The sequence below is a fragment of the Pteronotus mesoamericanus genome, unplaced genomic scaffold (genome assembly GCF_021234165.1).
Source record: "Pteronotus mesoamericanus isolate MK-2021 breed Mesoamerican mustached bat unplaced genomic scaffold, CSHL_Meso_final contig_27, whole genome shotgun sequence".
NCBI classification, from domain to species: domain Eukaryota; kingdom Metazoa; phylum Chordata; class Mammalia; order Chiroptera; family Mormoopidae; genus Pteronotus; species Pteronotus mesoamericanus.
Genome location: NW_026555115.1, coordinates 17639314 through 17783492, shown reverse-complemented (window position 1 = coordinate 17783492; position 144179 = coordinate 17639314). Strand labels below are relative to the sequence as shown.

The 144179-nt window shown below is 38.7% G+C and overlaps 1 protein-coding gene and 1 non-coding gene across 10 annotated transcripts; one reads left to right on the top strand and one right to left on the bottom strand.

Moving 5' to 3' along the window:
* The first annotated feature begins 23806 nt into the window (after nt 1-23806).
* SAP130 (Sin3A associated protein 130) lies at nt 23807-126811 on the top strand. Of its 9 annotated transcripts, none has more exons than XM_054575068.1 (21): nt 23807-23964; nt 25522-25639; nt 40862-41097; nt 41886-41969; nt 43952-44063; nt 45233-45357; nt 47006-47130; nt 66220-66367; nt 66538-66628; nt 66843-66947; nt 70737-70878; nt 72692-72813; nt 76971-77273; nt 77955-78132; nt 80188-80292; nt 102673-103031; nt 107218-107466; nt 107643-107768; nt 124348-124451; nt 125523-125636; nt 125891-126811. In XM_054575068.1, the coding sequence occupies exons 2-21, from the start codon at nt 25528-25530 to the stop codon at nt 126047-126049; spliced, it is 3099 nt and encodes a 1032-aa protein (XP_054431043.1). In that variant the 5' UTR covers nt 23807-23964; nt 25522-25527; the 3' UTR covers nt 126050-126811. The 9 variants fall into 9 exon arrangements, with proteins under 9 accessions (XP_054431043.1, XP_054431042.1, XP_054431041.1 ...); XM_054575067.1 differs by having other exon boundaries at nt 41811-41969; nt 78024-78132; XM_054575066.1 differs by having other exon boundaries at nt 41811-41969; nt 77958-78132.
* Nucleotides 55193-55298, bottom strand: LOC129071870 (U6 spliceosomal RNA). Its single transcript, XR_008529296.1, has one exon. It is a non-coding gene; the product is annotated as a U6 spliceosomal RNA (small nuclear RNA).
* Nucleotides 126812-144179: the final 17368 nt, after the last annotated feature.

Here is a 144179-nt window from a genome sequence, read left to right as displayed (position 1 = left end):
AACTTAACTGTGAACTACACCAGCATGAAAAAAGTTATAGAAACTATTGATAAGAGACAGAGAAAATGAATTATACAATATCTGAAATGAAGAACACAGTAGAAAGGAATCAAAAGCAGGTTAGATGAAGCAGAGAATCGAATCACTGAACTGGAGGACAAGGTAGACAAAAATTCCCAGACATGGCAAAAAAAAAAAAAAAAAAAGACAAAAAATACAAAGAAGGATTAAGGAAAATGAAGGACAACCTGAAATGTAATAATATCCTTATAAAAGGTATACCAGAAGGAGAGGAAGATGAGAAAGAGAAAGAAACCCTACCTGAAAAATTAATGATGCACAACTTCCCTGATTCGAGGAGAGAAAAAGTCATACAAGTCCAGGAAGCACAGAAGGTCCCAATCAAGTGAAATCCAAAGAGGCCCACTCCAAGACAGATCATCACTAAAATGGCAAATATCAAAGACAAATAGAGAACCTTGAAAGTAGCAAGGGGGAAACAGGGACTAACATAAAAATGGGCCTAAATAAGGTTAGCTGCTGATTTCTCAACAGAAACACTACAAGCCAGAAGGGACTGGCAAGAAATGTTCCAAGTCATGGAAAGCAAAGGCCTGCAACCAAGACTGCTCTACCCAGCATGAAAAAAGATATAGAAACTATTGATAAGAGACAGAGAAAATGAATTATACAATATCTGAAATGAAGGATTAAAATGGAAGGTGAAAGAAGGAGTTTCCCAGACAAAAGAAGGCTAAAAGAGTATACCTTCACCAAACCACCATAGCAAGATGTGCTAAAGGAACTGCTTTAAAAAGATGAAGAAAGAGTGAGAGAAAGAGAGGAACACAGATACAAAAGGAAAAAATACCAATAAGTACCTATCAATAATAACCTTAAATGTAAACGGATTAAATACCCCGATCAAAAGACATAGGGTAGCTGAATGGATAAGAAAACATTACCTGCACATATGGTGCCTACAAGAGACTCACCTCAGAACAAAGGACCTACACAGACTGAAAGTAAAGGGATAGAAAAAATATTCCAAGCAAATGGACAGGGGAAAAAACAAAACAAAACATGGTTGCAATACTTATATCAGACAAATACATGTAAAAGAAAGGCCATAAAAAGAGACACAGAAGGGGTACTTCATAATACTCAAAAGAAGAATCCATCAAGACACAAACATTGTAAACCTACATGCACCAAACATAGGAGAACCCAAATATAGAAAGGTAATCTTGAAGGACTTCAAGAAAGATATAGACAGCAACACACTTATACTAGGGGATTTTTATCACTCCATGGTCAACAATGGACAAATCTTCCAAACAAAATATCAACAAGGATATTGTTAAACTAAATGGCACATGAATGGGGAAAATGGACTTAACTGATATGTATAGAAACTTTTATTCCAAAGAATCAAAATACACATTCCTTTCAAATGCACATTGAATTTGCATTTCATGAGATATAGTACTCAGTTATGGTAAAAACACTCAGCAAAATGGGAGTAGAGAGGGCATACCTCAACATAATAAATGCCATATATGAAAAACCTACAGCCAATATCATACTCAATGGGCAAAAATTAATAGCTTCCCTACTAAGATCAGGAGCAAGACACAGATGTCCCCTTTAACCATTTCTATTCAACATAGTATTAGAAGTCCTAGCTACAGTGATCAGACAAGAGAAAGAAATAAAAGACATCCAAATTGGAAAAGAGGAAGTAATACTGTCATTTTTTGCAGACGATAATAGTGTACTTAGAAAACCTCATAGACTCCACAAAAAAACTACTAGACCTAATAAATGAATTTAGCAAAACAGCAGGACACAAAGTCAATATTCAGAAATCGAAGGTATTTTTGTGCACCAACAATAAAATATCAGAAGCAAAAATCTGGAGAAAAAATCCCATTTGCTTTAGCAACAATAAAAATAAAGTACCTAGGAATAAACCTAACCAAGGAGGTAAAAGACCTATACTCAGAAAACTACACAACAGTGAAGAAAGAAATTAAGGAAGACTCAAATAAATGGAAGCATAGACTGTGTTCATGGATTTGAAGAATTAACATCATCACAATGTCCATATCACCCAAATAAATTTATATATTCATTGCAATCCCTAATAAAATACCAATGACATATTTCACAGATACAGAACAAACATTTCAAAAATTTATAAGGAACCATACATGACCCCAAACAGCTACAGTAATTTTGAGAAAAAACAAAGTAGGAGGGGTCTCAACACCTGATATCAAATCATATTAAAAGGCCATTCTAACCAGAACAGTCTGGTACTTGCATAAGAACAGACCAATAGATCAATGGAAAAGAATAGAGAGCCCAGAAATAAACCCATGTCTCTATGGTCAATTAATATTTGACAAAGGTGACAGGAGCATAAAGTGAAGTAAAAATATCCTCAACAATCTGGGAGATCTGGACAGCTACATGTAAAAAAAAAAAAAAAAAAAACTTGACCACCAACTTGCACCATACACAAAAAGAAGCTCAAGTGGATAAAAGACTTAAATATAAGTAATGACACCATAAAAGTCCTGGAGAAGAACATGGGCAGGAAAATTTCAGATATCACACACAACAGTGTTTTCACTGATACATCCCCTAAGGCAAGGGACATAAAGGAAAAATTAAACTGGGACTACATAAATTTAGAAAACTTCTGCACAACTGAAGAAAACATCAGCAAAATGAAAAGAGAACCACTTGTATGGGAAAACATTCACAAATTATACCTCAGACAAGGATTTGATTTCCAAAATATATAAAGAACTCACACAACTCCACTCCAGAAAGATGAACAATCCAATTTAAAAATGCACAAAGACCCTTAACAGACACTTCTCCAAGGTGGACATACAGGGGCCCCATAGACATATAAAAGGATGTTCAGCATCACTAACCATCAGAGAGATACAAATTACAGCCACAGTGAGATACCACTGCACACCAGTCAGAATGGCCATCATAAACAAATCAACAAACAACAAGTGCTGTCCAGGATGAGGAGAATAGGGATCTAGTGCTCTGTTAGTGGGAACGCAGACTGGTGTAGCCACTGTGGAAGACAGTATGAAATTTCCTCAAAAACCTTAAAAGGGAGCTGCCTGTTGACCCAGCAATTCCACTGCTGGGATCATACCTTAATAATCCCCAAACACCAGTTCAAAAGAATCTATGCACCCCAATGTTCATAGCAGCACAATTTACAATAACCAAGTGCTGGAAACAGCCTAAATGCCCATCAATAGATGAGAGGATAAAAAAACTGTGGTACATTTACTCAATGGAATACTATGCAGCAGAAAGAAAGAACTACTTTTCATGACAGCATGGATGGAACTGGAAAGCATTATCCTAAGTGCAGTAAGCCAGGCAGTAAAAGAGAAATACATATGATCTCACCTATAAGTAGAACCTAATCAACAAAACAAACAAGCAAGCAAAATAGAACCAGAGACATTGAAATAAAGAACAAACTGACATTGACCAGAGGGGTGGTGGGAGGAGGATAATAGCAGGGGAAAGGGGGAATGATCAATTCAAGGAACATATATAAAGGACTCATGGACGAAGACAACAGGTAGGACAGGGATGGGGAGTGTTGAAAGTGGTTGGGGGTGGGTAGGGCAAGGGAGGGTAATGGGAGAAAATGGTGACAACTGTAACTGAGTAACAATAAAAAAACTTATAATAAACAAACATGAAAAAGAATAATACAAGGTTAAACTTTGTAAACCTACTTTTACTCTGTACACTACCCACCCATTAGTCATTTACTACCTGTCTGGTATGTCAGATTGACTGTTGTAGTATCACAGTGCCTGTGTTTGTATAACCTCTTTTTTTACTGAATAATGCCTCAAAGAACAAGGATAGTGATGCTTACAATTTGAAAATACCCAAGAAAAGCCATAAAGTGCTTAATGGAAAAGATAAGTACAGTACAAGATATTTTGAGAGACCACATTTATGTTACTTTTATTACAACATATCATTATAATTATTTTATTTTATTATTGTTAATCTTTTACTATGCCTAATTTATAAATTCAACTTTATCATAGATACATATGTATTGGAAAAATAATAGTTTCCACATCTGTCTCGCCAATTTTGAACATATTCTGAAGCCTCCCCTTGCCCAGAGGATTCCTCTCCTGGGTCACTACTCAGTTTTATGTGTGGGGGCAAGGCAGGGGCATGATAGATGGGAGGGGGCTGGGAAATGGTCAGAGCTGAGGAATAGAGAGGAACTAGGAGAGCATCAGGAATTATTAAGGGAACAGTGAAGGGACTGGAGGCTGAGTCAAGAAAGGTAAACAGCAGCTAACTGATGATAGAATTAATGATATTATATCCACAAAAATGTTGGAAAATAAAATATCTGGGTAAAATTTAAAAGCTGAGTAGATAAAAATATCATGGTAAAAGAGCAAATAGAGAGATATACTCAAATACTGAAAAGGAGCACTGCCAGCTCTAGAGCCATCTAAGACTCTTCACAAAATGCTGAACCCCATGGAGTCAGGCCTTTAAGGTGATCTTTACAGTGAGTAGCTTCTCTTCCCAAAGCAGGTGGTTTTTTTCCTCAAGGCAAGCTTCCTTGAAAATGATGCCCAGGAAGAGGTCATGGAGCTGGACTACTCAATCTATTGTGAGAGGGAGGACTGCAAGATACCTAAATCAGGGCAGGGGAAGTGGCCTGGACAGGTCTGGCAGGCCAACTGCCTTTTTTCCTATTGAAATAGGAAAAAAAGAGTTTGCAGTGGCACCTAAGTTTATTTGTGGATCATCTTCTTCCTGAAGGGGCTGCACTACAACTCAAGAGTCTTCTGACCAATGGTATGGTCAGTAGAAGTAGCTAGGCAGTGGGGAACTCTAGAACATTTGCCAGACAAAGCCTTGAATAAGGGAAGCAGGCATGGAGCAAGTCTCTGAACCTAGAGAGAGCACCCACTGGACTTTCATAGGGCATGGGGCCTCCGTGTGAAGGGAGGAAGGGAGGTGAGCTTGTGTCTAGAAATGGAATCACATTCCAACTGTGCAGAGGGCCTGAGGGCACAAGGCCAAGAGTCAAAGGGAGCCAGGGCAAGACTGTGAATGTAAGATCTTGCCCTTCTGGTCTACCTGTGCCCTGATGCTCACAGACCCCCTTGTCCATTCCAGTGTGCTGGCACTCAGCATGGTCAGCTCTGGTAGCCCAGCCTCTTCCTCCCATCATGGAGACTCCCCAGTGCCAGTTCTCTCGCTTTGCTTCTCCATTAGGTTCCATGGCTCTCCTCCTCAAGAGCAGCTTTGCTTTCCCTCCAACTCAGTCTATTCTAATACCTCCAGGAAACTAACCTGTTCCATGCACCCTAAGGTAGCCTGAGTTGGGCCAACATGGACGTGACCAGGACATGACCTCCTGGTGTGATACGCTAAATCAAATATAGGGAGTGTCTTACCCAGAGTTAGCTGACTAGTAGTGGAGTTGGGATAGAAATCAGATCCCTGGCCCTCAGGCATTAATCAGATTGGTAATATGTAGAATAATGTCCTAGCACAGATGTCCTCAACCTAATCCCTGGAACGTTACATAGAAAAGGCAAATTTGTAGATATAATTAAGGGTATGGGCCCTGAGATGGGAAGAATATCCTGGATTATCCAGGGTCTAATTTAATTATATGAGTCCTTAAAAGCACTTTTCCTGGATTGGTCAGAGACATGAGGAAAGGAGGAAAAAAGTTTTGAAACATGAGAGGGACTTAACTTGCATTGGTGGTTTTAAAGGTGGAATAAAGGGGCTACGACCGAGAAATGTGAGTGGCCTCTAGAAGCCAGAAACAACGCTCAGCCGGGAACAGTAGGAAAACAAAGCTCTCTGTCCCCACAACCGCAAGGAACTGAATTCTGTCAATAGATTAAATGAGAAAGGATTCTCCCCTAGATTCTCCAGAAAAGAAAGCAGCTGAGTGGTAAGATTCACATCAGATGGATGACCTTCAGAACAGTAAGATAGTAAGTGTGGGTTTTTTTCAGTTGGAGGTAATTTGTTATTACAGCAACAGAAAACTAATTCAGATGTATAGCGTCTGGTACAAATAACACCCCTTTTTTAACAAAATCATAAGTATATAATTCTGTAACATAACAATACCACACTCACATACACCATATGACATTTTAGGTGAAACATTCAAATTAAAACTATAAATTATTACACCTATATTATTACCCTACAACCACACTCAAGCAGGCATTACTTCTGCTGGACTCTTTATAGTAGAGAGCACACAGAACCAAAGGCAGAGCTGACAGGGTAGATTTCAGAAGGGCAGGAGCCCACTTATTACCAGTGTTCTGTGCACCAGAACTTTGAGGGACTGTCATAGATGAATGGACTCCACGCATGGTCAGTCTCTGTATGTCTCCATACAAATTTCCAGTTCATGAGAGAGGATTCATTCTTCCAGTGGGGGCCCACACCCATCTTTTTTGTCAGAGGATTGGTCCATGTGATCGCCATCATTTTACCTGGGGTTCTGAAGAAAAGGAGTCCCTAACAAGAAGAACTATGGATTAGCCAAGACACCAGGTTGCTCCCTACAATGTTCAATCATGGTTTTTCTATTACAAACATTTGAACAATTGTCCTTAACTGAGATTTCCACAGCAACACAGGCCTGAGAATAAAAATGTTGTCATAATAATGATTACAAATTATTAGTTCTCTGACTCTGCCCTCTCTCCTCTGCAGGGAAGTTTTATTGTGTTTATGTAACATTCTCTGAGGGTGGTAATGGGTCTGTTTCATTGGGTTCTGCATACTTAGTTTCTGTGGAGTGCCTTTCACTTAGTCTGTTGATGGAACAGCCCATTCTTCCTGCCTGCTCCATGGATGTGTGCAGTTGTCTTCTCTGACTGTCTTATCAAACTAAAGGATCTTATTCACCTGCACTCATCAAAGCCCAGTCAAATGAGAACAGGAGTTTGCAACAAAGAAAGTAAAAGTTTCTTTTTAAGGAAATGGCACCAAACCTGGGCTCACAGATGAGTTGTTGCTCTAAGACCCGGCTCCTCATAGTTTCAAGGGTATGGAATATATAGGGGAAAAATCATTAATCATGGACAACTAAGGGTGATAGGGACATGGTTAGGGTCATGGTCTCTGCTGATTAGTTGGTGCTAGTGTAGGGGGTAGTTGATCATTGCATCTGGTTCTGATGTCAGCCATGGCACAGCTGGGATTTCACAACGGTGTGGTCAGTGGACCATTCTGCTTTTCTAGGTCTGGAGCTGAAAACAACTAGGGCCTAGATGTTACATTTAGTTTTACTAAAACTTTATCTCTGTGGTAAACAGATCTGAGACTCTTTTCAGAAGGTTATTTGACACTGATTAGGACTTCATTGTCTTAAGGGCTTAATGATTAAGGGAATGTTCATGCAAAGAAGAGAGGTGGGCGAGTTAGGGTGCTCCCAGAATGGACATGGCCAGTTTGAATCAAAAGGAAAGAAGGAGAAAGTTCAAATTAAAATGAAGTTTCTGCACAGTTACAGCTGCAGGGTCACCTCTTTCCTGTCCCTGCTGATACCACAGACAGGAAACTCTTTATATGGGTACACTCAGCTCTGCCGCTGGCAGCAACAGCCAGATCTCAGGGCTAGGGACCAAGACACTGGCCTTTGTTACCTTTGTTCTGATATCAGAAACTGCCCACAGCTATGTTAGTGATTCCTTGACATTTCAACTTTCCACAGAGGTTGAAGTGAAAGAACTTTCTACATTTTGTGTTTCTCTTTATTCCCTGGATAAGTCCTATGTAAATACCATTTACTCCCTACTGAATAGCCAATCTTTCCTTCTTTTTAAAAAATTGTATCCCCAATTTTTAACTAGACACATTACTGTCAAGATAAAAACATACATTTCCAACCTCCCTTGCAGCTTAGTATTTATGTTCTGGTCATTGAGATATAAATGAAATAGTCCGTGCAACTTCCAGTAAATGTCTTTAAAGAGATGGAATAGGAGCTTCTTTGCCCCTAACTCCTGGCTAGAATGAAGATGTAAATGTTCAGCTGTAAATGTAAATGATTTGTCTAGTCTTTGGGTTAGACGAATGTAAGTTATTTTCAAATGTAAATAATTTGTCTAGTCTTTGTGCTGGGTTTCTGGCATTAAGCCTTTAAAACCCCTAGGATTCCCTGGGTGACAGGAGCATCTTTGTTATGCTAATGAGGTGACTCCTTGAGGGTCTCTAAATAGCTTTATTTTTTTTGTATTATTGTTTATGCTGTTACAGTTGGCCCAGTTTTCCCCTTTTGCCCCCTTCTGCCGAGCCTAACCCCCACTTCCATAATCAATTACTGCACTGTTGTCCATGTCCATGGGTCCTTCATATATGCTCTTTAACTAATCCCATCACCTTCTTTCAATCAGTCCCCACTTCCCTCCTCCCCTCTTACCACTGCCAGTCCATTCCATGATTCTATGGCTCTGGTTCTATTTTGTTCATTATTTTGCTCTTTAGGTTCCTCTTATAGGTGAGATCATATGATATTTGTCTTTGTGACTGGCTTATTTCACTTAGCATAACAGATTCCAGTTTCAACCATGCTGTCACAAAAGGTAGGAATTCCATCTGTTCTGCTGTGTAGTACTCCATTGTGCAAATGTATGATAGTCGTTTAATCCACTGATATACTGATGGGTACTTAGAATGTTTCCAAATCTTGGTTATTGTAAATAGTGCTGCTATGAACATAAGAGTGCATAAGTTCTTTTGAATTGGTGTTTCAGGATTCTTAGGGTATAATCCCAGAAGTGGAATTGCTGGCTTAAAGGCAGTTTCATTTTTAATTTTTGAGAACATTCCATTCTGTTTTCCACAGTGGCCACACCAGCCTTTATTCTGACCAACAGTGTTTAAGAGTTCCCTTTCCTCCACAACCTTGCTAGCTTTTGTTGTTTGTTGATTTATTAATGATAGCCTTTTTGGCAGGTGTGAAGTGATATCCCATTGTGATTTTAATTTGCATCTCTCTGATGGCTAATAATATTGAGCATTTTTTTCATGTCTATGGGCCATCTGTATGTCCTCCTTGGAGGAATGTCTGTTCAGGTCCTTAGCCCATTTTCTAATTGGATTGTTTTCTTCCTTGGGTTGAGTCGTATGAGTTCTTTATATATTTTGGAGATTAAACCATGTCTGATATATCATTGGCAAATATGTTCTCCCATACTATCAGTTCCCTTTTCATTTTGATGGTGGTTTCTTTAGCCATGTAGAAGATTTTTAATTTGATATAGTCCCATTTGTTTATTTTTTCTTTATTTCCCTTCCCTTAGGAAGCCTATCAGCAAAAATATTGCAATATGAGAGATCTGAAATTTTACTGCCCATGTTTTCTGCTAGGATTTTTATGGTATCATGACATATTTAAGTCTTTTCTCTATTTTGAGTTTATTCTGGTGTATGGTGTGAGTTGGTGGTCTATTTTCATTTATTTTTTTGCATGTAGCAGTCCAGTTCTTCGAACACCATTTATTGAAGAGATTATCTTTACTCCATTGTATGCTTGTGCTCCCTTTGTCAAAAATTTTTTGAAGATTATATTTATTTATTTTCAGACAGAGGGTAAAGGAGGGAGAAAGAAAGGGACAGAAACATCAATGTGTGGTTGCCTCTAATGCACCCCCCCCACCAGGAACCTGACCTGCAACCCAGGCATGTCACCTGACTGGGAGTCATACTGGCTACCCCTTGGTTCACAGGCTGACACTCAATCTACTGAGCCACATCAGCCAGGGCCCCTTTGTCAAATATTAATTGATCATAGAGACATGGGTTTATGTCTGGGCTCTCTATTCTGTTCCATCAATCTGTACGTGATCTATATGTCTGTTCTTATGCTAGCACCAAACTGTTTTGACTTCAGTAGCCTAGGAGTACAGTTTGATATCAGTTATTGTGATCCCTCCAACTCTGTTCTTCTTTATCAGGGTTGCTGAAACTATTCAGGGTTGCTTTAGGTTCCATATACATTTTTGGAGTATTTGTTCTACATCTGTGAAATATGCCATTGGTATTTCAATAGGAATTGCATTGAATCTATACATTGCTTTGGATAATATGGACATTTCAATGACATTAATTCTTCCTGTACAACCTGGGTGAAATGGATAAATTTCTAGAAACATACAATCTTCCAAAAATGAATCAGGAAGAAGCAGGAAACCTGAATAGACTGATAACAACTAGCATAATTGAAGCAGTGACTAAAAAACTTCTGGTACACAATAGCCCGGGACTAGATGGCTTCACAGGCGAATTTAACAAACATTCAAAGAAGAACTAACACCTACCCTTGTCAACCTATTCCAAAAAAAAAAAAAAATTAAGAACAGTGAAGACTCCCAAACTATTTTTACAAGGCCAAAATTATCCTAATTACAAAATTAGAGCAGGGAGAATCAAGATGGCAGAGAAGTGAGTGGAAGTCACACTGATCTCCTCCCAGGATCAATCTGGAATTACAACTAAATTGTGTAGAAAACACATGGAACAAACAACTGAACAATAGAGAGAGAAGAGCCTTATAAGCAAAGACAGACAGAAGAATCAGCGTTAGTGCAACCTAATTGCAGCAATCTTGCTCAGGCAGACCACTCCTCTGAGCAGCAACAATGTGGGAGGACACAAAAGCCTTGCCCCTAGGAGGGACTCTGCCTTGGTCCAGTAGTGCTAAAGCCTGACTATTGCGTACAGAGTGGCAGACACAGACAGTAGATCCCTGGCTAAAGGGATTCAGAGTGGTCTAGAGATGCTTTAGGAGAGACTGGAGACAGGACTTTAGGGAGAAAATGGAGAGAGTAGCTGGCGGGATCCCAGTGCCGACTTATCCCCCATGCAGGAGCAGCCACCTGGTTCAGGCAGACTACTCCTGTGAGTGGCACCAGCCTGAGAGGATCCAATAAACCCACCCCCAGGAGGGACTCTGCCCCACCCTCTGGTGTCTAAGCTGAGTGCAGAGTGACTAGACTAACAGCTGAAGGAGACGGCCACAGACAGTAGATTCCTGGAAGTCTTGAACAGACTGCCTAAGGTCAGACAAGGTCAACATCTGACATCATTAGAGGCAGATACAGAAAGAAAACACAGTGGTCTCCTGCCATAGATGTTCACACCACAAAGTCAGGAAGTAAGACAGATCAATTTAAGAAGCAGAATCTAAAAAGAAGAGTCTCACAAATAATGGGAAGACAAAGAAACACCCTGCAGTCAAAGGGAAAGGAGGAATCCTCACAAAGAGAACTAAATGACATAGAGGCAAGGAAACAATCAGATATTGCGTTCAAAACAATGGTTCTAAGGAAGCTCAATGAGCTCAGTGAGCTCAAAGAGAATTACCAAAAACTACAGGGGAACTTACTGCAAACTATACCAGCATGAGAAAGGACATAGAAACTATCAACAAGCAGCAAGAGGAAATGAAGAATACAATCTCTGAATTGAAGAACAGAGTAGAAGGAATCAAAAGCAGACTACATGAAGCAGAAGAACAAATCAGTGGGCTGGAGGACAAGGGAGAAAAAAGCTCCCAGAAAGGGCAAGAAAATGAAAAAAGACTCAAAAAGAATGAAGAGGCATTTAGGGAAGGGAAATGCAGGACAACCTGAAATGTAATATCTGTATAATAGGGATGCCAGAAGGAGAAGAGGAGGAGCAAGGGATAGAGAACCTGTATGAAAAAATAATGATGGAAAACTTCCCTGATTTGAGAAGAGAAAAAGTCACACAAGTGCAGGAAACACAGAGGGCCCCATTCAAGAGGAACCTAATGAGGCCCACTCCAAGACACAACATCACTAAAATGGCAAATCTCAAAGACAAACAGAGAATCCTAAAGAAAGCAAGGGAGAGAGAGGTAGTAACATACAAGGAGCCCTGGTATGGCTAGCAGTTGACTTCTCAACAGAAACACTACAAGCCAGAAGGGAATGCCAAGAAATATTCCAAGTCATAAAAAGCAAAGGCCTGCAACCAAGACTGCTCTACTCAGCAAGGCTCTCAATTAAAACAGAAAATGAAAGAAAGAGTTCCCCACTCAAACAAAGGGTAAAAGAATACACCTCCAGCAAACCAGCATTGCAAGATATGCCAAAGGGACTCCTTTAAGATGATGAAGAAAAATAGTCTGTGAATATCCAGTTCCTTTTACAGTCACCAGTACTTGATATTACCAATATTTTTAATACTTATTAATCTGATTGTGACAATAATGTGTTATTTTAACTGTTCTTTTATTATTTGTTGAAACCAAACCTGTTTTTGTATATTTCCTGCCCATTTCTATTATTTTTAAAAAGCTTTAAATGACTTTGGTATTCTTCATCCATTTTTTGATTAAATGTTTGTAGAATTCTTTCCTTAAAAAAAACAAAACTATTAACTCTTTTTTAGATGTGTAGCAACTATTTTCCTATTCTATTACTTGTCCTTTAAATTTTTTTTACATGTATACTACTGTATGGTTTAAATGTTTAGTATAGTCATATTGTCAACATTTTACTTTATAGCTTCTGGGTTTGAAGATTTTACTTCAGGGTAAGAAATATATTATTTTGTATTTTCTCCTAAAACTCCTTAGATTTTACATATTGATTTTTAACTCATCTGAATATTTTTTGTACAATGTTTGAAATAGGTTCTACATTTCTTTTATTTCAAGTAATAATGGTCCATGCACCTTATTTGTTGAATAAGCCTTATTTTCCCCATTGATTTGAAATATCAACTTAGTTATATGTTACATTGTTAGACATATACATTTGTTTCTAGAATGCTCATTTTATTTCATTGATCTACTTGATTATTTCTGTGCTGGTGTCATGTTGCTTTAATTGCTAAGATTTTATAATGCATTTAAGTTTTTTAATAAATTACAATGGATTTTTACATAAAAAAATTAAATAAATAAAACCAATCTGCATTTAAAAAGAAAAGAAAGAAGGAACTTCTACCTTTTGTGACACCATGGATGGAACTGTAGAATATTATGCTAAGGGAAATAAGCCAATTGATGAAAGACAATTACCATATGATCTCACCTATAAGTGGAATCTATTCAACAAAATAAACTAATGAACAAAATAAACCACAGGCATCGAACCATGGAGCAGACTGAAAGTGACAGAAGGGGATGGGGAAGGAGGAAATGGTGGAAAGAAGGAGAAGGGACTAAATAAAGAACATGTATGAATGACCTATGGGCATGGGCGAAAGAGTGGGCATTGACTGTGGGAGAGGAAGACAGGGTGGGATGGGTGGAGGAGGGCAAAGGGGGAAAAATTGAGACAACTGTAATAGAATAAACATTATTTAAAAGTAAAAATTAATAAAAAACCAGGTAAAGATACAACAACAAAAGAAATTATAGGCTAATATCTCTGATGAACATAGATGCTAAAATTCTCAATAAAATATTGGCAAACTGGATTCATCAATACTTTGAAAGGATCATATACCATGATCAAATGGGATTTATTCCAGGGATGCAAGGACGGCACAATATGCACAAGTCAATAAACCTAATACATCACATAAACAAAATGAAGGACAAAAGTCACATGATCTTATCAATAGATGCTGTAAAAGCATTTGATCAACTCATGCTAACACCCCTTTATGGTTAAAAAGGACACTCAGCAAAGTTGGAATAGAGGGAATATATTGGAACATAATAAATGCCAAATACTAAAAACTACTGCCAATGTCATACTCAATTGACAACACTAAAAGCATTCCCTTAAGATCAGGAACAAGACAAGGGTGCCTATTTTTGCCCCTCTTATTCAACATAGTACTAAAAGTTCTACCCATATCAATCAGACAAGAAGAAGAAAGAAAAAGCATCCAAGTCGGAAAGGAGGAAGTAAAACTGTCATTATTTGCAGATGACACAATAGTATACACAGAAAATCCTATAGGCTCCATCTAAAAAAAGTACTCGACCTAATAAGTGGATTTGGCAGAGTAGCAGGATACAAATTCAATATTCAGAAATTGATGGCATTTTTATATACCAACAAGGAACTATCAGAAACAGAAACTATGAAAAAATCCCTTTTGCTATAGCAACAAGAAAAATAAAGTACCTAGTAATAAATTTAACAGAGGAGGTAAAAGACCTATACTCTGAAAACTATAAAGCACTAAATAGCTTTATTTTAGTTTGAAGGTGGAGGGTAGGAACATTTAGCTGTGGGGATGGATGGAAGGGGGTCTGACAGTGGGGCTGGAGATTGAATTCAATCATGTGGCCAATGATTTAAGTTTTCATGCCTGCATAGTAAAATCCTTATAAAAACTCTGGACATTGAAGTTCAGAGGAGCTGGCTGGTTGGTGAACCCACCGACACACTGTGAGGGTGACCTGACCCAATTCTATGAGGAAAGGGCATGGAAGCTCTGTGGTCCCTCTTAGACCTCACCCTGAGTGTATCCTTTACAATGAAACTGTAATCGTAAGTATAGTTCTTGAGTTCTCTGAATCAGTCATTCTATTGAATTATTAAACAAATTCATGAGAACCCCCAAATTTGTAGCAGTCAGTCAGAAGTGCTGTAGGTGTGGGAATCACCTGAGACTTAAGGCTTTCATTTGAAGGATAGCTTTGTGGAAATTTCTACCCTCATCCTGTGGACCCTGTGCTAGATGGGTGGTTAGTGAATTGTACTCCACTTAACGTTAGACCAGTTGGGTGCAAATAGAGCTGGTGCTGTCAACTTGGATCATGAGGCAGCCAATGAAATTTGGCAATACAGAAGATAGTAATCTGGACTTTTCTAGATTGTGTAGCCATTTTATAAACTCTGCATTCCCTATCTTCAGATGTCACACTTTAACTTCACAGCTTTTGGCCACCGCAATCAGACTTACTTAGACTAACGTTAATTTACCAAAGATTTATCCATGGCTTTAAACATGGGTATTTGGCCCTGGCTGGTGTGGCTCAGTGGATTGAGTGCCAGCCTGAGAATAAAAGGGTCACCAGTTCAGTTCCCAGTCAGGGCACATGCCTGGGTTGCGGGCCAGGTCCCCAGTAGTGGGGTGCTCCCTAGTAGGGGGAGAGGCAACTACACATTGATGTTTCTCTCCCTCTCTTTCTGCGTATCTTACCCTCTCTAAAAATAAATAAAATCTTTTAAAAAATGGATATTTGTTCTGTCTCATGAAGAGTGCGATGTAGATGAAGATCCATGAGTTTCCTGATTACTTCAGAAACTGAGTAGGTGGTCACTCTGAACTTTTTAAATGATATTTTACTAATTATGCTATTACAGTAGTCCCAATTTTCCCCTCTTAGCTCTCCTCCACCTAGACCCTCCCCTCACTCTCTCAGGCAATCCACACCCATTGTCCATGTCCACAGGTCATGTTCCTTGGCTACTTTATTTTCTGTACTGCACTTTACATCCCCAAGAATATTTTGTAACTACCAATTTGTACTTCTTGATCCTTTCACATTTTTGGCTTAACTCCCCAACTCCCTCCCATCTGGGAACCATCAAAATGTTTTCTGTATTTATGATTCTCTTTTTGTTCTGCTTGTTTATTTTGTTTTTTAATATACAATTGTTGATATATAATGTATTTGTTGCCATTTTATTGTTCATATTTTTGATGTTCTTCTTCTCCTCCTTAAAGAAGACCATTTAACATTTCATATGATACTGGTTTGGTGGTGATGTACTTTTAGTTTCTTCTTCTATGGCAAGATCTATCTGACTTTCAATTCTAAATGGCAGCTTTGCTGGGCAGAATAATCTTGGTTGTAGGTACTTGCTTTTCATCACTTTGAATATTTCTTCCCACTCCCTCTAGCCTGCAAAGTTTCTTTTAGAAATCAGCTGGCAGTTGATGAGGACTTCCTTGTAGGTAAGTAACTCCTTTTCTCTTGCTATTTTTAAGATTTTCTCTTTGTCTTTAACCTTTGGAATTTTAATTACGTGTCTTGGGGTGGGCCTCTTTGAGTTCATCTTGTTTGGGACTATCTTCACTTTCTGGACTTGTCTATTTCCTTCAACAAGTTAGGGAAGTTTTCTTTCATTATTGCTTCAACTAGGTTTCCAATTTCTTGCTTTCTCCTCCTTCCAGAACCTCCCTGATGCAAATATTGGTATGCTTGAAGTTGTCCCAGAGGCCCCTTACACTATCCTCATTTTTAAATTCTTTTTTCTTCTTGCTTTTCTGATTGGTTGTTTCTTGCTATCTTGTATTCCAAATTGCTGATTTGATTCTTAGCTTTATCCACTCCACTGTTGATTCCTCATAAATTGTTCTTTATTTTAGTCACTGTATCCTTCATTTCTAACTGGTTGTTTTTTATGGTTTCCATGTTCTTTTTTATGCCGTTGAAGTTCTGAGTTCATCTGCTCTTCCCCTAAGTTCACTGAGTATCATTATAACCAATGTTTTGAACACTGCATCAAGTAGCTTGTTTGTCTCCATTTTGTTTTTTTTTTTTTTTCTGGAGTGTTGTCTAATGCCTTCATTTGGACCATGTTTCTTTGTCTCCTAATCTTGGCAGCCTTCCTGTGTTTGTTTCTAGGTATTAGGTAGAGCTGCTATGTCCTCCAACCTTGGTAGAGTGGCCTAATGTAGTAAGTGTCCTATAGGGCCCAGTGGCACAGCCTCCCCTATTATTCAAGTTGAGCCTTAATTGCTCTTGGCACATCTTAACTGCATTCTTTCAAATGTGTACAGAACATTCCTTTCAGATAGCCTATAGAATAGCTGCCCTAGTATCAGATGCCATCTTACACTTGGTATATTATTTAGCTATTGCTACACAGCAAATCACTACAAACAGCTCAGAACAACACAAATTTACCTCACATTTTCTGTAGATCTGGAATTCAGGCATATCTTAGCTCAGTCCTCTGTTCAGGTATCACAGGCTGAAGTTATGGTGACAGCTGGACTAAGTTCTCTTCTGGAAGCTTAACTAAGGAAGAATCATCTTCCAAGCTTACTCAAACTGTTGGCAGAATGCATTTCCTTAATGTGTATAACTGAGGGTCCAGCTTCTTGTAGGTGTTTAGCTGGAGGCCACCCTCAACTAATGGAAGATTCTCATACTTCATCAGCAGTTCCTTGCCCTGTGAGCCACATAGCTGTTTCGTCAGGCCTGCTAGAGATGTCTGTAGAGTGAGTCTGGCAGCAAGACAGAGTATTATATAATGTTACATATCAAGGAAGAAGTGACATCCCATCATTTTTGACACATTCTATTGGTTAGAAGTATTATCAGACGGGACCTGGCCCTGAGTGAGTCTGCCCAGGGCCAGTCTGTAGTGTGTGGGTTCTTGACTTCATGTAGCAAAAATTTCACAAGTCTAGGTAACTATGAGGGTATGTTTATTGAAGCTGGGGACAGTGAAACAAGGAAGGGCTTAGGGTAGAAGAAGGAACAAGGGAGAGCCTAAACTGGGCTGCCTTAGTTCACTGGGAAGTCAAAGAAAGGGTTTTGGGGACAAGTTCACAGGATTAGCCTGGGACCAGCTGCCCATTGTTCCCTTGGTTGCAAGCCTTGTGGGGACCCTTTGAATGTAGGAGATGTGTGCCTGTGGGGGAAAAAGGGGAAGGTAAGGGGTCAGGGAATGGTGCTTGCTGCTCCCCAGAGGAAGCTCATGTACTGGGTCCTTTGTCTTGAGGCTTTCATGTCTCTCTTGCAGGTGGGAATCTTAGGGGAGGTCTCAGTGGAGGGTTTCAGCAGAATATTCATCAGTTTTCCAGGTGTGCTCTTTCAGGGTCATGGTCTCTACTGATTGCTCAGTACCAGATCATTAGTTATTGTAGCTGGTCCTGGCGTTGCCCAGTTTTTGTTGCTTTTCTGGGCCAGGAGCTGAAATACAATTGAGACCTGGATGTTATCTCTAGGGAGGTTACTTTCTATATCTTTGTAAATTTCTTGGTCAGTTTGTTCAGCCATCTGTGTCAGATTCCCTTTCACTTGTTGTGGCTTACTGGCCTACCTCAGAAGGAAATCACAGGTCCTGCCCACATTCAAGGAAAAGGAATTGTACAAGAGCATGAACACCAGGAGACAGGTCATGAGCTGTCATCCTACAGTCTGTCTGCCACACCTAACATAGTTACATATGGAGTAGGGACAGTGGTATGGAATGTGGTGCCTGGAGGAGAACAATGCTGAGTTTGGCCTGGATAATAAACAGATGAAGGTTATGGAAACAGCAGATATAAGCAGGTTCAAAGCTTCATATCCTTTATGTGTAGCTCATTTACTCTATGCAATAAGATTGAGATAAGTAATGCTATTCTCATTTTATGAATGAGTGAACCAGAAGAGACTAAGATTTCCCTGGGGAGTTGGCCAAAGGGAGTATCTCAGCCTAAAGAAACAACAAAAAATTATTTGTCTTTCTCTAGATAACCAGCTGGCAGATGTGGTACTTTTTGGTGTCTTTGCTCAATGTTGTGTGCACATCATTTTCAAGAATCCAAAATACTCAAAAGCCTCTGAAACTGGCTGGGAGCTTGAATATTTGAGAAGTATGGAAGGTTCATCCTGGCCAAAGCACAAGGAGGCTATCTTCAGAACACCAAGCTCAGTGGATGGGAATTCTAAGACCTAGCAACACAACCATGGGTGAAACATCTATTTTCCTTCAAGTGTGAGGAAATGGTAGCAGAGACTATCTGTCCCTAGTAACCAAGGCAAACTCAAATTTTGTCTATGTACTATGATGTTCGTCATTATACTCAGTATTTATTGAATCCTTCCTGTTGATGGGAGATACAAAGATGAGTTGTTTTTCCACCTATTACAAACTAGACAAAGTAATGTTATAACAGAGGTACTGAAGAATTTCCATGGAAGTATTCTACAGGGTGTGGAAAGAAGATGACAAGGAAATTTTCTTTAAAAGTATAAATAATTTTCTTTTGTGGACCCTGAAAAAGAAGATACCTAGTAGGAAGGGCTCCTCCTGGTTAACTAGACTTAATATCAAAAAGAAAACAAAGTCAAAAACAAAAACAAAGCCTAGCAGCCATTTCTAAACTGGGCCTCTCACACATTTCAGGCAGAGGCCTACACTGAACTATCTGCTTCTGCACTATGCTGCCTGCCTGCATTCTGAGTCAGGTTTCATAAAGGAGTTCCTGGATTCCTAAATATTTCAAACAACAGGAATGAGGCTTTACCTCTCCGATTGGAGCTGCACAGCTACCCCCCATCAATATCTTTACCAACCAATCAGAGCAGCTCATTTCTGACTAACCAGGACGCAGCTTTGTAGACCAATCAAACTGTAAGAATTTGGAGTCCTAATTTGCGTGAGAATGGACCAATGAGGGACCAGGGGCCAGGACTTTTGTCTCTATAATCCAGCTCCCCTCTGTCTTTCAGAGCACACTTTCCCTTCCCTCTGAAGACTATGATTCTCTGGCTGAGCTGAAATACCTAAGATGTCTTTTTTGAGACCAGCCCCAACCAGAGCAAACTGACACAGAATGGAGCAGAGAGGAGCATACCAGCATGGAGGATCAGAGCTGTCTAGGTGGAGAGGGCCTGGACCTAGGACTGCCTGGTCCCAGAGCTGTTCTACAGCCATGCTGTATTCACAGCCTTGCTTTATCACAACTGAGCTGTTTTACACTGAATAAAGTTTTCTTCTCACCACACCCCATATTGGGGATTGCTGTTGGCACTGAATTGTCACTGACAACCATCAATTGCCAATTTCAAGGTGGATGTTATAGAATTGGTAGCATTCTCCCAGGGGATTGCTGAAGGTTGAAGCCTATAGAAGGCACTTCAGGCTTGGCAAAACTCAAGCAAAACCATGTGGAGAATTGGTGGCACTATTGTTGAAAGAGGATCCAATGTTTGGAGAAGTCAGAGGGACTAAATTATTAAGGCCTTCGCATGCTGCTGTTAGAGATTTGGAATATATTCTAAAATTATTAGAACATCATGCATGTGAAGAAATCAGATTAATGTTTTACAGAAAACTGTAGAGGATACTTTGGGGGTAGGGAGTGGGGACAGCTCTGTTATAATTTATACAAGAAATAATGAAAGCCTTATTAAGGCTATCGAAGGGACTGGAAAGGGCGTAGAGAGGTACACATGGTGACTTTGGAAGATGGAAAAGTGGAAACAAAAATAAAACTGAAGGCAGAGAAAAGTGGACTTCCAGTCAAGATAGAGATGTAGGTAAACACACTTCATCTCTACCTACAACTACAGCAAACATTGCAACTAGACTACAATACCAATATCACCTGGATTTATCAGAAAATCAAGGTGTAGGGAAGTCCAACAACCAGGGATTTAAAGTAGTCACATTCAGTCCAGACAGGTCAGAGGGGCGGAGATGTGGAGTGATGCAGAGACATGGCACAATGGGTGGTCCCACATTCATGTGTGGTGGATAAAAATCATGAGGGATACTTCAGGAGCAAGCTGTCCCAGACCCAGACTAGACCATCTAGCCCAGGGTTCCAGCACCAGAAAGCTAAGTCCCCATAACTTCTGGCTGTAAAAACCAGTAGAGGTTGGGGCAGTGGAAGAAACTGTAGGTTTCTCAGGAGAGTCCTTTTAACAGGCCTGCAAAGGTCTCAGGACTTATGCAGTCCCACTCCCTCTGGTATTCAGCATCAGGACAACAGCTGGAAGGGCACAAGTGGCATACAGGATGAAGGGGAGAAAGTGAAATGACTGGCAACAGGGTAAGTGCCAGGAGACAGCTTCCTCCCAGGCAATCTTGAGAGACCAGGCAGAGGCACTGTCCCCTCTCTGAGTCCTTACACACACAGAGCCACAAAGTGGTGAAGCGGCTTGCCCCACCCTGGAGATTACCTAAAGTTCTGCACCACACAATTTACAGGTGTCTTTTCTACAATACACCACTCTACTAAGTTAGGGAGTAAAAGCAGCTCTACTACACAGAAACAAACACAGGGAGGCTGCCAAACTGCGGAAGCAAAGAAATATGGCCCACGTGAAAGAACAGAAGTCCAGGAAAAACTAAATGGAGACAAGCAACCTATCAGATGTAGACTTCAAAAGACTGGTTATCAGGATGCTCAAAGAAATCATTGGGTACTGCAACAGCATTAAAAAAAAAAAAAAAAAAGACCCAGTCAGAAATGAGGGTGGCATTAAATGAAATAAAGAAAAATCTACAGGGAACCAATAGTGGAGAGGATGAAGCTGAGAATCAAATCAATGATATGGAACATAAGGAAGCAAAAAGCATTCAATCAGAACAGCAAGAAGAAAAAAAGAGTTTAGAAAAAATGAGGATAGACTTAGGAATCTCTAGGACATTTTTAAACAGACCAACATCTTAATTATAGGGGTGCCAGAAGGAGAAGAGAAAGAGTAAGAAACTGAAGACTCATTTGAAAAAATAATGAAAGAAAATTTACCTAATTTGGTGAAGGAAATAGACATACAAGTCCAGGAAGCACAGGGTCCCAAACAAGTTGAACCCAAAGAGGACTATACCATGACACATCATAATTAAAATGCCAAAGGTTAAAGATAAACAGAGAATCTTAAAATCAGCAAGAGAAAAGCAGAGAGTTACCCCCAAAAGAGTTCCCCTTAGACTGTCAACTGATTTCTCAAAAGAAACTTTGCAGGCTAGAATGTCCTGGCAAGAAGTACTCAAAGTGATGAAAAACCATGACCTACAACCTAGATTACTCTATCCAGCAAAGCTATCTTTTAAAATTGAAGGGCAGTGAAAAGTGCTGCCCAGACAAGGTAAAACTAAAGGAGTTCATCATTACCATGCCATTATTATATGAAATGTTAAAGGAAACTATATAAGAAAAAGAAGATCCAAACTATGAACATAAAAATGGCAACTATCAACAACTGAATCTAAAAAACAAACTAAGCAAACAAGTAGAACAGGAACAGAATCATAGATATGAAGATCATTTGGAGGTTTAACAGCTGGTAGGTGGAAGGGGGAGAATGGGGGAAAAGGTACAGGGATTAATAAATACAAACTGGTAGGTACAAGATAGGAAGATATTAAGAACAGTATAGGAAATGGAGTAACCATAGAACTTACATGCATGACCCATGGACATGAACTAAGGGAGGGGCCTGCTGGAGGGAATGGGTGTACCGGACTAAGCAGGGCAAAGGGGGAAAACTGGGACAACTGTAATAGCATAATCAATAAAATACATTTTAAAAAAAGAAACAAAATTAAAGGCAGAGAGGATGGTTTAGCCATTAACCAAACCCAGAAATCAGTTGGAACACAGATGAGGTAAATCAATAAAGATGTTAAAAATGTTAAATGTCAGGGGCTTGTAAGGCATGTATGTTGATTGGTATGATAGTAGGTGAATCTGTAGGTGTACCACTCCAAGAGAACTACCATGCAGACAAAATTGAGTCTTTCAAGAATTATAAGTAAAACTGAGAGTACATTTAACCAGTTAGGAAGGTAGTATAGCATTAAAATAGGGTTGGAGCCTCGGCAAATGCTATACAGTATTTGTGAAGCAAAAGGTATAGTGCAGATTGATAGGGATAAGAGTAGAACCAGGACAGAGGCTGGATATACAGGCCAAGGGAAGAACATTTTAAGGAGGAATTATCATCAGTAAACTAGACAACATGAGAACAAATGAATGACCACTGGAGGAAGTTAAGTAGGTCACCAGCAAATTTCGGTGGCAGGAGCAGAATCCACCAAGTGTGGAGACTGCCTAGAGAGAGAAGGCTAAAGTATATTATAGCAGTACTTTCGGATTGATAAGGGAAGAAGCTGAGAAAGGAAAAGGCTTGAAAAAAAGAGGAGGGGTATTTGAGACCCATCCTAGCAAGCAGTTATCTTACACAGCTTTGAGTGACTGGAAGAAGTGATTTGAGCCCCGTTTATTTCTTAGCTACTCACTAATCTCCAAGCCTCAATTACCACCTGGGAAGTGGGCGGGGAGGGGGAGGTGGAGGAAGGTATATAGTGTTCATTATCGGACCCAAATTTTGCTTCAGCAGCTTTAGGCAAGGCTTCTACAAGTGTATAAACTCTAACTTTCCACCCCTTACCTACCGCCCCAACAAAACCACGCCATTCCAGTTCGCTTCTTTGCAATCTGGAAAAACTAAGCAGATCTACAGTGCCCAAGCCCAGTGCCAGGAACCGTTCTCGGAGCTGGCCTGCTTTAACCTGGGGTGCTCGGCTCTGGGGCGAGCAAACCCGACAGTTTCCCGAGGTCGGCGCCCCGGTCCTCCCACGACGCTCAGGCTTTGCCTTCTGTGGCCTTCGGTGGCGACATCAACTCCCACATGCAGCGCAGGGAAACAAGCCTACTCAGGAAAAAGCTCGCCCTTGTTTTGGCCCCTATGCCGGCTGCAGCAAGCCTCCATTACCCTACTCCTGCGCCGTACTTCCCTCGGGAAAATGAAAGCTAGTGCCTTTAGCTGAAGCAAAGGGGCGTGACCCACTCTTTTTACTACGCAAAGGGAAAAAGCAGAGCCTACTCTGGACAGTGAAGAGGAGGAGTTGCTTCCCCTAGTTGCCAGGAGGCCCCGCCCAAACCCGCCTCCTAGCGCCAGGGACTACATTTCCTAAGGGCCTCCGCGGCCCCGAGGGACCGACCCGTCCACTCTCCCGCTCACACTGGCGGTGACTGGCTTCCCGGAGGAGGGCGGGGCCTGCCCCAGCCAATAGATGAGGGGCTCGTTACGGCGGCGGAAGCAGCCGCGCTGGGCTCAGTGGTGGAGAGCAGAGTGGTCGCAGCCCCGCGGTGGCGGCAGCGGCAGCGGCAGCGGCAGCAGGTCCAAATCTAAGAACGTCGGCCCCGCAGGCTGAGAACGCACGGGAAAAAGCTCGAGGCTGCGCGGTGGCCACTCGGCGCAGTGCCTAGGTAATGGCGGGACGGGCTCCGGGGAGTGGAGGGGAGGAGACGAGGGGGCGGGGCGGCAGAGCCGGGCTGCATCGTCCCTCCCGCTGAGTGTCCCCGGAGAGAGACAGCGGTGCCACATCTCCCGCGCCTCAGATACAGGCTCAGTGGCGAGCGGGCACGGCAGTTGGGCGGGCGGCAGAGGCCGGGTGTCCTGCAGCAAGAAAGGAAGAGACGCTAGGTTGGTTCAGGCGGTGTAGGCCTTGGTGTGGAAGCGGAGCGGCCGGGGAGGGAGGCCAGCAGGCAGCCGGGGAGTTTTGGCTCCCTGAGCAGTTTAAAGTGACTCTCCACATCCGGGCCCTGCGCCCGCAGCTTTTAGACCCCTACGGAGGCGGGCCCTTCCTGCTCTCCGCCCTACCTTACCGGGAACACTAGTCTTCCACTGCCATTGGCTTCGTCTCGAGGGGGTTGGAATTGCCACGGTGAGGCTCGCGCCTGATTGGCTGGCAGTCCACAGGAGGGTGGGGCGAGGTCTGAGCGCGCAGGTCGCGGCGGATTGGGGCCAGCCCGCGAGTGACGCGCCGGTCAGGGGGCCAATGGGCGGGCAGGGGAGTTAGGGGTCTGTACGGACCTAGCGGCGTCCGGGTGTACTGGTGAGCGGGCGAGGGGCTGGACAGCGGCCCGTCGGAGGCGCGCTTCGAGCTCTGTCCGAGACTCCAGAGCCCCCCCGCAGCCACCAAGATGGGCCCTCCGTGGCACCCCCAGCCCGGCGAGATGGAAGCGGGAGCGGCGGGCGGTGGCTGCAGGTAAAGAGACCCACAGTTTGTCCTGGGGCTCCCAGGAACGCCTATTCCCCGCCCCCAGGCGTAGTTTTTGAGACCCAAAATGTCTGGAAACCTCTGCTCCGATTTCAGCGGGGGACTTTGGGGTGGGGTGGGGTTGCGGTGAATGGGGTTGTCCTTAGAGGGGAAAGTGGGGGTTGTTTTAAGACAAGGCGGTGAAGGTTTTGGGCCCCTTAGTCTCAGTGGGGGTCTGAAAGGAGGGGAAGGAAATTTGTAAAGTGAGGCCTGTGCAGAAAAGAGCATTCGAGAAGTCCTTTTGGATTAGGCCTTATAGTAAGGTTTCTGCTTCTTTCTTAGGACAGGGCACCTCCCCTCAAATTCCTCCTAAGACGTACTGATGACAGTGCTGTTTACCTTGGAGTGCGGGTTAAGCCTTACAGAGGGGTTTGACATTTTCCATAAAACTTTAGACAGATACATATTTATTGTGTTCATGTTTGTAGCTGTTGTAAAGGATTCTCTGTTGACTTCTGGTGTGGCATCCCACGAGTATTTATGCAGGGTCAGTATAAACGTCTCCAACACCATATAAATGATTTTACTATTAGTTGAACTTAATATATCCAGAAATTACAGAGTTGAAAACATTTGTGCACTGTATATTGGTCACTAGTAATTCAGACAAACGATGCTGCATTTGCTTCTGAGGGAATATATGAGTACTAAAGATGGTTTAATTTTTCGTTATAGATTCTAATCTCAGAATCCAGTAATAACTATGTGACTGTATGCACTGCAGGTGGAAATGAGTTCTCAACAGTTTCCTCGCTTAGGAACCCCTTCCACTGGGCTAAGCCAGGCTCCTTCACAGATTGCAAACAGTGGTTCTGCAGGATTGGTAAACCCAGCAGCTGCAGGTGAGACTTGTGATATTCTATGTTGTTCCTGATTTACGAATATTGCCAGTTTTCTAATTAGCAAATTCCATTTGGGATTTTAATAAGTACTGGGTTATCAAATTTAAAGAAATGATATATTACAATTCTTATTTAAATTTAAACATGACTTTTTTCTTCCTGTTTTAATCTCTTCTGTCACATGTACTAGAGTATATATGAAAGTTATAGTAAAGCATACCTATAAGAATTATTTTTTAAATGTGCTAATGTCTTCTCATTTAGTTAAAGCCCAGAGATACGGCAGTAAGAACTCAAAAGTATATAAGGAATAGAGCTTGCTTTAGAGACCAGGGAAACTGCTAAACATCCTACCTACAATATGCAGGGCAATCCCCCACAACGAATATTTCAGTTGAATTAACAGTGCTGAAGTTGAAGAACTCTAAATAGTCTTGTTCTCTCTAGATTTAAAAAAAAAAAAAAAAAAGAGCACTGCAAAGTTGAAAAAAGTGCTTCCTTTTCTATTTCTTTTTCTTCACTCTCTGACTGCTATGTTTGTTATCATGGTATATGGTAACACTCTATACTCATTGTTCAAACCAGGAACTCAGGCACCATGTTTAATTACGGTATCTCTGTTTCTTGCCTATGAACTATGGCCCTTTTTCTAATGTTCCAGCCTCATTTTCCTTTGCTTTGCTTCCCTTCTGCCAACTCAGTTTTTGTTACAAATACATATTAGTTACATTTAGTCTTGAAGTAACTTGAAGCTACTCTATGTTTCCTGTATAATAGTAGCTACTCAGATTTTCTGAACCCATGATAAAAAGCTCTCACCTTTCTTGACCTTGAGAATTTACACATGCGTTCTGTTCCTTTTGCCACAATCTTCCTTTTCCTTTCCACACTCATGTATCTGGGTAATTCCATGTTCTTGAGGTTTTGAGTCAGATGTCACTGTCTCTAGGAAGCCTTTGCTGACTCCCATCATCCACAATTGAGGGTAGGACCCCCTAGAATGAAAACCAGGATCATATTTGTCTCATACACTTTTGTATGTTTTATACTTGGCTGCAGCATAGGGCACAAAGTAGTGGTCAATAAGATCTTGTAGAGCCACTTAAAAATTCCTTACTCCTTAAATAATTTTGACACTATTCTTGGCCTAAGTTCACAACAGAATAATTTAAAAGAGCATAGCTAAGGAGAATATTTTTGAACATTTCTTCTTTACAAGGAATTACGTTGCTTATTTTAAAAGTTGTTAGCAATATAATTGCTCTCAAATTTTGATGAGAAGAAAATCATTGACTTAGACCAAAATTATCTATAATTTCATTTCTGATAGAGTGTTTTGTCAGTTGCTCAAGTAAACAAACAAAAGAAGGTTTCTTTAAGCAATACTTCCTATTGCTCTCATCAGAAGTAGTTTGGGAGCCTGAGCATATCAGGACTTCAAATATACTTCTGAACTTCCAAGTTCAGAATTAAAGATTACAACAATTCTCTACTCCTTCAAGATTCTTTTATAGTAAAAATAAGCTGAAATTGAGAACTACAAATGTCTGGAAGGAAATGATAAACGGTTCCAAAAATAGCTTAATGGGAGATAGTACATTATGTGATTTTTTTTTTTTTAATCCTTGTGGAGGATATATGTAATTGATTTTATTTATTATTTTGGAGAAGGGTTATTTTTTAAAAGTAATTTTTTATTGTATTTCTTCCCATTACCATTTACCTCCTTATACCCTCTGCCCCACTCATTCACCACACTGTTGTTCATGTCCATGAGTCCCTTTGCTTTTTTGCTTAATCCTTCTACCTCCTCTCTCCCCACTGCCCTGCCCAGAGATACCTGCCTGCTCTCTCTCAGTCTGTTTCTACTTGTTCAGTGTATTCATAGACTCCACATATGAGTGAAATTATATGGTATTTGTTTTTTATCTGACTGGCTTATTTCTTGTCACATAATATTCTCCAGGTCCATCCATACTGTTGCAAAGGGTAAAATTTTCTTTTTTATGGCTGAGGAGTATTGCACTGTGTAAATGTCCCATAATTCTTTTATCCACTCATCTACTGATGGATCCTTGGGCTGCTTCCACATCTTGGCCATTGTAAATAATACTGCAGTGAATATAGGGGTGCACATAATACTTCCAAATTAGTGTTTTGGGTTTCTTTGGGTAACTTCCCAGAAGTGGAGTTGTTGAGTCATAAGGCAGTTCCATTTTTCATTTTTTGAAGTACCTCCTTACTGTGTTCCACAATGGCTTTGCCAATCTGCATTCTTACCAAGTGCAGAAGGGTTCCTCTTTCACTAAACATCCTTGACAGCTGTTGTTTGTTGATTTATTGATGATAGCCATTCATACTAGTGTGAGGTGGTATATCATTGTGATTTTAATTTTCATTTCTCTGATTATTAGAGACATTGAGCATCTTTTCATATATATATATAGGCCCATCAGTATGTCCTCTTTGGAGAAGTGTCTGTTCAGATCCTTTGCTCATTTTTTAAAAGGATTGTTTGTTTTCTTGGTGTTGAGTTTTATAGCAGATTTTGCAATTTTGCACTTCTGTGATGGCTAGTGATTATGAGCATCCTTTCATAGGTCTCTGGGCCCCGTGTATGTCCTCCTTGGAGAAGTGTCCGTTAGGTCCTTTGCCCATTTTTTAACTGGATTGTTTGTCTTCTTGGAGTGGAGTCGTGTCAGTTCTTTATATATTTTGGAGATCAAACCCTTGTCCAAGGTATCAGTGGCAGATATATTTTCCCATATGGTTGGTTCCCTTTTCATTTTGCTGATATTTTCTTCGGCTATGCAGAAGCTTCTTTTGATGAAGTTCGATTTGTTTATTCTTTCCTTTATGTCCCTTGCCCAAGGGACATATCAGTGAAAATATTGCTGCGTGGAATATCTGAGAGTTTCCTGCCTATGTTCTCCTCTAGGACTTTTATGGTGTCACAACTTATATTTAAGCCTTTTATCCACCTCGAGTTTATTTTTGTGTATGGTGTAAGTTGGTGGTCAGATTTCAATTTTTGCATGTAGCTGTCAAGCTCTGCCCAACACCATTTGTTGAAGAGGGAATTTTTGCTCCATTTTAAGCTTCTGCACCCTTTGTCAAATATTAATTGACCATAGAGACATGGGTTTATTTCTGGGCTCTCTATTCTTTTCCATTGATATTTGGTGTCCGTTCTTATGCAAGTACCAGACTGTTTGGTTAGAATGGCCTTTTAATATGATTTGATATCAGGTATTGTGATCCCTCCTATTTTGTTCTTTTTGAAAATTGCTGTGGCTATTTAGGGTCATTTATGGTCCTATTTAAATTTTTTAAATGTTCTATATCTGTGAAATATGTCATTGGTATTTAATAGGGATTAAGTTGAATTTATAAATTCCTTTGGGTAGTATGGACATTGTGATGATGTTGATTCTTCTAATCCATGAACACAGTACATGCTTGTGTTTATTTGTGTCTTCCTTAATTTCTTTCTTCAGTCTTGTGTAATTTTCTGCATACAGGTCTTTTACCTCCCTGGTTAAGTTTATTCCTAAGTACTTAATTTTCTTGTTGCTATAGCAAAGGAGATATTTTCCCAGATTTCTGATTCTGATGTTTCATTGTTGGTACACAAAAATACCTTCGATTTCTGAATATTGACGTTGTATCACTGTTTTCGCAAATTTACTTATTAGGTCAAATAGTTTTTTGGTGGAATCTATGGGGTTTTCTATGTACAGTATCATGTCATCTGCAAACAATGACAGTTTTACTTCCTCCTTTCCAATTTGCATCCCTTTTATTTCTTTTTCCTGTCTGATTACTATAGCTAGGACTTCCAATACTATGTGTGAGTAGAAGTGGTGAAAGCGGACAACCTTGTCTTGTTCCTGATCTTAGTGGGAAAGGTTTTAGTTTTTGCCTGTTGAGTATGATGTTGCCTGTTTGGCTGTAGGTTTTTCACATATGGCCTTTATTATGTTGAGTTATGCTCCCTTTATTCCCATTTTGTTGAGTGTTTTTATCATAAACAGATGCTGTACCTTATCAAATGCTTTTCCCATATCTATTAATATGATCATGTTATTTTTGTCTTTCCTTTTATGTGATGTTTTACATTTACTGATTTGTGAATATTGAACCATCCTTGCATCCCTGGGATGAAATTTTCCTTCTTCTTAAAGCAAGTCCTTTAACATCTGTTGCAATACTGGTTTGGTGGTAATGAATTCCTTTAGGCCCCCCCCCCTTTTTTTTTTTGGTCTGAGAAGCTCTATTTCTCCTTCAATTTTAAATGATAGCCTTGCTGGGTAAAGTAGCCTTAGTTGTAGGTGTTTGCTTTTTATCACCTTGATATATAATCTCTTCTGGCCTGAAATGTTTCTGTCGATAAATCAGATGATAGTTTAATGAGAGCTACTTGAAGGTAACTAACTGTTTCTCTCTTGTGGCTTTTAAGGTTCGCTCCTTGTCTTTAATCTTTGCCATTTTAATTATGATGTGTCCTGGTGTGGGCCTCTTTGGGTCCTTCTGGTTTGAGACTCTCTTCACTTCCTGGACTTGTTTGTCTTTTTCCTTCACCAAGTTAGGGAATGTTTTGGTCATTATTTCTTCATATAGGTTCTCAATCCCTTGCTCACTCTTCTCCTGGTATTGTCATGATGCGGATGTTGTTATACTTCATGTCCCAAATGTTTTTAAACTCTTCTCATTTTTTTAAAATTCTTTTTTTCTTTTTGCTGCTCTGCATGGGTCTTTTTTTACCTTGTCTTCCAGATTGTTGATTCGATCCTCCTCATTATCTAGCCTACTCTTAATTACTTCCAGTGTATTATTTATTTCAGATATTGTAGTCTTTATTTCTGTCTGGTCCTTTTTTTTCTGGTTTCTATGTCTTTTTTCATGCTGTTAAGTAGCCTCATAATCATTACACTAAACTGTTTATCTGATAAATTACTTGCCTCCATTTCATTTAGTAGTTCTTCTGGAGAATTCTCTTATTCTTTCATTTGGGGCATGTTCCTTTGTTTTCCCATTTTGGCTACCTCTTTGTATTTGTTTATATGTATTAGGTAGATTGACAAATACTAATGCAGACCTATGTAGTCAGATGCTACCTACAACTGTCCCGGGGCAACCTATTTGGAATTATTAGTGATCCATAGCTTATGGCTCCCTCTGCTGGGCCTGCGTGTGTGCAGAGGAACCTGCTTATTGATTTTAGAGAGAAGGAGGCAGGGGATGGGGTGGGGGAGGAGAACAAGAGAGCACATACATATCATTCTGAGAAAGAAACATTGATTGGGTGCTTCCTACATGCACCCCAAACAGGGATTGAACCCTCAACCTAGGTATGTTTCCTGACTAGGAATTTAACCTGCAGCCGTTTTGGTGTATGGGATGACATTTCAAACACCTGAGCACCCAGCCAAGACTGAATGAAATTGTCTGAAATCAAAATCTCCTGAAGAAATAGATTTGGGGGGAAGTTATGAAATCTTCATTTCCCTTAAAATTTTAATTAGGGGAAAATTGTTTGGACAATGGGGAAGGTTAAAAGTGAATTGACAATGGAAAAAGAAATGTAAAAACTTTTTATTCATAAACAACATGTTCATATGTGCAGAACATTCTACAGAGTGTTTGTAAAAAGTTGTTAGAACTAATAAGTGAAATTAGTAATGTTTACAAGATAAAAGTTTAATATGCAAACATGAATTCTGTTTACTACCAATGAAAAATTAAATTTTAAAAATATCAGTTATAGTGGCATCAAAAAAAAAAGGCCCATGTAAAACTTAGGGACATGTTAACAAAATATGTGTAAGACCTAGGATTAGAAGACTATGTAAAACATTGCTGAGAGAAATTAAGGATCTAGATGAAAGAAAAAGATCTGTCAAGTTCATGGATTGGAAAACTCAGTATTTTTAAGGTAACAGTTCTAGCAAAGGGATCTATAGATTGAAAGAAATTCTAATCAAAATCCCATTAGGCTCTTTTGTAAAAATTGACAGCTTGAATCTAAAATTAACATGGAAACCGAAGGGCCTGGAATGGCCAAATCAATTTTGACCAAAAAAAAAGAAATTTGGAGAACTGTGCTACGTTACTTCAAGCCTTGCTATAAAGCAACAGTAATCAAGACAGTGTGATTTTGTCATAAAGATAGAACTATAGATCATTGGAAAAAATAGAGGAACCAGAAGTAGACCCACACATAATGCTCAGTTGGTTTTTGACAAAAGGACATAGGTAATTCAATAGATAAGTGACAGTTTTTTCAACAAAATAGTGCTAGAACATGAGAATATCCGTATAGAAAAAAAGAACCTTGACCATTACCTTCATCATACACAAAAGTTAACTCAGAATGTATTATCATTGACCTAAAATGAAAATTAAAATTTCAGAGTAAAATTGGAGAAACAGTTTGCTACCTTAGAGTAAGCAAAAGTTGCCTAAGTCATAAAAAATAGTAATTATGAAGAAGCATTGAAACATTAAAAATAACTGCTTATTAAGACACCATTAACAAAATAAAAAGGCAGGCCACAGACTGAGAGAAGTCATTTGCAGTAAATGTATCTGCAAAAGACTTATAACCTGAATATATAAAGAATTCATGTAACTCAATAGTAAAAAGACAGCCTGATTTTATTTTGGGGTTTGTTTGTTTGTTTTTTTTTTTTTTGTAATTGGCAAAATATTTGAAGAGACATGTCACCAAAGACCCTATTTAAATGCCAAATAAGCACATAAAAGATACTCAGCAGAATTAACCTTCAGAGCAGTATAAATTAAGACCAAAAGGAGAAACTACTACACATCCACTGGAATGACTCAAATTAAAAGACCAACAATACCAAGGTTTGATGTGTCTATGGAACAAGTAGAACTCATATACTATTGGTAGAAATGCAAAATAATCTAGCCACTTTGGGGAACAGTTTGCAGTATTTTATACATGTAAACATGACTTTAGTATACAAACCAGTAATCTCATTCATAGATATTTACCCAAAACAGATGAAAATAAGTCTTATATACAACTTACCCGTCAATGTTCATAGAACCATTATTCATAATAGCCAAAAACCAGAAACAAGATAAGCAGTTTGGTTTATCCATACAATGGAATACTAAGCAATAAAAAGGAACACACTTACCAGTATGGATGAACCTCAGAAACACCCTAAGAGAAAAAAGTTACACAAGGGACCATGTATTGTATGATTCTATTTATATGAAATTTTAAAAAAGACAAAGCTGTGATGATAGAAAGCAGATTGGTGGTTTGTAAGGAGCAGGTGTTGGGAGGAAGGGAATTCACTACAAAAGGGCATGAGTGAGCTTGTTAGAGTAAAGGAAAATGTTCTATATCATGATTGTGGTGTGGTTACAGTACTGTGTACTCTTATGAAAATTTAATTTTATACAAGGAATTAGTAGCTTTTATGTGTAAATTGAACCTCAGTAAAGCTGATTAAAAATGGATGAAAGATATGAACATACATTTCACAAAGAAAGATATATATGAATAGCCTATGATCACATAAAAAAGTTCAGCATTACATCATCATGGAAATGCTCATTAAAACCACAATGAGATACCCAAGTGCATGCTACGTAGAATGTGTGTGTATCAAGAACTGGTGAAGATGAGGAGCAACTGGGATTCTGTAATACACTGCTAGTGTGAACAAAATATCACAACTACTTTGAAAAGTACTTTGACAGTTTTATAGAAAATTAAACATCTACCCAACCATTCTGCCCCTAGGTTGTTGGTGGGAGTGTTTGTAATAAAAATCATTGTTTTCTCTACTCTTAGAGTAGCCATTTTATATTATGTAAATTATAACTCAATAAAGTAGTTTTAAAAATCAAAATTTAAAAATAACGAATAACCTGGGAAAGAAGTCAAGATATAGCAGAATGTTAAATATACATTAACCTCTTAACTTAGCACTTGTACTTTGGGGAATTTTTTCTTGAGATCATTGAACAAGGACTCAAAGTATATATGGATATTCATCCCAGAGATTTTGTTAAGCAAAAATTTGGAAATAACCCAAAAGCTCATCAGTGACATAAAAAGCAAATAGCACATCTATGCAGTGGAATTCCATTTAGCATTTTAAATGATGCAGTATTATATTCCATATCTCTCAGCAATTTTATTCCTAAGTATACATTCAACATAGATGGGTCATATGTTCACCAAAAGACATGTGCAAGAATATTGCTAGCACTGCCATTCACAATAGCAAAAACTGAAAACTAGCTAAATGTGTATTAACAGTAAAATGAAGAATTTTGTTTTATTTCTGCAATGGCATACTATACTGTGTTTGAAAGATCTGTATGTTACCTGCGGTAACATGGATGAATCTCATACCTATAAGTGAAAAGAGCAAGACACAACAGGGGGGTAACATTTGTTATGAGTTTATTTCTATAAAGTTCAAAAATAGACAATAGTAAACTATAGAATTAGCAGTAGGTGAATATACTTAGGAGGGCTAGGGACTGGAATCAGGCTGAATAGAGGGTTTCTGGGGAACTAGGAATACTTTGCTTCTTCATCTGGGCGCTAGTTACTCAGTTGTATTCAGTTTGTGAAAGTGTCATTGAGCTGTACAGTTAACACTTGTGTGTTCTTCTTTATGAAGGTTTTAGTTCATTTGGGTGGGCTTTTATTTATTTAAATTAAAAAGGTGAGAAGCATCTGAAGTTTTACCAAAATATTAACCGCTTGTGCCTTTGGGAGCACTTTTACTTTCTAGTTTTGTAAATAATTAAAAATTTATTTCATAAATATCTTTATGCTCAGAAAAAGGATGCTAGTATTAGGTTTGGTAAATGATTGACAAGAATTAATTAATATTTTTACAAACTATCTTCTTTCATTACATTAGTTCCTTGCTTTTATAATTTTTATAATTTTTAAATAAATTATAAAAGAGTATATAGTGAAAAGTCTCTCTGCCATCCCTGTCCCCCAGTCCTCCACTTTCTTTCCCTTTAGGCAAGCAAGATACTTTTGGAGATATGTTATCCATATATGTTAGGGTGTATTTTACATACTTCTTCACTGTTCTCTACCTTTTTTAAATCTGTATTTTTCATAATATATGTTACAGATTTTTCCATAAGAGTACTTAAAAGACTTCCTTGTTATATTTTCATAGTTGCATGGTAGTTTATTGTGGGAATATACCATAATGTATATAGCCCTTCTCCTCTTGATGAACATGTAGGTTTTTTTCAGTTTCTTTACTAGTATAAAAATGCTGAAATGAATAACCTTGTACATAAGTCATTTTAAACACACATGCTATTTATCTATGGTATACATCCTTACTGGTGGAGTTGTTGGACCTAAAAGGGAGGGAGTTTTGTAATAATGACAGAGATTGCCTTGTTCACTCTGTAGGAATTTGGACTGAGAAATTTGTTTTGAGAAATATGTCCCTGGACTTAAGAACTATGCTTAAATTATCTTATTAATGTTAGGTTTTTATAAATTTTTGAATACACATTTCAAGTGAAGTTGTTTTGCATTGCACTTTCAACAGTTTGAGCTGATTTTAGATAGTTGTCAGGTCCTTTGTTCATAGGAGTGGGAAAGCCACAGTATCTAAAACAAGTCCTGCGTTTCACAGGTGTGACTGTTGGATATGATACCCATTAGGGGAATCTTTTTTTTTATTACCTTTTTATTCTTTTTTTTATTTATTTTAATTTATTTTTTCAAATACTTTAGTCTCTGCCTACCACCCACCACTTGCCCTTGCCCCCTCCCTCCTTCCCTCCCTCAGCTAATCCCCTTTGGTTTTGTCCATGAGTCCTTGCTATATGTTCCTTGATTTTCCCCTTCCCTTTCTTTTCCCCGCCACACCCCCTCCTTCCCTCTCGTCTCTGTTGATTTCTTTTCCTTTCAGTGTTGCTGGTCTTATTTTCCTTGCATCTTTGTATTGTTGGTTAGGTTCCGCTTATAAGTGAGATCATATGGTATTTGTCTTTCGCCCCCTGGCTTATTTCGCTTAGCGTAATGCTCTCCAGTTCCATCCATGCTGTCGCGAAGTTTAGTAGTTCTTTTTTTCTTTCTGCTGCGTAGTATTCCATTGTGTATATGTACCATAATTTTTTGATCCAATCATCTACTGGTGGACATTTAGGTTGCTTCCAACACTTGACTATTGTCAGTTGTGCTGCTATGAACATTGGGGTGCATAGGTTCTTTTGTATTGGCGTTTTGGTATTCTTAGGGTATAGTCCCAGCAGGGGAATCACTGGATCAAAAGGCAGTTCCATTTTCGGCTTTTTGAGGAAATCCCACACTGCTTTCCACAGTGGCCGCACCAGCCTGCATTCCCACCAGCAGCGTCCTAGGGTTCCCTTTTCTCCACAGCCTCGCCAGCACCTGTTGTTTGTGGATCTGTTTATGATGGCCATTCTGACCGGTGTGAGGTGGTACCTCATGGTGGTTTTGATCTTCATTTCTCTGATGGCTAGTGATGCTGAGCATCCTTTCAAATGCCTCTGGGCCCTCTGTATCTCCTCCTTGGAAAAGCGTCTGCCCAGGTCCTTTGCCCATTTTTTGATTGGATCGTTTGTCTTCTTGGAGTGGAGTCGAGTGAGTTCTTTATATATCTTGGAGATCGAACCTCTATCTGATGTATCATTAGCGAATATATTTTCCCATACCGTTGGCTCCCTTTTCATTTTTGTTATGATGTTTTCTTTAGCCGTGCAGAAGCTTCTTATTTTGATGAGGTCCCAATTTGTTTATTCTTTTCCTTTATGTCCCTTGCTTTAGGAGACATATCAGTGAAAAAAATTGCTGCGTGGGATATCTGAGAGTTTCCTGCCAGTGTTCTCCTCTAGGACTTTTATGGTGTTGCGACTTACATTTAAGTCTTTTATCCATCTTGAGTTTGCTTTTGTGTTCGATGTCAGCTGATGACCCAATTTCAATTTTTTGCGTGTAGCCGTCCAGCAAACCATTTGTTGGAGAGGCTCTTCTCCAACACCATTTGTTGAAGAGGCTATTATTGCTCCATTTTATGCTTCTGCCCCCTTTGTCAACTATTAGTTGCCCATATAGACCTGGGCTTATTTCTGGGCTTTCTATGCTGTTCCACTGGTGTATGGGTCTGTTCTTGTGCCAGTACCAGATTGTTTTGAGTATTGTGGCTTTGTAGTAGAGTTTGATGTCCGGTATTGTGATCCCTCGTACTTTGTTGTTCTTTCTCAAAATTGCTGAGGCGATTCGGGGACGTTTACGGGTCCATGTAAATTTTTGAAATGTCTGTTCTATTTCTGTGAAATATGTCATTGGTATCTTAATAGGGATTGGGTTGAATCTATAAATTGCTTTGGGTAGTATGGACATTTTGATGATACTAATTCTTCCAATCCATGAGCACGATATATGCTTCCATTTATTAGTGTCTTCCTTAATTTCTTTCTTCAATGTTGTATAGTTTTCTGCGTTCAGGTCTTTTACCTCCTTGGTTAAATTTATTCCTAGGTACTTTATTTTTCTTCTTGCTATATCGAATGGTATTTTTTTTCTGATTTCTTCTTCTTCTATGTCATTGCTGGTGTACAAAAATGCCTTTGATTTCTGAATATTGACTTTGTATCCTGCTGTTTTGTCAAATTCACTTATTAGGTTGAGGGGTTTTTTGGTAGAGGCTACAGGGTTCTCTATGTACACTATCATGTCATCTGCAAACAATGATAGCTTTACTTCCTCCTTTCCTATTTGGATGCCTTTTATCTCTTTCTCTTGTCTTACCGCTGTGGCTAGGACTTCCAGTACGATGTTGAAAAGAAGCGGTAAAAGCGGACGTCCTTGTCATGTTCCCGATCTTAGTGGGAAAGCTTTCAGTCTTTGCCCGCTGAGTATGATGTTGGCTGTAGGTTTTTCATATATGGCCTTTATTACGTTGAGGAATGCCCCATTTATTCCCATTTTGCTGAGTGTTTTGATCATAAATGGGTGCTGTACCTTATCGAATGTTTTTCTGCATCTATCGAGATGATCATGTGGTTTTTGTCTCGTCTTTTATTTATGTGATGTATCACGTTTATTGACTTGCGTATATTGAACCATCCCTGCATGCCTGGGATGAATCCCACTTGTCGTGGTGGATAATCTTTTTAATGTATTGCTGGATGCAATTTGCCAATATTTTGTTGAGGATTTTAGCATCTATGTTCATCAGCGAAATTGGCCTGTAGTTTTCTTTCTTTGTAGGGTCTTTATCTGGTTTGGGGATCAGGGTGATGCTGGCCTCATAAAAGGAGTCTGGGTGTCTTCCCTCCTCTTGGATTTTTTGGAATAGTCTGAGAAGGACAGGGGTTAGCTCTTCCTTAAATGTTTTGTATGCTGGGAGTTTCTTGATGACTGCTTCAATTTCCCCAGCTGTTATCAGTCCGTTCAAGCTTTCTGTTTCTTCCTCCTTCAGTGTTGGAAGATTATACTTTTTCTAGAAATTTGTCCACTTCATCAAGGTTTTCAAATTTCTTGGCATATAATTGTTCATAGTAGTTTCTGACGATCCTTTGTATTTCTGTGGTATCAGTTGTTATTTCTCCTCTTTCGTTTCCGATATTATTAATTTGGGTCCTCTCCCCTTTTTTCTTGATGAGTCTGCTTAAAGGCTTGTCGATTTTATTTATCTTTTCAAAGCACCAGCTTCTGGATTGGTTGATCCTCTGAATTGTTTTTTTCGTCTCTATGTCATTCAGTTCTGCTCTCATCTTGACTATTTCCTTCCTTCTACTTGCTCTGGGATTTATTCGTTGTTGTTTCTCCAGCTCTTGAAGTTGTAGTGTTAGGTCTTTTATTTGAAATGTTTCTATCTTTTTTAGGTAAGCCTGTATTGCTATGAACTTCCGTGAGGACCGCCTGTGCTGTGTCCCATCGGTTTTGGACTGTTGTGTGTTCATTTTCATTTGTTTCCAGAAATTTTTTGATTTCTTCTCTTATCTCATTATTGACCCATTCATTGTTTAACAGTCTACTGTTCAGTCTCCATGAGTTTGCGAGTTTTTGAAGTTTCTCTTTGAGGTTGATTTCCAGTTTCAAGCCCTTGTGGTCCGAGAAAAAGCTTGGTATTATTCCAATTTTCCTGAATTTGCTGAGGTTTGCTTTGTGTCCTATCATGTGGTCTATCTTTGAAAAACTTCCATGAGCATTTGAAAAGAATGTGTATTTTGCTTCTTTGGGATGTAAGGTTCTATCTATGTCAGTTAAGTCTCTTTGATTCAGTGCGTCATTCAGCTCCACAATATCCTTGTTGATGTTTTGTTTGGAAGATCTGTCCATTTTTGACAGTGGCGTGTTGAAATCGCCTACTATCAGTGTGTTGCTGTCCATATCTTTTTTGAAGTCATCCAACAATTTCCTTAAAAACTTGGGGGCTCCTCTATTGGGAGCATATAAGTTTACAACGTTGATGTCTTCTTGATAGATTCTTCCTTTAAGTATTATAAAGTGCCCCTCTGGGTCTCTTTTTATGGCCTTTGTTTTGAAATCTACTTTGTCTGATACAAGTATGGCAACCCCGGCCTTTTTCTCTTGCCCATTTGCTTGGAATATTTTTTTCTATCCCTTTACTTTCCATCTGTGTAGGTGTCTTGCTCTGAGGTGGGTCTGTTGTAGGCAGCATATGTGTGGGTCATGTTTTCTTATCCATTCAGCTACCCTGTGTCTTTTGATTGGGGCATTTAGTCCATTCACATTGAGAGATATTACTGATAGAATCTTACTCATCTTTTCTCTTTGTACCTGTGCTCCTCTCTCTCTCATTCTTTTCCTTCATCTGCTTAAACCAGTCCCCTTAGCATATCTTGGAGTGCTGGTTTGGTAGAGATGTATTCTTTTAGCCTTCTCTTGTCTGGGAAACTCCGTATTTCCCCTTCTATTTTAATGGAGAGCCTTGCTGGGTAGAGCAGCCTTGGCTGTAGGCCCTTGCTTTTCATGACTTGGCATATTTGTTGCCATTCCCTTCTGGCTTGTAGTGTTTCTGTTGAGAAGTCAGCTCCTAGGCGTATGGGGGCCCCCTTGTATGTTACTTTCTCCTTCTCCCTTGCTGCCTTGAGGATTCTCTCTTTGTCTTTGATAGTTGCCATTTTAGTGACGATGTGTCTTGGAGTGGACCTCCTTGAGTCCCTCTTGAGTGGGGTCCTCTGTGCCTCCTGGATCCATGAGAGCCTTTCTCTCCGCAAATTAGGGAAATTTTCCATCATTACTTTTTCGAGGAGGTTCTCTATCCCTTGCTCCTCTTCTTCTCCTTCTGGTATCCCTATTATACAGATATTATTGCGTTTCAGGTTGTGCTGCATTTCCCTAAATGCCTCTTCATTCTTTTTGAGTCTTTTTTCCATTTCTTGTTCTTTCTGCGAGCTTTTTTCTACCTTATCCTCCATCTCACTGATTCGGTCCTCGGCTTCATCCAGCCTGCTTTGGATTCCTTCTCCTGTGTTCTTCAATTCAGAAATGGTATTCTTCCTATCCTCTTGTGTCTTCTTGATAGTTTCTATGTCCTTTTCCAGGTTGATATAGTTTGTGGTAAGATCCTGATAGTTTCTCTGCAGTTTCTCATAGTTAATTTTGAGCTGGCTGAGCTCATTGAGCTTCCTTAGAGCCATTGTTTTGAATTCAATATCTGATAGTTCCCTTACCTCTATTTCATTTAGCTCTCTCTGTGGGAGTCCCCTTTTCCACTCATTTCGGGGGGGACTTCTTTTCTTCCCATTTTTGTGAGAGTCTGTTAAGTAATTTACTTACTTATTTATTTATTTTTGCTTCTGCTTCAATTGGGCTGTCTAGATTTCCTGACTTTGTGGATTAAACTTCTATGGTAGTAGGTGGGTCTTTTTATTTATTTATTTATTTATTTATTTATTTATTTATTTATTTATTTATTTATTTTCCCCTTTACTTTTCTTTCTGAGCCTGCCTCTGATGATGTCAGTTGTTGACCCTATATGACCTTGGGTTGTTTGTTTGAGCCTTCCAGGAGTCTACTGTCCCATCAGGGGAATCTTAATGTGTAGATTCTACGTTAAGAAAATCTTGCAAGGAAATAGTCAGTTTATTAACCCTGAAACCTAACTTCAAATGCTATTCTTATATGTGCTGGTACGTTAATTAATACTGGAATATATGACATGCTCTTTTATCCTTAATGTCTTCATTAGTCAATGATGAACCTAGTCGAGATGCTGAAGTCACTGCCAGGGAGCACATGGGTACCAACAGCTCCCTCCAGTCTCGTGAAGAGAAGCAAGAGCCTGTTGTGGTAAGGCCTTATCCACAGGTGCAGATGTTGTCTACACACCATGCTGTTGCATCGGGCACCCCTGTCACCGTGACAGCCCCACCAGCACATCTGACACCTGCAGTGCCACTCTCATTTTCGGAGGGACTTATGAAGGTAATGGTGAGGCTTAAAATTCACATAGAATCACAGCTAAAGAGTGGCTGTAATATTTCTGACAATTTTCACCAAGTCTTAGGCTATATCCCAGGACCATAATTTGTTTTGTTTGTTTTAATCTATCAGTTCAGCTCTTCTCTGTAATTCAGAGGTCTGCCGTTCTGCGGTGCCTAGTCTTATGCTGCTGGGCTTTTGGCATCACTTGGTCTTTTCTAATACCCATTTGACATTGATCTTATTAGAGTAATAAGCCTGCTAGCTCAGTTTTTATCTTGGGGTGGTACTCTTCTCTAGGGTTTCAATAGTTTGCTAATTTGGGGTATCTTAGACTTTTGCCTTGTGTATTATTTGTGGTTATATTTCAGTTATTGGGAGTTTTTCTTTCTTCTGCCCAAACTTCGGAGAGGCAGCATTGTATAGAAGAATGTTGGCTGTGAGCCATACAGATCTGAGCTTTATTCCCAGTTATAGTTGCTGTTTGTGTGCCTTTGAGTAAGTGACTTGGACTTGTTTTGCATGTTTCCTCATCTGTACAATGGAAATGTTACTACTTCAGTGGAAAAGACATGATGATGAGAGATAAAACAAATAAGGCTTCTGACATCTCTCCTGGCAGTCTCCAGGGTTGGTTTGTGTACTTTTAACTTTAGAATAAAATGCATCATTAGTAAAAAGCTATTGCTATGTTTCATGTGGTTTTCTATTTGCAGCCACCTCCGAAGCCCACCATGCCTAGCCGTCCCATTGCTCCTGCTCCACCTTCTACCTTGTCACTTTCCCCCAAGGTTCCAGGGCAGGTTACCGTTACCATGGAGAGTAGCATCCCTCAAGCTTCAGCCATTCCTGTGGCAACAATCAGTGGACAACAGGTTTTTTTCCTCTTAATTTACTGATTTTCAAACTGTGATGCCAGAGTGTTTGTTGTTATTTATTGAATGCCAGCAGTACATTAGGCACAGTTGTTGTTACCCAGCCTATCCAGTGGGGAGATCCTACCACTTACCACCTACCAGACAAATCTCCAAAGACGGAGTTTGGTGGAAATGAAAGCAATCTTTTATTTAACAATCAAATAATTTTAAGTAATGGCAAGTTTTTGCCTAAAATATCTGGGTAGTGAAAGTAAGGGAAAAGAAGAAGTCAGAGCATGACATCCAAAGTAGCTATTTAAATGTTTGTCATCACAACTACTTACATAGGTTCAGGAGCTGGAAATAACACAAAAACAAAAATCTTTTCACAGTACTAACTCTTATCAACAAGGTCTCTGCCAGCTCACTTCCAGGTTGCACCAGGAGCCTCTTTTCCCACCCAAAAGTATCATAAACATAGGTGGCTTGGCTGGTCTCCAGGTACTGTAGCTCCAGACAGCTTTTGGAGCCTGTGCCTCCAGGTCTCCGCTCACAGGCCCACACTGGCCACCTTTGGCAGGCCCACTGGCTACCATTGACAAGTCCCCCATTGGCGGAGGGAAAAGAACCAACTAACTTTTTCCTTCCTGGCGTGCTCCATTTAAAAGTCATCTCTCAGCCCTGGCTGGTGTGGCTCAGTAAATTGAGTGCTGGACTGTAAAGTAAGGGGTTGCTGGTTTGATTCCCATTCAGGGCCCGTGCCTGGGTTGCAGGCCAGGTCCCCAGTAGTGGGTGTATGAGAGGCAACCACACATTGATGTTTCTCTCCCTCCCTTCCCTTTGCTCTAAAAATAAATAAATAAAAATCTCTAAAAGTTCTCTCTCAGAAGCCCATGAGTGCAAAAAGCCAGCGGGAGTATCCAACTTTCCAACCAATGAGAGCCAGTGTTGGCTTTGTTTACCTTTGTCTCTCTTCTGGCTTCCATGTTAGGCAAGGGGGCAAGTCTCCTGTTAACACATGTTCTGCATAAACTCCCTTCTCTGGCAGCCCCTCCCTTCATAGGGGGGGCAGGATGCTTCTAACCTTCACTTCAGGGTTTTCTCCCTGCTCCCTGCCTTCTTTTGGCAATTTGACCTGACCCATTATATGCTAAATAAACAGTCATTCATATCATTCATACATGCAAAAGAAAGATAGTAGATTTCAGAGAGAAGGATAGAAACTGGGAGTAAAACCAATATACACAGTGGTCTTTGTCATTTAGCCAGTAGGTATTGCGCATCTGCTGTGTGTGAGGAACTACCTTGTGTTTGAAATACAAATCTAGATAAGAAAGTCCATATCCTTGAGTTCAGAGTCCAGTTATGCTTGGTTATAGGTTCAAAATTCTGGTGGGGCCCTAGAAATTCTGGTGGGCCCTAAATTCTGTTTGGAACATCATCCTGTAAACCAAAAGGTTGTGGGTTTGATTCGCAGTCTGCGTTCATTCCTAGGTTATGGGTTAGGTTCCTGCTTGGGGCTGATACAGGAGGCAACCAATCAATGTTTCCTTCTCACATCAATGTGTGTCTCTCTCTCCCCTTAAGAAACAAAAATATATCCCTGGGCGAGGGTCTGGGGGAAGGAATAGATGACTGCAGTGGCGTCAAAGGAAATAGTGTGGATAGGAGAAAATAAGATTTTGGCCAAGATACAAAACAAGTAAAAGACTAATACTGAAGATGACAGTGCCTGAAAGTACAGTCAATTGTGTCATCTGTTATAGGGATCTAGCAACTAGCTAGTTGATACGTCCTCACAATCACTTAACCATATGCTTGCTGGCACAGATCATCATGCAATATGCTGTGTAAGAAAGCTAAATGTCCTTTCCCTTGGGTTACTCAACTACCTGAAAGGGACAACCTGACCCACATTTGGAGGCAGCTGACTTCTAGAAGCAGTGTCTAAGCACCAGTAGCTAAGCACATAAGACAACATTGCATCCTGTTTGTTGCAGGGCCATCCCAGTAACCTGCATCATATCATGACCACAAATGTACAGATGTCTATTATCCGCAGCAGTGCTCCTGGGCCTCCTCTTCACATTGGAGCTTCTCATTTACCTCGAGGTAAAGACTACCCATTTTGTTCAAACTCTTGAGATGTAACATACATTTGGTAGAAGATAATGGTTACACACAGTATATCCAGAATCAGCTTATTAAAGTTTGAGGACAGCAGAAATAAGCAGTATACATTTTTAGCCATGTACACGGGTGTGTATGTGTGTGAACAGCAATTCAAATTTCTAATGTGGTTTAAAAATTCTCCTTTTTAATGAGGAACTCCTCAAGGCTATGATAGCTGAAACATGGTCTTCATCTAAAAGAAATTTTTTTTATTGTACTTTTTCCCATTACCATTTATTTCCCCTATACCCTCTTTACCTCCACATATTCCCTCACTCCACTCCTGCAATTATCACACTGTTGTCCGTATCCATCAGTTCTTTTTGTTTTTCTCTTCACCCCTCTACCGCCTAATACTCCCCCGAGCTGTCTTCATTTTTAATAAAATAAGTTGCAAATATTAATACTGAATATGTTTAAAGTGATAACAGCTACTCAGAATTTTTTCACAAACATAGCAATAAGATGAACTTATTCTTAGTTCTAATAGGTTGTGAGGTATTAAATTTAATGAGTTTTCTCAACTACTTGGTCAAAATTTGTTAGCTTCTAGTGGAGAGTATAAAAATCATTGCTTACAAAATTAGATTAACATATACAAAACCAGGCTTACTTGGTCTCACAGTGAGATTGGCAGACAGGAAGGGTCTGTGTAAAATGAAAACCATTTTCTTGAATATACTGAGACATTTGCCTTTTTCACAGTGTTGACATTTGCACTGATGGTACAGAGGCAGTGGTGGTTTAGATGAGCTCTCACTGTCTGGAGGTTAAACTGCTGGAGCCTTGGCCTGAACCAGGGCAGTGGCACCACACTGGGCTGTTCATTGTGTGCTTCACTGCTACATACTTACAGTTGCAAAAACAAGAAACGTCCAGTTTTATTGAAGAATGTTTTTGAAGAAGCAGTACAGACTAATAAACTTACTAAATTTCAACACTGCAGTGTACATGTTCTTAATTTTCTGTGTGATGAAGTTAGTAGATACACATAAAGCAATTCCGCTGGATACTGACATTGAGTTTTAGAAATTCTGATCATTTTTCCAGGGAATGTAATGAGAACTATGTAAATTTTTAGTGTACTTACGAAAAAATTATTTTTCCAGGTGCAGCTGCTGCTGCTGTGATGTCTAGTTCTAAAGTAACCACAGTCTTGAGGCCTACTTCCCAGTTGCCAAATACTGCTACAGCTCAGCCAGCAGTCCAGCACATCATTCACCAGCCAATCCAGGTACATCTAGCATCTGAGCAGTCAGCCAGTAAGGACAAAGTACATACTCTGAGTCATTCATTCTGATAGACACTGTGAGAGTCTTCTGACTTCAGTGAATTTCAGTCTAGTTGCTAGGATGTTGGGAAGGTTGAATTGTATACAGTGTCATGTGATCCACTCTAGGAATTTAGAACAGGTGGTAAGAAGGCTCTTTGTTAGGATGAGTGTGGTAAGGGGGATTCAGAGAAGTAAAGAGGTAGTGAAGGGGGCAATACTATGAACAGTGGCAAGGAAGATGGTGATGATTATATACAATGTTTAGTAAAGGCTAGTTTGAACTGAGGGGTTCTGATTTGGATAGGGGTTTATAAACCTCCTAAATATTTTATGCACATATGTATACCTTTTGAGGAAGACATTCCATGCCTTTCAACATTTTTCTCAGGTAAATTTGTGGCCTCAGCACTACTGAGGTATAATGTTATTACTCAGTGATATTGTGGTGTCTCTAAATTCGAAACTCTAAGATACTGAGTGTAAACTTGATTTTGTACACTGCAGAGAGCTAATAATTTTTTTGAATGCAGTAGTGTATGATCAGAGAAATAACGGTGAAAGATTAACCTACCTCAATTACACGTAGGAGGTGGAAATTCAAATACCTTTGGGAGTGCATCATTGGTGGTATAGTGATGAGCATAGCTGCCATCCAGCTGCCTTTGAGGACAAGATGTACGTATGAAACAGCTGACTTTAAGGGAAAGTACCGATTAGCACATTAGGTGGTACATGTCCAAGCTAGAGCTTTCAGATTAAAACAGAAGAGCTTGCCTGCTAACACAACACATTTGGAAACTGATTAGGCCTCCCCCAAGACATGGAGCCTCACTAGTGAATAAGATAGTGCAGCAGTCCAATTTTGAGACAAGTTGTAACAGTACATACAATAGGTAAGAGGTTGAAAGGTGAAAGAAAGAGATCAAGAATGGGCAGAGTTTGCAGATTTAACACATGTAATAAGGTCAGAAAAGAGGAACTACTAAGAACTCAGATGAATAGAAGAATTGACAGTGTACAAGCAGGTGAAGCCCAGTGTGGAACTCATTTATCAGGTGAAGATTTTACACACAGATGTAGTGGTAAGGGAAGTATTTCCATGTGAAAACATCTAAAAATATCTGGGCACCCTGAGTCATCTGTCAGCAAAGAATACTACTAGCATGTGTTTCCCTGTACTGTGCTGACTTAGATGGCCTGAGAGTTAACAGGTGTGCCAGTGGCTGAGTATAGGCCCTCTGTGTAAAGCACTGATTGTGTGGTGATGTAAAACATCTACACCACGACCAGCAACCTACCTGTGGGAATTCTAGATCTCAAGGGGTAGATCCCAGTTTGAACTAAAAGAATACAATTTTGCGTCCAGTTATATTTGGAAAGAAGGGACTTGTGTATTATTACCCCAAACTCGATTTTTTTAAAAAACAGTTACTACTCTTGTTTTCATAACAACCTATCCGAAGAGAAAATTCCTTAATAAGAATGGCAAGAATTTACTATCATTTGGATAGTAACATACTTAAGACCCAAGTTTCAAATTTTCCTTTCAGTGTTCGTTTTACTATATTTTGCTTTTTGTTTTAAAATGAAATATTTTTTCTCATGGTAGTCTCGTCCACCTGTGACCACCTCTAACACCATCCCTCCTGCTGTGGTAGCAACTGTCTCAGCCACCAGAGCTCAGTCTCCAGTCATCACTACAACAGCAGCACATGCCACTGACTCAACACTTAGGTATGTTTGGGGGCTTGATGATAGAGTCATCCTGCCATCCTCCCTTCTGTCCCTTTTTTCTTTCTTTCTTTTATTCCTTCATTTAATGGAACAAATACTTACTGAGCTTTTTAAAATTTTTTTTAAATGCACTATGTGGTGTTCTCGATAGGGAGGATAAAACAAATAATCCTGCCTCAGAGTTTCTATTTTTAGGGTCTGGAGACCTACAATAGATATGTATATATACTTTTTTACTTGTTGTTTTTTTATTTTTTTGTATTCAAGTAATTCTTTTTTTTTTAAATTTATAAATCATGTTTACTCCATTACAGTTGTCTCAATTTTTACCCCTTTACCCCCCTCCACTCACCTCACCCTCATTCCCCACTCCCACAGTCAATTCCCACTCTGTTATCCATGTCCATGGGTCAGTCATACATGTTCTTTGTCTAGTCCCTTCCCCTTCTTTCCACCATTGTCCTCTTTCCCCATCCCCTCTGGTCACTTTGAGCCTGCTCCGTGTTTCTGTGCCTGTGGTTTATTTTGTCCATTAGTTTATTTTGTTGAATAGAGTCCACTTATAGGTGAGATCATATGGTATTTGTCTTTCATCAACTGGCTTATTTCACTTAGCTTAATATTCTCCAGTTCCGTCCATGGTGTCACAAAAGGTAGAAGTTCCATCTCTCTCTCTCTCTCTCTCTCTCCCTCTCTCTCTCTCTTTCTTAAATGCAGATTTTATTTATTTTTTTAAATGTCAAATTGTAAAATATTTTAAAAAATTTAAAACCATTATAAAGTCTCAGCAATTAAAGCAACATGACACCAGCACAGAAATAATCAAGTAGATCAATGAAATATAATGAACATTCTAGAGACAAATGTATATATCTGTCTAACAATATGATTAAGTTGATATTTCAAATCAATGGGTAAAATAAGGCTTATTCAACAAATAAGATGCATGACCACTATTACTTGAAATAAAACCAATATAGAGCCCTATTTCACACATTATACAAGAAATATTCAGGTGAGTTAAAAATCAATATGTAGACTCTAAGGAGTTTTAAAAGAAAATAGAACTAATATTTTTCATAACCCGAAGGAAAATATTCAAACCCAGACACTATAGTAATATACATATAAAAGGTGAAAGGACAAGGGATAGAATAGAAAAGTATTTGCAACACATCTAAAACATGGTTAATAGGTTTTTTTTGTAGTTGTTAAATATAATTTTATTGATTATGCTATTGCAGTTCTCCCACTTTCTTTCTCCCCATTATTCCCTTCCACACTGCATAGCCCCTCCCCCCAGCCTATCCCCCACCCCGCCCTGACCCTTAGTTCATGTCCATGGGTCTTATATATAAGTTCTTTGGCTTCTTCATTTCCTATGTTATTCTCTCTTTTTTTTTTTTCTTCCAAATACATTTGTCTCTGCCTACCCCCTACCACTTGCCCTTGCCCCCTCCCTCCTTCCCTCCCTCAGCTAATCCCCTTTGGTTTTGTCCATGAGTCCTTGCTATATGTTCCTAGATTTTCCCCTTCCCTTTCTTTTCCCCGCCACACCCCCTCCTTCCCTCTCGTCTCTGTTGATTTCTTTTCCTTTCAGTGTTGCTGGTCTTATTTTCCTTGCATCTTTGTATTGTTGGTTAGGTTCCGCTTATAAGTGAGATCATATGGTATTTGTCTTTCGCCCCCTGGCTTATTTCGCTTAGCGTAATGCTCTCCAGTTCCATCCATGCTGTCGCGAAGTTTAGTAGTTCTTTTTTTCTTTCTGCTGCGTAGTATTCCATTGTGTATATGTACCATAATTTTTTGATCCAATCATCTACTGGTGGACATTTAGGTTGCTTCCAACACTTGACTATTGTCAGTTGTGCTGCTATGAACATTGGGGTGCATAGGTTCTTTTGTATTGGCGTTTTGGTATTCTTAGGGTATAGTCCCAGCAGGGGAATCACTGGATCAAAAGGCAGTTCCATTTTCGGCTTTTTGAGGAAATCCCACACTGCTTTCCACAGTGGCCGCACCAGCCTGCATTCCCACCAGCAGCGTCCTAGGGTTCCCTTTTCTCCACAGCCTCGCCAGCACCTGTTGTTTGTGGATCTGTTTATGATGGCCATTCTGACCGGTGTGAGGTGGTACCTCATGGTGGTTTTGATCTTCATTTCTCTGATGGCTAGTGATGCTGAGCATCCTTTCAAATGCCTCTGGGCCCTCTGTATCTCCTCCTTGGAAAAGCGTCTGCCCAGGTCCTTTGCCCATTTTTTGATTGGATCGTTTGTCTTCTTGGAGTGGAGTCGAGTGAGTTCTTTATATATCTTGGAGATCGAACCTCTATCTGATGTATCATTAGCGAATATATTTTCCCATACCGTTGGCTCCCTTTTCATTTTTGTTATGATGTTTTCTTTAGCCGTGCAGAAGCTTCTTATTTTGATGAGGTCCCAATTTGTTTATTCTTTTCCTTTATGTCCCTTGCTTTAGGAGACATATCAGTGAAAAAAATTGCTGCGTGGGATATCTGAGAGTTTCCTGCCAGTGTTCTCCTCTAGGACTTTTATGGTGTTGCGACTTACATTTAAGTCTTTTATCCATCTTGAGTTTGCTTTTGTGTTCGATGTCAGCTGATGACCCAATTTCAATTTTTTGCGTGTAGCCGTCCAGCAAACCATTTGTTGGAGAGGCTCTTCTCCAACACCATTTGTTGAAGAGGCTATTATTGCTCCATTTTATGCTTCTGCCCCCTTTGTCAACTATTAGTTGCCCATATAGACCTGGGCTTATTTCTGGGCTTTCTATGCTGTTCCACTGGTGTATGGGTCTGTTCTTGTGCCAGTACCAGATTGTTTTGAGTATTGTGGCTTTGTAGTAGAGTTTGATGTCCGGTATTGTGATCCCTCGTACTTTGTTGTTCTTTCTCAAAATTGCTGAGGCGATTCGGGGGACGTTTACGGGTCCATGTAAATTTTTGAAATGTCTGTTCTATTTCTGTGAAATATGTCATTGGTATCTTAATAGGGATTGGGTTGAATCTATAAATTGCTTTGGGTAGTATGGACATTTTGATGATACTAATTCTTCCAATCCATGAGCACGATATATGCTTCCATTTATTAGTGTCTTCCTTAATTTCTTTCTTCAATGTTGTATAGTTTTCTGCGTTCAGGTCTTTTACCTCCTTGGTTAAATTTATTCCTAGGTACTTTATTTTTCTTCTTGCTATATCGAATGGTATTTTTTTTCTGATTTCTTCTTCTTCTATGTCATTGCTGGTGTACAAAAATGCCTTTGATTTCTGAATATTGACTTTGTATCCTGCTGTTTTGTCAAATTCACTTATTAGGTTGAGGGGTTTTTTGGTAGAGGCTACAGGGTTCTCTATGTACACTATCATGTCATCTGCAAACAATGATAGCTTTACTTCCTCCTTTCCTATTTGGATGCCTTTTATCTCTTTCTCTTGTCTTACCGCTGTGGCTAGGACTTCCAGTACGATGTTGAAAAGAAGCGGTAAAAGCGGACGTCCTTGTCATGTTCCCGATCTTAGTGGGAAAGCTTTCAGTCTTTGCCCGCTGAGTATGATGTTGGCTGTAGGTTTTTCATATATGGCCTTTATTACGTTGAGGAATGCCCCATTTATTCCCATTTTGCTGAGTGTTTTGATCATAAATGGGTGCTGTACCTTATCGAATGTTTTTCTGCATCTATCGAGATGATCATGTGGTTTTTGTCTCGTCTTTTATTTATGTGATGTATCACGTTTATTGACTTGCGTATATTGAACCATCCCTGCATGCCTGGGATGAATCCCACTTGTCGTGGTGGATAATCTTTTTAATGTATTGCTGGATGCAATTTGCCAATATTTTGTTGAGGATTTTAGCATCTATGTTCATCAGCGAAATTGGCCTGTAGTTTTCTTTCTTTGTAGGGTCTTTATCTGGTTTGGGGATCAGGGTGATGCTGGCCTCATAAAAGGAGTCTGGGTGTCTTCCCTCCTCTTGGATTTTTTGGAATAGTCTGAGAAGGACAGGGGTTAGCTCTTCCTTAAATGTTTTGTATGCTGGGAGTTTCTTGATGACTGCTTCAATTTCCCCAGCTGTTATCAGTCCGTTCAAGCTTTCTGTTTCTTCCTCCTTCAGTGTTGGAAGATTATACTTTTTCTAGAAATTTGTCCACTTCATCAAGGTTTTCAAATTTCTTGGCATATAATTGTTCATAGTAGTTTCTGACGATCCTTTGTATTTCTGTGGTATCAGTTGTTATTTCTCCTCTTTCGTTTCCGATATTATTAATTTGGGTCCTCTCCCCTTTTTTCTTGATGAGTCTGCTTAAAGGCTTGTCGATTTTATTTATCTTTTCAAAGCACCAGCTTCTGGATTGGTTGATCCTCTGAATTGTTTTTTTCGTCTCTATGTCATTCAGTTCTGCTCTCATCTTGACTATTTCCTTCCTTCTACTTGCTCTGGGATTTATTCGTTGTTGTTTCTCCAGCTCTTGAAGTTGTAGTGTTAGGTCTTTTATTTGAAATGTTTCTATCTTTTTTAGGTAAGCCTGTATTGCTATGAACTTCCGTGAGGACCGCCTGTGCTGTGTCCCATCGGTTTTGGACTGTTGTGTGTTCATTTTCATTTGTTTCCAGAAATTTTTTGATTTCTTCTCTTATCTCATTATTGACCCATTCATTGTTTAACAGTCTACTGTTCAGTCTCCATGAGTTTGCGAGTTTTTGAAGTTTCTCTTTGAGGTTGATTTCCAGTTTCAAGCCCTTGTGGTCCGAGAAAAAGCTTGGTATTATTCCAATTTTCCTGAATTTGCTGAGGTTTGCTTTGTGTCCTATCATGTGGTCTATCTTTGAAAAACTTCCATGAGCATTTGAAAAGAATGTGTATTTTGCTTCTTTGGGATGTAAGGTTCTATCTATGTCAGTTAAGTCTCTTTGATTCAGTGCGTCATTCAGCTCCACAATATCCTTGTTGATGTTTTGTTTGGAAGATCTGTCCATTTTTGACAGTGGCGTGTTGAAATCGCCTACTATCAGTGTGTTGCTGTCCATATCTTTTTTGAAGTCATCCAACAATTTCCTTAAAAACTTGGGGGCTCCTCTATTGGGAGCATATAAGTTTACAACGTTGATGTCTTCTTGATAGATTCTTCCTTTAAGTATTATAAAGTGCCCCTCTGGGTCTCTTTTTATGGCCTTTGTTTTGAAATCTACTTTGTCTGATACAAGTATGGCAACCCCGGCCTTTTTCTCTTGCCCATTTGCTTGGAATATTTTTTTCTATCCCTTTACTTTCCATCTGTGTAGGTGTCTTGCTCTGAGGTGGGTCTGTTGTAGGCAGCATATGTGTGGGTCATGTTTTCTTATCCATTCAGCTACCCTGTGTCTTTTGATTGGGGCATTTAGTCCATTCACATTGAGAGATATTACTGATAGAATCTTACTCATCTTTTCTCTTTGTACCTGTGCTCCTCTCTCTCTCATTCTTTTCCTTCATCTGCTTAAACCAGTCCCCTTAGCATATCTTGGAGTGCTGGTTTGGTAGAGATGTATTCTTTTAGCCTTCTCTTGTCTGGGAAACTCCGTATTTCCCCTTCTATTTTAATGGAGAGCCTTGCTGGGTAGAGCAGCCTTGGCTGTAGGCCCTTGCTTTTCATGACTTGGCATATTTGTTGCCATTCCCTTCTGGCTTGTAGTGTTTCTGTTGAGAAGTCAGCTCCTAGGCGTATGGGGGCCCCCCTTGTATGTTACTTTCTCCTTCTCCCTTGCTGCCTTGAGGATTCTCTCTTTGTCTTTGATAGTTGCCATTTTAGTGACGATGTGTCTTGGAGTGGACCTCCTTGAGTCCCTCTTGAGTGGGGTCCTCTGTGCCTCCTGGATCCATGAGAGCCTTTCTCTCCGCAAATTAGGGAAATTTTCCATCATTACTTTTTCGAGGAGGTTCTCTATCCCTTGCTCCTCTTCTTCTCCTTCTGGTATCCCTATTATACAGATATTATTGCGTTTCAGGTTGTGCTGCATTTCCCTAAATGCCTCTTCATTCTTTTTGAGTCTTTTTTCCATTTCTTGTTCTTTCTGGGAGCTTTTTTCTACCTTATCCTCCATCTCACTGATTCTGTCCTCTGCTTCATCCAGCCTGCTTTGGATTCCTTCTCCTGTGTTCTTCAATTCAGAAATGGTATTCTTCCTATCCTCTTGTGTCTTCTTGATAGTTTCTATGTCCTTTTCCAGGTTGATATAGTTTGTGGTAAGATCCTGATAGTTTCTCTGCAGTTTCTCATAGTTAATTTTGAGCTGGCTGAGCTTATTGAGCTTCCTTAGAACCATTGTCAGTTCTCTTCACAAACTTTTCTTCACCAATCTTTTCCCTGGCACCTGCCCACCCTGTTGCTGCCTCTACCCAGAGGTCAAGGAGGGTAGCTGCCACTGCAATTTTTGCGTTGACCCTTTAAATGTCTCTTTTCATCCCCAGCCACCTGTCTCTGGCAGAGAGCGCCCCTAAGCTTTTAGGGGTTGCGTTTTGTCTGTATTTTCTTGGTTTTGCTGTAGTTTAGGGGTCCCTGTTTATGATTCAGACCCCGTTCTTCTCAGGAGGGAGCTACCTGGCCGTTTCAATGTCCCTCTGGTGCTAGTGCCCGTGGGCACCCAGCCCACCCTCTCGAGCCTGCACCGCACTTCTCACCGGTTGGGATGTGTGAGAGTCGAATCCACTGTCTTTCCGCGGCTCCAAGGCCTCTCTCCCACTATAGTTCCATTGTTTTCCAGGTGATTGCTCTACTATTTAGTAGCAATTCCAGTTTGGTCTTGGGAGGAGGAGGTCAGCGTTACTACCATTCACTCCACTCTATCTTAATTTCCAGTTTTGTTTTTTTTTTAGGGAAAAGAGTTTTATAAACCTTTCATCAATAAATGGATAAGACTACCAGAAAGTCATTTAAAGTTGTTTTCTTTTTAGATAATAGAAATAGGCAAGAAATATAAAAAAACAGGATTAGTTTCAACAAATAGTAAAGGAACAATTGAAATAACATCATCACAATCATATTAATATTAAAAATATTGGTAATATCAAGTATTGGCAGCAACTCTGACAGGAACTGGGTATTCATAGAAACTTTTCTTTATAAAGCATTCCCTTTAGCATATTTTGCAGTGCTGGTTTGTTGAAGGTGTATTCTTTCAGCCTTCTTTTGTCTGGGAAACTCCTTACTTTGCCTTCCATTCTAATTGAGAGCCTTGCTGGGTAGAGCAGTCTTGGTTGCAGGCCTTTGCTTTTCATGACTTGGAATATTTCTTGCCATTCCCTTCTGGCTTGTAGTGTTTCTGTTGAGAAGTCAACTGGTAGTCATACTAGGCCTCCCTTGTATGTTACTGTCTCTTTCTCCAATGCTACCTTTAAGGTTCTCTGTTTTTCTTTGATATTTGCCAATTTAATGATGATGTGTCTTGGAGTGGGTCTCATTGGGTTCCTCTTGAATGGGACCGTCCGTGCTTCCTGGACTTGGGTGACTTTTTCTGTCCTCCATTTAGGGAAGTTTTCCGTCATTACTTTTTCAAAGAGGTTCTCTATCCCTTCCTCATCCTCTTCTCCTGGTATCCCTATTATACGGATATTTTTACATTTCAGGTTGTCCTGCATTTCCCTAAATGCCTCTTCCTTCTTTTTGAGTCTTGTTTTCATTTTCTTGCTCTTTCTGGTAGCTTTTTTCTACCTTGTCCCTCAGCTTGCTGATTCAGTCCTCAGCTTCATCTAGCCTGCTTTTGATTCCTTCTCCTGTGTTCTTCCATTTAGAAATTGTATTCTTCCTTTCCTCTTGTCTCTCATTGATAGTTTCTCTGTCCTTTTTCATGTTCATATAATTTGCAGTAAGTTCCTTATAGTTTCCCTGTAGTTTTTTGTAATTCTCTCTGAGCTCACTGAGCTCATTGAGTTTCCTAAGAACCGTTGTTTGGGACTCAAAATCTGATAGTTTCCTTGCCTCTATTTCGTTTAGTTCTCTTCGTGGGGATTCTTCCTTTCCCTTTGAGTTGGGCATATTTCTTTGTCTTCCCATTATTTGTGAGAAAAAGAAGGAATGTTTCACAAATTTGCGTGTCATCCTTGCTCAGGGGCCATGCTAATCTTCTCTGTACCATTTCAATTTTGTATATGTGGTGCCAAAGCAAGCACTATATATATGCTTTTTTAAATGATGAAAAACATTTTGGGAGAACAATCAGGTAGAGTGAATGGGATTTGGAGTTACAGGGTAGGCAGTACAGGGGCTTGCATTTTTTATATTAGGTGATCAGGGAGGGCTATGTTGATAAGAATACCTTTGAGCCAAAAATTGGAAGATGTGATTAAGTGAACCATATGGTTATCTGGGATAAGAGCATTCCACGGTGAGAATAGTAAATGCAAACACCCTGAGACAGGATAATGTTTCCCACGAAAAAGGAGCAGCAGAAGATTTTTTTAGGTGATTACAGGGTCCCCAGATCACGTTAGGCTTTATGGACCACACTTAGGAATTTGTCTTTGCTGGGGTGCAGTGGGAGCCTTGGCAGAGTTTGAGCACTGCAGTGCCATGATCTGAAGTTTTAGTTGAATCACCCTGGTTGCTGGGTAGAATAGGCTGTGGAGGGGCAGTGTTGGAAACAGAAATTGTTTAGAAGGGCATGGCAAAAATCCAGGAAGGATGATTGTTGGAGGTGGAAAGTCATGGTTACTTTCTGAATAGAATTTTGAAGATAGTCAAGAGATTTTTGGAAGAATTGCATGGGGGGAGGGGACTTTGGGAGGAAGAAGAGAGTCAGGAATATACCAGTACCAGTTGGAATATGCAGCTAGGAACGTAGAGTGTCATTAACTTGAGATGGAGAACAGTGGGAGCAAGTCCAGACTTTGATTCTGGATATTTTAAGGGTTTGTTGACTTCCAAGCACCCAAGTAGAGATATTGAGATAGCTAATACACTAGTCTCCAGTCCAGGGAGTTGTTCTGGAGGAGCTAATTTAGGAAAACAATATAGGTGGAGAAGAGGTTTATGAAGGAGAAAATGGCTCCCACAAGGAGAAGCAGTGTTCTTAGGAGAACCAAGGTTCATTAGGGCATGAATGTAAGGATATAGTCAGAAAAGTAGGTTGAGGATACAGAAGATTGATGAATTGTAAATCCAGCAGGTACAGTGGAAGGGTTGGGGTTTGAAATGGGAACAAAGCTGTATAGAGATAAAGCCTCGTTGATGAGGGGTGGTCTCTGATGATGATTATCATGGACACTATTATGGATGAAGACATGGTGGTATTTGTCTCCATGATCCCGAAGCCATATAGTGGTTGTGAGGCTGTGAAAATGTGGATGGTGAATGCACTGGGATAATGAGTCTTGCCAGGAGAACACAAAGTGCTGGTGGTCTTTCTTGATTCTGCCAGTGGTTATGTGGATGCCAGGGAAAACATTTGGCATTAGAAACAAGAAGAGATTCACTAAACAAAAGAAGGGGTAGCAGGTATGGGGAAGAGAGCTGTCAGAAACCAGAGACCCTCCATAAGACATGATTACCAGTTGGAGGCAGGGTAGAGTAGAAGAGGGAGGAGTTTGAGATGCCACCTTGATTTCTTTACTGGACCAAGTACATTGAAAGGACACAAGAGAAAACAAGCAGGTTTTAGACAGGTGTTTTCGGATACTGAGTTTCTCTGTAACTATCAAATGGCTGTGGTTAACAGGTGGTTGAAGAGATGATGGGTTTGGAAGTCATTGGCATATGGCCTACCATTAAATCTGTGAGGTATCTGAGTCCAGGGAAGGTAAATAGCATGGAAAAAGGGACTAAAACCAAACTCAAGAAAATAACATTTAATTGCAAATAGTGCCTAGGACTTAACCTTTAACCATTAGGCCTATCATTTACTAGCTGTGTGACATTAGGCAAGTTTCTCAATTTCCCTGATTCTTAGTTTCCTCTCTAATAAAATAAGGACACTTTACTTTTTGGAAATTGAATATATTGTCTGATGTATAAGGAGACATAGCTGCCAAACATAAAATAGACAGTGTGTTGTCATTTCAACTTTAAATGGTCATTAAAAAGTTAATACATTCAGATGGTATGATGAAATGCAAAAGGTATAAGTGAGTATACAATAAAAACTAGGGTTAGATTGGTTTTTTAACCATGTTTTTGGAGTGTCTTTTCCAGTATATTGAGCTTTTAATTAAAATGCACATTGAATTTTGTCAGATACAGTTTCAGCATTCACTCACACAGCAAATACATATTGTGTACCTATGTGCCAGTCAATGCTCTAGACACTAGAAATACACTAGTGAATTAAACAAAAGCCCTAATGATCAAACGATCTTTCTACTTATGTACCTGTGATAAATTCCTACTATCCCTTTGAATTCTGGCGTTAGAACATTTAAACAGACTGTTTTTTGTATAAAAAATGGTCAATAGAAAAAAATTCCAAAGTACTGTCTCTCAGAAAACCACCACACCCAGAATATTTTATTGAATTCTACTAAACTCCCGAAGACCAGATGAACCAATGATAATTAAATTGATTCAAGACAGAAAAAGAAGAAAAGTTCCAAAAACATTTTTTAAGATATTTAAGTAGAAGTCTCTGTTAAATAGATTCAGTTATATCTGCCAGTTCTTTGATTTTTTTTTTCCCCTCATTACTTGGTGGAATGAAATTCTCTATTACTTTCTTCCGGAGGGGCTTATAGGACTAATATTTTCCATTTTCACCTGCTTAAAACTGTTTCCCAGATATCCTATACTTAAACAGTAGTTTGGCTGAAAAAAAATTTGGTTTCTGTATTCTTTCCTTGAATACTTTGCAGGTATTCTTTTCTCTGACTCCTAGAGCTAGATAATGCTGTATAGAAGTCTGAGGTCACCCTTATTTTTTTTTTTTTTTAAACCACTTAGAAGGAACTTATTATTTTTGCCTGGTGGCTTAAGATTCTTTATCATTGAATTTCAGCAGCTTTACTAGAATGTGTATTGTAGTGACCAATATCTAACATTTTGTAACATGGTGTGCCTTTTTAATGTGCAGCATATATTTATACTATATTTATAAAACTATATTTATAAAAAGTTTGCTTGAATTGTATTTTTATAAGTTTATTTTGTTTGGGGGACATCCTATTATGTATTTGTTGGCTCTTTTTCCATGACTTGCTTATCTAATCCCTTTGAAACTGTTTTTTCCCCTTCCTGCGTACTTTTCCTCACAATTTTCTCTTGCCCCTACCTACTGTTTAGCATTGTTTCTCAAGTTCTGCTTTTTTTGTTTATTTTTTTGATAAATTATTTTTTTTTATTGTTCAAATACAGTTGTCTCCATTTTCCTGCTACCACTTTCCCGTGCCCCACCCACCTCCACCTCCCACCCCCCACCCTCAGTCCTTCCCAACTTTGGCTTTGTCCATGGGTCCTTTATACATGTTCCTTGACTTGACCCATGCTCTTCTTTTCCCTGATTCACCCCTCCTGACTCCCAACTAGTTACTGTCAGTTTGTTTTTTCCTTCAATGTTGCTGGTTATATTTTTCTTGCTTGTTTGCTTTGTTGATTAGGTTCTACTTATAGGTGAGATCATATGGTATTTGTCTTTCACCCCCTGGCTTACTTTGCTTAACATAATGCTCTCCAGTTCCATCCATGCTGTTGTGAAAGGTAGTGGCTCGCTCTTTCTTTCCAAGATCGAAGGTGTGCCTTTTATGTGAGCTGAGTATACCCTCCTCTTGTAGTTGAGCCTTGATTGCTCTTGGCAGATCAATGGGAGATATTTACCCCAGCCAGTCAGCTCTAGGTTGGGCTATGTCCGCTTAGCATCAACCTCTGTCCTCTGGGGGCATAATCTGTGCGGGGGGCGGGGGGGGGCAGGGTGGTGGTGCTCCTGTGTGGTCTGTAGCTATTCACTGGGTGGCACTGGCCAAGGTCAGCCCCCACCTGTGTTTTGCCTGGGGCCACCCTCCCTGAGCTGTAAATGGCTGTTTACTTCTTTTGGGCTTGGACATTCCTAGGTGAAGCGAAGCAATGAATCTAGGCTGGCTGCTGCTAGTGCAGGTCCTGGGGCTCACTGAAGCCAGCTGTTGCTTGTTTGATAGTACTTACGAAGTTGCAAAGCATGAGCCAACACCAGCTGTTCATATGGAAAAGCAGCTTGGGTGGACCCTTAAGTTGGGTGGGGAAGAGTCTCTGGGGATCTCCAAGGTGGGTCAAATGGTATTACCCGGGTTAATGGAGTTTGAGATATGGCACCAGCTTGCTGTCTCTCTACTGTACTTCTAAACCCTTCCTATACTGTACTTTGTATCCCCAATGGCTATTCTGTAACCACCTATTTGTACTTCTTAATCTACTCACTTCTTCACTCATTCCCCCACACACCCCTCCCATCTGACAACCATCAGGGTTTAGAAAAGGGATAATGGCCTCTGCTCACCTTGATGGCAGGCACCTCAGTTCCACCCTGTATGTCACTTATGCCTTTCAAGGCACAACTCTGGTTCTGGAGCTCAGAGGGAGTGAGTCTGAGTAGGTGAGCCTGTGTGTGGGTTCTTTAAGAGGAACTACTTGGGGTTCCAGCAGTTTCTTCTACTGATTAAATCCCCACTGGTTTTTGTAGCCAGAAGTTGTATCTGCTTATCTTCCTGGCATTGGAAACCTGGGCTGGGGGGCCTGGTATGGAGCTGGGAGGCCTGGTATGGGGCTGGGATGCCCCATTCCTGAGATTTCCCTCCAGAATGTTTATCCACCACACATGGGTGGGAGACCAGCCCCTTCCATGTCTGCACCCCTCCTACCTGTCTGGTTGGATGTGGTTTCTTTAATTCTGTGGTTGTCAGACTTCATTCAGCCTGATTTCTTTCTGACTTTCCTGAGTGATGATATGTCCTGCACGTATTTAAGGTCAGGCAGGTTCACACAGGATTTGGGCAGACAGGAGAAAATTCACAGAGCTGGAATGTCTGATATGACTTTACTCTGGCGTGGCATGATCCATGCACGCCACAAGTCATGCCGCGGAAAGTCCCAACTCCCTCATACTAAGTGCACCCATAGCCAGCAGGGTGCCAACACTGACCTTCTGTTTATATAACAGAGCTTCATTCTGCACATCTGGGCCCTTTATTCAAGGTTATATGAACACTACTGCATTATGTTTCCCTGGACAGCCAGGTGAGGGAGCCTGACTCCATTATCCTTACATTCCACCCCTTCAGGGTTCCTTACCGTGCAATCTATGCAAGGGTTCCTTGGTGAGGAGGGCAGAGCCCTGCACCCAAATGCCACAACAGCAGTATAAACTGCAACAGCGCACAACCAAAACACAAGTGCTGCCGCCCAAGACAGCAAGGACGCACCACCATTCAGTAGTTAAGGATGCCCACCATTCCTGCAGGGGGTCACCTATTAGGCGTTCGATAGCACAGGTCTCAGAAGCTAATGCCCAGAGAGCTTGGCTAACATTGTGATGGACATCTGGAATGTACACATAGCATTTGGCCCCAACTAGGGCACATACCCCTCCTTGTAATGCAGTGAGCATGTCTAAGGCCATGCAGTTTTGTATGGCAACTTTTCTCAATTGATACATTTCCTCATAAGAGGCTTCAGGAATCGTGTGTGGCATTCAATGCAGGAGCAGCATGCAAAGCTAAGCAGTCATCTCAGCCTCAGTGGCTGTGGAAGCAGCTTGAGGAGAAAAAATGGCTAATGGGTAATACCACCAGGGGGGTATGCTTTACATACCTAGTGTCATGCCTTAAACACTTCCCAGTTGACTGGCCAGTTCATAAGAGTTTTCTGAACTCGGGCAAGCAGATAGGGCCATTCCCAGGTATAATGACCAGTCCAGTTTCCTGGCAAGTAAGGCCAGCCATGTGAGCCACACACCTAGAGGGCCCCAGTGGGAACTACAGCCCATGAGTTATCCCACGCCTCCCAGTAATGCTTAAAAGGATGCTTCTGACACAGACCTGTTGGAGTCCAGCCCACTCGGGCTTGTTCTTCAGGGTTCTCAATACAAAGGGGAGCTGGTCCACCCAGCTCCACGGTCTCACCCATAAGCTACCCCCAAGTCATCCCATATGGAGTAGCTGACTACCAGCTGGGGCCGATCATACTTCTCTCTGCCCCAGTGCAGATGTTGGTCCCAGTTGCATTCCACATGGGTGTTCACTGTTCCACTGGTGCTGTAACCAAGTCCAATTTGAGACAGAAGCTGGAGAGGTGCAGAGATGTGCCATGGGAGGCTGGCAGCTGTGCTAAGGGGGATTTCAGTGCAGATGCAGCATGCTGTTTGGTTAACCACTGAGGCATAAGTGTCTACCCAGTCCACTAAGGTGTTACTTTGCACCCTAGGGATGAAAAGACAAAGCAGTAATTGGAACTAACAAAGGCAAATCATGACCCTTAGGCAAGATATAAGCAAGTGTCTGGTCAGCCAGTAAAATAATGTCTGGCAGAGGGGGGCCTTCCTAGGCACAAAAACCATACCTTTCACGCCTCAACTGGGGATTCATCATCTACTTGCAACAAGAGTGGAGAACTGATAATGGGCCATAAGGATATCGCAAAGGTGCCTCAGAGGAGCATTTCATGGTCAGCTGGCCCTGGGTATGTTACCTGCAAAATTGGGGGCCATATCCCAATCATCCAGGGCACTATTTGTAAGTTTTTCTCCACTCTTTGTCCCCAAGGGGCAGCAAGCGTTGCCCAGCATGTGTGGGAGGCTTTTACTTCCCAAGGGCACGTCCAGGTGGCTGTTTGCCCTCGCTCCAAGCCCTCTGGTGCAGGCAAGAGAATATTTCCTTGTTTTCCCATGCCTGGTTTCAGCAGAGCTTCCTTAGTCTGTATTTGTAGCTGAATTGGAGCTGCAGTCTGGTGAAGTAACGCTTCCACCAGAGCTGGACCCCACCTCCTACTTACTTCGTTTAGAGTCTGGAAGACAGTCCACAAGCGTTTAGCCCAGACCCCACCGTAGGGGTGGCAGCTGTGGCTTACAGGCCCTTCTTTATGAGACCATTGTACCATTCAGTCATCCCAGGAGCTTGGGGGTGATAGACCACATGGAATGTCAGTCCATCTGCATGTCTCAGGCCAATTATTGCACCAGTGCTTCTATAAAACACATTTCCTGATCACTTTGATCAAGAGTCTCCCATAGGCAGCACATAAGCATTCCAGCGCAACAGTCACCACTTTCTGATCTGGATGGCGTGCAGGGTATGCAGCCAGCAGTCCTGTGGCCATGTCCACACACATGATTGCATGCCTATATCCCTCTGAACTAGGTAGGGGTCTGATTATGTCAACTTGACACTGGGTCAGCCATACTCATTCCTGCACCACCGCCCAGTAGTTCCCACAGGCTTCCAGGGATCATCTTGTAAGCAGACAACACAGGTCTCACAAACTTCCTGTACCTCCGCTAAAGTGACAGGTAACATGGTCTTGTGCCCAGCATGTAACAGGTGACAGTATAGCCACTAGGCGACTTCTATTCCTGATGGGCATGCAGTCACCATTTCCAGCCATTGCTCCTTGACTGCTGCATAAGCGTCATTATTCCTGGGGTGTGGGAGTCGGGGTGGGGGGGCGTGGAAGAGGTGCATGCCCAGTCACATGCTATACAGTGATTTGTTTTTGGTGGCCTAATTTCCATATGTGTTGCTATAAGGCATTTCCCCATAATGGCCTGTGCATAGCCATCCATTTATTTGCATGCCATGTATAAATCCATAATGTTAGCCCCCGGTTCACTGCCCAACTATCTGCAGATAGGGGCGGTGCTTCATTTACAACCATGAGCCACACAGGGGAGTTGAAGAAACTGTGAGCGGCCCTACTTATCCCCACCTTTTCCAATTCACCTATAGTTGCTGTAATCTGATGTGCCCCAGGCAACCCGTACCACTTTACCTGTCATGGGGGATGGGAACTGAATGGGGGGATGGGAACTGAATGAGGGGATGCTCAGGATGCCCCCACAAGAAGTTGATCCAGGCCTGCACCGGATGCCAGTGTGTGGACACCAGGAGCTCATACTTGCGCAGCACTGGTGCCTGGAGACCCATGCATGCCACAGGCTCTGGCTTCTCCCGCAGCTACACTGCCTCTTCTGCCAGTGCTTTCAGGCCCTGGCAGCCTGTGAACAGAAGCCAGGCCCGCTGTACATTTTAGGGGACCAGTGGATAGCCAGTTCCTCATATGGTCTCTGGTCCCTCCTAGTCCCCCATAGATGGGTCCCTCAGCCTTCTTTGTTCAGATTGTTAATGGATGTCTCCTCCTTCTTGGGAGGCTGGCACAGCCATATGATCTTCCAGACGTACTTGACGGGCCTCCCAGAGCACACCCCCAGGTTTCATCCTCACCGCCTTCTGGGGCCACAGGAAACGGTGATCAATTCGTGAAGTGTCCAGCACATCTGCATCTGCCCAACTTGTATCCCCCGGGCAGGTGCCAACCACTGGCACCACTGCTGCATCTTCTCAGGCTGCCCTGCTGCCTCTGTGGCTCAATTTGCCGCCTCCGCCCATCAGCGTGCCTGGAGCAGAGCTTTCCAGGCGAAGGCACCACTGCAGCCAGAGCACCCAAACTGGGCTGCAGCCCTCCGGCCCAGTCACTCTCGGAAGCATTGTTCAGGTCTCTGCAGGGCAAGAGAGGGGAAGGAGGAACCGAAGTGGTGATTTCCCTTCTGTTTCTCTAAATTGTCCACTATGATTAGGGAGAGGAACCTCCCCAACTCCGCTGTTCTGCCTTCCTCCAGGGCACGGGCCCAGGCTTCCCTCTTGGAGCTCTTGTAACTTCCCTGTATCAAAGTGCAGTCTTCGTCACAGCTTGCAAAGCTGTAAGAAACACCGAGCCCACGGCCGCTCAGGCACTCGGTTTCTCCAGGGTCTCCTCTACCACCCAAATGGCCTTCTCTACCATGTTGGGTGCACCACTAACATTGGACCAGTCTTGTGGGGGGAGCCTAGGCTGCTAGGAGCCCTGCCACCAAATACCACATACTGGTAGGAGACCACCCCTCTAATCCCCCCTCCAAGGGTCCCGATGGCTCCATATCGTACCGCAGTGAATCCTGCTGACTGTGCCAATTGTCTTGGAAGCATTGGAGGCCAAGCAGGTTCATATGGGATTCAGGCAATGGAAGAAATCATGGAGCTGTCAGAATGTCTGACATGCCTTTATTCTGGGGTGGGGAGATCCATGCGTGACACAAGCCCCAAGTCACATCGCAGGAAGTCCCAACCTCCTTATATATAAGTGTACACAAAGCTGGCAGGGTGCCAACATTGACCCTCAGATTATATAACAGAGGTTCATTCTAAGCATGTGGCCCCTAGACAAGGCCACATGAACACTGCCAAGCCACAGTTGTCTGGACATCCAGGTGAGGGAGCCTGACTGACTCCATTTTCCCTATATGGTTGTTCCATACTTCAGTTGTAATTTTGATGTGGCTGTGTGAAGAGGGGAGCCATATCTGTCTACACTGCCATCTTGGCTGAAAGTCCAAATGGTAATAGTTTTTTTAGGTATCCTTCCAGTGTATCTTAAATACAGTCAAATTCAAATGCAGTTCTTAGTTTTATCTTTTTACACAAAAGATTGTTTAATTTCTATATTCCTGTTTAATTATTCTTTCATTTAACAGCATATACCTAAAGCTTTTCATTTTAGTACATAATTTTATTTTTCTTTTAGTTGCAATAATAGTGGTCTATTGTATAAAACAATTTGCAATTCTTTCCAGTACTTTACTATCATGAATAATATTGCAGTGAATATTCTTACACATGTATGTAGGTCATTATGCATGTGTGCAAGAATATCTATAGCATGAATTCTCAAAAGTGATCAGACAGTATCTACTGGTAATTGCCTTCACTGAGGTTTGTACCAATTTATGCTTCCTCCGTAATGTTTAAAAGTGCCTGTTTCCATATAGCACAAGTAGCAGAGAATGATGTCAGTTGCAGGGGTGGTTGATTTTTGCCAGGGTTATAGGTGAATGGTATCTCAAGAGTATTTTAGATTGATTTTCTCTTCATGTGAGTGAGAATGAGTAGCTTTTCTTTCTTAAAGGACCATTTGTGATTTCTTTTTAGCAAACTATTTGTATTTTTTGCCTATTTTTTATTGGACTGTTATTGATATCTAGGAGTTCTTAGTATATTCAGAATATTATACTTTGTATGATTTGCTATGTAGGAGGTTTGCTTATTTGTTTACAAAATCAGATTTATTAATCTTTTATAGCTCGTGGATTTTTAAATCTTTTAATCATTAGAAAGCTCTTGCCTACTCGAAGATTATAAAAGAATTCTCTTTTTCCGTGTACTTTAACATTTTCTGTTAAATCTTTGACCATTTTTTTTATATTTATCCTGGTATATTTTGTGAGATATGGATCCAGTTTTTTTTTTTTTCTGGATAGCTACATAATCTTCCCATCATTATCTATTAGTCATTTCTCATCCCTGACTTGAGATGCCAATTTTGTTGTACTGTCAAGAGTTCTTAATCTTTTTGAGTTTCCGTAGCTTGCTGCCAGTTAATTTAACACGCTGTCTGCACAGATATCCTTTTCAGTCATTAGACAATCATAATTAACTTTTTATCATTTGGTAAGAAATGGTATAAAACTTTGGGGGAGGGGGGACACTACTTTAAGGGCCATGGGTTAACCTCCTGTCAATCAAGGATGTCTGTAATCTTTCCTCCTAACAGTGAGAACCTTGGTGTGTATTTTCAGGTCTGATCAGAGAGTGAAGTGTGTTCATTACAATAATGCTTACTTGAGATTATTGTAGAGCATTGATTGATATGGAGGATGCTTAGAATGACCTAGGCTTAATTTATTCAGTTCATGGTACATATTGATGGCTTTTAAAATGAGGCTTACGGCAGTTTCAGAAGAGAAGCTCAGTGGGCCATTTACTTCACTGGTTCCATAGCGGACCTCGTGGAGAAAAATACAACTCTATGATCTAATACAAGGTAGTAAGTGGCCTTGGTGCCTGCGTTGTGTCTGGAGACAGGTTATACATCATGTCTTTTCTATCTTTTCAGTCGACCAACTTTGTCTATCCAGCATCCACCATCTGCAGCAATTAGTATTCAGCGTCCTGCTCAGTCACGGGATGTAACAACAAGAATCACACTGCCTTCTCACCCTGCATTAGGGACGCCAAAACAGCAGCTTCATACCATGGCTCAGGTAGAACCAGAGGTGAAGAACCATCTGTATGGTTCTTCTGTGGGTTAAAACCAGAATTGTTTAGGAGTTACTCAGAACCTCACAAGTGTTGATGGCAGTGATTGCTTTTAAAGAGGATTGAGTGGGAAATATTCTTGTTTATAACTCTGTTCTGGGTTTTTCTGCCATAGAAAACTATCTTCAGTACTGGCACACCAGTGGCTGCAGCAACAGTAGCACCTATTTTGGCAACAAATACCATTTCTTCAGCAACCACAGCCGGTAAGTTAGCAATGCTGCTCATTCTTTCTACCATGGAAAAATGAAACATAAGTGGTAGGTTAATTTTTTATTTCTCAGCTTCAGTCAGAGAAAAAGAATAAGCTATAAAAATACTCTTTAATTTTTCCCAAGAGCTTTTCTCAGGTTTTTGAGAACCTATATTGTGTGCAGAGAGGCCATTGTTGAAGAATTTTCTTTTTCTCTCCCATTTTAGGATCTGTGTCACACACACAAGCTCCCACGAGTACAATTGTTACTATGACGATGCCCTCGCATTCATCCCATGCTACTGCTGTGACCACCTCAAACATCCCAGTTGGTAAGTATTGTGCACCCTTCAGATAGAAACTTAAAAGGAATTTTTCAACCCTCTGACCAGCTCCTATGGATGAATAGTATTGATTTTTTTTATTGTTGTTGATTTTCAAAGTAACGGGGAATTTAATTTTTAATATTATTTGTCATAAAGAGGATAATAATCTTTTAAGAGCTCAAAATAAAGTTTATTTTAACTCCACTTTTTAACTTCCTCATTCTTCAAGCTTTACGTCTTCTGTGTGTACCTTTTTAAAGAAGTAAATTAACTTTACTGACATTGGTACACAGGAACAACAGGAAAAGAAAGAAGCAAAGATAATGGAATGAAGAGAACTTGTACATGGATAGATTACTTAGGAAAAATCTTTCGGTGATGCAAAAATAGGAAGACTGCTAAACCTCAAGTTGATTACCTGGGTTTTCATCTCAGTGCTGCCTCAAAATACTGCAAAACTTCTTTTAAAATTTGTTTATTCCCCTTTTTAAATATGTGTATACTTTGAATATTTAAAACATCTTCGGCCCTGGTCAGGTAGCTCAGTTGGTTAGAGCATCATTCCAATACTACCAAGGTTGTGGGCTTGATTCCCGGTCAGGACACATATAAGAAGCAACCAATGAATGCATAAATAAGTGGAACAATAAATCAGTGTCTGTCTATCTGTCTGCTTGTCTCTCTCCCCCTCCAGCCTTCAAAAAATCAATCGAAAAAGAAATAATTTTTGAAAGGTTTCTGGTAGCCAAATTTGAGTCATCAGGAGCAAACTTTCCACAGGACCAGATAGTAAATGTTTTAGGTTTTGTAGGCCTCACAGGTCTGTGACACAATTACTCACTAGTGGACAATATGTAAACAAAAGGGCATGCCCATGTTTCAGTAAGATTTTAAAAACACCAAAATTTGAATTTCATACAATTTTTATGTGTCACAATGCTTAGCTCACTGAAGCAGGCATCAGGCAGGATTTGTCTCAGAGGCCACAGGTTGCCAAGGTCTGCTATAGTGGCTGATGTTTCACAGTTTCCAAGCCACAGACCACTGCCTATTGAGACTGCTCTGTTTAATCCATCAACCGTGGGTTTTAGTTTTTACCTTTGCTTTGGTCCTGTAATGATGAACATGTCATCTTACTGTTACTATCCCAAAGATCTGGGATAGCTGCCATATTTTTTAATACATTGTGCTTTTTAGAAGTAAGAATGGTTTTTGTCAGATGACACACTGACATACTGAATTGTCAGAATCTCATGACGAGACACAGAAGTATAGCTTCCCTACCTGCTGTGTTCCAGCCGTGGGGTGGTTTCTTCCTACTTTTTTTCTTCACCTGCAAGACAGACTGCACCTTCACAGCCCTCATACCAAACTCTGAGGGCACTTTGCACAATAATGGTTGGACTCTGGAAATACTTACTCCTCTTTTAGATAACTGGGCCATGCCAGCCCTTAAATTGGTACTCAGCTCCACAGAAGACTCTTAGCAGAGAGGACACTTCTCTTTTCCCATTTTACTGCCCACTGCAGCTTGCCACCAAACTTCTCTCATATCTCTAGGAAGTTAATTTCACTTCTGTGAAAAGAAGTTTGTTATATATGTGTGTGTGGTTCAAGCAGTAGTGCACTTTTGTTGAAAAAGATCATTGATTATTCCATGTTGTCATATCAAACCAATTTCTGGCTATTCTGAGCATTGTCATTTGTTATTCTCAGTACTGTAACATCAGAGCCAAGCTGGTTCTTTTAGTTTTTACATTCTAGAGTCTCACTAGGGAATTTACAACTATGAAGACAATCAGACTAGTTAAGAGGGAGCAGTGTACCCTGTTGCCGGGGTGGGGCTCTCTGGTTTTGCCTCTCTGTGGAAAAATATTCTGCGATTACTTCTTGTTAATGTCACTATCTTCCTAAGAGATCACACTGTGGAAGTCAACTCACTAAAAATACCAGGAGACAGAACTATGTTCGTTCATTTTGGCTAGAACCACCAACTTTATACCTGTCCTAAGTTACTCTATCTCCCCAGTTCATTTATCTTTGAATTTTAACCATTTACTGAATTCTAGATGCGAAAATTATATGATAGAAAAGCACAATCTGCCATTTAACGGGATTGGTTTCATCTAAGCTCCATCAGGTTTATGCTCTAGCTTTGTTTTCCTCTTTTATAGTAGCCTGCTTTTTTTTGTTACATCATAATAGGCTCTCTGTACAAAAGTACCTCAGTTGAGAAGGGAGAATTGACATTAACCCTAGAGCACTGATCTTTAAGTTTGGGTATAGGAGATATATTAAAGTCACCTAAGTGGCTTTTTTCCAGGTGACATTAAATACTGAATTCAGCCATTGTTACAAATAAGAATGTATTGGGTGAGGAGAAAAAAGACTGATTAATGGTAAACATAGAGTTTTCGCCTCTAATGGATGCTCATTTCCAATAGAGTGCCATCCTAATTTCCTTTATGGTCTGGCCCACATGTGACGGTGGTCTTAGAATTATAAAAAGCAGAATAAGATGGTCACAACATCCAGGAAAGGAGATTATCTTTGGAGACAGAATTATGGCCAGCTTTTGATATCTGCATTATATTTTTTCTTAAGATTTATTTTTAATAATTGAGATTATGGCTTTTGTAATTAGAAAAAAATAAGGATAAATTTTGGTGTTTGTTTACAGTTACCAAACACTGGGTAGTTACCCTGCCAAATGACAGCTGCATTCCTACTGGAAGTATTATTTTCTCCTGCCTTTTATGGGCACAGTGAAAACCAAGGTTTAGTTGCTTTCCACTCAGCACTCTACTTACTACTGATGGAGCCAGCTTCTCTCAGTGTTAGCTAATAGATGCCATCATCAGTGGTCAAGTAAGGCATCTCAGCCACCATCCTGCAGAAACCTCTCCAGCTTCTTCTGTAAGGAAGTAGCTGGGAATCATGGGTTTGTGCTGCCTACCTTTGGTTTTTGATGCATTGTACTTGGGGTACTGTGGTAGCATCATTCTTGTGTCTAGTGGCTATACACCTGTCACTGGTGTAACTTGGGTCTTTACACACCTGGAAACTCTGTTCCTCTATATCTCTGAAGTCACAGCTCTTCTCTGCAAATTCCCAGATATAGAGTTAACAGGTCTATAGGAACAATAAAGTATGTCCCAGTTCACCTATACCCTCTAAACAAAATTCGATTACAAATTGAAGAGGCAAGCAAATTTTGAGTGTTACGTTAAATTTGAAAACTGTTTATTTTGATTTTGCTATAAAGCATTAGATAAAATCATAGGAGATTCAAAATTAAGTGATTTTTCCTAGAGAAGCCTTCATAGATAAGGAAACTGAGACTTGAAAATTTAAGTGATCTACTCAGTATTAATTAGCTACATGTTACTAATTAGTTATGGACCCAACTACTTACAAAGTAGAATCTAAGGTCTTTGTCATTTCTGTGTTTATATTTTTGTTGAACTATTTTAATACAAACTTTTCTTGTAAAAAAAAAAAGGGGGGGAGTCTCAAAGAAGCCAGGTGAGGAGAAAGGGTTCCAATTGGTGATGTTTTATGAAAGTATTAATGTTGAATCCTGCATTGACAAATAACAGAGTGAAAATATTAGTGGATTGTTGGACTGAGATAATTAGTTGGACCTTATGTACCCATCTTTCATTTTTTGTTTTGATTAAAACTAAAGTCCAGACTTTATTACGATTTGCATTGTTAATATTATTGCTGGACAAGAATGATGTGGTTTGCCAACAGAAGCATGTAAGCAGTAATGTAATTGGTTTACTTTTGTAGCTAAGGTGGTGCCTCAGCAGATCACACACACTTCCCCTAGGATCCAGCCTGACTACCCCACAGAGAGGAGCAGCCTGATCCCCATCTCAGGGCATCGGGCCTCTCCAAATCCTGTGGCCATGGAAACTCGCAGTGACAACAGGTAGGAGGGAATTGCCAGTTACACTGCCTTATTGTATTATTAATTGTTTTGATTTTTCAATAAGAAGCAAAATGTGCCACAAATATGGCATATATTTACTTACTCTTACTCTTGGCTGAATCATTGGAGGATTACAATTGGATTACATAGTGACTCTTTCTAACTATCATTTCTTTCACAGTTATCAGTTGGCATTTTGCTGTAAAGAAATTTTCTCATATCTATCCCTATTTATTTACTGTGTTTTTTGTTTTATTTTTTTTTAATCAGCATAGGCTTATGGATTTGGTTTTATTCATTATTAAAATCTCTTAGTGTCATCTATTTGATGCTCAAATTGTCTCTGGGTTGGTCCTTGGGAGCCCCTCCAAACTAGTTCCTGTGGTTTGCCATGTCCTGTCCGTTCTAGCCCTTCCCAACACCACAAAATTCACCAACTCCTATACTTTGTCTATCTGAGCCCTTGGAATCTGCCATTCCGCCAAAGAGCCCTGGTTCCTTTTCATCATTTAGAAACCAAGATATAGGCTGTGTTTTTGCTGGATTGTCATTTCTTCTAGGCTCTTTGAGCAGGCAGAGGTAAGGAGTATATAACATTTTAAAAACTCTTTAATACATGCTTATACCTCTAGTTCAACCCCATTACATCCCTCATTCCATATTTGCATTTCCCTTCTCCAACAGCCAGAGCCATGGTACAGTGTGCATACAGTCTTTTCAGGATTGGGTCCTTTTTAAATGGCCTTATTTGATTATTGTGGTATATAGGAATGTTTATAAGTTTTAATATATTGTGTGTCCATTTTTGCTGAACATGACTAATAGCTCTAAAGTTTGTAAATTCTTTCAGATTTCCTATGTAGATGTTTATTTCATCTACAAATAGGACAGTTTTTTGAGAGATGAGGGAGTTTTTTTCATTTCCATTTTGTATACCTATGTTTTTCTTGTTGGCTAGAGCTTCTAATACGATGTTGAATATAGCAGAGGTAGTGAGCATTCTTGTCTTGTTCCTGACCTGAATGGGGATTCTTCTGAAATTTCATTATAAATTTTTGTAGATACTGTTTGCAGTTTGAGGTACAAAGTTTTTTTTCTGTTTTCTTAGACATTTATATCATGAATAAGTATTGAATGCTATTAAATTTTTTTGTAAATCTTTTGCAAAGTTTAATTGTTCTTTTATAACTTTTTTAATATGATGTGAACTATTAATAGAAATTCTGATATTCAGTCATTCCTGTCTTTCTGTGATAAACCTTATTTGATCATGATATGCTTAATTTTATATAGTACTTAATTCGGTTTTATTTAGGAATTTTGGTGGCAGTAAAATTTGTTTATAATCTTTTCTCATATTCTCCCTGTCCAGCTTTGATATCAAAGCTATATTAAGCGCAACAAATAAGTTAGGTCACTTTTCTTCTTTTTCTGAATCTGTTTATATAAGCTTGAGATTATCTGTTTCATGTATGTTTCATAAAATTTGCCAGTAAAAACAATCTGAGCTTAGAGTCTTTCAAATGGAATTGAGCAGGAAAGAGCCTTCATTACTAAATATTTTTTAGTCAGTTTTACTAATTATTATTCCATATATGTTTTACATTTATTGGTACAGTATTTGTAGTATTTATAGTATTCATTTATTTAAAAATATTACTCTATAGATTTGTTTTATCTAATTGTTTGAGACACAATGGGAAACATTGGTTTTTCAGTTAAAAGTATGAAAAGAATCTGAAGGATGAGTCATTTGACGGTAAAGAAGAAAATAGACCATTTTGGCTCATTATTATTTGTGTTCCATCTTTAGACCGTCTGTTCCTGTCCAGTTCCAGTACTTTTTGCCAACATATCCACCTTCTGCATACCCACTGACTGCACACACGTACACCCCAATCACCAGCTCTGTGTCCACCATTCGGCAGTATCCAGGTATGAGCCCTCCTGTTAAAATGACTTTTAACATTTTAATATTTTCAAGCAATGAGATAGAAATCAGTCAGTTAGTATTTAGCATGGATTTAATCACTCCATCTATGTTCAAATTCAGATAAGCCCAAAATCTGAGGCTTTAAGGTTCTAAATCACCATCTCTTTGTTCTGTCTAAAAAGGCTCCTATTGGTGGTGGTGGTGGTGGTGATATTTGCCTGACTTTTGTCCCACTCTGAGGATATTATGTTAACAATTTTCGTTATACCTTAAAATTGTAGTACAAGTTAAAACCTATAAAAGCTGTGCTCTTACAGCGCTTCTGTTGTTTTGTGGGATATCTCTTTTGTTTTTAATGTTAATCCAGTTATGCCAAACATTCACCATTCTTCCTTATAAATACTATTCTTTTTGACAACCCAGAAAAAAACAAATCTTGTGTGTTTTTGTAACATTTTCCTGTGGGACCCTCGGCTCACTTTAGACATAAGAAAGCCAGATTGTCTAGCTTGTGGACATTGATTGCCCTTCTGCTGTGAAAAGTGAGGATGCATCCAGGGCCACACATGACCATTGAGTATCTGAAGGGAGACCCAGCACAAATGAAGAAATAAATTTTTTGTTTTACTTCATTAAAATTAGGGAGACTTCAAATATGTTTGGAAAAACTTTCTGATGAAACTACTCCTTTGAAATGTACACTTAATGGAATCAAAATGCAAATCAGATATTTCTAATAAAAGTTTAATATCTGAATTGAGGTATGCTTTTAAGAGCAAAATATACCCTGAATTTTGAAGGCATAGTATAGAAAGAGACTGTAAAATATCTTAGTAAAAAGTTTTATAGTGATTACACTTTGAAATGATATTTTGGATATACTGGGTTAAATAAGATACATATTAAATATATACTAAAATTAACTTGATTTTTTTTTTTTTTTTTTTTTTTTTACTTTATTAATGTGGCTATAGAAAAATCTAAAATTGCTCGTGTAACTTATATTTCCATTGGAGTGCTGGGCTAAAACTTTGTAACACTATATTTAAATAGCTTTAAAAACAGGTTCCTTAATCTCTGCATTGGTTTTTTTGTGTATTGGCTTGTTGGGAGATTTTTTTTTTTTAAACTTTCCCCAAGTTTTATTTTAATTTTTATTTCTAATGTGGAAAAATTGTTGAATTTCTCTGATTATTCTGTCATGTTTTGCTGTACACTTTTAAAAGAAAAGCATAACCATGTTTTTTATTAACAATCTTATAGAGATAAGATTGCCAGAAGTATTACGCTTATTGCTAAAAATCCTTAAGTCTTTTTATCAGTGGCAGCAGTTACCATCATTTCTTCATCTACTTCCTTGGCCTTCTGTAACAATGCAGTCATTTTGCCCTTCTGCAGAAGGTAACTCCTGACCAATAAGTATTTCTTTGAATACTAGCCAATTGAAAAGAATGTCTCTTGCGCTAGCATTATCATTTTATATAAATATTTATTGCAAAAATTCATTATACCAGCAATATGAGAGGTATCTGTATTTCTAAATTTTTATTCTAGTAGCCCTGATAGATACTAACACAGAAAAATGAATAGTGCAAGAAACAACATTTTATTTCTGCCAGTATCAATATGTGTACAGATGTTTCAGATGAGAGGCAATATAGTCTTTCTCTGACATGGATGGACACAACTGAAGGAAATATTTATTAATCAGCTTACATTGTTCTGTTTTCAAGTGTTATGGATTCAATGGCACACTTTAAATTATTTTAAAGCAGATTTTTTTTCCAAATCAAGAGGAAAACAGGAAAATTTGTATATAATAGGCTCCTATCTCGCCAAATATGGGATTGCTCTAATACATAGTTTATGATATAATTGATCATGATCTCTGGTTGCTTATAAAGATGGAACCTGGTTGGCCCATTAGTTATTAGTTAAATATAAATATGACTATATAATTACATATGTATTTATTATCTAGTTTGTAAGTGATCCCTCTCAAATAATTCCTGAAATTTCACTTGTTTCAGAGATGTTTTTCATTTCATTAATTCATTGATTCATTCATGCATTTGTCAATACTACAACCATTTATTCACACCCTACTATATATGTAAGGTTCTATGCCCGGCTTTATTTTTAAAGCTTACTCTTAAACAGATCTTGCTTTCAACAAGCTTGGAGCCTAGTGGAAGTAAGACATGAGGAGATACTACAAAAAATAAAGTATTAAGTCCCTGAAGAGAGACTTGAGCAAAACCATGCTGCTTCTGAGGTCAGAGAGGTGGTTTCTACATAAGATGGTAGGGTTGGAAGTCAGGAATGATGTTCCTAAAGGAAGTAATATTTGGAAAGCATGTCTCAGAATGGATAGGGCAGAGCCATGGTGGGAATTACAAAAAAGTACATTTCTGTGAATAAAGTATTAACATAGAATAATGTGCTTGAAACAGAGTGGTTCAGTTTTGGCTTAGCACAGTGTGAGTGAGGATACAATTTTTTTAAGACTGGACCTTGAAAAGACTTGGAATGGTGACTAGACTGCATGGTCCACCAGAGGCAAATGACCAAACTTTGAACAGAAATAACAAAGGCACTCTTTTCAGGAAGAAACTAATACTGCCCTGTGGATTATTTATTTTACAACAGGGAATATAGCAGTGACTATAAATTTATATGTACTAAATACTATACTTTTCTCATTCGTAAAAAAAATTTATCTTTTCTTTCTCTATGGTTTATAAAACCATAAAACAGGTTCCTTCCTGTTTTTATTGAGGTATAATTACATTTTTTTTATTGAGGTATAACTGACATGTAACATACTAGATTCTGGTATACAATATAATGATTTGATAATTTCTTGTGATGAGAACTGTCTTAGCAACTTTCAAATATGAGACCTGTCTTAGCAACTTTCAAATATACAACTCAGCCACCATGCTGTACATCACATCCCCATGTCTTACTTATTTTATAACTGGAAGTTTATAATGGGAAGCTTTTGACCCTCTTCACACATTTTACTCATCCCAAACTTCCCCCCACGGCCCCCCACTCAGCCTCTGTCAGCAGTTAGTCTGTTCTGTCTATGAACTTGGTGTGTTTTTGTTTTTTTCTTACATTTTACATACTGTTTGTTTTGCTCTATCTAGCTTACTAACCTAGCATAATACCCTCAAGGTCTATCCTGTTGCAAATGTTCTTTTTTATGGCTGAATGATGTTCGTGGGGGTGGGGGGGCGGATTTTCTTTATTCATTTGTCCATGAGCAGACACTTAGGCTGTTTCCCTATCTTGGTTATTGTGAAACATAAGGGTGCAGATATCTTTTTCTTGATTGTTTTGATAACTAAGAAGAAAAGTTACTATGTTTGTTTTCTTTCTACAGATAGTAAGAAATTTCTTTGTTGTTGCTTACTGAGAGGTTTTTGTTTTTGTTTTTTTTAAGATTTTATTTATTTATTTATTTTTAGAGAGAGGGAAAGTGAGGGAGAAAGAGAGGTAAACATTGATCAGTTGCCCCTCATATACGCCCCTTCTGGGGACTAAACCACAACCCAGTCAGGTGCCCTGCCTGGGAATCGAACTGGTAACCTTTTGCTTTACAGGACAGCACCCAACCGAGACACACTGGTCAGGACCTTGTTTTTGTTTTCAGTTTTGTTGTTTCTGAGGTTTTTTTGATATACACATAGGTGATATGTTTGCCTTACAGGGAAAAAGAAAGTTGCTTAGTCTTTCTTTTTATGGATATATAGAAGTTAAAATTCATAAGCACTGTATTTCAGAAATCCTTATGATAGTGGTTCTATAAATTAAAACAAAATATTCTTGACTTGGAAACTATGATGTATCCTAGAAGTTTTAGATGAATTATTTAGCACAATTGCTTGGCTCACATTTGGAATTTAATACATGGATTGCTTTGCTTTTTTCTTGTTTTAATGCTGTTTTTTGTAATCTACAGAAAGATCATATTAAATTGGTAGGAAGTGAGGGGGGGAAACCAAATATATAGTTTTAAATAGTGACTTCTTTTAAAGTTGGGATTTAGATCTCGTAAACTGGAAAAATTCTATTTTTATTTTAGTGTTTTTAAGTAACTGTGTCTAATCAAAGCCAATATTCTTGTAATCAGTTTTTCCATCATTTTTAGTTTCAGCTCAAGCTCCAAATTCTGCCATAACAGCTCAGACTGGTGTTGGGGTGGCTTCTACAGTTCACCTAAACCCCATGCAGTTGATGACAGTGGATACATCTCATGCTCGACATATTCAGGGGATCCAGCCTGCTCCCATCAGTACACAGGGGATACAGCCAGCCCCCATTGGGACCCCAGGAATACAGCCAGCACCAATTGGCACACAGGGAATTCACTCAGCAACCCCAATCAGTACACAAGGACTTCAGCCTGCATCAGTGGGTTCTCAGCAGCCTCCGACTGAAGGAAAAACCTCAGGTAATCTTAATTTTTTGCATGCAAGTTCACATGGAGACAAGAGATAATACTAAGTTTAAATCCTGAATCTGCCACTTACTGACTTGTGGTCTCAGGCAATTAATTTCTCTTAAGTTTTCATTTCTGCTTTGTAACATGAGATGCTTTGAACTTACCTGTCAGGCTCACAGCCTCACAGGTAGGTAATCAGCCTCACAGCCATTTGCACATGGTGAGAAGCATTCTGTAATGAACTCATAGTTGAAAGAGTAAATTCACCTTATAATAGAAGTGTTCTTATTCCATCTAAGATTTTGGGGGAGATTTTATGTAAAGCTGTGAAATTAATATAGACTAGAATGTTGGAACTATTTTTAGGATTGAAAGTAGGTTTTATTTTACAAAAACTGGGAGAAGAGTTCTTTAAGTATACCATGTACTTTATGTATCTTATCTCATTTTAATAATTATGATTACAGAGCAAAGAAAATGGTTATTGATCATGCATCAGTAGACTTAGTAACCTCTCCTACTTTGCCTTTTACTTTTAGGCACCCGAACATTATGTTGTCATTTCCTATCTTTCTGAAACTGGATAGTTACAACATGGATATGCTAATTCTTATTTTATGAGACATTTTAATAATTTTTTTTCATTCCCCTCTCTTCATTGCTCTTTCCTGACCCCACCCTGTCCTCCAGCAGTGGTGTTGGCTGATGGAGCGACTATTGTAGCCAACCCTATTAGTAACCCATTCAGTGCTTCTCCAGCAGCAACAACCGTGGTGCAGACTCACAGCCAGAGTGCTAGCACCAACGCTCCAGCCCAGGGCTCATCCCCTCGACCAAGTATACTTCGGAAGAAACCTGCCACAGATGGGTGAGTAGACCCAGTGGTGCCAAATGAAACCACTGGTTCTGGGTATAATTGGGTTGTAGGCTCTGCTTATGTTCAACTCTTTTTTCTAAGTGCTTATGCCCACTTAAACCCTCACCAGCTGTGGGGATGATGGCATTCATCATTACCAACTCTTGTTACTGGCACATTTTTTAAGTTTAGTCATTTTGTGTTTATAGTGGTATATCTCATCAAGTGTTTTGTTTGTTTTTTATTGTTTTGTTCTTGGGGAGTGTGTAGTGGCATTGGTCTTGCTTTTTTATTTCTTACAGAAAAGTTTAAACATAGTAAGATTTTGTACATATCATTGTGTATCCATTATTCAACCTTAGTTATCGACTTATCAGCCTATGATCAGTTTTATCTATATGCTGCCCACCCTTCTCCATCATGTTATTTCGAGGCAAATTCCAAACAGCACATTGTTTCATTTGTATGTATTTCAGCATGTGTATGTTGAGAGATACATAGCAAAAAAATACAATATCCCCTTAATACCATCAGTTATCTAATCACCGTTCAAATTTTCAGTGGTCTCAAATGTCCCAAATTTTATTTTGTTTTATGTTATTTATTTATTTATAGTATTCTGGTAAGAGGTATACATTATGATTAGTTGATATGTCTCTTAAAATTCTTCTAACATATAAGTATCCTCCATATCTTCTTTTTTCTTGCCATTTATTTGTTGAAGAAACTTGGTCTTTGGTCCTGTGGTTTTTCCTCTTCCTCTCTCTCTTCCTGGATTTTGTTGATTGCATCTCCCTTGTATTAGTTTCCTTGGACTGCTATAATAAATTACCTCTGATTTGGTGGCTAAGAACAACATTTATTCTCACAGTTCTGATGGCTAGAAATCTGAAATTGAGGTGTTGGCAGGGTTGGTTCCTTCTGAATGCCATCAGGGAGAACCCATTTGGTGCCTCTCTTCTACCTTCTGGCAGCTGTCGGCAATCCTTTACATTTCCTGGCTTGTGGATACATCACTCCACTGTTCACATGGCCTTCCCTCTATGTCTGTATCTCAAAATTTCCTTCTCCTTTCTGTTATATAACTACCAGTCATTGGATTTAGGGTATAGTGTAAATCTAGAATAATCTCAAGATCCTTACCTGAAATGCATTTGCAAAGACCCTATTTTTTTACCTTCACAGGTGCCAGGGATTAGGACTTAGCTATCTTTTTAGGGAACACAACTAACCTCAATTCCCCCATTGTTCAGTTGCATTTGTTCTTTTCTTCTCTGTGTTTTCTCTATGTTGTTACTTGAATCCTAATGGCTTGATTAGAGTCTCTCTTACTTTTTTTTTTTTTGCGAGTACTTCATAAGTCCGTAGTTTATTATTTTATCAGGAGACATGTTTGGTGGTCACCCTTTTGGGGATGTTAGCTATCTTGAGGCTGCGTCTAGATTCATTAATCATTGGGCATTGTAACATGGTACATTCTGCTTCTAGCCATTTTCTCTCAAATCCACTCTTGTCTGACATTTGCTCCCCCTCTGCCAAAACTAAACATGTCAAAATCAGTCATGACTTCTACATTGCTAAACCCAGTGGTTAATTCTCAGTCTGAGTCATATTTGATCTCTACTGTATGGCACAGTTGGTCACTAACTACCTTGATCAACTTTTTTCACTGGGCTTCTAGTAATTGGCTCGAGTCAGTGTAAATACGTAGACATAATAATGATTGCAAACACTTAATATAGGTTTAAATTTTAATGTTAAGTAGAAAGGAGATAAGGCATGCCAGAAAAAGAAACTAGAAGAGTCACAATGGTTGCTTCCTGGAGAATGATGGGCAGAAAGTGGGAGGATTGACGAAGGGACCTGCTATACTGTGTCAAAAGCCTTTTAGTATTATTTGACTTTTTAAATATTGTCCCTATATTACTTTGATAACATTTTTAAAAATTCTTAGCCAATGTAGTGCTTTTATTTTGCTATAAGGATGCCTAGGAAATGTATGTCTTGTACTTCCTTTAATACTCTTAGATTGCTGGGGTTTTTTTGTTTGTCTCTTGTCTCTTTCAGAATTGCAGTTCGAAAAACCCTCATTCCTCCTCAACCACCTGAAGTGGCTAGCCCTCGAGTGGAAAGCTCTATGCGGAATACATCTGGGTCACCTAGGCCAGGAGGGTGAGCACATGTTATTACTCTTGCCTCCAACTGCATGTAATTGGGGAGGAAAAGAGTCTAATAACTATGACCAATTTCATATAATTTGTTTGTGTGCAATTTTTATATGCTATTCCCAGCTACAGGACCTGCACACATTTTTTGACCTCTCTGACCCTCATTGCTTCACTTATGAAATGGGCATATGTATAACATTTACCTCATCAGATTCGTATGTATTCAAATGAAATGACTCAGCAAAAGTACTTAGAATAGAACCTGTGTTGTACCCAGTTATTTTTTGCTGTCATAAATGGCACCATGACAATAGTTAATAGGTGCTTTTTTTCTTTATTCTTTATCATCTTAATTCCAAAAGTGAAATTCTTTTGCATAAAAATGAGACAACATAAAAATATTTAAAGTCTAAAGTGAAAAATCACTATTCTGTTCTTCACCCACTTTGTCAGACTCACTCCCCAGAATATCATTGATTGGTAACAGTTTTGTTAAGTGTCTTTCCACATCTTTTTCTACACGCACGCACGCACGTTGACAGACCCTTAAAAATAAGATCTTGCTGATTGATGTTTTTAACTTATATAAGTAGTAGCTTACCATGTTAATATATTTAGATATACTTCATAAAACTTTATTCAAAAAAGAATTATGGATGCCTGGCATGTGCCAAGTGTCGTTGTAGAATCTGGGGATACATAAAAGTTACTAAAACAGACAAACTGTCCTTCTTAGCTTGCTTTCTAGTGAGTGTAAAAAAATGATAATGGACAACTATAATAGCATAAACAAAATATTTTGAAAAGAACTAATATGTGAAGAAAACTAAAGCAGTATAAAGTGAAGAAAAAGTGATGGGGAAAGAAATGATGTCTTTTTTTTTTAATTTTTAATTTTTAAATCATGTTTATTCTATTAGAGTTGTCTCAGTTTTTCCCCATTTGCCCTCCACCCATCCCACCCCATCCCCCCCCACAGTCAGTTCCCACTCTGTTGTCCGTGTCCATAGGTCATTCATACATGTTCTTTCTTTAGTCCCTTCTCCTCTGTTCCACCATTTCCTCCATCCCCAACCCCTCCCGTCACTTTCAGTCTGCTCCATGTTTCCATGCCTGTGGTTTATTTTGTTCATTAGTTTAATTTGTTGAATAGATTCCACTTATAGGTGAGATCATATTGTATGTGACTTTTACTGCCTGGCTTATTTCACTTAGCATAATATTCTCCAGTTCCATGCATGTTGTCGCAAAAGGTAGGAGTTCTTTCTTCCATTTTTATTTCTAAATGCAGATTGATTTTATTTATCTATTTTTTTAATGTCAAGATCCATTATAAAATACTAAACAATTTAAATCCATTATAAAGTCTCAATTATTAAAGCAACATGACACCAGCACAGAAATAATCAAGTAGATCAATGAAATAAAATGAGCTAATTCTAGAAACAAAACATATATATCTGTCTAACAATGTAATATATGGTTAAATTGAATAGGGAAAATAAGGCTTATTCAATAAATAAGGTGCATGGACCCCTATTACTTGAAATAAAACAAATATAGAGCCCTATTTCACACATTGTACAAAAATATTCAGGTGAGTTAAAAATATGTAAAACCTAAGGAGTTTTAGGAAAAAATACAAAATAATATTTTTCTTACCCTGAAGTAAAATCTTCAAACCCAGAAGCTATAAAGTAAAATATTGACAGTATGACTATATTAAACATTTAAGACTATATAGTAATATACATATTAAAAAAGTTAAAGGACAAGTAATAGAATAAGAAAGTATTTGCAACACATCTAAACAGGTTAATAGTTTATTTTGGGTGTTTGTTTGTTTGTTTTTAGGGAAAAAATTCTACAGGCATTTAATCAAAAAATGGATAAAGAATACCAAAAAGTCATTTAAAGCTTTTTAAAATAATAGAAATAGGCAAAAAATATACAAAAACAGGTTTGGTATCAACAAATAATAAAGTAACAGTTAAAATAGCACATCACTGACACAATCAGATTAAAATAAAAATATTGATAATATCAAATATTGGTGACTGTGAAAGGAACAGGGTATTAATACATAGACCATTTTTCTTAATCTTCTTAAAGCAGTCTCTTTAGCATATCTTGCAGTACTGGTTTGGTGGAGGTGTATTATTTTAGCATTCTTTTGTGTGGGAAACTCCTTATTTCACCTTCCATTTTAATGGAGAGCCTTGCTGGGTAGAGCAGTCTTGGTTGCAGGCCTTTGCTTTTCATTACTTGGAATGTTTCTTGCCTTTCCCTTCTGGCTTGCAGTGTTTCTGTTGAGAAGTCAGCTGCTAGCTGTACTGGGGTTCCCTTACATGTTACTACTTGTTATCCCCTTGACTCTTGCTGCCTTTATGATTCTTTCTTTGTCTTTAATACTTGCCATTTTAACTATGATGTGTCTTGGAGTAGGCCTCTTTGGGTTCTTCTTGAATGGGACCCTCTGTGCTTCCTGGACTTGTGTGACTTTTTCTCCCCTCAAATTAGGGAAGTTTTTCATCATTACTTTGTCAAACAAGTTCTCTATCCCTTGCTCCTCTTCTTCTCCTTCCGGTATCCCTATTATGCAGATATTATTATGTTTCAGGTTGTCGTGCATTTCCCTAAATGCCTCTTCATTCTTTTTGAGTCTCTCTTCATTTTCTTGCTTTCTCTAGGAACTTTTTCTACCTTATACTCCAGCCTGCTGATTCTGTCCTCTGCTTCATCTAGTCTGCTTTTGATTCCTTTCTACTGTGTTCTTCAAGTCAGATATTGTATTCTTCACTTTCTCTTGTCTCTTAATGATAGTTTCTGTATCCTTTTTCATGCTGATATAGTCTGCAGTAAGTTCCTTGTGGTTTCCCTGTAGTATTTTGTAATTCTCTCTGAGCTCACTGAGCTCATTGAGCTTCCTTAGAACTTATTTTGAACTCAGTATCTAATAGTATATTTCATTTAGTTCTCTTTCTGGGGATTCCTCCTTTTCCCTTGCCTGGAGGGTGTTTCTTTGTCTTCCCATTATTTGTGACACTCTTCTTTTTTGCTTCTGTTTCTTAAATGGATCTGTCTTCACTTCCTGACTTTGTGGTATGAACTTCTGTGGCAGGAGACTGCTGTGTTTTCTTTCTGGATCTGCGTCTAATGATGTCAGATGTTGACCCTGTCTGACCTTAGGCAGTCTGTTCGAGACTTTCAGTAATCTCCTGTTTGTTGCTGTCTCCTTCAGCTCTCAATCTAGTCACTCATCACTCAGCAGTCAGTCTTAGACACCACAGGACGGGGCAGAGTCCCCCCTAGGGATAGGGTTATTGGGTCCTCTCAGGCTGCTGCCACTCAGGGGAGTGGTCTGCGAGCCAGATGGCTGCTGCCATATGGGGGAGGAGTCAGCACCGGAATCCCGCCAACTACTATCCCTGTTCCCTCCCCAAAGCCTCCATCTCCAGCCTCTTCTTCAGTTCCTCTAGATCACTCTGTGCCCCCTTTAGCCAGGGAGCTAATATCTGTGGCTGCCACTATGTACTCAGCAGGCCCGTTTAGACACCACAGGTTGTGGCAGTATCTCTCCTGGGAGTGGGGCTATTTTATCCTCTCACACTGTTGCCGCTTAGGGGAGTGATCTGCCTGAGCAAGATGGCTGCTGCCACATGGGGGATGAGTCAGCACTGTGATCCCACCAGCTACTTTCTCAGTTCTCTCCCCAAAGCCTCCTTCCCCAGTCTGTCCTCAGGTGTCTGTAGCCCACTCTGTCCCTGCCTTTGCCAGAGACCAGCATAAGTGGCTGCAAATTCAAATTTATGTCTTGGCCCTTTAAACGGCTCTTTGTGTCTTCAGCTGCCTGTCTCTGGCAGAGAGCAAACCTACTGCTTTTCACAACTAGTTGTTACCTGTATCCTTTTTGGGCCCTGGTGTTGTAGGCTGGAGATCGCCACTTACAGTTCAGTCCCTACTCTTCTCAGTGGGATCCAACTGTCCATTTCAGTATCCTACTGGTACTCCCGCCTGTGAGTGCCCCACCCACCGTCTTGAATCTCTTCCACACTCCTTACCAGTTAAGTTGTGCTAAAGCTGATTCTTCTGTCTGTCCGAGGTTAAAAGGCTCCTCTTTTGCTATTGTTCAGTTGTTTGTTCCAGGTGATTTCTTCGCAATTTAGTTGTAATTCCAGATGTGTCCTTGGAGAAGGTCATTGTGACTTCCACTCACTCCTCCACCATCTCGGTTCTCCTGGAAGAGATGATGTCTTATAGCAAAGCTTATCTCAGAAGAGTTTTAAGAGCATGTAAGAGTAAGCCATATGCTCCTTGATCTTTGCCAGTATCAGACAAAGGAGAGAGCAGGAACCAAGTCTTTAATGTAGGAGTAGTTGGAGTCATAACTTTGCACATTAATGCAGGAATGTAAAAAAAAAAAATGCAAGCTGAAATTGTGGAAAGTGATCTTATTCAGTGGAGGAATATAAGATTATTATGTGAGCTTAAAAATTTGTGAAAATATTAACAACTGTCAATTATATAGGGAAATGAAAAAATAATAAAACCTAGTATTTACTTAGTATGCTGTAATTCAGAACATTAGAAGTGTTGAGAATTAAAATATTTTCTTTCTTAAAGTAATTTGAGAGTAATTGGAACAGGGTTTACCTTCTTCACATTGTGTAACTTATAAGGCAGGTCAGGAGTCCATCTATGCCTTGATGAAGTGTCATACTCCTGGGTTTGGATCTGCTTCTGACATTTATTTTTTATTGAAGTTTAGTTGCCATACAATATTATACTAGTTTCAGATGTGCAACAGCAATCAGACATTTATATACCCTACTATGTGCTTACCACATATCGTTCACTGTATACCCGTTTACCTTTTTAACCCATCCCCTATTCCCGTTCTCTCTGGCAGCCATCAGTTTAGGGTTTTTTTTGTTTCGGTAAGTCTCTTTGTTTTGTTTGTTCATTTATTTGGATTTTCTTTAATGCCACGTATAATTGAAATCATACAATATTTGTCTTTCTCTGACTTATTTCACTTAGCATGGTACCCTTTAGGTCCATCCATGTTGTAAATAACAGGATTTTGTTCTTTTTATTTCTGAATAATATTCCATTGTATATATGTACCACATCTTCCTTATCCATTCATCTATCAGTGGATACCTAGGTTGCTTCCATATCCTGGCTATTTTAAATAATTCTACAATGAACTTTTTTTTTCCATAGGTGAATTTTATTTCAGGCCCAAACCATTCAACTTTGAACTAAATACCGTGACAGTTCCACAGCATAGGCTGGTAAAAGAGCCCATAGACAGGGTAAGATGTCCAAAGGAGGGTGGAGTGAGCTAGAAGAACCACACACAAACCTTAGTGCAGAGCAATACAGAATGCCATCAGCACTCATCTCCTACTGGCTCTGGATCGCAATAGAAAGGAATTATGGCAGCAGGAGAGCAGAATGCCTCATTGTCTAAGCCCTTTCTCCAGGCAGGAATGAAGCTCTTACACCCCACTGGACTGAATATGTATGGCCTTCCTGCAACACAGCAGAAGGACACTGGTGGCTGAAGCCTGGGGTTTAGGGTCCATATAGCTTTTCAAATCCATGTTTTCATTTCCTTTGAATAAATACCCAAGTGAAATTCTCCACATCTTCACCCATACTTATTATTGACTTTACTAATAGCCATTCTGATTGGTGTGAGGTGTTATCTCCCTGTTTTGAGTTGCATTTCCCTAATGATTACTGATGTTTAGCACCTTCTCGTATGTCTGTTGGCCACCTGTATGTATTCTTTGAAGAGATGTGTCTTCATATCCTCTGCCTAGTTTTTAATCAGATTGTTTATTTTTTTTGTTAAGGAGATACGAGTTTTTAATATGTTTTAGATATTAATCCTCTGTTGCACGTAGCATTTGTGAATATATCCTCCCATTCATTAGATCTTCCATTTCGTGAAAGATTTCTCGGACTCTACAGAGGCTTTTGTTTTATGTAGTCCCATTTCTTTATTTTTGCTTTTGTTTCCCTTGCTCAAGGGGACACATGTAAAAAGATATTACTAAGACTGATGTCAAAGAGGTTACTGCGTGTTTTTTTTTTTAGTTTTACGGTTTCAGTTCTTATATTTCAATCTTGAATTCATTTTGAGTTTATTTTTGTATATGATGTAAGAAAGTCATCCAGTTTCTTTTTTTTGCATGTATCTATCCAGTTTTTCCAACACCACTTTTCAAAGAGACTATCATTTCTCCATTACATATTCTTGCCTCCTTTGGCCATATAAGTAAGGGTTTATTTATGGACTCTGTTCTCTTCTAGTGAGCTACAGTACTGTTTTGATTACTATAGCTTTGTAGTATATTTTGAGATCATGGACCATAATACTTCCAACTTCGTTCTTTCTAAAGATCGCTTTTCCTATTTGTGGTCTTTTGTGGTTCCACATAAATTTTAAATTACTTTTTCTAGACCTGAGAGGAACATCCTTGGTATTTTGGTAGGGATTGCATTGAATCTGTAGATTGCTTTGGGTAGAATGGACATTTTAACAAGGTTAATTCCTCCAATCCATGAGCACAGTATATTCTTTCATTTATTTATGACTTCTTCAATTTCTTTTTTCAGTATCTTACAATTTTCAGAATACAAATTTTTCACCTTCTTTGTTAAATTTATTTCTAGGTATTTTATACTTTTTGATTCCATTGTAAATGGGATTTTCTTAACTTTTGATCATTCATTATTTGTGTGTAGAAATGTGACAGATTTTTGTATGTTAATTATGTATTCTACTACTTTATTCACTATTTCTAATAATTTTTTGGTGATGTGTCCTACATATTTTTGGTAGGGTTTTTTATACAGTATGTTATCTGCAAATAGTGACAATTTTACTTATTCCTTTCCAATTTGGATGCCTTTTCTTATTCTTGTCTGGTTGTTGTGGCTGAGACTTCCAGTAATAAATTGAATAATTGTTGTGAGAGTAAGCATCTTTGTCTTGTTCCATATCTTAGCATGATGTTAGCTGTGAGCTTGTCATATGTGGCCTTTATTGTGCGGAAGCAAGTTCCTTCTGTACCTACTTCAGAGTCTTATTAATGGATGTTGAATTCTCTCAAATGCTTTATCTGCATCCTTTGAGATCATATAATTTTTATCCTTGGTTTTGTTACCATAATGTATTACCTTAATTGCTTTCTGAATATTGAAGCATTCCTGCATCCCTGTTATAAATCCCACTTTATTGTGGTGTGTAATGTTTTTAATGTAATGTTAAATTTAGTTTGCATGTACATTGTTGACAGTTTTTATGTCTATGTTCATCAAGAATATTTGCCTGTAGTTCTCTTCGTTTTTGTAGTGTCTTTGTCTTGTTTTGGCATCAAGGTAAGGCTGGCCTTATAGAATGAGTTTGGAAGCATTCCTTCCTCTTCAGTTGTTTGAAATGGTTTGAGAAGCATTGATACTCATTTTCCTTTAAATAATTGTTAGACTTCACCTGTGAAGCCATCTGCTCCTGAACTTTTGTTTGTTGGGAGGTTTTTGATTACTGCTTGAAATTCATTGCTAGTAATTGGTCTGTTCAGATTTTTTTTTTTTCTTCCTGGATTAGTTTCAAAAGTTGTGTATTTCTGGAAATTTTTTCATTTCTTCCAGGTTGTCCAGTTTGTTGGCATGTAATTGTTCATTAGTATTCCTTAACAGTTCTTTGTATTTCTGTGATGGTGGTTGTAATCTTCTCCTCTTTAATTTCTGGTTTTCTTTTTTAAAATTTGGGTTCTCTCCCTTTTTTATTCATGAGTCTGGCTATGGGTTTGTCAGTTTTATTCATTCTTTCACAGGACCGACTCTTGGTGTCATTGATCTTTTTTATTGGTTTTTTTTTTTTCCAGTCTCTATTTTATTTATTTCCACTCTGATCTTCACTGTTTCCTTCCTCTTACTTACTTTGGGTTTTGTTTTTTTCTTCTTTTTCTTAGTACTTGTTGGTGTAAAGTTAAGTTACTTGAGATTTTTCATGTTTCTTTTATTTCCATTACAGATGACATTCAGTATTATTTTATATTAGTTTCAGATGGGATTTTTCTTGCTTCTTCACAGAGGCCGATATTGCTATGAACTTTCCTCTTAAAACTATGTTTTACTGCATCCCATAAATTGTATTTGTGTTTTCATTTGTTTTAAGGTATTTTTCAATTTTTTGTTTGATTTCCTCTTTGACCCATTGGCTATTTAGTATAGTAGCATGTTATTTAATCTCCACATGTTTGTGTTTTTTCTGGTTTTCTTCCTGCAGTTGGTTTCTAGTTTTATGCCATTATGGGCATAAAATATGCTCTATATAATTTTAATCTTGAATTTATTGAGGCTTATTTAATGGCCTAACGCGGCCTGTCCTACAGAATGGTCCATGTGCATGTGAAAAAAATCTTTATCTGCAGTTTGGGAATTAAATGTTCTATAAATGTTTATTATGTGACCTGCTCTACTATGACATTAAAGCCATGGTTCCTTTATTAATTGTCTGTATGGATGACTAAGGTATTAAATTCCCCAACTATTACTGTATTAACTGTTAACTTCTGCCTTATATCCATTAATATTTGCCTTACATACTTTGATACATCTATGTTGAGTGCATATGTATTTATAATTATATCTTCTTGGATTGACCCCTTTATCATTATGTAATATCTTTCTTTGTCTCTTTTCACATTCTTTGTTTCCAAGTCTATTTTGTCTGAGTTATGGCTACTACAACTTTCTTTTTGTTTCTATTTGCATGAGATACCTTTTTCTATCCCTTCCCTTTCTACCTGTTTTGTTTTTTGATCTAAAGTGAGTCTCTTGTAGGCAACATATAGATGGGTCTTACAGTTTTATCCTTTCATCTACATTTAAAGTACTTACTGATTGCCATTTTGTTGTTTTCTAGTTGTTTTTGTTCTCTGTCGCTTTCCTATTCTCTTGCTCTCTTTCCTTTTGACTGCTGGTATTCTATAATGTTTTGTTTGGGTTCCTTTCTCTTTATTTTTTTGTGTATTTCTTCTAAGTTTTTTGTAGGTGTGGTTATATGAGGTTCATGTGTAACTACCCATATCTATAGCAGACTGTTTTAAGCTGGTAGGCATTTAAGTTTCAAATGCATTCTAAAATTACTACATTTTTTGTATCCCCTCCATGCTTTATGTTTTGACATCTCTTTTTATTTTTTTGTTCTGTATGTCCCCTGACTATTTCTTGTTGTTATAGTTAATTCTACTACTTTTATCTTCTACCCTGCATATTAGCTTTTTAAGTGATTAACTGTGTTTATTATATATTTATTTGCCTTTAGCAGTAAAATTTTTTCTTTCCTTTATTTTCTTATTTCTGGTTTTGTCCTTTTCTACATAAAGAAGACCCTTTAACATTTATTGTAAAGCTGATACAGTGGTGATAAACTCCTTTAGTTTTTCCTTGTGTGGGAAACTTCATCTCTTTTTCAATTCTGAATGATAACTTTGCCAGGTAGAATATTTTAGGTTGTAGGTTCCTTTCTTTCAGCGCTTCAACTATTTCCTGCCATTGTCTTCTGGCCTGTAAAATTGCTGCTGAGAAATTAGCTGATGGCCTTACAGGGTTATCTTTGTATGTGAGTTGTTTCTTTCTTGCCGTCTTCAAGATTATTTATTTATCTTTAACTTTGCCATTTTAATTCCAATATTTCTTGGTGTGGGCCTCTTTGAGTTTGTCCTGTTTGGAATCCTCTGTGCTTATTGAACCTAGATATCTGTTTTCCTCCCCAGAGTAGGAAAGTTTTTAGCCCTTTTTTAAAAAAAATATATTTTATGGGTCCCCCCCTCTCCCTGCAACCTTTTATTTAATCTCTTCTCCTTCTGGAATCCCTATAATGTAAATGTTAGACCATTTGATGTTGTTATCCCAGATGTTTCTTATACTATCCTCATTTTTAAAAATTCTTTTCTAATGTATTTTTTATTTTAATTATTATATCCTTCATGTTTGATTTGTTATTACATTTTCTAACTCCTTGTAGAAGTTCTGTCTGAGCTCCTCCATTTTACTCTCAAGTTTATTGAACATCCTCATGACTGTTTCTTAGAATTCCTTACTAGGCAAGTTATTTATGAGAGGAGACCACCCCCCCCCCCCCCCCCCCCCCCCAAAAAAAAAAAACCCTGGAATTATCTTCTGGAGGGCAGGCCCCTTACAGTACAGCTTTCCCCCACTAGGTGAGTATTCTAGGAATGCATCTGTATCAGTGTACCAGCTGGAGTTTTTGTGAAAGGCTGCATTCTGCCTCAGTGAATTTTTTTTTTTTTAAGACTGTTTCAGTGCATTTGACCATGTCATGATGGGTGATTTACGAGCACACCTGCCCACACCATGCTAAGTATTCAGCAGTATTTGACCCAAAACAGCATGTCCCCCGTGCCCTACCCCTTCTGTTCACCTGATCTAACCCCAAGCAACTTTTTTTTTTTGTTTCCCTGGATGAAAAAAGCCCTCAAAGGGAAGTGTTTTGCCAATGTGGAAGAGGTGAAACCAAAAACAACAGAAGCACTAAAAGCATCAAAATTGATGAGTTCAAAAACTGTTTTGAGCAGTGGGAAGCACTGATAAGTGTATTCGATCAAATGGAGAGTACTTTGAAGGTGACTGAAGTTTGAACATGTAAGAATAAATACACAATTTTTTACAATAAGTTCTGGGTGGGTTTTTGGGTTCCTCTTTGTATACCCATTTCATTTTTCATTAGAATTTTTCTCTGGGGGTTTTTCTTCATTTGGGCATATTCTTCTGTCTCACCATTTTGTTTGCTTTTTGTGTTTGTTCCTAGTTAGATGAAATAGATGTCTCTCCTAATTTTTTTTTTTTTTTTTTTTTTTAATTTTTAGAGGGGGAAAAGAGGGAGAGAAACATCAATGTGTGGTTGCATTATGTGCACCTCCTGTTGACCTGGCCTGCAACCCAGGCATGCACCCTACACTGGGGATTAAACCAGCTACCCTGGTTCGCAGGTCAATGCTGAATCCACTGAGCCACACCAGCTAGGGCTCTCCTAAACTTAAATAAGCGGCTTCTCTGTATACTGTGTGTAAGATGGTTTTGGCAAACTGATTATAGTTGGGATGGGTATATACAGTGCCTGGTGTGCCACCTGGCCAGTAGAAGTGGATTTCGGGTAGGACAGCCTGGTGTACATGTGTGTGTGGTAGCTCTCTTGTTTTTCTGGCTGTCCTCAGCCAGAAAAGAGTTAGGGCAGGGCACTCTAATTTGTGTGACCTTCCTTGTCCTTCTGATTCAAGTAGAGCTTTCTTGGTATGGCAGGGCCTGTTGTTTTAATTGTCTGTTGTCCAAATTAGGTCTGGGCAGGGCTGACGTCACTGTGCATATCCCAGTGCCCTACTAGCTTTACACATTCTACAGACAGGGCAGCCCTGCATGCACTTGTAGTAGCATCCTTCTGGTTTTGCTCTTTTGCTGGAAGACATAGCTCCACCCTCTCTGCTGTTTCTCCAGACATGTCAGGCCTGCATGCAGACACCATGATGCTTTGCTAGTTCCTCACTTTCTCCAGGAAAGGGAGACCTGCATGTGTGTGCAGCCCAGTGAATCTGTGCAGCAACACCTTCAGTTAATATTTGAGTGTAGAGACCCTTGTGCATGCTCACTCTGGCACTTTCCTGTTCTTGCAGGAGCTATCTCCAGGAAGGGTGGCTGCGATGGTACAGTGGCCCTGCAGGTCAACCATAAAACCTGGACAGAGCTCCTGCCTGCTACCCAGGAAGAATAGAACAGAAACAGTATCATTTCCTAGTTTCTTTGGCCCAGGAGAGTTCCCTCAGCTACCAAAGAACTTTTGCAGTTCCCCAACCTTTTCTATGTGGTCTCTTTTATTAGTTGTGCAGACGCTGTTCAATTGGCCATCAGTTGTCTCTCAGGAGGAATTACTGTAAATATAGTTGTGTACATTCTATGTGCTCTTAGGAGGAGGCAAGCTCACTGTCCTCCTACACTATCATCATGGACCCTCCTCTGCTACTCACATTTTACCCTTTGGTTTTCAGTGTTGTAAAGTATCTCCAAGAGTTCCTTTAACATAAAGTTTGTTGCCAGCATCACTTTCCAGGACTGCTTCATCCTTCTTAAGGAAACAATCTCCCTTCACTAATCCTTGGAATGTGAGTGCACATTTCACAGCAACAGCTTTATCTGAGCTAGCTTCTTCAAAGAACCTCACATTAATCAAATTCATGTTGACTTTTGAAACAAGAAAACTAGTTTTAATTGGCAGCAAAGGCTTTCTTTTCATTCCTTGTAATTACCATTTAACACTTTAGCCCATAGCATTAGGATTTCTTTTTTTAAATAGTCTTCAATACAAAGTAGAAGTAAATACTTCATTTCACCATAGGGGCTTTCTGTTCCTACAGCAGTTTGTACTAAGAATTGATACGAAGTGACTTTAGCGTCCTCTCTTCATATTCATTGGACTTTCTCATTATGATCCATCTCATAGCTTCATACAAGTCTAGGTCTCTTCCTGTCTTCTTTTTACTGTTGCCGTTTTCAATTATATATCATACCAAATTATATTTCCAAAATTAACACTTATTTTCCTTGCTTTTTCATTTCTGTTAGCCAGTTCTTTTTATCAGTCATCCAGTTTTGTAAAATTTCACCTGGGTTTATCCCTGGGAAACAAAAACAGCCCAGCTACATGCTTTGCTGTCAACATGAACTGAATAACAGATGTGCACTGACCAATCAGTTACATAATTCAAAAGAAATGATATGATTGGTCACAGATCATGATGCATGGTACATTAGCTACATAGTAGCCAGCAGCAAAATTTGTAATTTATACTGTAACAATACACTGTAGTAACTGAAGTTTGAACAGTATTAGTAGGGGATTGTTACAGTTTTTGGTATTTGTAGGTATATCTGTATACATGTGTTGTACGTGTGTGAAATTCACACATATCAACATTGCGCAAGGTGAGGACTTTATATTAAGAAAACACAAGAAACAGACTTCCAGTCAGGATAGAGGCATAGGTAGATACACGTTGCCCCCTCGCACAACCAAAGAAGGACAACAACAAATTTAAAAACAAAAAACAACCAGAACTGCTAGAAAATCAAACTGTGTAGAAGTTCAACAACCAAGGAGTTAAAGAAGAAACATTCATCCAGACTGGTAGGAGGGGCAGAGAAGACGAACAGCAAGGCGGCAGCTGGCGGTCCGGGCAGTCCTACATTTGCATGCAGATAAACTGTGAGGAACAGCTGGGGACACAACTGTGCAACCCAGGGTTCCAGCTCAGGAAAAGAAAGCCCCAAAACCTCTTGTTATAAAAACTAATGGGGGATACAGCAGTGGGAAAAACTCCCAGCATCACAGGAGAGTTCATTGGAGAGACCCGCAAGGTCCTGGAACGTATACAAACCTGCCCACCCAGGAATCAGCACTAGAAGAGCCCAATTTGCTTGTGGGTAGCAGGGCAAGTGACCGAAAGCCAGCCAAGAGCAAAGCAAGCAGCATTGTTCCCTCTCAGACCCCTCCCCCACAGAAAGCCTCACAACACAGCAACCTGGGTTGCCCACCTTGGCGAATACCTAAGGCTCTGCCACTTACAACATAACAGGCATGCTGAGACAAAGAGATATGACTCAAATTAAAGAACAGATTAAAGCTCCAAACATAGAACTAAGTGATGAGATAGACAACCAAACAGATTCACAGTTCAAAACACTGGTAATCAGGACGCTCACAGAAATGACTGAGTATGGTCACAAAATGAAGGAAAAAATGATGGCTATGCAAAGTGAATTAAAGAAAAACATACAGGGAACCAAGAGTAAAAGAAAGGAAACCAGGACTCAAATCAACAATTGGGAGCAGAAGGAAGAGATAAACATTCAACCAGAACAGAATGAAGAAACAAGAATTCAGAAAAATGAGGAAAGGCTTAGGAACCCCTGGGACAACTTTAAACATCTTAGTATCTGAATCATACGGGTTCCAGAAGGAGAAGAGGAACAGCAAGAAATAGAAAACTTATTTGAACAAATAGTGAAGGAAAACTTCCCCAATCTGGCAAAGTAAATATACTTCCAGGAGATCCAGGAAGCTCAGAGTCCGAAAGAAGTTGGACCCAAGGAAGCACACACCAAGGCACATCATAATTACATTACCCAAGATTACAGATAAGGAGAGAGTCTTAAAAGCAGCAAGAGAAAAGGGGACAGTTACCTACAAAGGAGTTCCCATGAGACCGTCAGCTGATTTCTCAAAAGAAACCTTGCAGGCAAGAAGGGACTGGAAAGAAGTATTCAAAGTCATGAAAGGCAAGGACCTGCATCCAAGATCACTCTCTCCGGCAGAGCAATCATTTAGAATGGAAGGGCACCTAAAGTGCTCCCCAGATAAGGTCAAGTTAAAGGAGTTCATCATCATCAAGCCCTTATTATATGAAATGTTAAAGGGACTTATTTAAGAAAAAGAAGATTGTCAAAAACTTATCAACAGTAAAATAACGACAAACAACTATCAAGAGCGAAAAGTAAAAAAAAAAAACAAACTAAAACAAACAACTAGAAGAGGGACAGAGTCACAGAAATGGACATAGAGTACAGGGGAAGAATGCTGGGCAAGGTACAAGGAATAAGTATAAATAGTAGGTTCAAGATAGGGGAGGTTAAGAAAAGCATAGGAAATGGAGAAGCCAGAGAACTTATACATATGACCTATGGACATGCACTAAGTGGAGTGGGAAATGCTGGTGGGAGGGGGGTGCAGGGCAGCGGAGAATAAAGGAGAAAAAAATAGAACAACTGTAATAGCATAATCAATTTTTTTTTTTTTTTAAAGAACACACTAGAAACAACAATGAAGACTGTCTTAGGACATGCGGAGAGTTATACAGAATGGTTCAGAGGTATTATTAAGGGCTGGACTACAAAGTGTTACTGGGCCATTCAGAAACCTTTGTATTTTTATTCAAGGTGAAATGGAGTGTTATCAGAGTTTAACACATAGGAACAGCATGATTTGAATTATTTTTTTTTTCTTGTTGAGTTACAGTTGTCCCACATATTTCCCCATTGCTCTCCCTTGCCCCATCCCCCCAACATTATCTTTGCCCATGAGTCCTTTGTGTTCTTTGGCTTGCCCCTCCCCTTCCCCCATTATACCCCTCGTCCCTCCCCTCTGGTCGCTATCAGTTTGTTTTTTATTTCCAAGTCTCTGGTTCTGTTTTGCTCATTGGTTGGTTTTGTTGAAGATTTGGCTTATTTTTTAAATATCTTGGCTACTGTGATAAGAAAATACACTGCAGGAAGGCAATAGTGAAAGCAGGTATGCCGGGTGAGAGATGATAGAACTCAGACTTAGTGGCTTGGATCAGCATGGAGGTGGTAAAAAATGGTTATGTATTAAAGATACAGTTGACAGAATTTTCTGATGGAGTGGAAAGAAAGGGTGGAGTCAAAGATAGCTACAGGTTTTGCAAGAGCAATTGGAGAAAAGGAATTATCCTTTCTTAAATGAAGAAGGCTATGAAAACAGAGGGAGAAAATCAAGAGTTTGGTTTTAAACGTACTTTTGAGATAATTTGAATGGTTAGACACACCCAGGTGGAGATGTCAGTTGCATTCTTTAATATAAAATTCTGAAGTATGTACAATTCTAGAATTTAAGATAAAGGTCCATGCTGGTAATTAAGATTTGGGACTGACAAACAAATATATCCTCTTTAACACGGTGAGAGTGGACGAAAACCCGTTAACAATGCGTATGAATAGGAAATAGAAGGACATGCCATCTTTAGAAGTCAGGAAAATGAAAAACCAGAAAAAGAGAATGTAGTCCTATACTGTGTGATTTTCCCAGATGTATCAGTGCCATAATTAGTCCCCAATTAATGAATACTTAAGTTATTTCTATTATCACTGTCCTAGTCAGTACTTCCGTGAATCTCTTTGTCATTAAGCCTCTTGACAGACATTACTCTGGGATATATTTCTTGCCATTTGAAGTTTGGTTTCCAATTATTATACTTGTTTATATCCTCATGAACTGTTTTCCCATTTTCTTCACATTTTTGTCAATACTAGGTATTAAGTGTAATTGCTTATTGAATAATTTTATGATAATCTGCAGTAAAGTCCAGGACAGCTAATTCTTTTTTTTTTCTTTTTTTTAAATTTTTCCCCCTTTTCCCCCCTCCACCCATCCCACCCCCACCCCCTGCAGCTAATTCTTACTTTGTGTCTTCAAGTTGTGGTTTTCCTGACTCTTGATTAAATGAGTGATTTTCTCCTTGTACCCAGACATGGTAGTATTATGAGACTGGAATTTATTTGTATAGCTTTTGTTTTAGTGGTCCGGCTTCTAAGCTACCCACCTGGGAAAAGGAAAACATTGCTTCATTACTGCCTATTGGTGATTGAAGTCCAGATACCCTGTTTGGCCTCTTTTGATACCACTTTAAGTAGTGAGATGGAAGAGAGGCGATTTAGTACCTCATTATAGCCTACCAAGTGTGAAAGTTTTGATTCTCCACAGCCAGAGGTTGTGGGGATAGGATCACAAGCCTAAGTGGTGTTTCACTGGAGTAGACAGTTATTGTCTAAAACTTTTTCATGTTGATAACCTTTCTTGCCTCTTTGGCTAGAGAGAAAAGACTTTTGTTGAGACTTACTTACTCAATGCGCTTTTCCATTTCTGGGTTGCCAGCTCGTTAGCGCACATTCTGGGACATAGAGACAAAAACGAAGCCCAAGGAACTTGCTTCCTAGCCATTTCTGTCTACTCTTCACCTTCAACAGCTTGTTTGTTTTATATATAATACTCATAATTAATACTCATTTTTAGCTATGCTTAGCAGGAAGATTAGGCAAAAATGTCTATTCCATTTTTTTTATGAACAAGTTCTACCCACACTCTTAAGTGATACAATGGCTAGGAGGATTTTAAGTTGGAAATCTCTTTCTAGGTGACATCAACTTTCATCTAACAGCATTCTCTTTTTTAAGTTCTTAATATGAAAATCTGTTAATGTAGAGGAAAATAGAGAAAATAATATTCAATTGGATTTAACTGTTTTAACAATAACATTATATTACCTTTAATTTCAAATTATAACTTATGGTAATTATATTTCCTTAAATTATTTAAATTCACTTTTAAATACATTCTTGTGCACTTTGACAATTTATAATGTGCCTGCATTCGGGTTTCATTTATTTTACATAGTTTGTTGAACTTTTGGGTGTATAGATTAAAAGTTTTCTTCAAGTATGGGGAGTTATTAGCTATTATTTTTTCTGATATTCGTTCTTACCTTTGTCTCCTTGCCTTCTGGAACTCAGAGTATGCATATGTTCGTACTCATATTGCTGTCCCAAAGATCTCTGAGGCTCTGTTTATTTTTCCTCCTATTTTGTTTTTAGTTTCTCAGCCTGGATAATCTCAGTTGACCTATCTTCATGTTTGTTGATTTTTTTTTCTTATATTTGTTGAAATATGCTTTTGAGTCCCTCTAATGACTTTTTTTCTTTCAGCTTTTATACTTTTCATTTTTTCCCCCAGCTTTTATACTTCTCAACTCCAGAATTTCTTTCAGCTTTTTTATAATTTATATCTCTATTGATATTCTCAATTTGCTGAGATCATTTTCATGATTCCCTTTAGTTTTTTGAAGATACTTAAAATAGCTCATTTAAATTATTTGTCTAGTAAGTCTAACATCTCTGCTTCCTCAGTGAGAGTTTAATTAATTGCTTCTTTTCCTGTGTTTGAACAATACTTTCATGTTTCTTTACATACCTCAGAGTCTTTTGTTGAAAACTAGACATTTTAAAATATATAGGGTGGAAACTCTGAAAATCAGATTTTCACCCAACCCCAGGATTTGTTATGGCTGCTTGTAGTTTGGTTGTTTACTTTTCTGAACAAACTCTTTAAAATTTATACCTTTGTCTTGGGTGGTCACTGAATTTTATACTTTGTTAACTTTGTAGTCATCTAATGACTGAACAGATTTCCTTGAATGCCTGGAACCAGTAAGTCTCCTGTCTGATGGGGAGCCCCGCGTTGGGCACCGTATAATGGGGGTACCACATCCCGCGCAGAGTCCCCCCAGGTCACCGCAGATGGAGGAAAATAAAGCAAGTTGTTCCAGGCACTTCTCAGTCTGCCAGGATAAGGGGGTGACAGTTCCCTCTAGTGGAGAATGCCCCAAGCCCTTCTCTTGAGGTGGCTTTTATTGAGAATGTTACGTGCAGGGGTGTACAGCATGAATGCAAAGCTCATCAATCAATGTCAAAAGGCTATGTTTACAGAAAACAGGTAGAGATCATAGATAACTATTGAAGGAACACAAGAGATTTGCCTCAGGTCAGGGTCTGGTAGACAGTGTGGCGCCCATTCAGCCCTGAAACCTGGGAAACTGATCACATTATGTGCTCCACCCCAAGCATTAGTATTGTTCCAAGACCCTCATCTTTTGCCTCTTCTCCATGTCCCCCAAGTCCTTCCCTGATGGCCCCTATGTGGCTGTGCCTGTCTTAGGTTGCCCCTGGCGTTGAGGGGTCTTACCGGTCATTGACTAACAATCTATCCTCCGGAGCCAAGCTGGGTGATGTGAGGGAGGCAGGGGTTGCACCCCTGCCAGAGGGACAGATTTTGTTTCCTCAGTGGCCTATTTTCCCAAGGCCTCCTTGCTCAGGTCCAGCTTTGGGGCCCTCTCACCTGTTGGCAAGGCTACAGTCCCTGAAACGAGGAGGGATGGTTTCCAGCACTTGTCTCCCTGTGTTTGCCAAGGGACTCTGTTTCTTAGGGTATGCCATCAACACTCAAGAAGGTAGTTTTAGAGCTCTTGTTACCCTGCTCTTTCTGCCTATGCAGAGCCTCGCAGTCAGCCTCAAGTGAGAGCTTAGGTCCTTCTCAGTACTTTCCTGGGCATGTTCACAGCCCTGGGTGTTGCTTCCCAGATTGCCATAAATATGTAGGAGCTTTTTAAAGCCCCTATCAGTATTTCATTCTCCTGCATGTCCTTTAAAAGTTTTTTGGGTAGTTTATAATTTGCCCCAATTGTTACCATTCTCACAGTCAGCTGGGAAGCTGACCAATTGCCTCTAATATTTTTCCAAGGAACAGCTTGGGAAAAGGGTGTTTCCATGGGACAAGCTCTGCGTCAGGTCAGTTGAGAGTGTTGCAAATAGAACAACCAAACAGGTTATATAATAATAGTTCTCTGGTAAAAAGAGGATTCGTAGGGGCTTCAACCACTCTGGTAGCTGTCAGGATGGTCTTCAGATTTTAACTGTGAGTGTGGATTGTTGGCAAGTTAAAATACCACAAAGTTTACTGTTCTTAACAGCACACAGCTGATTTTATTTTGTAATTTTGCCAGATTATTGAAAGCCTTTGTTTAATTTCCAGAGTTCTGAAAAAGTTGTTTCTGATGTTCTTTTTGCCAGATTGTTACTTTTATTAAAGAGAATTTTCAGGGATTCTTACTCTTAAATTTTTGCTGGTGTCTGGTCGTTGTGTCATTTAATTCCAGGGTAATTCTAACCTCTACCCCATCCATATTTTTTAAATATTTTTATTGAAATAATTTAAGACACACAAGAAGTTGCAAAATTAGTAAAGAAAGTTACCATATACCCTTTTCCAGCTTTCCCCATTGGTTACATCTTACATAACCCTAGCACAAATTCAAAATGAAAAAAATGACATTGGTACAATACTGCTGACTTAACTACAGACCTTATCAGAGTATCACCAGTTTTTACATGCACTTTTTTTTCCTTTGGTATACACTAATTTGAAACTTTGTAATGTGAAGAGATTTGTATATACCATTATCATAATCACAATATGGAACTATTTAATTACCACAAAGTCATTTTCTTATTTATAATCACACCCTTCCCCCAGCCCTAATGACTTGTCAGTTAGCTGTTCTCCAATAACTTTGTCATTTTGAGAGTTTTTAGTAAATGGAATCCCATAATTATTACATACATATTACATATGTTACATACATCTATATCGCGTACCATAATCTAATGACACTGATTTATATTTAGTCAACATAGTGCTTTTGAGTTCCATCCAAGTTGTAGCATATATCAGTAGTTCTTTTTTTGAGTGGGTAGTGTTGCATTGTAGGGATATGCCAGGATTATCTCTTTGCTTAGTGAAATACATTGAGATGGTTGCTAGTTTGCTGTCATTACAAGTAAAGCTGCTATGAACATTCATGTACACCTTTCTTGGTACACATTTTCATTTCTCTAGGAAAAATCCCAAGAATGCATTTGATGGGTTGCATATATTTTTAATTTTATAAAAAACTTCTAAATTGTTATCCAGAGTGGCTTTTAAATTCCCACCTATAACATTAGAGATCCTTTTATCTTATTGCTAATTAAATAAACTCATTCATTAGTCCTAGGATTTCCTTTCTTAGATCTGGTTACTCCATTACCCTTTCATGCACTTGGTGTTACAAGGTTTTTACATTTTACTTTTACCGTTCTGATAGCTGTGTGGTGGTATATTATCAAGGCTTTAATTTACATGTCTCTAATGGCTAATGGTATTGAATATTTTTTCATAGGCATGTTTGACATCTGAGTATTCTCTTTAGTAAAGTGTCTTCTTTATTCATGTCTTGTGCCCATTTTCTAATGGGATTGTGTGTTTTCTTAGTGTTCAGTTTACAGAGTTCTTCATATATTTTGGATGAAATTCCTTTTTCAGATATTGGTTTTGGTGGGGTTTTTTTTACCCTCTTAAACCATTTTTAAATGTACACGTCAACATTATTAAGCATATTCACACTATCATGCAGCCAATCTCCAAATCTTTTTTCATCTTGCAAAACTGCAACTTTATACCCATAATTCAAGAACTTCTCATTTTCCCTTCCTCCAGCCTCTGAGAACCACCATTCTACTTTCTTTCTCAGTAACTTTGACTATCCTTGGTTCTCATATAAGTAGCATCATACAGTATTTGTCTTTTTGACATTGGCTGATTTTATTCAGCATAATGTCCTCAAGGTACATCCTGTTAGATATGTTTTGCATATATGTTCTTTCAGTCTAGCTTAGTCTTTTCAACCTCCTGAAATGGTCCTTAGCAAAGCAAAAGTTTTAAATTTTTAAGCTCCATTTATCAGTTTTTTCTTCTGTGGATTGTGCTTTTGCTATCATATCTAAGAACTCTTCACCAAAATCTAAGTTCTGTATTTTCTCATATAAGTTTTACAGTTTTGCATTTAGATTTAGATTCATTTTGTGTTCATTTTTGTATATGGTATAAGGTTAAGGTAGATGTTAAATTTTTGCCTATGGAAGTTTATTTTTGGCCTTGAACATAAAGGATGTTTTGTTTTTGACGTCCTGAATTTTCAGCAGTAGTAATATAAGTAAACCTCTGCAGCTATTAAATCAAATATTTTACTTATAAAATGTTGAAGAAGAATTTGTAATGCCGTGAATGAATTGTTCTTACAAAACTGAAAAAATAGGATGTTTTTAGACACTGATTTGTAACTACTTGAAGTGCCAGAAGTATTTTGGGTAAAATATACTGAAAAATTAGAAGAGTGGTGCCTCTGGGTAGAAGGCTGTGTGTAGGAAGTGGAGGGTAATTATTTTAATTTGTATCCTTTTATATATTTGTCATGTGCATGAGTTTCTTCTTTTATAAGAAATAGTTATAAAGAAACTACATATGAAATATGAATACAGTCGTAATCAGTAAAAAGCCTAAGACAACATAGGCATTAAGGAATTCTGGAAGAAAATGCACAGCATAATGAAAAAAAATTTTTTTTTTTTTGATGATGATGGGGCTTTGATTTTTTAAAAAATGTACTTGGTTTTCTAAATTAACTTTATTACTGCTTATAAAAACATGGTGGGTTGGGACAAAGAAGGGTTTTGTTTTATTTTTAATTATAAGAGAAAGTTTATTTAGAAAGTTTCAAAGGTAATACATGTGAGCCAGTTGGGCAATGTCGGCTCAGGGAGCAAGCTTCAGAAGCAAAAGAAAGGCCCTGGGAGCCTAGGAGAAGGAAGGCAGAGGGTAACGCACCTGGGTGGAAGAATACGGGGACTGGAAAGATGGGCATGCTTCCAAGAGGGAGAGAGCCAAGGAGGGCATATTTTTAAAACTGCAATTTCCTTTAAAGCTTTAAAGTTCACCTTTTAGAATCAATAAATTATTTATTTCAGTCTTGCTATATTTTACAGAAAGAACTGAACAAATTCCCATCTGAGGTATTGCAGGTTAAGTCAGTTTTCTGTTGTTTGCTGCATTATCTTTGCTTTTGTGTTTCAGTGCCAAACCTAAGTCGGAAATCCATGTATCAATGGCCACTCCAGTCACTGTGTCCATGGAGACTGTGTCCAATCAAAATAATGATCAGCCCACCATTGCAGTTCCTCCCACTGCTCAGCAGCCTCCACCAACCATTCCAGCCATGATTGCAGCAGCTAGTCCTCCATCACAACCAGCGGTTGCCCTCTCAACCAATCCTGGAGCAGTCCCCCTCACTCCACCCATCACTACCATTGCTGCTGCCCCTCTGCCATCAGCAGCTGTGGGTGGCAATCCCTCCTCAATTTTGGTCCCTCCTGTGCCTGAGATAAAAGTTAAAGAAGAAGTGGAACCAATGGACATTATGAGGCCAGTTTCTGGTAAGTTCAGTCACAGAATACTGTTTTGTTTTGGGGTTTTTTTTCGTTCGGGGTTTTTTTTTGTTTGTTTTTGTTTTTTTTTAGAGCGAGGGGAAGAGAGGAGAAAGGGAGAAACATCAATGTGAAAGAGAAACAACAATTAGTTGCCTCCCGTGTGCGCCCCTACCAGGGACCAAACCTGCAACCCAGGCCTGTGCCATGACCTGAAATCCAGCCAGCAGCCTTTTGCTTTACAGGACAGCACCCAACCAACTGAGCCACCCCAGTAAGGGCCAGAATACTGTTTATTGCAGTTGCTTCTTCCCCTCTTCCTAAGTCTCCTGAGAACCAAAACTGTTTCTCCTGAAAAACACTGACTATTCCCATTTTAAATTTGCGTCTTACTAGTTTTTTACAAACAGAAGCTCCTTTTGACAACTAAAACCATTTTGCTGGTTTTATAATTAATTGTATTTCTTACCAAAATCATGAACAAGATTAATATTCCCACAGGGGTATTTATATGTCCTTTAATATAGCTTCTTTGTGTTCATTCAGGAAATATTGGCATGTAAGAGGGGTCAAAATATAATTATAGCTAAGTACTGATTACTTACAATTTATTCCTTTCTAATTTTTGTTACCTCGTTATGCAATAAAGTTAAGATTTATATTGTTGGAAAAACTCTTCTTGATAAAGTTATATGTGATTAGTAAAATCTTAAAACAATTCTTTACCCCTTTTCCTTTTCTTGAATTGTAAATTTCCAATTTGTGAAAGGCAAGTCACTTTGGAGGTTTTCTTTCTGTTGGTTTTTGGTTTGTTTGTTTTTTTATTGTGGATCTTGGTTTTTATAACTATAAAAGTAACATTCAATGTAAGAAATTTATAAAGTACAGACAAAGTCAAAGTGGAAAAAGCACAACTCCATCATCTGGGAGCTTGGTACTCCCAGCAAGGGTGACAAACAGTAAAATAAAGCAGGGACAGAATATAAAGGGAAGTTAGGGCTGGAGCTGTGAGTTTTAAAAGACTTTTAAAGGGAAGACGTACTGAGAAAGTGGTCTTTGAGTAGAAACATTAGAGGTGAAGTTCTTGAAAAAGGAAAAGAGCATTCCAGTCTAGAGAGCACTAAGTGTAAGAGCCCTAAGATAACAGCATGCCTGGTGTGATCAAAGAGTAGCAGAGGCACAAGTAGATGGAGCTAAGTGCATGAGAAAGTGGTAGAAGACAAGGTCAGTGAAACAGGGTCAAGACTATGAGAGCTTATGGGCCATTGGGAGGACATGGGCTTTGTGGTGGTTGGTGAGAGCTGTTGGAGGGTTTTGAGCCAACAAGGGACTTGAGATTACTTTCATTTTCAACAGGTCACTGGCTGCTATGTACAGAAAAGACTGTGGGAACGAGGATAGAATTGGAGAGACTTAGTTAGAGGCTATTACATTAATTGTAGGGAACCATGAAGACTTCAACCAGGGTAGTAGCAACAGAAGTGGTATGAAGTGGCTGAATTTTAGATAACATTTTTAAAAGTAGAACTGAGAGGATTTTTTTTAATATTGGATGTTGAATATGAGAAAACAGCATCAGATCAGAGCCAACAACAACATTCGTGGGTTAGTAACTGGAAGCATAGAGTTGCCATCAGCTGAGATAGAGAAAATTGTAGGAGGACCACGTTTTATACGGCAATACTAGGAAGTGGTTTTTGAAAATGGTAAGTTTGAGGTATCTGTTAGACTTCCAAATGGAGACATCAGATAGGTAGTTGGATCTATGAGTCTGGCTTTGGTAATAGAAGATGAAGTTGGCAGGCATAAAATAGGAGTTGTCACTGTATATGTTAATTATGTTTAAAGCCATGGTCCTGGATAAGATCACTTTTCCGAGGAGGGAGAGGAAGCAGATGCAAGGAAAGGAAACTGAATAAAGGGGCCAGAGTGCTAACAATAAAATTTGGAGTATGTGATGTCCTGGAAGACTGGGACAAAAACATTTCAGGGAAAAGGGAGTAATTGGTTAGATCACATGCTGTTGAAAGCTCAGTTAAAATAAGTATCATGCCCTGACCATTTGGCTCAGTTGGTTGGGTGTCATCCTGCAGAGCAAAAGGTTGCTGGTCAGTTTCCAGTCAGAGCACATGCCTAGGTTGTGGGTTTGGTCCCTGGTCAGGGAACTTACTAGAGGCAAATGATCTATGTTTCTCTCCTGCTTTCTCCCTCCTTCCCCAACTCTCTTTAAAAAAAAGTGGGGGGGGGGGGACTTATATACCTAGAGGGAGGCAAAGAAAGACTAATATCATATGATTTCACATACACTTTGTAAAATATATGCTTGTCTAACCACTGTGCTGTCCACCTGAAACTAAAACAAAATAATATTGAATGTAAACTATAAAAAAAGGACTTGAGCAGTGACCATTGGATTTAGCAACATGGAAGTTGTGGAGATCTTGAGAAGAGCAGTTTTTATGTAAGGGTATTGGTCAAAGTATGATTGGGAGTGGGTTCAAGAGAACACTTGAAAAGGAGCTATGGAAACAATGAGTATGATGCTAAGAGAAAGTTGTTTTTAAGATGGGACAAATAACAGTTTTGTGTGGGAATTATCCAATAGAGGAAAGAATTGATGATGCAGGAAAAAAAGAGGTGAGAATTCCTGGAGCGACACCTGAGGAGATGAGTGTGGGTGGGATCTATTATGTACCTGAAGGGAGAAAGGAAGCACACAGTCAGCAAGTAAGTAGGTAGATGAGGTTGTGGGAATTTATGGACATTTTTTTCTAATTGCTCCCTTTTTTAAAAGTAAAATTGAAAGCAAGGTCATCAGCTGAGAGTAAGATTGGTAAAGGAGGTGCTGGAGGTATGAGAAGGGAGGCAAGGGTGAAATGATCATGTGGAGAGAGAATGGATTTAGCAGATAGGATAGGATTGTCCCACAGCTGTAAGTGCCTGCCAGAGATTAGTGAGCATGTTAGCATGAGACAATTAGTGTCACTTTGTATCTTTTTTCTAACAACATTCAGTTGCATAGGTGCAGACTACTTGGAGAGTTGAATTTAACCTGTTGTGCTTTTGTTGAGTACAGTGAAACAAGAGAAGGGACAGTGATGGAATAAAGGAAATTAAATTGATGGTAGAATTAAAACCCACTGATAGGAGAGGGGTAAGTAACAGCAAAATAATGGTAGGGTTAATGGATAATAGTGCCTAGTGGGGACTAGGGGTTATTGAAGGCTGGTTACTGAGAGGAGTGACCTGGAAAAATATAGTTGGTTTTGGCTGGAGAATCAAATGCTCGAAATTGAGATGAGATGACAGTGTTTGGAGTGGGTGGCTGATATAGGGTGGAGAAAAAGGATAGTGCAAGTACATGGTATAGTGGAAATCAGAGTTGAGTGAACTTTTATCATGATTTTTAAGTTCCCAGATACATGATCCATACAAGATCAAATGAATGTTTCCTTCACCATTTATCTGGAGGCAGTGTACTCTGGTAGTTACATAGTACAAGCTCTGAATCCACACTGCCTTTGTCAGTTCCCTGTTCTGCCACTTTGGACTTGCATGATTTGTCTTATTCTCTCATCTTTAATTAGGGATAATAAAATAATGTCTACTAATTCAGATTATTTTTAAGATTACATGATTCAATAGGTTAACTTCTAGGAATTAATGCTCAAAGCCTTGAAAAATAGGGGCTTGAACATGTAAGGTTTTATTGCCTCCCTTAGAGCAAATCCTGAGGAAGGCAGTCCATAAAATCATTAGGGATCAGGGATCCAACACTCATACAATTGTATTCAAGACAGATGCTAGAACTCTAGCTATCATATCACAGTTTCAGAGTCCCAATAAGAAGACAGGAATCAAAAGCCATGCCTTATCTTTTAAGATAACTTCTTAGAAGTGCAACAAAGTGCTTCTATTTTTATTTCACATAGCCACATGTAAATGTCAGGGAGCCTAGTAAATATAGTGTTTCAGCTTAGTGACAATGTACCCATCTAAAAGTGAGGGTCCTCATGCTAAGGAAGGCGAAGGTGTAAGGTATTAGGAAGTAGTTGGCCACTTTTACCCCAATTATTGCACAAAGGAAAGTTCCATAAATGTTCCTCATTTCTACTTACTCATGCTCATTAAATCACAGGAACCTTTCCATTATGTTTGGGTTCTCATACGTGTGTGCTCTTTTTTTCTACCACAGCAGTTCCTCCACTGGCTACCAGTACTATGTCACCTTCTCTTGCATTGCTGGCTAACAACCTGTCCATGCCCACCAGTGACCTACCACCTGGTGCCTCACCAAGGAAAAAGCCTCGGAAGCAACAGCATGTGATTTCTACAGAAGAAGGGGATATGATGGAGACAAACAGCACTGATGATGAGAAGTCTACCACCAAGAGTCTCCTGGTGAAGGCTGAGAAGCGCAAGTCTCCTCCCAAGGAGTATATTGGTAATGGTCATTTGGGCTAACTGCTGTCATGTGAAGCTTTTCCACTTCAGTCAGGGGTCAGTCCCTGAAGCTGTTTACATAGTCAGGTTTCACTCATGGCTCACTTACTAGAACTGTACCTTGAGGAATATAGCAAATATGTAATAAGCTCTTTAATGTTCTTCCCTTTTGAATAGATGAAGAAGGTGTAAGGTACGTCCCAGTGCGCCCAAGACCTCCTATTACTTTGCTCCGTCACTATCGGAACCCCTGGAAAGCTGCTTACCACCATTTTCAGCGATACAGTGATGTCCGGGTCAAAGGTTAGCTTCCCCAAGAAACATCCAGTGTTAATGCATGAAATTGGTCTTTCACTTACCTATATGACAATTACAGTAGAATAGACAGATTCCTAATTTTTCATTGCTAAAAAAACCCCTAAGTTTTTATTATAAAAACTTAGTGTTTAACTTAGGCAAAATGTACATTTTAGCGTAAAATTTGGAAAATTTTCTTTTGCCTGAGAAAGCTATGTGTACTTTATTGGAAACATGGTCTAATGAATAAGAGACAGCATTGTTTTTAGTAAAATTCATGTGTTACCAGCACCTCGAGTGGTGTCAGGTGACTTCCTCAGCCCTCAGAGTAGTTGTGGAGCTGTACTAGATTATTTGATATAATCTGTAATAGCTCCTAGGATGCTCAGGTGTGCATGCAGCATAAGCCCCAGGAAGTTTTATTTTCCAAAAGACCACCTTTTATTTAACGTATGTGTAACTCTTAGAATGGTCCAGGGAAAATCCTCAGTAAATGTTTTTGTTGTTGAACTTAATAACATTTTGATAAAGCCACATGTGATGAAAATGGCTGATAGTACTTTTAAATACTTGTGCTGATAGACTTTAAGTGTCATTAATCTCAAATGTAATCATTGTACAAAGAAGTGTAAGTTTTCAGAGAGTTCATATTTCCCATCCCCTCATATACATTCTATTTGGAAACTTCTCTGAACATTTCCTTGTAACCTCAAGATTAGTCAGGGCTGGGTGGTTCTGACCTCTGTCTATGAGCAAGGGTAAAGGTCCTGACAGTTCGTCTCTGAATGGGAGTACAGAGGTGCTGACACTTTCCAACTTTCTTTCTCATGAGTACACCCTTAGGTTTAAAAAGTGGGTGAGATTTCCAAAGGTGAGAGAATGCTAGCCTCTGGTGGAAGCAGGATATGGACCCACTAAACATCTCTTAATGCCACAGAATTACATATCATAATAGTAAAACAGATAAAGGTTTCCCTGGTAACATAAAGATTCTTATTGTTTATTAGTATTCACTTTTCATAACTGTATCAAGAAAGGTAATTTGACACCTGAAAATATTGATTATTCAAGTCTTCCACTTGGATACATACATATTAATCACTTTTGCACCGAGTCTCTTGACTATTAAGATTCAGTTGAACTGTTTGCCTAAGCTTTAAAATCATATTCATAAAAAAAAAAAGGAATAATAAAAATTGGCTTTGTAAATCACAAATAGGAAAGAAAAAAGAAACAGGATCAAAAAGCATAGGAAACAAATAGAAAACAAATAATGACGCAGACTTAATCTTAGATATAAATAATTACCTTAAGCATTGGCTGGTGGCTCAGTTGGTTAGAGTGTCATCCCGCACACCAAAAGGTTGCAAATTTGATTCCTGGCACAGACCTAGGTTTCAGGTGCGATCCCTAGTTAGGGCATAAACTGGAGGCAACTGATTAATGTCTCTCTCTCTTCCTGCCTCTCCTTTCTCCTCCCTCCTTCCCCCTCCATCCCTTCCTCTCTCTCTAAAATCAATAAACATATCCTCCAGTGAGGATTTTTAAAAAATTACCTTAAATGTGAATAGTCTGAACATACCAGTTAAAACACAGAATGGCAGAGTAGATGGGAAAAAAAGATCCACCTTATATTCTGTCTGTACTCACTTCATATACAATGACAGAGGTGGTTTGACAGATGAAAAATATATGCAATGCAAAAAATTTAAAAAGAGTAGCTATATTAACATCAAATACAGACTTCAGAGGAAAGAAGATTACTAGAGACAAAGAAGGACATTGCCTACTGTTCAAAAATGTAGAGGCAACAAAAACCAAGAACTTCAGAATATATGAATCAGAAACAATAGAGCTGAAAGAACAAGTAGGCAAATGGGCTGTGATAGTAGAACTTCAACACCCCATTCTCAGCAGTTGATAGAAGTCCTTGACAAAATCAGCAAAGATAAGAGCTCAATACCACAAACCAGCATCTAATTAACATCTACACAACACTTGAACAGCAGAAAATATATATTCTCTCAAGAATGTACACAACATGTCAAGATAGATTGTATCTTGGATCAGCAAGTGAACCTCAACAGATTTAAAAGAAGTGAAATTATATAGAGTATCTTCATTTTCCATAATGGAATCAAATTAGAAACCAATAACAGATGGCAAAAAAAAAAAAAAAAAAACATGGACATTACACAACACGCTTCTATGTAATGGTCAAAGAGGAAGTCTCGAGAAATTTTTAAGACGACATAAACTGAATGAAAATGAAAATAAAAAACAATGGTCAAAATATGTGGGAGGCAAATGAAGCAGTGCCAACAAGGACATTTCTAGCACTAAGCACTTGTGTTAGAAAAGAGGAAATGTCTCACTCAGAGTTCCTACATCAAAAACTGTAAAAAGCAACATAATGTAAACACAAGGAAGGAAATAGTAAAGATATTAGAAATTAGTGAGATTGAAAACAGGGAATAAAATCAAAAGCTGGTTCTTTGAAAAAAGATCAATAAAATTAAATTTGTAGCAAGACTTAAAAATGATAAAAAGAAAAGGCAAATTACAAATATCAGGAATGAAAGAGGATATTACTATATATTGTGCAGCCATTAAAAGCATAAGAAAATATGCCTTGACTTGTGCGGCTCAGTGGTTTGGGCATAGTCCCGCCAACCTCTAAGGGTCTACCAGTTCTGGTCAGGGCACAATGCCTGGATTGTGGGCCAGGTCCCCGGTTGGGGGCATGCAAGAGGCAATTGATCAGTGGTTTTCTGGCACATCAGTGTTTCTCTCCCTTTTTCCCTGCTTTCCCCTCTCTCTAAAAATAAATGTATAAAATCTTTTTTAAAAAGAATAAATTACTATGAACACCTTTATGTTTACAAATCCAGTCTCTCAGATAAAATGGACCATTTCCTTCAAAACGATAAACTACCAAAACTCCACCATAAGCAATCTGAACAGTCTTTAAACCATTAAATAAGTTGAAATTCACTGTTTAAAATCTCCAAACAGAAATCTCTAGGCTAAGATATGTTTACTGGGAAATTCTACCAAATGTTTAAATGAACAATCAACATGAGTTTTTCACAATCTCTCTCAAAATATAGAATGGAACACTTTCAAATTAATTTTATGAAGTCAGTATTTCCCTGATACAAAAACAAAAGCCAAAGAGAGCATAATTATAGAAAACTACAGATCAGTATTCCTCATGAATATAGAAGCAAAAAAACAAAAAGTAAATTGAACGCAGTAATATATAAACAGAATTTTACACCTTGATCAAGTAGGGTTTGTTACAGCTATGCAAGTCTGGTTTAATACTTGAAAAATTCATTAATTCACCATTGTTAACAAGGTATGATTAATTTCCTAGGGCTGCCATAACAAAGTACGACAAACTGGAGAGCTTAAAAAGGAGAGAAATTTATCTCATGGTTAGATAAATTTCTAGATGCAGGCTAGAAATCCAAAATCAAGGTATCAGCCGGACCGTATACTCTCTCTGAAGGTTGCAAGCAATCCTTGATAACATTTGTCTCGCAACTGCATCACTTCAGTTCTGCCTCCATATCTACATAGAGTTGTTCTCTGTTTATCTTGACTGTTTCTCTCCTCATAAGACATTGGTCATTGGATTTAGGACCCACCTTATATCAATAAGTAACTACTTCTTAACTTGATTATATCTGCAAAGACCCTGCTTTCAAATAATGCCACATTTTAGGTACAAAGAATTAGGGCTTCAACATATCTTTTTGGGGGGAACACAACAAAAGCTAAAGAAGAAAAATTACATGATCATATTGATGCAGAAAAATTATTTGACAAAACTCAACACTTCTTTGTTATAAAAACTTAAAAAATAGGAGGAGAGACTTCCTGAACTTGATTTTAAAAGTCTACAGAAAGGCTACAGCTAGTATTATACTTAATGGTGAAAGACTGAATGCTTTCTACCTGAGATTAGCAAAGAGACAAGGCTGTCCTCTCTCACCACTCTTACTCAATATAGAACCAGAAGTTCTAACCACACCTAAGACAAGAAAAAGAAAGAAAAGTTTATATAGGTTGAAAAGAAATAAAAATTATTCCTATTTACAGATGACATCATTATCTATAGTAAATTTCGAGAGATCCTTTGGAAAAAAACTCCTGGAACTAGTGAGTTCAGCAAAGTCACAGGATACAATATTCAAACACAAAAATCAGTTGTAATTTTAGATATTTGGAGTGAACTTACAAAAACTTAATAGAGACATACATGGATTATAAAACTCAATATAAAGATATCAGTTCTCCCTAGATTGGTCACTAGGTTCAATACAGTTCCTACAAAATTACATAAAAGCTCTTATAGATATAGTAAAGCTTAATTTAAACATTATATGGAAAGGCATAAGAGCTAGAATAGCTAAAGTCATGAAAAATAAGAGAAGTCATTCTTAGCAATATTCAGGCCTGTATTTTAGCTACAGTAATCACAGCAATGGTACATATTTGTGGAGGGTTAGACCTACAGATGACTAATAGACTAGAAAGCACAGAAATAAACCCACACAAATATGCTCAACTAATTTTTGACCAAAGTGCAAAAGCAGTTCAGTGAAAGGAGAGTCTTCTTAACAAATAGTGCTAGACATTCATAACTAAAACATACACGCACAGAGCCTCAACCTAATCTTCACACCTTAGACAAAAATGAACTCAAAATGCATAATAGATTTAAATTAGAAATGTAAAACTATATAACTTCGAGAATACCTGGTAGAAATTTTTCTGGACCTAGGACATGGTGAACAGTTCTTAGTCATGGCACTAAAAACACTATGTATAAAAGAAAAAAATTTTAAATTGGGCCTCATGAAAACTTTTTATCTGTGAAAAGTTTTTCATTCTCCTGTTAGGAGAATGAAAAGACAAGACATAAACTGGGAGGAAATATTAGCAAACCTTGTAGCTCATAAAGGACTCATCTAGAATATATATTAGGAAATCTTAATACTTAATGGTAAATAAAACAATAATCCATTGACAAAATGGAAAAGGCATGAAGATACATTTCCCCAAAGAGGATACACAGATGGCAAGCACATGAGATGTTCAAGGAAACCTGAATTATAGTCCTTAAGTATGGGCTGCACAGAGACTTTCTTCCAAAGTGTAATATGTGAAAGAATATGGAGGTAGGGGTTACTTTACAGTGGAAACACTTGACAAACTCCACCTCAGTTAGGTGATCAAGGTCAATCAACATCAATAGTGATGACACATTGATGATTTTATCAGCTTTGACTTTTAATATTTTTACTATAATATGTCTATTTGTGGGTATCCTTGGATTTATCATTCTTGGAGTATCTTGAGCTTCCTGGATGTATAGGTTACTGTTTTTTCAATAAACTTGAGAAGTTTTCAACCATTTTTTTTCTTGGATTATTCCTCTCTTTTCCTTTTTGTACTCTTGTTACATATATGTTGTTGCTCCTTATGGTATCTCACATTCCTCTGAGGCCCTGTTCCTTTTTTTTTTTTTTCTTCTCAGTTCTTCAGTTTCCATAATATCTATTGATCTGTCTTAAACTTTACAAATTCTCTTTCATACCACTTCAGATCTATTGTTGATTGCCTTTACTGGATTTAAAATTTTTCATTTATTGCACTTTTCAACTCCAGAATTTTCACTTGGTTCATTGTTTTGTTTTGTTTAAATTTTAATTTCTTTTTCTTTGACATTTCTTTCTTTAATGTAACATGATCATCATACCTTCCTTTTTCACTCATATTTTCATTTCATTCTGTGAATTTATTTATAATGGCCACTTTTCTCTGATAAGTCTGACATCTGGTCATTCTCATAAGCAGTTTCTGTTGTCTGCTTTTTCCCCATGTATTACTCATACTTCCTGTTTCTTTTGCATTACTCATAGTTTTTTGCAGAGAACTGGACATTTTATATAATATATTGTAGCACCTCTTAGTACTGTCCCTCCACCCCAAGTTTGTTATTGTTATTTTCTTCTTTATTTGTATAATGACTGGCTAGATTATTTTAAAGAAGCCACATCCACCCCCACCCCACTGCACCAAGAGTGAAGCCTCTGCTGTTGCTCCTCAGGGACTCACAGCTACCGGTATGCCACAGTTGTCCTGGGAAAGAGGAACGCTGGTAGGGCTCCTTCCCACTCTTTTCCTGATGACACCAGCTGGTAAACCCCGCTAATTGCTTGCCATTTGCTCTGCTATAACACAGTACATACTAGAATTTGCCCTGTAACACAAAGTAAATTTCTCTGCAAACTTCTCCAAATTGTAGCTCCTTGTCAGAATAGTTTCTGAGGTCAGTGTTGAATATTTGTTCTGCCCCCAGGAGGGCTTCTCCCAACTTCCCTTCTTTGTTTTCTCCTGCAAACTAGGCAGCCCCACAGTTTAGCCTGTATCTCCATTAATCTCCAGATTTCTTCTGAATTGCTTCTGACTGCCTTACCTGTTCTTGGGAGCACCTTTATGTTTAATTTCACCCTTTTACAAATGGAGTCAATTCCTTTCAAAGAGCTTAGAAGCTACCTGTTTTGTTAACTCTTTCTCCCCCCAGGCAGAATCTCTTAGCAAAGGATTATGGGGATGGAAGTGGGGATACTGGTAACCTCCTTTCTTAGTAACACCCTGCTCTTTAAGAGGTGAGTATTCTGTGGAGAGAAATAGAAGTGAACAGCTTGAAATCCTCTTGGCTTGCCTCTCCTACCATGAAACCACCACTTCACAAGCCAAGAGAAGGGCCCCTGGCACCCCAGTGTCCTCTGCACATCTTGCCCGAGGTACCATCTCTATTCCATGAATGGGGGTTGAACAAAAGGGAGCCCCCACATCTCAATGATACTCACCTGTGACTTAACCTCAGCAACAGGTAGTGGGCAGCAGGATGAGAAATGGTGGTGTCTGCTCCTAGGAAAAAAGCCCTTCACCTGGAGGAGAGGGAACACAGTTCAGCTTGCAGCATTCTGGAATGAAGTGTCTGCTTCACTGAGCTGGGAAGGAGAAGGAGAGGGAACAGTCTGTTCAGAACAGTACCACAGACTTGCTGTTCTTACCACATTTTAGTAGATTTGCTTGAATAGATTTTTCTACATTTGCTATTTGCCCTTAGAGCCTTTTCAGAGATTTAAACGGTTATTTTAAAATCTTTAACCAATCTCACTAGGGAGCAGGTTAGCAGAGCATGCTCACACATTGCTGAGTGACTCTGGAAAAGAATCACTAAATAGTTTCATAAAAATGAAATAGACATTTATATGACCCAACAGTTGCATTCCTGAACATTTATACCAGAAGAATGAAAACCTATGTCCACTCAAAAATTTGTACACAAATGTTCATAGTAACCGTTTTTGTAATAGCCACAGACTGGAAACAAGGCAAATGATAGTCAATGGGCAAATGGTTGAACAAAACTGTGATACTATTAAATACTACTTAGGGTTAAAAAGGAAAGAACTATTGAGCATTCAGCAGCTTCAATGCATGTCTTAAAGGGACACATAACCACGTGATTCCGATATATATAACATTCTCAAAATGACAGAACTATACAAATAATGCTAGGGGCTAATGATGGGGAAAGGTGGTGTGACCATAACGATGTAACATGATAGAGATCTTTGTGTTGATGCACTAGTTCTGAATCTCGATTGTGGTGGTGGTCACATGAATCTACACATGATAAAAATAACAACTACACTCACACTTTACATCAATGTCAATTTCATGGGTTTGCTATTGTGCTGTAGTTATGTAAGTAATCAATGGGGTAAACGATCTTTGTCTACTGCATTTAATAGCTTTAGAGAGGGATAATTCACATTAAAATGTATAATTTCGTGATTTCTAGCGTATTCACAGTTGTGCATCCATCACTACAGTTAGTTTAAAATTTTTCCATTACTCCAATAAGAAACTCCATACCCCTTAGCCATCACCCTCAATCCTGCTATCTTCACTCCTCCATACCCCTGAGCCCTAGGCAACCTCTGATCTACTTTCTGCCTGTATAGCTTTTCTAATGCTAGACATTTCACATGCATGGATTATAATATGCAGTCTTCTGTTACTGGCTTCTTTCACTTAGTATGTTTTTAACATTCATCCATGTTGTAGCATGTATCAATACTTTATGCCTTTTTCTTGCCAAATATTCTAGTTTGTGAGTACCAGCTTTTTATCTGTTCATCACTATATGGGCATTTGAGCTGCTTCCACTTTTTGGTTATTATGAAAATGTTGCTACGAACATTTGTGCAAATTTTTCTGGATATCTGTTTTCACTTCTCTCAGATATATACCTAGGAATGGAATTTCTGGGTTGTTTGATAATTCTGTATCTAAAATTCTAAAAACTACTAGACTGCTTTCCAAAGCAAATACATTTTACTTTCCTATCAGCAATGCATGATGCTTCTGATTTCTCAACATCCTCACCATATTTTACTGACTTTTTTATTATAGCATGCTCATGGGTGGACAGTGGTATCTCAGTGTGGTATTTTTGGTTTGTTTTTAATTTATTGCAGTGACATTGGTCAAAAGAAACGTACAGGTTTCAGGTGCATGTATCCATGATACAAATCTGTAACTTGCACTGGTATGTCAGACTATCCTCTGTCACTGCACACTAGGCTCTCTCCACCCCCTACAACCCTCCTACCCCTTTCCGTCTGGTAACCACCACATTGTTGTCTGTGTCCATGACTTTCAGTTTTATATCCCACATATGAGTGAAATCATATGGTTCTTTTTCTGACTGACTGACTTCACTCAGCATAATATTCTTGAGGTTCATCCAAGTTGTCCCAAATGGTAGTAGTTTGTCTCACAGGTTTCAAACTTTTGAATATTTAGTAGAATTCACTAGTGAAGACATTTGGTCCTAGACTTTTATTTTAGGGGAGGTTTTTGATGGTGGTTTGAATTTCCTCACTGCTGATTGGTCTGTTCAGATCTAACATTTCTTCTTGATTCAGTATAGGAAAGTTATATATTTCTAGGAAATTTTCTGTTTCTTCTAGGTTATTGAATTTGGTGACAGACCATCTTTCATAGTATTCTAGTATTCTACATCCTTCGTAAATCTGTGATGTCTGTGGTAACATCTCTGGTTTTGTTTATATGGATCTTTTCTCTTTTTTCCTTAGTCTAGCCATGGGTTTGTCTATTTTATTAACCTTTTTAAAGAACCAGGTCTGCATTGTATTTTCTGTATAGTCTTTTTTTGTTACCTATTTCATTCAATTCTGCTCTAATTTTTATTATTTTCTTCTGACTTTGGGTTGCTTTTGTTCTTTTTCTAGTTCTTTAAGATGTAATGTTAGTTTGTTTACTTGGAATTTCTCATTTCCTAAGGTAGGCCTATACTGCTATAAACTTGCCTCTTATTACCACTTTCGTTGCATTCTAGAAGTTTAGATATGCTGTATTGTCATTCTCATTTGTCTCTATATATCTTTTGATCTCACCATTTATTTTTTCTTTGACCTAGTCATTTTTTAGTAGTATGTTGTTTAATCTCCACATATTTGTGGGTTTCTTGACTTCCTTTTTGCAGTTGATTTCTAATTTCAAAGTATTGTGGTCAGAGACTGTGTTTAGTGTGATTTCAATCTACCTGAAGTTTTCGAGGCTAGTTTTGACTCAACATATGATTTATCCTTGAGAATATTTCATGGGCACTGAAGGAAAATGTGCAGCTTGATGTCCTCAGATGAAAGACTCTGTAAATGTCAAATATGTCCATTTGGTCCAATGTATCATTTATGGCCAATATTTATTTATTGATTTTCTGTTTGGATGATCTATCTAGAGCCGTCAATCGAGTATTAAGGTCCCCAACTCTGATTGTGTTTTTGTCTGTTTCTCCCTTTAGTTCTGTTAGTACATGCTTTATATATTTTGGTGTTCCCTGATTGGGTGGGTATATATTAAAAAGTGTTGTGCCTTCTTGATATAGTGTTCCCTTTATCATTATAAAATGCCCATATTTGTGTCTTGTTACCAATGTTATTTTGAAATCTATTTTGTCAGATATAAATATAGCTACATCTCCTTTTCTGTGTATGTCATTTGCTTAGAGAATCATTTTCCACCATTTATCTTTGAACCTACCTTTCTTTTTGCAGTTTACCTGTGTCTCCTGAAGGCAGCATATGGTTGGGTTTTGTTTGATCTATTCTGCTGTTCTATGCCTCTTTATTGGTGAATTCAGTCCATTTACATTTAGGGTAATTACTGATTTGTGAGGATTTTTTTATAGCAACTTTATCTTTTGTTTTCTCGTAGCTCTGTGCCTGCATTGCTTCTTTTCCTCTGTGTTTCTGTCTTTGTGTTTGGTGGTATTCCATATTTTTTTTAAATTATATTTTATTGATTATGCCACTACAGTTGTCCCAGTTTTTCCCCCCTTTGTCCCCCTCCACTCAGCACCACTCCACCTGCTCAGGCCGTCCCCACTGTTCAGTTAATGTCCATTGGTCGTGCGTATAAGTTCATTGGCTACTCCATTTCATGTATTGTACTTTACATCCCCATGGCTATTCTGTAACTACCTGTTCTTAATCCCCTCACCTCCCCTCCGTTTCCCTTACACCCCCCTCCTAACTGGCATCCATCAAAACACTCTGTGTGGCCATGATTCTGTCTCTGTTCTTCTTGTCTTCTTAGTTTGGTTTTTAGATTCAATTGATAATATGTATTTATTGCCATTTTATTTTTCATAGTTTTCATCTTTTTCTTAAATAAGTCCCTTTAACATTTCATATAATAATGGTATGGTAATGATGAACTCCTTTATCTGGGAAGCTCTGTATCTGACCTTCAATTCTAAGTAATATCCTTCTTTGCTAGGTAGAGCAATCTTGGCTGTAGGTCATTGCTTTTCATCACTTTGAATATTTCTTGCCAGTCTCTTCTAACCTGCAAAGTTTTCTTCTCAGAAGTCAGCTGACAGTCTTATCGGCACTCCCCTGAACTAACTTCTTCAATCTTACTGTTCTTAAGATTCTCTTTAACAGTTGACATTTTAATTATGATGTTCTTTGGAGTGGGCCTCTTTAAATCCATCTTTCTGGGATTCTTGTGCTTCCTGGACTTCCTATATGTCTATTTCCTTCAAATTGGAGTTTTCTTTCATTATTTTTTCCAAATAAATTACCAGTTGCTTGCACTTTTTCTTCTTCTGGCACCCCTATGATGCAAATGTTGGAACTCTTGAAGTTTTCCTAGAGGCTCCTTACACTGTCCCCCTTTTTTCTTTTTTTCATTCTTTTTTCTACTCATTCTGATTGGTTGGTTTTTTTGCTCATTTTGTCCCAAATCATTGATTTGATTCTCAGCTTCATTCACTCTACTGTTGTTTCCCTGTAAACTGTTCTTTATTTTAATTAGTATTTTAATTAGTATATCCTTCGTTTCTCACTGGATCTTTTCTACACTGTTGAAGTCCTCACTAAGTTCTTTGAGCATCTTTATAACCTGTGTTTTGAACTCTGCATCTCATAGATCGCTTATCTCCATTTTGTTTAGTTCTTTTTCTGGAGTTTTGATCTCTTCTTTCATTTGGGCCATGTTTGTCTCCTCATTTTCGCAGCATTCCTGTGTTTGTTTTTATGTGTTCGGTAGAGCTGCTAGGACTCCCTGTCTTGATAGTGTGGCCAAATGTAGTAGGTGTCTTGTAGGGTCCATTGGCACAGCCTTCCCTATCACCCAAGGTGGGTATTCGAAGTTTCCCCTTTGTGTGGGCTGAGTACACCCTCCTCTTGTAGTTGAGCCTTGGTTGCTGTTGGCAGGTCAATGGGAGGGATTTACTCAGGCCATTCATTTGCACGGACTGGCTGTGATCACTGATCCACCAACCTCCATTCTCTGTGGAAGATAATCTGTGCAGGGGTGGGGGGGGTGATGCTCCAACATGATCTGTAGCTGTCCGTTGGATGGCACAGGCCATGGGTTTCCCATGTTGTGCAGGCCAAGGTCTGGTCCTGCCTGTGTTTTGCCTGGGGCCACCCTGTCTGAGCTATAGACCAGAGAAGGCTGCTACTTGTGATAGGCTTGGAGATTTCCAGGCAAAGCCAAGCTGTGAATCTAGGTTGGCAGCTGCTAGTGCAGTGCAGGCCACTTAGCAAGAGGTGCAGGGCCTGGAAGCTCATTGAGGACAGATGTTGCTCGTTTGAGAGGATTTAGGAAGTTGTGAAACATGAGCCAAGACCAGTCATTCATATGGAAAAGCTACTGTTAACAGCTGTAAGTTCTGTGGGACAGAGTCTCAAGGTATCCCCAGGATGGGGCAAATAGTGTTAGCAAGATTGAGTCTCAGACGTGACACTCTCCTGTATGCTCTTGGGCTCTGCCCACCTTTCTGTTTGGGAGAAAGCTGTCCCCCAGCTCTCTCCTTGATACCAGACACTTCACATTCTCCCAGTATGCCATCACTGGTGCCTTTCAAACTGCTACCCCAGTGCTGGAGCTCAGAAGGAGTGAGTCTGGGTAAGTTAATGTGTGGGTTCCTTAAGGGGCACTGTTTGGGACTCCAGAAGTTTCTTCCACTGACTCAATCCCTGTTGGTTTTTGCAGCCAGAAGTTATCAGGACCTATGTTCTGGCACTGGAACCCTTTGCTGGGGGGCCATGTGTGGAGCTGGGATGCCTTGCTTCTGAGATATGCCTCCTGAATTATTATCCACCACACATGGGTGTGGGACTAGCCCATTGTGCATCTGCACACTCCTACCAGTCTGGATGGATGTGATTTCTTTAATTCCTTAGATGTCAGACTTCCATTCAACTTGATTTGTGACATTTCTGAGTGATGGTTGTCCTATAATTTAGTTTTAATTTTGATGTGGTTGTGCAAGGAAGCAAGCTGTGTTTACCTCTGCCGCCATCTTGACCACAAGTACCAGTGGTATTCCATACTTCTTTTCTCTGTTTTCTTTCTTTTTTTTTAAACTGTGTGTCTGTTTTTGTTGTTTGTTTTTGTTTTTTTGCATGGTACCGTTAGTGTATGAAAAAGAAAGTTGCATAAATACAGTACTTTTTCATCTTTCAAGTGCATCTGATCTTCATCCTCCATTGCAAATTTAGACCTTTACCCTTCCCTTTTGTTTTTGTTAGTCACAAATTACCCCTGTTTATGCTGTAAGTTTGTTGTTGATCGTACTTACAGTGTTGTGATCTTGAGTATTTCAGGCAATGGAGGGCTTCTGGTAGTAAATTCCCTTACCTTCTTCATGTCTGAAAAAGTCCTTATTTCTCCTTCATATCAGAAGGATAACCATGATGGATATATTATTCTTGGCTGGTAATTTCTCACTTCAAGTAGTTTGACTATTTGGTCCCACTCTTTATCTGCTTGTAGAGTTTCTGCTGAGAAGTCTCAAGATAACCTAATAGACTTTCCTTTATAGGTTACTTCCTTTCACTCCTTTGCTGCCTTGACAATTCTTTCTTTGTCATTAATTTTTGACAATTTTAATACAATATGCCTTGGAGAAGACCTCTTTGGATTGAGATAACTGTGTTCTGTTTGCTTCTTGGATTCCAAGGATCTAGCTCTTTCTATGTGTTTGGGAAGGTCTCATTAACTCTTTGAATAGGCTCTTTGTTTTCTTCTTTCTCTCTTCTTCTGGTATGCCTTATTATTCTTTCTGTTGGAGTCAGATGGTTCTCCTACAGCTCTTTCTTTTTCTTTTTCTTTTCCTTTCTTTTTTTTAGCACTACAGTCTCCTTCCCTCTGTGTCATTTCTAGATTTCTATTTTCAGTATCACTGATTCTTTCCTCCATATAGTCGGCTCTATTTTCTATGCTCACTAGTTCATTCTTGATCTCTTTTTTATTGAATTCTTCATCTGCAGAATGTCTGTTTCATTCTTTTTTAAAAAGTTGCAGTCTCTGGTAAAGTACTCATTTTGTTCATTGATTTGTGTCTGAGCATTCATTAAACTACCTGTGCTTTCTTGCATCTTGAGTTTTTTTTCAGAACTGCACTCTTGAATTGTCTGTTATTTATATCACATATTTCCATGTCTTTAGGTTTGTTGACTGGAGATTTTTCATTTCCTTCTGAGCTGCTTTGCTACATTGGTTATTCATGGTATTGAGGATTTCCTTCACTGTCTAGGCATCTATATATGGGTGACACTTAACAGAAAGAGGTCTTGTCTTATTTTCCAGTAACAAACCTGGACTGAATCAGGGGGCTCTGAATCAGGAGTGTTGTTTTTTATGTTTTCTGTTTTTTTGTTTTGTTTTGTTTTTGACTCTGTGGAATCCCAAAGCTAATCCCTTGGCTCGCAGTGCAGTCATGATGCTTGGAGGTGGGATTGTCTAGGGAAACCCAGCCACCACCTTTGTTTTGTCCTTTCTGTGATGGCAATCTCAGACCTCCGCGGGGTCCTCCACCAGTGCATCCCAACCAGGGATCAGTCACAGAATACACCCTTTATTCAGGGAAAATAATTATTCTGTAGTGACAGTTCTCAGGTTTGCAAATAGTGTGCCTCTCAACCCAACACCACCGGCAATAGGAGGTGAATTTTGGGAGTCTACAAGGCAGCAGGGCTCCGTGGCCTAGTTTCTCTTTCTGGAATGTCCACTGCCCAAAAACCATGGCTGCACAGGTGCTGTGTCATTGCCAGGGTCCTTCATCTCAGCCACAGCTCGCACTACTCATTCCTGCAGAATGCCTACCAAGTCTCTCTGCTCCTCCGAGCTGAAGGAAGCACCAACAACCATCTTCCCGCAGCCCCCTTTCTGGGTTGAGCCCTGCCTTGAGCTCCTGTCTCCTTTGCTAGTCTGAGCCTTCTTCCCTTCTCACCTGCCCTGTTTGTTCCCACTTGCCCACCTTTAGATGCTTCAATGTGTGGATCTCTCAGGTGTGCCTGTATGTTGAACAGGGAATCCTTTGTTGAGTTATAGCTGTTCAAATTGTTGAAATTTCAGTGTAAGAGACCAAGGGGATCTCTCATGCCACCATTCTTTTGACATCACTCTCAGTGTGGTTTTCATTGGCATTTCCCTAATGCTTAATGATGTTGAACGTCTTCACATGTTTATTAACCATCCATATATCTTTTGGGGAGATGTCTATTTGGATTGTTTTGCCCTTCATTTTTAATTGGTTTGACTTTTTATTGAGTTGTACGAATTATTCTGGAGGCATGGAGGGATTGAGCAAAAAGAAAAAAAGAACTTAATGAGCATGAACAATAGAGTGGTGATTGCAGGGGGATCTGTGGAGGTGGAAGAGGATATAGGCAGAATAAATGGTGATGGTAAAAAAAAGTCTAATAAAGTTGGATGGTAGATAAATTTTTAAAAAGAACTCTTCATGTGTTTTAGATAAAATTTCCTTATCTCTATACTGTCCTATAACTTGCTGTAAATCTTTATTTCGAACTTAAAAGCTTTCTTAAATGTTTATAATGAAATACACAAGTACATCTAAAATGTGAAAACAGTAGGGTCAGTATACTATATCAATGTTGTGGTATTGTACTGTAGTTTTTGCAAGATGTTACTAGGGAAAACTAGGTAAAGGGTACACAGCATTTCTCTGTATTATTTTGTACAACTGCAATTGAATCTACAATTATCTCAAAAATTTTAAAAATTGTTTAATCATTTTTATGCCAATATTTGCCTGCTAGATAGGGATTTGTTTTTGTTTGTTTTTTTAATTGATGAACTTCTTATAACAGTTTTAGGTGCACAGCAAAATTGAGCAGGAGGCACAGAGATTTCTCATACACCCCCCTGCCCTACCCATATGCACAGCCTTCCCCACTATCATCATCCCTACTGCAGAGGCACACTTGTTAAACAACTGATAGTCCCACACTGATCCATCATCTCATCACCCAGATTTCATTGTTTATGTTAGGATTCAGTGTTGGTGTTGTGCATTCTCTGGATTTTGACAAATATATACATTTTTTAAGAGTAATTTTTTAAATAAAATAATTTTTAAATTAAATATAATTATCCATGTAATGTGTAAATGTATTTTAAATCCTACTTACACAGTAATTAAAAATTCCCAGGTATAGCTGCACTTACCTGTGACAAGCTCCCTCAATCCTAGTTTGTCTCTCTCCAGCACATTTCATTTTTATCTTACTGCCCAAATATAAGTGTTATTTAACTTTGATTCCTCTGATTTCTCCAAGATCTAGGTAATACTGAAGGGCTTCTAAGACTTCATGCAACTCTCCACATGCTCGCAAGCATTACACATGAGCACGGCCGCAACCCACTGAAGACTATTTTCCTTCTTCTAAGAGATTAGGATAGTAACTTGCCATCTTTTGAACTCACTAGACTAGCAGAGCATGACTGTAAAGCATTCTTATGCGGTGGACATAAAGAATCCTTTTATTTATGCTGTGACTTATATTCTTAATGACTTCAATGCAAAGAATGTACTTAAAAGATATTTAAGTGAAGAAATTATTGACAAATTAGTAACACATGTGTGGCTTGAACACTAAGGATTTTAGCTTTCTAAAATTGAAGGATACTTTTTTTTTAATGGTTCCAGAGGAGAAGAAAGCTATGCTACAAGAAATAGCTAATCAGAAAGGAGTGTCCTGTCGTGCCCAAGGCTGGAAAGTCCACCTTTGTGCAGCCCAGTTGCTGCAGCTGGTAAGTCGAGTCCTAGCATATACTGAAGGTGTCTAGTCATAGAGCATTTTCTTTTGAGTAATTCTGAAGCATTCTCAATTAACATGGGTCATAACATAATGTACTATGTAACATAATTATTGTATATGTTTCATAGATACAATTATGATCTAAATATATCTTAGTTGTGGTATCCAGAACCAAATGTATTTAACACCAGTGGTGTGAGACCTACAATTAAATTTCAGTACCATGTGTTGCCATGACGGGGCGCCTCGATTGGCTTCAGTATAAGCCTTTCCTTCCCACTCTGTTTTTTATCACGAGGACCAGACACAATTCCCACTTCTCACTGAAGATTGGGCTTTAGTTCTCTATACCAGCTTGCAGTATTATGGAAATAAGCCAGTCACCTCCTCCTGTGGGAACCATGGGGTCCCTCTCCCTCTTGACACTACAGAGCCTGTCTCCTACAATCCCTGCTTGTTCACTGTGTTGCTGAATAAAGCCCCCTCATGGCCCCTGTGGCACCGCATAGTGTGCACTGTCCTCCTCCCCTGGCCTGTTGAGTATGTTGACTAGTAAACTGCTATTGACCTCAGCTTTGCGGTGTCGGTGAGTGTTACATTTTCAGCTATTTCCAGAACCCTAACGCAGGAATCTTGCCTTCACCAATGGAGTGAAGGGATGGCAGTCAAAACAACAACCTCATGAAGTTTTTCCATCTTTGAAGTAGCTGTGATATGAAGAACATTGTCATGAGTATTAAGAAAAAAAAAACGCGGTACTATGACTAGTTCTGTACTTAGTAGAGAAGCACCTATGAAACTTACAAGCTTGTTTTCCAGAAGAATTGAATTTAGGGCAGTATTTAAAAGTTATCCTTGAAGATGGACTCTGAATTATTCATATGGCAAATTGTAACATAAAGTGTTACTGATCAATTTAGTTTTTGAGAGAAAGGATTTTGTCACCCAAACAGCTATCAGACTAGTTTAGAAAGGTGACTCAAGGTGGGTTTATTTGCCTGAAGTTGACAAAAAAAAAGTATTTCTGAGGTCACGATGCCCGCCTCCCCACTGTGTGTTACAGACAAATCTAGAACACGATGTTTATGAAAGACTCACCAACCTGCAGGAAGGGATTATCCCAAAGAAAAAAGCAGCAACTGATGATGATCTACACCGAATAAATGAACTAATACAGGTTTGAATGAGCCCTTTCCTTTCTGATCATCCACTTTATGGAATTGTTTACTGTAGTCTTACTTCTTCCTTTCCCTTTCTCATCCACTAATATCTTTAATAAAACCTATTTACTTCAGCCTGATTACCAAGAAACACTAAAACATTTTTCTATGTGAAAGCCTCAAAATGGTCTCAATGTAAAGATGAGAAGTTCTTTAAAAGCAAAATCATCCTCAAGATCATTGATTGACAATGACATGTCTTTTGTTTCAGGGGAATATGCAGAGGTGTAAACTTGTGATGGATCAGATCAGTGAGGCCAGAGACTCCATGCTTAAGGTTTTAGATCATAAAGATCGTGTCCTGAAGCTCCTGAATAAGAATGGGACTGTCAAGAAGGTATCAAAATTGAAGCGAAAGGAAAAAGTCTAGCTCCAGCACGAATCAGGACTTTGGAAACAGAATTTATGAAGAATGATGGTGGGAGTGGAGGGAGGGTTTTGGTTATTTTCAAAGCGGAACATTAAAATAAAGGAAACGTTCCTTAATTCACATAAGAAAGCAGAGGGACCCATGGCACCCAGTGTCACGAGAGGATCAGAGCTGACCTGACACGGTGAATTCCATTCTTTCTTTTAGGCACATCCCTCTTAAGTTTACTGTGTCATAAATGCCTCCTGATGCATCAGTGTCTACGAGTTGGAATAAGAGACACAAAAGATGGCTGGCATTTTTCAGCTTTCCAATTTATAAAACTATATCTGATGGATTCTTATAGGACCCATACTGAGCCTGGACTGAAAGTGTCCACTTGGACCATCTGTTACCTGTCTACACTGAAAGTCAAACCTCTCTCCTCACCCCAGTTGGTCCCTACTCTCTCTGACCTTAAAGCCAGAGCTGGCCTTTTTCAGCAGTGCCATGGCACTCAGAGACTTGGCACATCTCACACTCTAAAAGGGTTTGAACTATCAATTGTCATTTTTAAGAAATATTTCAAAGTGGAATTATTATACTGTCTGTCCTGTATCAGAGTTGGGTTTTTGTGGAGGCTCAGGGCATGCAACACCATAAATTGCTCTGAGTTCCTTGTTCTGGAGTACATCCTTGGTTATCTGTACCTCTGTAGCTGGTATGATGCTGTTAATTGTATGTACCACACATCTCCAAATGTTAATAAAGGACTCAAAGAGGTTTCGTACATGAGCAGTTTGCATCATTTTATAAAGTTATTCGTTGCTGTACTGAACATCGCTTGAGTGTTGACCCTGCTGGAGTTTTTACACATTACTGAGTCTACTCTATTACAGTTTTGTTATTCCACCTAAAGAGTTCCACTTATCCTGCTATTTTGAAGATGCCACAGTGGCTCTTGGTTAGCTTAAATACAAGACTATACTGTATCCCATTTCAGATTGATCAAGTTTTAGGACAACTAAGGCTACAGTCATCGGGGTAAAGCGTCCAGGAGTGTGACTTCTTCACAGGATTACTCTTGCTTCCCATTAACCTGCTGGAGTGGTAGGTAGCCCAGGTTTGCTGCTTCTGGGCAGAAGCAGCCATGTCTCTCCCTTCTGTCTGGATGTTCCCTTTTCAGAATGTATTTGTCTCCTTCCTAGATATGTATTTCCAATTGCCAACTTGGGGCTGGAGTTCTCTTTGCCCTGACTTAAACAGATTTTTGAGAGAGTCTCTGTCAAGTCTGATCAGGTCTTTGGGACTAGTGCTCTAGCTTTGTTTAGACTGGCTCACCTGAGACAGTCTTCCTTACATTGGAATGGTAAGCTCTCACCTGCTATAGAATTGGGGGAGAAAGAGGCAAAGGAGGCTCTTGGCCTTCCTCTGGTTAGGACACACAAACCTGCATAACCTTGGCTAAAGCCCTTGGTACAATTGTGCTGCTGCACTTGAGTGTTTTCATTGGGGTATAGGGCCAACTTTAAAAGATAGTATTGATTGTTTACTAGGCACCAGTGTAGTGTAGACTACTAGAATAGTGTCTTACTATCAGCCTGGACATAAGGGATTTCATCCTGTTTCCCCATTCATTGGCAAAATAACTCCAATTGCATGACAGTGTAGTAATCTAGGGAGCCATTTAGGAGCCACTCTTTCTCATAGGCTAAAATATATATAGGCTATGCTATTACAATAAAAAGTCAATTCCTTCTTAGACATTGGATAATGACTGCACATGGATCAATCTGCTCAAATTTGGTCCAGTGGGCTCCCTTGAGGAGCCAGAACAGAACAACCCTTGATGCCACAGAAGTACAAACCCAAAACTAGAACCACAAGTTCCCAGGCACAGTGGAGACACAAACAAAACTTGAATCCACAATCCCATTATTTCAAACAAGTGTGCACAATCAAGTTGTAGAGTCTTTTCTTCTGCCAACTGTTGCTGCATATAGTGGCACAAAAGCTCAAATGGTCCCCACTGGACCCCAATGGCACAAAAGCCCAAATGACATAGAGGACCAACAGGTTGACTCAGTCATAGAGCCTGTCTCATTCCCAAACCCATTTCCTTTCATCAGCCAAGTGTTTTGGGTGGCTGACACCTTGAGCATGAGTGCAGGGAAATCCCTGCAGTCCCACTCTCAGGGCTGGCTGGCCAAAGGCAGCTGGGAACTGGGCCTGAACCCCCTGGGACTTCCCAAGGTCCATGCTGTCCCTTTTGGGTTTGCCAAAACTGGTATAGAACCAAAACAGCAGTTTAGCTGCCATCGCCACCAATAGAAAAATTCTAGAGGCAGAGGCTGGTGAGAAGGGAAAGGGTGGTTTTTTGTTTAAATGCCACATGATCTGGGAGAATGGCAGACTTGTCTCAAAGCCCATCCCCTCCGGAAAACTGGAGGAAAGGCCAGTTGTCCTCACCCAGACCAAAACCAAAGGCAGTGTCCAGAGTTCCTTATCACATTTAAAGTACTGCCCTTTGGAAAATGTAGGCAGTTGCTGAGCAGTCATTAAGGCAGCAAAGCTTGTCCCAGACACTTTCGAGCTCCAGGTTCCCTCCTGGAACCTGTGTGTGTGGCCAGTGCTGCCATTGGCTATGTGGTTTCCAGGGCCAGAAGGTCCCATGTATACACCAGCTAGTACCTTTGCCAGATGAGTAAGAGAATATTCCTTCTTGGGTTTATATTAGTTTTGGGTGTGGGATGGACCAGGTGCTTTCTCAGAATGCCCAATTAACTTCTGAAACTTCCAGAAACTGCCACATGCTCTGGAAAGGTCCACACCCCAACTAATCTCTTCTTTTCCCCAGGCTACACTAACAGGTTTCTTTGGTCCAGCACCTCCCCATTCTGCCATTCTGACTTACATGGCTCATGTGCCTGCCTTCCTCTGGTCCCACCACCAATCAGATCCCTGGTTGGTCCATTTCTATATAAATGAGGACTACGAATCTCACAGCTTCATTAATCCATATAGCACTGTCTTGTTTTGTAGAAATAGAGCTACTCTAATTCATTTGTGAAGATAAAAATGAGAATATAGCTGTGTGCAGCTTTTGTTAGACAGGAAAATCCAACTTCTATTGGTCAAATTTCATCCTAGGAGCTCTCATAAGGGTCAGTTCAGAGGACAGGAGCCCAATGCAGGAGGTGGGCAGTCCATTCTGGCTTTTGGCTGAAAAGCAGCATTTGTGAGGGACCTTTGCAAACAACAGCTACTAGACTCTGGTTAGGAATTTAAGCCCGTTTATTACAAGTGTCCATTTTGTCAGGTATAGTCTCCAGGCCAACACTAGTCTTAGAAGTCCTGAAATTGCCCCATCCCAATCACAACCCATTATATGCATCCAAAATAACCAGTATCTTCACTTTTTTAACATAACCAATTTTACTGTGGTATAATTACATAAAGTAAAACACAAATCTTAAATACACAATTTTATGCACTTTGACATACATATAACATCTGAATAAAGACACATGCCATGACTGCAGTGTTCCTTTGTAGTCACTACACCTCTGCCCTCGCCAGAGTAAACACCAATCCATGTTCTCATAGATTTGTTTGTTGTTGAACTTTATATAAATGGAATATCATTCACACTTATTTGTGTCTGGCTTTTATGCTCAAAATAATTTGAGATTCAAATATTTGTTTTATGTATGATAAGTTGATTTTATTGCTGAATGGTATTGTGAGAATATGCAACCATTTGTTTATTCATGTCCCTATTAAAGGACATCTTGCTTCCAGTTATTGACTATTATGAATATAGCTATTATAAACATTTGCATGCAGATTCTTATGTGGAAATTTCAAATCAGTTGGGTAAAAACCTAGGAGAGTGATTGCTGGATCATAAATTTAAAAGAAACTGTCTTCCAAAGAGATTGCATCATTTTATATTCCCACCAGGAATAAATGAGAGTTTCATTTATCCTCACCAATGATCCTCACCACATCCTCACCAATGTTCAATGTTGTGTTTTGTAGTTTATCTTTTCCATAGGTGTGTAATGGTATCTCATTAATTTCATTTGTAGTTCCTTACTGATACATGCTGTTAAGCATTTTATATGCTCATGTGCTATTCTTATATTGTTTTTGATGAAGTATCTGTTGAGATGGTTGCCCATATTTTAATTTACGTCGTTTGTTTTCCAGTTCAGTTTTAAGAGAGTTCTTTTTATATTTTGGTTATCAGTCCTTCTTCGGATAGGCATTTTGCAAATATTTTCTTACATTCTGTGGCTTATCTTTCCCCTTACTTCTCCCGTTATCTTTTCCTTTTGAAAAGCAGAAGTTTGGTTGGTTTTTTTTTAGTAAATTACAACATCAATTTGTTTTTATCTCATGGACTGTGCATTTGAGATATCTAATGACTTCAACAAACACAAGATCACCTACATTTTCTCCTGTTTTGTTGTAAGCTTTTTATAGTTTTGTGTTTTACAGAATGGATCATCATTTTGTTGTAATTTTTGTGAAAGTAAGGTTTGTGTTAAGATTTTTTTTTTTTTTTTGTATGTGGATGTCTAGCACCATTTGTTGAAAAGACTCCATTAAATTGCCTTTGCTTCTTTGTAAAGGTCAGTTTTCTATATTTGTGTGGGTCTATTTCTGGGTTCTCTGTCCTGTTCCATCAATATACTTGTTTATTCATTTGCCAATACCACTCTGTTTTAATTACTGCAGCTTTATATAGTAAGTCTCGAAGTTTAGCAGTATCAGTTCTCCAACTTTGTTCTTCACTATTGTTTTAGCTATTCTGGGCCTTCTGTCTTTTCATATAAATTTAGAACATGTTAATATATACAAAATAGCTTGCTAAAACTTGTTTAGCATGACATAGAATCTATAGATTAAGCTGGGAAAGAATTGGCATCTTAATATTCAGTGTTCTAATCCATGAACATAGATTATCTCTCCATTTACTGAGATTTCTGACTTCTTTCATCAGAGTTTTGCAGTTTTCCTCATATACATTCTGAACATATTTCATTAGATTTATACCTAAGTATTTCATATTTGGGGGCTATTATAAATTGTACTGTTTTTAATTCAAATTCTTATTTTTCTCTGGTAGTATATGGGAAAGGAATCAACATTATATACTATTAGCCTTATATGTTGTGATGTTGCTACATTCACAGTTTTTTTGCTGTTTCTTTGGAACTTTCTACATAAACAATAATTCCATATGTGGACAAATACAGCATTATTTCTACTTTCCCAATCTGTATAGATTTTCTTGTTTTTCTGTATTATTGCACTAGCTATGGCTTCCAGTAAGATGTTAAATAGAAATAGTACAGAGAGATATATTTGCCTTGTTCCCCATTTTAGGGGTAAAGTATGGAGTTTCTCACCATTAAGTATAAAGTTAACAGGATTTTGGTAGATTTTCTTTATAAAGTTGAAAAAGTTCTCTATTCCTAGTTTGCTGCGAGTTTTTAATCATAGAAAGGATGGTGGATTTTGTCATATGCTTTTTCTGCATTGCTGATATGATCATACATGTTTTCTTTAGGTTGTTGATTTGGTTGAATTTATTTTTTGATTTTTTGTTATTGTTGAACCAGCCAGTTAAACAAGCATACCTGGAATAAATCCCACTGTTTATGGTGTATTATTCTTTTTTATCCATTGTTAGATTCAGTTTGCTGACACTTAGTTGTATCTGTTTATGGGCAGTATTTCTCCATTTTTTTCTTTTTTGTACTTGTCTTTATGTATTTTCAGTGTCAGGATAATTCTGGCCTCACAGACTGAGTTAGAAATGGTTCTCTCTGCTCCTATTTTCTACAAAGGATTGTAGGGAATTGGCACAATTTCTTCCTTAAATATTTGGTCAAAGTCAGCAGTGAAAAATCTAGACATAGCACTTTCTCTTTTACAAAGTTTATAATTATCAATTTTTAAAATAAATATAGGCCTATTTAGATTGTCTATTTCATATGAGCTTTGGTAGTTTTCTGTCTTTCAAGGAATTGGACTATTTCACTTGAGTTATTAAATGTGTAGGCATGGAGTTATTTTTAGTTTTTCTTTATTATCCTTTTCATGTATGTGGGATCAGTAGTTATAACCTTTCATTTTTAAAAAGATGTATTGCAACATAATTCACATATTTTGCCTACTTGAAGTGTACAATTCAATGATTTTTATATATTCAGAGTTGTGCCTCCATCACCACAGTCAATTCTAACGTATTTTATGGCCCTCAAAACAAGCCCTGTACCCTGTAATAAAACTCTCATTTAGGCATTTAATCTATTTTCAGTTAATTTTTCTATCTGATGTGAAGTAGAGGGTCCAGCTTTACTCTTTTGCATGTGACTAGCCAATTATCCAATGACTCACTGTCAAAATGACTTTTTTCAGCATTAAATTGTCCTAGCAATTTGTTGAAGATGTGTTTGTTAGTTTTATAAAAGAAAGCTTACTTGTGGACTAAATTCTATTCATCTATGTCTAGCCTATGGCCACTACCACAATGTCTTATCTACTGAAACTCTGAAGTTGTGGAATTGGGAATTCTGAGTTCTCCATTTTGTTACTGTTATTCAAGATTGTTCTAGTTGTTCTAGGTGTCTTAGATTTTCAGATAAATTTTAGGATCTGCCTGTCAATTTCTGGGAAAAAAATGTCACTGGAAATTTTAAAGGTATGTTGAGTCTGTAGACATATTTGGGAAATTTTGCCACCTTATAGTATTCTGATCATGATCATAGCTGGTCCTTCTATTAATTTAGTACTCATTTAATTTCTTTCTGCAGTGTTCTGTATTATGCAGAGTAAAAGATTTTTGTTAAACTCATTCCTAACTTTTATTATTTTGATGCTAATGTAAATGGGATAGTCTCTTAGTTTTATTTTTAGTTTATTTTTAAGATCTTTATTGATTTTAAGGAGAGAAGAAGAGGGGGAGAGAGAGAAAGAGAAACATCAATGTGAGAGAGAAACATAGATTGGTTCCCTCCCATACACACCTGATGGGGGGTCAAACCCACCACCTCAATAAGTACCCTTACCAAAAATCAAATCCCCAAATGTTTGGTGTATGGAACAATGCTTCAACTAACTGAGCCACACTAGCCAGGACTAGTTTCATTTTTTGTATGCTCATTACTACTATATAGATACAATTGATTGCTTAAATATAGTATTTATTATTTGTTTTGAAACAGTTTAACTTAAATATAATTTACATTCAATATGATTCACCTATTTAAACTGTACAATTCAGTGTTTTTATATATATTTTTAAATTGTAGTAAAAAATATATAACAAAACCTGTCATTTTAACCATGTTAAAGATACAATTTGGTGACATTAATTAAATTATATTATGCAAACATCACCATTATCTATTTCCAAAATTTTTTATTACTCTTTTGGAATCATTGAGCAATAATCCCTCATTCTCCCTAAACCAGTCCCTGGTAATCTCTAAACATTTTCTGTCTCTATGGATTTGCCTATTTTAGGTACTTACATAAATGGATTCATGCAATATTTGTCCTTTTCTGTCTGGATAATTTCACTTTGCATAAGCTTTTCCACATTCATCCAGGTTGTGGCATGAATGAAAACTTTATTCCCTCTTTTCTCTGAAAAAATTACTTATATGTATATGTCATATTTTATTTTTGTCCTTTTATCAATTGATAGGCATTTAGATTGTTTTTACCTTTTTGCCAATTGTAAAAATGCTATAATTAATATTGGCACATAATCATCTGTTTAACTACCTTGTTTTAGTTCCTTTGCATATGTATCTAGGAGTAAACTTCCTGAATCATGTGATAATTCTGTGTATAGTTTTCTGAGGAACCACCAAACTACTTTCCGTTGCAGCTGTATAATTTTACACTGCTAAATATGTTATCCTTTTTTTATGCTATCATAAATAGAATTGTTTATCAAATTATTTTGTAAATCATTTTTATTTTTCAGTTACAGTTGACATACAATATCATATTAGTTTCAAGTGTACACTCCAGTGATTATACAACTTCCTAGGTGATCATCCTGATAAATCTCGTACCCATCTGACACCATACATAGTTATTAAAATATTATTGACTATATTCCCTATGCTGTACTTTGTGTCCCTATGACTGCTCTGCAACAACGAATTTGTACTTCTTAATCCACTCACCTTTTTCACTTATCCCCCAACACCCCTCCGATGTGACAGTTGTCAAAATCTCTATCTATGAGTCTGTTTCTCTTCTGTTCATTTATTTTGTTGTTTTAGATTCATTTGTTGATAGATATGTACTTATTGCCACTTTATTGTTCATATTTTTATATATTTTTTATTCTTCTTAAAGAAGACCCTTTAACATTTCGTGTAATACTTGTTTGGTAGTGCTCAACTGAACTCCTTTAGCTTTTTTCTTGTCTGGGAAGCTCTTTATCCATCTTTTGATTCTAAATGATAGCTCTTCTGGATAGAGTAATCTTGGTTGTATGTCCTTGCTTTTCATCACTTTGAATATCTTTGCCACTCACTTCTGTCTTGCAAAGTTTCTGTTGAGAAATCAGCTGGCGATTCTGTTTTTATCTTCAACCATTTGCATTTTAACTATGGTGTGTCTTAGAGTAGACCTTTTTGGGTTCATATTGTTTGGGGCTCTCTGCACTTCATGGACTTGTATATTTACTTCCTTCACCACGTTAGGGAAGTTTCCTGGCATTATTTTTTCAAACAGATTTTCAGTTTCCTGTTCTCTTCTCCTTCCAGCAACACAATGACATGAATGTTGGTACACTTTAAGTTGTCCCAGAGACTCCTTCCACTGTCTTTATATTTTTTCATTTCTCTCTTTTTTTTTTTCTTCCTGCTGTTCTGGATGGGTGTTTTTTGCTTTTCTATATCCCAAACTGATGATTTAATTCTTGGCTTCATCTGCTCTATTGTTGATTCCCTGTAAATTATTCTTTATTTCTGTTCATGTATCCTTAATTTCTCACTCTTTTTTTATGGTTTCTGTGTCTTTTTTCATGGTGTGGATGTTCTCACTAAGTTCCTTGAGCATTCTTACAACCACTTTTTTGAACTCTGTATCTGTTAATTTGCTTGCTTCCATTTTATTTAGTTCTTTTTCTGGAGATTTCCCCTGTTCTTTCATTTGGTAGAGTTTCTGCATCTTTCAGACTTGGTAGAGGGGCCTTGTTAATAGGTATTCTGGAGGGTTCAATCGTGCAGCCTCCCCAGTCAACCACACTGGACACTCCAGGTGAATGCCTCTGTGAGCTGTGTGCACTGTCCTGTTGTAGATGAGTCTTGATTGCTCTTGGCATCACTGGGAGGGATCGACCTCCTAGGCCAATCTGCTGTGAGGACTGGGTGCAACTACAGAGGTAGGAGCTGCTATGCCAGCGTTGACCCTACAGAGCAGGACTTGCTTCAGTGGGACTTTGGTGCTCACTGAATCCACCTCTTGAGTGGGTCGCTTGTGGAGGTAATGGGATTTTAAGCTGGTGGTGGCTGAGACTATCCACTGGGTTCATTGGTTCTTGGACCCTCCTGGAAGATCCAAGGTCAGCCACTACCTGTGCCCAGCATGAGGTCATGCAGCACAAGCAACAGAGCAATCTGCAGATTGCTGCTACTTGTGCTAGGCTTGGAGGTGCCCAGGAAAGAACTAGCTGTGAACTAAGGTGGATTGCTGCTAGTGCAGGGACTGGGGGCCACTTAGCAAGAGGTATGGGGCACACAGAGGCCAGATGCTGCTTGTTTTGAGAGACTTTAGGAAAGTTGAAAGCATGAAGCAAGAGAGCCTAGTTGTATGGAAAAGCCACTGGAAATGGCTTGAGTGGGCCCAAAAGTTGTGTGGGGCAAGATCTCAGAGAATCATCAAGGCAGGACAAACAGTGTAAGCCAGGTTGATGGAGACTCAGACATGGTGCCCACTTGCCAGCTCTGTGTGAGGAGAGCTCAGAAAAGGAGTAATGGCCTCTGACAGCACTACTCTCTGGGAGAAAGCTGCCCAAGCTCTCACTCTGATGCCAGGCAATTCAATTCCTCCCCGTATGTCCCTGGTACCTTTCAAGCTACTACTTCAATGTTGGAGCTCAGAGAGAGTGAATCCAAATAAGTCCATGCTGGTCCTTTAGGAGGAATGCCTGGGACTCCAGAAGCCTCCATTTCCCTCAGCTTCAATCCCTGCTAGCTTATACACACAAAAGTTTTGGAGGATTCTCTTCCCAGCACTGAAAGCTACCTGGGAACCTGCTGTGGGGGCTGAGAGCCCTCACTCCTCAGGAGGGAGCCATGCAGTTAAAAAATCGCCCCTAATATTCTGCCACATGTGAATTTGGGACCAGCCTATTTCACGTCTCTGTCCCTCCTACCAGCCTCAGTGTGCCTTGTTTTTTAAATAACTAGTTGCAGGACTTTCATTCAACTAGATTTCAGGAATTTCTGAATGATGGGTATTCTGTAGTGTAGTTGTAATTTTGATGTGGTTGTGTGAGGATTCAATTACCACACTTACCTACACGTCTATATTGACTGGAAGTAAATGGCATGTTTTAAAAAATTTTTGCTTTGAATTGTTTATTGCAAATGAATAGAAATACAACTGATTTCTGTGCATTGATTTAGAATCCTGCAGTTTTGCTGAGTTCATTTATTAAGCTCTAACAGGTTTTTGTGGAATCATTGGGTTTTGTTTTTGGGGGGTTTTTTTTACATATCAGATCATGTCATCTGTATTCAAAGATAACTTCACTTCTTCTTTTCCAGTTTGGACGCCTTTTATTTCCTTTTTTTTGCCTAATTGCTGTGGTTTGATTATTCAGAACTATATGGAATAGAAATAGTGAAAACTGGGATTGTTACCTTATTCCTAATCTTATAGGAAAGGCTTTGCCTTTCACCACTGAGTATCATGTTAGCTGTGGGTTTTCCATAAATTCTTTTTGTTGTGTCACGGAATTTCCCTACTAATCCTGGTTTATTGAGTATTTTTATATTTAGTGTTTTTTAAATACTTTTTCTCTACTAATTGGATGATCATGTGGTTTTATTTATTCCTTTATTAATGTGATATACTACATTTATTAATTTTAGTATTTTGAATCATTCCTCCATTCTAGGAATAATTCCCACTTAGTCATGTGATAGTTTTTTTGATATATTGCTAAGTTTGGCTTACTAGTATTTTATTAAGTATTTGCATCTGTAGTCATAAAGGATTGTCACATGTAGTTTCTTTTCTTGTAGTGCCTTTGTATAGTTTTGGTACTGAAGTAATGGTGGCCTCATAAAGTGAGTGAAGAAATGTCTCCTTCCGTTTTTTTTGAAGAGTTTGAGAATAACTGGTATTGATTCTTTAAACATTTTGTAGAATTCACGAGTGAAGCCTCTGATTCTATAATTTTCTTTCTCATAAGATTCTTCATTATTTATTTACTCTCCTTACCAATTAGAAGTTATCTTAACTCAGACTGCTATTCAATATAGCAGAATAGTACAGATTGAGTGGCTTAAACAACAAACATTGATTTTTCCCAGTTCCGGAAGCTGACAGGTCTAAGATCAAGGTGCTGGCATATTGATGTCTGGTGAGACCACACTTCCTGGTGTTTAGATGATCATCACTTTTTGTTGTGTCCTCAGTAGGGGGAGTGGAAAGAGAAAACAAGCTCTCTTGTGTCTCTTCTTATAAGGACACTAGTTCCATTCATGAGAGTTCTGCCCTCATGATCTAAGTACCTCCCAAAGGACCCACCTCCTAATGCCATTATGTTACAGGTTAGAATTTCAACATAAGAAATTGTGGTGGGGGACACACAAGCATTCAACTCATAGCATAAGTCTATTTGGATTTTCTTTTTTTTATGTGCAAGTGTTTTATTTTAATTACTCCTATTTGAAGGACCTTATTTTTGGTGGACTTCAAGGCATTTTATTATCCCCTTGTTCAATTCCTTAAAGGTTTCCACAAGTTTTAGCAAATTTCACATTATTCTCAGATTGATTCCAGGAACATGAGCAGATTCATCCTCAGTCCACTTCACCAGTACCTTGTCTTTCTAAAATATGTTGAAGCCAGTATTGCATTGCAACATGAATAAATAGATGGGCAAATATTTACAGAGGACAACTGTTGGCTTCTTCCTAAGTGGTTGAAGCCTTGCATTAGTCTTACAAGCCCCTAACAATGTTGCAGTCCAAATATGTGTCAATCTCATAGATTAAAGTCTTACAAGACTGAAGTAGCAAAATATTAGTCATTTTAGTACTTATAATAGTTATCAGAAATTAGTCATTTGAAGGTATTTTCTGGAGCTTCTTCATTTTGTATTTGTGATTCATGAAAATTATTGCCATAACTGGCAAAGCTGAATATTCACACACCATTGTCAAAGAGGTTTGTCCAAAGAAGAAATTTCCAAAGTATCTTGAGTAAAGACAATCATTGTTATACCAACACAGGATGCAACATCAGCTTTCTTTTTCTTTTCTTTTTTTCAGAACCTCAGGATGCGCCCCACATGATTTTGTAGATTTTGTGTTTTACAATTGACTCCAAAGGAACATGTCTTTGCAGAAACAGGAAGCAGTTCTAAGAGTTGTACTGTCAACACACACACACACACACACACACACACACACACACACACACAATCACTTCATACTAACCCTTGTGCCATCACTGGGAATTCTGGTACTCCCTAGAGATCCAGTAGATACCAATGGACTGAATATTAAGCACCGCATTTCTCCAGGAAGGATGTCTTTCTGTAAGGATCACTGAAAAGCTATTCAAAGTCTTTGGGAGACTCATGATGGAAAGTGACTTAATCTGATAGCAAATGCCAGGTAATGAGTCCAGAAAGACCATTGTCTGGCTGGAAGGATTCATTCATTGAATGTTCTCAGCATCTAAGTTCTCATACTATCACACAAGTTCTGGGTTATCTGAGATGAAAGCTGTTTATAGTTTCAATTCAGAAAGCCATATTGTTTGCATTTTTAAAAAGAAAGATTTCAGCCCTGACTAGTGTGGCTCAGTTGGTGGGGCATTGTCTCACGAAGCAAAAGGTCACTGGTTTGATTCCCAGTCAGGGCACATGCCTGGGTTGTAGTTTTGGTCCCTGATCAGGGCATGTTTGAGAGGCAACTGATTGATGTTTCTTTTGTACATCCATGTTTCTCTCCCTTTCACTCCCCCTTCCCCTCTCTCTAAAAATAAATAATTTTTTAAAGGAAGGTTCCAGATGGACCTAGAGGGCAATAGAAGAAATGAATATGTTTCTAGAAATTTGTCCATTTCATATAGATTAAGTTATCCCATTTATTGGCATACAACTGCTCATAGTATTGCCCTACAGTCCTTTTTATTTGTGTAAAATTGGTAATGTAACCAAACACAGACCCAGCTTTCCGTTGCTTCAGAAGGCAATACTTGAAAAGCAGGTGCTGATGTAAAGAAAAGAGGTTTTATTCAGATGCTGGCAACCTGGAAGATGAGGGACTCTCATCTCAAAGCCCATCTACAAATCTCAGTGCAGGCAGGGGGTTTTTTATAAGGAGGGAGAGGGACAAGAAGAGCAAGGAGATAAGGGGGAGAGGCTGTGGATGTGCAGGCGGTGTCCTTGCTGGTCCCTATACCAGTCTTTAATGTCAGCATCCTGGAACTGGTCAGTGTCAACCAAATTCCTGCAGCTGGGCGATCTGTGTCACCTGAAATCATACTCAAGGCCATTTCTTGTACAAGCAAGAACTGGAACTGCTGGTGCTTGCAGTATGCTTACAAAGAAACGGTCAGCATGTGAGTTCTTTTTATCAGTTTGTCAGTACATTTTATTCTAATTCCATTTCATGGTAAGTCAGAGTAGTATAAAGTTTTTATTCTCTGTTTAGTAGTAATTAATGTACCTACATTCATTTCTGATTTTAGTAATTTGAACCTTCTTTCTTTTATTCTTAGTCTAGATAAAGCTTTGTTAATTTTTCTGATCTTTTCAAAGAGCCAACTCTTTTTTTTCCTTCTTTTTTTTCCTAAGAGGCAGAGAGAAACATCAATATGTGGCTGCCTCTCTCGTGCCCCCTACTGGGGATCTGGTCCGCAACCCAGGCATGTGCCCTGACTGAGAATCAAACCCGAGACCCTTTGGATCACAGGCCAGCACTCAATCCACTGAGCCGCACCAGCCAGAGCTCAAAGAACCAACTCTTAATTTCATTGCTTTTTTCTTTTTCTGTCTTATGTATCTGCTCTACTGTTATTATTTCCTTCTGCTAATTTTTGGTTTAGATTGTGGTTTTTCTTTTTTGTTTGATTTTTTTAGTTCTGTAAGAAGTACAATTAGATTACTAATTTGAGATTTTTTCTTTTGTTTTAACATAGTCTTCTACAGCTATATATTTCCCTATAATCACTGCTTTTACTTTATTTCATTAGTTTTGCTGCTGTTTTTTCCTTTTTGGGGGGATTTATTTTGTGGCCTAACACATGGTCTGTTCTGGAAAACATTCTCTATGTACTTGAGAAGAATGTGTGTTCTGCTGTTGCTAAGGGTTCTGTACATGTCTGTTGGGACTATTTGGTTTACAGTATTGTTCACGTCTTTCTGTCTTTCTTTCTTTCTTTCTTTCTTTCTTTCTTTCTTCTTTTCTTTTCTTTTCTTTTCTTTTCTTTTCTTTCTTTCTGTATCTTAACTATGGTTGTTCTGTCCATTATTGAGAGTGGGGTATTGGTGTCTCCAAATATCATTGTAGAACTGTCAATTTTTCCCTTCATATTTGTCCATTCTTGCTTTGTATTGTTTAGGGCTCCTTAGGTACAAATATGTTTAAAATTGTTTTATCTTCTTGCTGTACTGAAAGTTTTATTACAATAAAATGTCCTTCTTTGTCTCTTCTAACCATTTTTTCATTTAAAATACATTTCCGACAATAACACCTACCCCAGCTCTCTTTTGGTTATTATTTGCATGGAATATCTTTTTTGATCCTTTTACTTTTAATCCCTTTTTTTTTAATAGTTGAAGTGAGTTATAGATAGCATATAGATGGATTCTAGTTTTTTAACTCAATCTGCTAATTTCTCATTTAACAGGAAAGTTTAATTCACTTACATTTAATGTGATCACTAATAAAGAAGGATTTATTTCTGTCATTTAGCTATTGGTTTTCTGAGTGTCTTCTATGTTTTTTGTTCTTCAAAAAAATTCCATTACTGCTTTTTTTGTAGTTAGTTATACGCCATTTTGATTATTTTGTTCTTTCCTTTTTTGGTATAAGTTAAAGTTATTTTCTTAGGAGTTACCTTGGATATTACAATCAATGTCCTAAATTTATGACAGTATGCTTCGTCTAGTAGTTCCAACTGTATACACACACTCTGCTCCAATACAATTCCATTCCTCTTCTTTATGCTATTATTGTCACAGATTACATGTTTATTCATTGTATACACATTATTATAGATTTATGATAGAAAGTGATGTAACATCTTTGATAATTTCAATATCTAGCTGTCCCCGGGGGTAGTTCCTCTCATACTCTATTTTTATGCATAAACCATACTTCTTTATTTCTTTTTATGTTTTGCCCTTTTCATTAAGAAGTGGACATTCTGAGCATCATGTGTGGTAACTCTGGAATTCTAATCATGCCCCTCATCAGGGATTGCTGCATTTTGTTGATGGCTAGAGCCATTCTTTTGTTGGTTTTCCATACTGTTTTTACAATGTGTGTATTTTTTGTTGTGTGTGTTCACTGAAATTTCCCATGTTTTCTCCACAGTCAGCCGGTAACCTGACAAAGATTTCCTTAAATGTATGTTTCCCAAGAGAGAAAATAATACATCCTGTCTTTAAATTCTCTCATGGCAAGGAGGCACTTCAGCCCATAGGGTCTACAGGCCAAACTCTACACTTGCCACTCACTGACTAAATAAATAAATAAATAAATAAATAAATCCAGAAAAATTGCAATTCAGAAATCCTGACTTTGGAGGAACAAAGTCCTTATTGCCCACTCTGGCTCCAGCAAGCTGCCTCAGGAATGTGGGCTGCTGTACCCACACATATCTGCTTCATCTGAAGCTGAAAAACAGAACGGTAGCCCCCAATTTCACTAAAGCTGACATTCACCAAAATGTACCAGCCTCTTCATCTGACTCTCTCCTGGGTGCTGCAAGTGTTCTACTGTACTCAAGTTACAAAGTACTGGTAGTTGCTTCAGACAGTTCCTGCCAATTTGATTGTTGGTTCACTGGAGAGATGGGTAGCTGAAGCTTCCTATTCTACCATATTTTCTGACATCACTACAGGGTATTTTTGTGTATCAATTGACCTTGTGTCCTACAAACTTGCTAAACTTGTTGTTCCTAACAGTTCTAATAGTAAAGCCAATTCCTTAGAATTTCCTATATACAAGATTGTGTCACATGCAAAAATATATAATTTCTATATTTTCTTTCCATTCTAGATAACTTTTATTTCATTTACTTTTCTAATTGTCCAATTAATAACTGAATAAATGTGGTGTAAGAACTTCCTTGTCTGTTCCATATCTTAATGGAAAATTATTTAGTATTTCATCTGGTATGCCCTTCATAAAGTTGAATAAGTTTCCTTCTGTTCCTAGTTTCTTAAGTGTTTTTATCTTAAAAGGAGTGACAAATTTTTTTTAATATTTTTTTCTACATCTATTGGGATGATTATGTGCTTTTGGCCCCTCTCCTGCTGATGTGGTCCCTTACACTGGTTTTCAGATATTAAACAAACCTTAAATTCCTTTGGTTATATCGCCATTTAATAATGATTTATAATCCATGTTATTTATAAATAGTTTTGATTTACAAATTTGGGGAGTTTTTAGTATAAAGTTATAAAATATATTGCTCTAAATTTTTCTTTTTGTGTAATATCTTTGTCTTTTTTTGTATCAGGGTAATAGCGGTCTTAGAATGAGTTAAGCATTCCCTGCTCTTCTAATTTTTGAAAAAAATTTGTAAAGCATATTACTCATACTTCTTTTACAATTTATTTTTCAATTACAGTTTACATTCAGTATTATTTTATATTAGTTTCAGGCATATAGAATCTTGGTTACACAATCATATACCTCACATGTTCCCCACAATGTTTCCATTACCCTCCTGGTACCACACATTGTTATTACAATACTATTGCCTGTATTCCTTATGCTATAACTTACATCCCTGTGACTATGCTGTAACAATCAATTTGGACTTCTTAATCCCTTCATGATTTTCACCTAGCCCTCAAACCTCTTCCCCTCAGCTACCATCAGACTGTTCTATCTATCTGTCAACTTCAATTTTGTTTGGTCATTTATTTTGTCCTTTAATTTCCACATGTAAGTGATCATACAGTAATTGTCTGTCTGTGAGTGACTTATTTCACTTAGCATAATATCTTCTAGATACATCTATGCTGCGGCAAATGGTTAGATTTTATTCTTTTTTATGGCTGAGTAATATTCCATTGTATATGTACTATGGCTATTTTATCCCCTCATCTATTGATGGACGTTAGGATTGCTTCCATATCTTGGTTATTATAAGTAATGCTGTAACATACATAGGGGTGCATATATTCTTTTGAATTACTGTTTTGGGTTTCTTCATGTAAATACCCAGAAGTGGAATCACTGGGTCATAAGGCAGTTTCGTTTTTACTTCTGGGGGCACCCTCCACACTATTTTTCACAGTGTCTGTATGAATGTGAATTCTCACCAACAGTGGACTAGGGTTCTCTTTTCTCCACATCCTCACCAACATTTGCTTTTTGCTGATTTATTGATGATAGACTTCTAGACAGTTGTGAGGTGATAGCTCATTGTGATTTTAATTTGCATTTCTCTGATTAGTGACACTTGAGCGCCTTTTCATATGTCTATTGACTATATTATATGTGCTCTTTGGAGAAGTGTCTATTAAGGTCCTCTGCCCATTATTTAATTGTATTGTATTGTTTGTTTGTTGATTAGTTGTAAAAGCTCTTTGTATATTTTATATATTAACCCCTCATCAAGAGTATAATTGGCAAATATATTCTTCCATTCAGTAGGTTGTCTTTTAATTTGTTGATAGTTTCCTTTGTTA

Coding starts and splice junctions, on each gene's coding strand:
- SAP130 (XM_054575065.1), top strand. CDS start 25,528: ATGAGTTCTCAACAGTTTCCTCGCTTAGGAACCCCTTCCACTGGGCTA. Junction 47,131..66,219: donor GCCACTGACTCAACACTTAG/GTATGTTTGGGG, acceptor CTATCTTTTCAG/TCGACCAACTTTGTCTATCC. Junction 125,637..125,890: donor GAATAAATGAACTAATACAG/GTTTGAATGAGC, acceptor CTTTTGTTTCAG/GGGAATATGCAGAGGTGTAA.